A 144179-nucleotide genomic window follows, 5' to 3' on the forward strand; every position below is an offset into this window, starting at 1 on the left:
GAATGTCTCTTGGATAAAGAACAGAAACTATAGCCAAAGTTGTATTGGTTCTAAATGTATTGAAGATATAGGCTATTGGAAGGATAATTATTGATATGGATATGGAGATTTATTGATTAGTTTTGGTAACAAGGTAGAGAAAAACCTCTCTCTCTCTCTCTCTCTCTCTCTCTCTCTCTCTCTCTCTCTCTCTCTCTCTCTCTCTCTCTCTCTCTCTCTCTCTCTCTCTCTCTCTCTCTCTCTCTCTCTCTCTATGTGTGCGTGTGCGTGTGCGTGTGCATGTGCGTGTGCGTGTGCGTGCGTGTGTGTGCACGCGCGCGCGCACATGTGTGTGTGTGTGTGTGTGTGTGTGTGTGTGTGTGTGTGTGTGTGTGTGTGTGTGTGTGTGTGTGTGTGTGTGTGTGTGTGTGTGTGTGTGTGTGTGTGTGTGTGTGTGTGTGTGTGTGTGTGTGTGTGTGTGTGTGTGTGTGTGTGTGTGTGTGTGTGTGTGTGTGTGTGTGTGTGTGTGTGTGTGTGTGTGTGTGTGTGTGTGTGTGTGTCCCTATTCTTTAGTGTTAGAAAATGTATTCTTGATAGTCAAAGGCAATGAATTATAAAGATTAGTAGCCTCTAATAGTCTTGTGGGTGATTAATATAGAGGGGAGGGATTGATAGGATTGAGGTGGCCCTTGACTAGTTGCATAAGTCAGGGAGAATAAGACTAGTGGGGTTGATATCGTCTTTTCTTCCTCTTCATTCCTCGTTTTCTTCTTTTCCTTACTATGTATCTCCCCTTTATCACAAACTCCTATATGGTGGATCTATCTTATGAATGGTTTGTCACTAATTTGGTTAGATGCCGCTTCTCTTCCTTCTTTACACAAGTTCATGATGACACGTGGATTGTGGTTGTCAAAACAACATCATTTTGGTAGTATCCATAAATCATTCTTTTTCAACCAAAATCAAAATAAGGCTTAATAGCCTTTATGTTAGATAGTTTGCAATTATGCTTTTGCATGAGGATGTGATGTAGTACTAAGATAAAAGGGAATAATTACTATTATTATTAACACAAATTTTAAGGAGAGGGTTGAGAGGTGAGCGAAAGAAGAGCAGAAGAGAGAAAAGAGGAGAAAGAAAGAGTGATGAGGGGAGAGAAAGAAGAGAAAGATAGAAAAAAAGAGAGAGAAGCCATGAAAGCTGAGTACAAGCAGATGAGATGAGAGACAATAATTGTATTATGATCAAAGATGGCAAAAATTACATGTCTCACACCTTCTATACATGTGTCAATGTGACAAGGTATTATTAATAACTCTCTCTCACTAACACATGTATTCCCAATTCCTTACAATCCAAGATGAAAAAGAAGCTTCAGAGGACCAAATAATAGCTGCCTTGCCTTCTAGAAATGGCCAAATGTTGCTTGAGGAACCAAGAATGAAGTTTGATCAACTGAAGATGGAGAAAATGCATGTAGGAATTTAGTGCAAATTGTGCCAAAAATTACACTAGCTAATGTTGGTTGACTGCTTGGTTAAAACCTTCATCAAGTGTACTCCATTTGTTGAGCATTATGCCAAGATCATTTACCCCAAGCTCCAAAAGAAAAAATCAATTCACTGCGAAGTGAGAGATTAGATTTCTTAGTAACCACCATAGAAGCTTCATCCAAAAGCTTGAGAGGGAGAAGAAGGAGAAAGCTTGTCCTGAAAAGTAATTGAACTTCTAACCAAGACTAACTCTAACTCCCTCCAAAATAGCCCGTTATTGATGCACGACCTTCATTTTGTCCATGATACCTCCAAATTTTCCTTTAAGTACTCCAATTAACTCTGACTAGTTGTCCTTGGTCTCCTTGGTCACTGCACTTGTCTATTTTCCCGACTGACACCCTATCCTTGAGTAACCAAGAAGTAACAAGACTATGAATAAAATCCAAGAAAGGATTGTACCAAATGGATCAAAGACCAATGTTTCGATATCGCTTGTCAAGGAGAGGACTGAGAGGTGAGAGAAAGAAGAGCAAAAGAGAGAGAAAAGATGAGAGAGAAAGAGTGATGAGGAGAGAGAGAGAAAGACTAGAAAGAAAAGAAGAGAGATAAGCCATGAAGCTACCGTGTGTGTGTGTGTGTGTGTGTGTGTGTGTGTGTGTGTGTGTGTGTGTGTGTGTGTGTGTGTGTGTGTGTGTGTGTGTGTGTGTGTGTGTGTGTGTGTGTGTGTGTGTGTGTGTGTGTGTGTGTGTGTGTGTGTGTGTGTGTGTGTGTGTGTGTGTGTGTGTGTGTGTGTGTGTGTGTGTGTGTGTGTGTGTGTGTGCGTGCTTTTTTTAATAAACAACCAAGAATCAGTTAAATTTTTAAACTTTTTTACTTTAAAATTAAATAAAATTTAACATAAAATGGGAGATATTTCTAGGGTATTTGTGGTTAAATAAATTTTGTAACTTTTTTTCAAAAATTTAGGAATAAATATTAATATAATTAAAAATAAAGATTAATTAATATTATAACTAATTAGGATTACTTTAAAAATTGATAATAATTCTTTACAATTGAAGAAAAATTAAAATAAATTTTGATAAAATTATAAAAATAGAAATGATTAAATTAAATTTTAAAAATCATAATTAAATCCTATTAAATTATTTAAGTCATTAGATGGAAGATCAATCAATTTTAGCTTATATTGAGATATATAATGTATATAAATGTGAAAACTTATTGATAAGCATACAACGAGGAGAAAATAAGGGTGGTTATGCACAATTGATTGGAGAAAAAGGTGGGTATGTTACAATAGATGATCAAATAGGTCTAGGTGATGCTAAAGATTATTTGACAATTGATCTAGAAGGTATAACCTTATGCAAATGCAATACATAGATAGCTAGAGTAAGGTTACACATGCTAATCACAACTAATAATCACAATATGAGTCATAGTAAGAATCTTAATTTGTATCCATGGTATCCCATTGTGAGCTCGAATGAGATATGCACCAAATAGTAATCCAATGAGTTTTGTGATAGCTCATGGTAGCTTGCATAAAGATGCTCAAAAGGATGTGAAATACAAAAGAGAATGTGTGAGCTAGATGTGCAAAGTAGACAACACATGCATGTTAGGCTCAAATAGATCACTAGTATGAATGGTCCAATAAGCTTGCAAGAAGAAAATCATCGTGTAAGAAAAATCTTTCCATAATAATCATTGTATGTATTTCAAAAAAAAATCTAATCGAGCTAATAAAGAATCTTTGGTTAGAATCTCAGGACTAAATGGCAAAAATTTTTATACCTACACTTAGCTACATGAGCTCAAATTTTTAAATGCAATAAAGATATTATGAATCACAATTCAAGGTGTGGCTTAAATGCTATGGTACTATCGAAGGTGAGAAGGGACATTTGAATGTTATTAGGAAGAGAGAGGGGGTTCATGGTGATTACCCTTTAAATTCTTTTTTAAAATGATATGGTTAATATTATATTAACTAAGAAAAGATAAGAATTTAGAGCATCGTGGAAAAATGCATTGAGGCATAGTAACCTATTATAGCTATCTTTTTATAAAATATTTTGTATATCCAAAGATTAGGACTAAGGTTCCTAATAGCTACCAAGAAATCTTTATAAATACTAAAGATATCATTCATGGGAGATCTTCGTCTACTAATCAAAAGATAAATAAACCTCAGAATCACAAAGAATGTTGAATGACTTCCAATTTCCTTTATCCACTCCACCTTTGCCTTCAAGAAAATCAATTTTTAGGTTGCCTCTAACAAAAGCAATTTTTAGGACAATCGTTTCTTTGAATTCTTACACAAAAGGCATGTCATTGGATAGATAGGGAACATTTTGGAATATCTACCCCTAAGGGGCAATTTGATATATACTAGTAGCTTTGACAGAAAGATGTTTATCGATTGGATGGTGTACCTTTCCACACCCTCTTAATCCATCTTTTTGTATGTGGCTATCCTTATGTGAGAGGAATCTTTTTTCCAATCAATCCATGGCTATAGAAATACCTTGCATGTGGGGACACAAATATCATCATGAAGCTACTATGATATTGGTGCAACTCCACATGATCTTACCGTGTGAGCTGGACCTAGAAAGTGAAGTTGCAACCCTTGGAGGGCCTAATGGAGTAATGTGGATTATCATTAAATAGCCTTGGTAGTAATAGAGCTAGTCTAATGTGCCATAAATCAACTCTTGCATTTTCCTCTACTCTTATATGATATCACTAGAACTAGATGGCCTACCCCACTTCTTTCCACCCTTGTTTTTAGCTCTCATGGAGCTAGTAGATGAAGATGATTTTGTGGCTATAATGAAAAAAACTAAGACTTTGAAAGGGAGTGACGGATCCAAGGTTGGACTCGAGAGCTATGGCGGGAGAGCAAGAGCAAGAAAGGGAGAGACTAGAAATGGGAACTCCAACAGTCACAATGTGTGACCGGGCCTTTCTTTATTCAAACTGTCACTAAAAGAATAAAGAATAAAGTGACGGTGACGGGCACCGGCCACCTGCAATGTGCAGTGGCAGTGACTGTCAGTGTAGTAATACACGGGCGGCTAGGCAGAGTCGCCTTTATCCCCAATAACCTCCCACTTAAAGGTGAATCTGCCACAATGAGGAGTGAAAAGAAAAAGAAAAAAGATAGTACAACATGTACACATGTACAACAGGATGAGGAAAGACGTCATCTCATCCCACGCCCATCAACCTCCTGAGGAAGGCAAACCGCTCTGTAGAGAAGCTTTTTGTGAGTAGATCTGCAGGATTCTGGTCAGTCGAGATCTTGACAAGATCAATAGACTTGTCCTCGATGACCCCACGTATGAAGTGATACCTCATCTCAATGTGTTTCATCTTCGCATGGAAGACCGGATTCTTGGCTAACTGAATAGAACTCATAGAATTCGAATGCAGTGTAGGGATAGCATCATCCAAGAAACAGCACCTCCAGCATAAGTGAATACATAGCCGGAAGTGGACTTCCTACTATCTGCATGTCCTGCATAATCAGAGTCAGTGTACCCCACGACTCCTGTATCCTGGCTGCCATAGCATATGCACATATCTGCAATGCCCTTCAGGTACCTCATGATACCCTTCATGGCATCCCAATGCTTCTTGCCAGGTGTAGCCATATAGCGTGCCACAACACCAACTGCAAAGGCAATATCTGGACGAGTGGCTATCATGGCATATATAAGACTGCCCATTGCGGATGCATAGGGAATCTTGGCCATCTCAACCCTCTGCTCATCTGTCTACGGACAATCAGCCTATGATACCTTCACATAAGAAGGCAATGGACAACCAATAGGCTTTACGTCCTGCATGCGGAAGTGCTCAAGGACTTTATAAATGTACTCCCTCTCTGACAAGTAGAGGAGTCCCTGATGCCTATCGCGTCTAATGCGCATACCAAGTATGTGAGCGGCATGTCCTAGATCTTTTATCTCAAAGCCCTTCTTGAGCTGAGCCTTAAGAGCATCTAGCTCATCATGAGCTTTCCCTGCTCTATCAGCATATCATCCACATAGAGTACCAAAATCAATAAAGAACCATCACGGGCTTTCTTCGTGTAAAGACACGAATCCATAGCACTCCGGCTGTAGCCCTGCGGCGGCTGCATAAAGGCATCAAACTTATGATACCACTCCCTAGGTGCCTGTTTCAAGCCATAAAGACTTTTCTTCAATTTGCACACTAGGTGCTACTTGCCAGGTTCTGCAAAGCCCTTAGGTTGCTCCATATAAATCTCATCATGTAAGTCCCCATGTAAGAAAGCCGTCTTGACATCCATCTGGTATAAATCCAAATCAAGCTGAGCAACCAAAGCCAAGACTAAGCGCAGGGTGGTCATCTTAACCACAAGAGAAAAGATCTCGTCAAAGTCCACACCATGCTCTTGCTTAAAACCCTTTGCTACCAATCTAGCCTTGTATGCTGGCTTGGGGTGTCCAGGGGCACTTTTTAGCTTGTACACCCACTTGCATGGCAAAGCCTCCTTGCCCGTAGGCAAGGAAACCAAATCCCAAGTATCATTCTTATGCAGGGAGTCTATCTCAGACTGCATAGCCCTCTCCTAGGAGTGACTGTCACCCCTGCGCATAGCCTCATCATAGGTGAAAGGCTCTCTTGCATCTATAACCAAGACATAATGTATCGAGGGCTGAAATCTATCAGGTGGACGTCTATCTCTAGTAGACCGTCTCACGACAGGCTCTACTGCCTGCCAGCTGCCTGTCCAACACCCTGACCATGAGCATCTGCTACAGCTATAGGCTATCCAACTGGCTGTGCGGGAGCTCTTGGCTCCTCTTAAAATATGACCCTACAGATCTCAACAACTCTCTCAGGCTGCCTATGCATCTTGTCTTCATGAAAGACTACATCATGACTACGGATGACTTTTCGCACCTGCAAATCCGAGAGATGGTAACCCATCTTGCCTACATCCCCATAACCAAGGAAAATGCATTTGACACTCTTAGGATCCAGCTTACTTCTCTTGTCCCTGGGCACATGGCAAAATGCCTCACATCCAAAGACACGGAGATGCGCATAAGAGGGAGGTTTTCTAGTCCATACCTCCTCGGCAACCTGAAAATCCAAACCACTAGAAGGTGATCTATTTATGATATGCACAGCTATACTAACGGCCTCAGCCCAAAAGCTCTATGGTAGGCCTACGTGGTTAAGCATACTACACATACAAGCTCCTGGATGGTTCTATTCATCCGCTTTGCCAAACCATTCTGGGGGAGGTGTAGGGGGTGTTCAACGGACGCTTAATACTCCTCTTATCACATAACTGCTCAAAAGCACGTGAGACATACTCACACCCATTATCTGTCCTCAGGCATTTTGGCCTATACCCAGACTGGTTCTCAACCAATGCAAGCCATCTCTGAAACACAGCCAAGACATCGAATTTCAGCTTAATGGGATAAGCCCAAACTTTTCGTGAAAAATCACCTATGAAAGTAACAAAATACTTGGCACTATCCATAGACATGGACCCACAGATATCCGAATGTACCAATGCTAAGGGCTCACTCATGCGTGGCCTACCAGACTTCTTATGCATAGACCTACTCTGCCTGCCATAAAGACAATGCTCACATGAATCAAAACATGTATAATCAAGGGGCGGTAAGTACTGCAAACCAGAAAGCATTTTCATTCCCTTCAAATACATATGGCCCAAACGGGCATGCCAAAGAGATACTCGTGGGGCAGACTTGTGAGGCCCAAACGGGCATGCCAAAGAGATACAAGTCTGCCCCACGAGTGATCTTCCATGCAGAGTCTCCAAAACATACATGATATCATGCATCATCAAGCTGTCCAGCTGACATGAGACTACGTGTCAAAGTAGGTACATGACGTACATCCTACATAACAAAACTGCTGCCTGAAGGAAACTGTAGCCTAACATCATCAATGCCCACAATATCAAGAGAGCTGTCCTCACCCAAGCGCACAGAACCCGAAACAGTACGATATGAATGAAACCACTCTCGGCAAGGTGTCACATGAAAGGACGCACACCTGAGTCCAAGAGCCAACACTGTGCATACATAGAGTGTATCTCTGTCATCTGCGAAGCACTAGAAAAAGCTGCTAGGATATAATCATCATCATCAACATTCTCAGGCTGCATAACATTGATCTCTTCAATTTTAACACTGGACTTTGCAGGTACTATGCTGCGATCAGAAGACTTATCCTGCACTTTGTCTTTCCCCTTATCTCTGCACCTTTCATTGCACAATTCATGGCATTGTGGCCTAATATGGCCCTTTTTTCCACAATGGTGACAAGTAACATGTGCATTCCTACCACGGGATTCGCTACGTGACTTCCCACAAGACTTGGACCGAGATTTCTGAGAATCCCGTCCACAGACACTACCACTGCCATGCTTTCCATATCCATCATTCCTGCCTCTAACTATCATAGCATGAGACACACGAGAGGCATCCAAATTCTTACGGTTAACCTCTTCCTGCAGAAGAGCACTCTCAACATTAGATAATTTCAAGGTAGCAGTAGAGGCACATAATGCAGTGCCGAATACATCCCATGACTCATTAGGAGTACCAAGCAAGAAAAGAGAAGTGGCATCCTCTGCAAAAGTGATGTCCTGCGAAGTCAACTTCTTGAGTATAGCATGGAACTGGCTCAAGTGAGTAAACATAGTCACATTCTCCTTCATGCACAGATCCATAAGCTGCTTCAGCCAATACATCTAACTCACTGGACTTTTCTTGTCATAGAGATTTTTGATCTTTTCCCACAACTTCCATGCACTCTATTCTTCCTCAAAGACATTATAGTGAACGTGTTCTGTGAGAGACAATACAATAGTGGACTTGCATAACTCATCAAGCTCAAGCCATTCCTCATCTAGCATAGTTGCACGCGGATGTCCGCTTAACCTCAAAGGTTTGATCTGCAATTTCTGCACCAACACCTGCCAAATCTATTTCTTCCAATAAGAGTAATTCGTACCGTCAAGCTTAGTGATGTTGAAAATAGCATGATCAGGGACGAACTCGCTATAATGCAGGCTGGAAGACTGCAGACAGTTCAAAACTGCTTGTTGTTTACTGCAGAAAATGACCAAAAAATCACCAAAATCGAGGAAAAATAGCGAAGAAAGTGGAACCAAAGCTGTTTCCCACCAAGTACTAGTGAAAGTACATCATTTCAGAGTGTTTCAGTATGAAAAATCCATGTCAGTCCATACATATATGCTTGCTGTAATAAATTTCAGATTTTAGTAAAAGAGAGCTAACAGTGCCAAAATCGGATCCCAAGGCAATCAGATAAATACTACCAAGACCAAAGCCGGCATCATGCGGGCATAGCATAAGCATATGATGGTCGATAAGCCTGAATCCAACACCCAAGTATGTCATACAAACATTTGCCAGTGAGTAGGCACGCCCCCCAAGCAACGGGGCAAAGTGTTCCTGCCACTACCAAAACTTGACACAAGTAGGTGTCAGTTCACAAAGATACGCATCCGAAATTGAGACTTAGCTCATAAGCATACAGTAAACCAAGACATATGATGTATCATCCCAAAAGGTAAAAATTCCCAAAGTCTCAAGTGTCTATAACTGCTCAATAGCATGTAACGGCTCAATGCATAAAAGTACCACCTGCTCAATGTCTGATAAGCATTCAAGAATGCTCCCACTAGCACAAAAGTTGTATGTACGAGCTCAAGAGCTCAAGCCAAGGCAAGACACAGTGCCAATGACATAAGTCCAAGACAATACATCAATAGTACATCCCGAACATGTAGGCGGTAGAGCATCCGTATGTAGCATCCAAATGCTTTGCAAAGCGAGCTCAAGCTCAATCAACGATCCCGAATCAAAACCAAGCTCTATGTCGAGCCCCAAGTGCCAATACATCACCATATATGTCCGAAACATAGCCCGAAAAGCATAGGCATAAGTGTACATGAGTAAAATAACTTCAACCCAACTATGTACAGCAGTGATTTATTGTTCAAAACTGAGAATTTCAGCACCAAAATCAGCTCCAACTGGTTGCCAAACAATAGGCATACATTCCCCTAACATCCGGGCATCAACCCAAAACAATGTTAAATCTGTCCAAATGCTATGCCAACGCATCAACCATCAAAACCAAGCATCAAAGCATGTTCATATGCCCAAAATGGAGCCTTTCCAAGTGCCAATGGAGGGGGAGAGCTACTATTGTGACTGTCAATGCTGAAGACATATATGGGAGGGCTGTGTGATTCTGCCAACTATAAATGCTGGTCCTGGGGCTACAAAAAATGGTGGCCAAGCTTTAGAGGGATCCGTTTAAAGCCAAGGAAGGCCTCAAACAAGCTCCAGCAAGTCTTGTTCAAAGGCAAGTGAGATATGAAGCAAGGGAGCTTCAATGGTGGCTACCCCAATCTTTTTTACAGCCTATGAGACCTGAGAACTGAAGTAAACCCTGAAGAAAATGATCATATACCTCTGATGTAATGCCCTGAAGGTACCCAACAATGCCGAGAAGGTGCTCGAGAAGACGGGGAGTGACGGGAGCTCGAAGGAGTCGGATATGGCTGCCGAGAAGGAGACCCAATGCAAATAGGGAGTCGATGGGATGCTAAGAATGCCGCAAACCAAGCTCAAGAGTCGGAAAGCAAAGCTGTGATACCAGTTAAAAGGGAGCGACGGATCGAAGGTTGGACTCGAGAGCTATGGCGGGAGAGCAAGAGCAAGAAAGGGAGAGACTAGAAATGGGAACTCCAACAGTCACAATGTGTGACCGGGCCTTCCTTTATTCAAACTGTCACTAAAAGAATAAAGAATAAAGTGACGGTGATGGGCACCCGCCACCTGCAGTGTGCAGTGGTGGCGGTGACTGTTAGTGTAGTAATATACGGGCGGCTAAGCAGAGGCGCCTTTACCCCCAACAGACTTGGTGCACCCAAATGGTGGAGAGCATGAAGATGTTAAAGGATATGTCATTGGTAGAAGTCTGGACATAAAAAAGGCCATTTAGCTTAGGAATTAATGACTTTATTCATGACAAGAGATTTGAGGTGGACCAATGGGAGAGAAGTAGTGTGTAAATTTTATCCACTCCCTTTTTCACCATGGACCCACTACAAGCAAGCTTGTCCCCCTATTTTGAAACCAAAAAAAAAACTTTACCTCTAACAATGTGGCCCCCATCTTAGATAAGCCCCACAAGACATCCAAAAGTGAGAGAAGCAAAAGTTGATTTTTTTTTTTTTCATCCTCTCTCAAAAGGATCCTTTTTTCTTTTAAAAAACTCATTTCATATTGTGTATAGTCAAATGAAAGATTGTTTTCTATATTTTTATGAGAAATGCTTCTTTTTTTAGCATTTCCTCTCTCCACTCTACAAATCCATCTATCAAATCTTGCCAATACATCCTTCCTTCTACAACCATAGCCATAACCATAAAGTCCACATTGTCATTTGGTGCTTGACTGTCAATGTAGTAATACACGGGCGGCTAGGCAGAGGCGCCTTTACCCCCAACAGACTTAGTGCACCCAAATGGTGGAGAGCATGAAGATGTTAAAGGAGATGTCATTGGTAGAAGTCTGGACATAAAAAAGGCCATTTAGCTTAGGAATTAATGACTTTATTCATGACAAGAGATTTGAGGTGGACCAATGGGAGAGAAGTAGTGTGTAAATTTTATCCACTCCCTTTTTCACCTTGGACCCACTACAAGCAAGCTTGTCCCCCTATTTTGAAACCAAAAAAAAAAAAACTTTACCTCTAACAATGTGGCCCCCATCTTAGATAAGCCCCACAAGGCATCCAAAAGTGAGAGAAGCAAAAGTTGATTTTTTTTTTTCATCCTCTCTCAAATGGCTCCTTTTTCCTTTTAAAAAACTCATTTCATATTGTGTATAGTCAAATGAAAGATTGTTTTCTATATTTTTATGAGAAATGCTTCTTTTTTCAGCATTCCCCCTCTCCACTCTACAAATCCATCTATCAAATCTTGTCAATACATCCTTCTTTCTACAACCATAGCCATAACCATAAAGTCCACATTGTCATTTGGTGCTTCATAGTTACCTTTCATCCCTTTGTTTTAGTCAGCTCCTTTCTTTCTTCCTTCGCAAGATTATAAGTTTCTTCTTCCCCCTAAAGTCATTTTGATGGCATCTACAAGTCATCAATGACATCCTTAAGATTTTGTCAATGCTTTTTATGTTCATAATATAAAGGGAAAGCATAGACAATGGATAGGATTAACATTCAAGAAAGATTCATGCATCTACAACAAGAGCAATAGACCCTCTTTGAGTAGGAAATCTTGAGTTATTGGAAAATTATTGGAAATGTAGATTTCTTGGGTTGAAAGAGGTTAGAGATGGTATTCTACTTATATTAGTACAACATGTATACAGTGGAAAAGATTTGAAGTGTGTCCCCATGATATGTGGCATGTATTCCCGTCTAATTGTAAGTCATTTTGTAATTTTGCAATACTCGATTTCTTAGTCATGTTACTTTGCACTCAGGAATTTTATCTATTATATATATCTTCTCTACTTACAATTTTTTTTCATCAAATTTAATAGAGGAAAGAATGTTTGAAGCTTTGTATATTGATGTAGGCAAAATCTTAATGGATGGAAAATTTTCACAAAGCCCTCTCAACTATAAAGCATTAATTTAAAAAAAGTGTTTATATCTTTAAATCCATATGGTGCTCTTGAACTTCTTCTTTGCTTGGCATTCAACTCAATTGAGTGGCTAATTTATATTTTTTTAATATTTTTTCAAAGCTACTAATCCACATTATCATCCTCATTTGTCAGTTTATAAAGTTATAGGTGAAGAGTTCATCGCGTCTATTTGGGATAATGTGTATAGTGTGCATAGAGGTGATCTGTGCTCATGTAGAATACCTAGACTAGCATTGCATTTCATTGCTTGAATGTACATTTTTTACTATACATCCATGTCCATTATGAATGGTGGATAAAGAAAAAAGGTAAGTATATCTCTTTAGAGTCCAATTAAGATGAGGGTCCACAATGAAATTCATATGCCAAATGGGTTAGTAAAGAAAGTCTCAATGAACTAGTATTGGAGCTTATTAAATGTGCATGAACATCTAACTTTGATAGGGAGTGTGGGCACTAATCATTTTAGCATTCGACTTAGATGTAGAAAGGTTTGTTTATATATGTTTGTCAATGATTTGTTACGTTTTGATGCTCGCATAATAATTTTTATTTTCTTCCAAGTGGAAAAGGGAATAAAGGAGACCCTCATAGGTGGCAACTATAGATTTGCATTGAGTTGAGATTCATATACAATTTGATTATGGACTTGAAATGAAGAATAATAAAATATATTTTGCTAACCCACTAGATTTTTTTGTTTTGTAGATAATTTGATTTTTAACATCTTTAATTATTATTATTTTAATGGTCATGTGTAAAGATACTCTTATCTCAGACCTTATATACATAAGACTCCATGTCCCTCATTCTCATAACTCTCACCTCTTCCTTATTCAATTTGCAAGCATAGAGAACTTCCCATTCACCAAATTCATGTTTTTTCTAGAGAACAAAATTTAGACTTCAAGAAGACCTCTTCTAGATTGTAAACCGTCAAGTCTCATACTATGATACTATTCTCTAGCATGGGTCTAGCTATTGAGTGTTTAATGACTTTTCTTTTTTTTGGGGGGGGGGGGGGGGGGGGGGGGGGCATTGAAGTGAGTTTTTTGGTGTGATCTTTAAGGTTTTAGATTCTTTTTCATTGTTTTTAATATGTTTGAGTGAGTATATATTAATTAAAGATATTTTAGAAACTCGTTTGGTTTTGGGATTAAGTATTTTATTTAGTTCTAATACTACAACAGGAGGGACACGTAGCATAACAAATTTCAATTGTAATATATTTCTTGGTCGAACTTAATAATTTTTTTGATTATATAACATATAATAATAAATAACAAAAGAGAATGGCATTTTTCTCCACACTTATTCTAAGCATTCTATAATATACATAAATATTATATTTTTGCATTTATATCCCAAAGCCTCCAATTTAAACCTTTCAACTTCTCAATGACTTATAATTTTTTAGAAGATAAATTTAGTCACAAATTAAATAAATATTTGATGAAATTGTTTAAAGTTTTAAAATGAGTCCTAAGCATTTAAAGAAAGGTTTAAAACATTTAACGAGTATATGGTCCATTTAGACCATATAGTATGCGTATGTTATGAAAGCTACTTTTAACTTGTTTATTCTTATAACTCCATTTTTCCAAATGCTAATTTATCGAATGTCCTAGTTGACTTACACATCCTAATTTACTTACACAATTTGACATTTTGATGAACGATCCAAATTGATCCAAAAAGTTCCCTCCTTTTAGCTATTGATCCTAACACTCCTCCCTTTTAAATGCCCGTGTGAGGTATTGTTGAGATAAGCCATCCGACTAATATATGTGGCGTAATAGAATTTGGTTGTAATTTGTTTCTTGGATAAACTCGATAAGTTATTTTATTGTATAAGAGAACAATAAATAATAGAAGTGAAGGATCTTTTAGCCCACCTATTTCTAAGCATTCTACAATATACATAAATACTACTTTTTTGCATTTACATCGTGAAGTCTCCAATTTATTAATATGCTAACTTTTTGCTAACTTGAAAATTTTAAACAAATAGATTTAGTCACAATTTAAACAAATATTTGACAAAAATGTTGTTACATTTATTAATTTTTCAACTTTTTAGTAGCCTATCGAATATTTGTTGGAAGTAACTTTTTACTAACCTATCAAATATTTGATAAAGCTATTGGATCTTAGAATGAGCCGTGAGCAACTAAAGGGAGGGTTAACACGGTTTAAAGATTATGTGGTCACATTTATTAGTCTTCCCAACATTTATGTGGTCACATTTATTAGTCTTCCCAACTTTTCATTCGGCAAAAAACTTTAGTCGCACATCTAGTAGATCTCAATACTGATCCAAATAATTTAGAATTTCATGTCACGCCCGGTGGGACTCGAACCCACAATCCCTTGATTAGAAGTCAAATGCCTTATCCATTAGGCCACGGGCGCTTTGTTGACTGGCAACGGATGTGTTCATATAATTTTTAAATTTGAGGCTTATGAAAACTCCACCACCTTCTTTTCACCCGTCGAGAAACTACAACATATGATTTGCTTGACCGAAAACCGCCATCTTAATTTGTCACATCGCCTAAGAAAAAGATGTTGGACCTAGATTGAAAACGCTATTTGATTCATTACTTCCGAACGCCCCTAACAATCCGAGGTGCTACTTATGTGCTTTCAGCATGCAACTTTAGATTACACTTGTCTCAAAACCAAGGACCACCACAAACCGATCCATTAAACATTGAGGATATGAGATGTACTGGTTCTTCTTGCTAATAGTAAGCAATCCAAACACATCATATCCCACAAGAAAAGAAGGGTAGGAAATAATGTTGACGATGAGCTTAAGAAGGGAACAATCATATAATTACCACACCAGTAAAATAACAAAGAGGTTTGAAGCCATTTTTAACAATAGCTCGATCAAAACAAAGCCAAACATGATTTCAATATTTTAACTTCTTTAAATAAATATAATAATAACTATGATACTAATAACAAGTAGGTCAACACCAATTTGAGCATTGTGTGAGTTTGATCCTTGGGTATATCCTTGAGGCATCTTTCAAATCATAAGAGTGCTGACAAAAGTGGTTAATCAAGTGTAAATATTGGAAAAGGTCTCGCTCCCTTTAAAGGACCTTCTCTAGGGTAATCATGACTGATAATGCAATAAACCATGTGCTTCTCGCATTGCATCGACATTAATCTCATACGATATGCCTTGTGAATCTAAAGATGCCTATCTTCTAGATTGTGCTCTTAACCACCTTGAGCAAATATTGTAGGCTCTTAATATTGAGTATTATTACTTCCAAAAATCCTTTGGACACACAAAAACTTAGGCCCTTTGAAACCCTATCTCAACCTCCAAACTCTAAGATAAAACAATAACAAACCCTAATTTTTTTCAAATTTCTTATGGAGGTTGGATAAGAACAACTAATTGATTGAGGACTAATTGGCTATACTTATTGTTGCTCCTCTCTTGCTTCCCCACCTCAAAATTTTCATCAAAATGTTGCCTTCATTTCACAAATTTCAAGCCATGTGAAGGCAACAGGAGATTCCTACTACAAGAGAAGATATGGCAATATGACTAGCTTCCAAAATGGATAGGCGTCTTTCTAAAACCCTATTGGTACAATAGAGTGCTCAAAGAAGTTTGCCTATATTGTGGGGCTTTAAGGTGCCTATATTAGGTCTTTCTTTTGAGATATTAACTCTAATATTCATGGACTAGCATGTTGAGATCTAAAAAACCACAAAGTTACTTGTAACGACTATGGCTATCCAACAATATGTTGGAGGTTTGAGGCCTTCACTGTCACCCTTGATGCGCAAATTTTGGAGATAGTAATGCCTCTTGTGGCCAATGTGTTAACTTCTAGAGGAGCACTATGGCCTATAGATTGATGTTTATAGCTTGAGAAATGGATTGATTTCTGTACCTATGGCTAGATAGAGCTAGTATCAATGTGATTGAGAGGCACTAAAGATGATTGAAGCTTACAAAGATAGAGGCAATGCATCACGCTTTGATACCATGCTCAGAATTCTAATGCTCTCTATCCATAATCGTTGTAGAAGGGTGCTATGAGAGAAAGAGAGAGATTTGCAAATGTGCACACTTGCTAGATTCCATTAATGATGGTGCCATTGAAAAGGCAAGAGATACAACTATTGGTTTCCCCAAACGGTAGCCCACAATTATCTTCCCATCTCCCTTGAGTGGAGGATGCACCCCTTTATTCTCTCTACTTAACAATATCTTGCTTCAACTGAAAAATTTAATAATTTACATGACTACCAATTTCATGGGCTTAGCATACCACCATGCTTTGAGACAACAATTCCAATGAAACTTGAATTCAACTAGTAGAACCTAACCTATCATTACATATCCTCAAAAAATTTCAAGCCCAAACAACAATGACAACCTCAAGTAGATTAACAATAACATATCTACAATGTTGACTCAACATACTTTGTTTGACACAAAGCGATACCTCCATCACACTACTTAAATTTAATGGCCAAATAATCCACCACACTGCTTATTTAATGGCCAAATAATGATGCAATAGACCCTAATTGGACGTGTCAAAATTTGAATTCAACTCAGCCTTAAATTTCGCAATGTGTATCCCATTAGGACTAGCAGAGTAGGATGTCATCAACATAAACCACAATGATCAGAGGCACATTACCCTCATGTCTGATATATAATGTGCTCTGACTGGGACTATTTTGAAAACCATGTGCTATCAAGTATGCATGTATCTTCTCATACCAAACATGATGGAATGAGAAGCATACCCATTAGGTTCTTTGCTTATCATGATCTTGCATCAGACTCTTTTGGAGCACATTTTCTTAGCAAGGGAAGTGAAAAGAGAAGGTATAGGAGGATAAAGAGGTAGCAATTAGGCTAACTTGTCTACTTGCACAGACTGCCTCATACACACCTACCATCAACTCCATCAATTAGCAAAATGAACTATACGTTTTTCATATTTGGTATTACCTCCATCCAAGCATCATGGCTACTTCAATCTTTGTAATAATCCTTATGGAAAATTTGTGATCCTTTTTCAAAGACACAAGTTATGGTCCAATGTTTAGAAAAGCAAAAGTCTTGCAAATATGAGGGCAAACACTAGGCCTTCTAATTGGAAAAAATGGCTACCAATCATAGGGGAATGAAATATATCCTCAAGAAGGCGATACAAAGTAGCATTGGATCACTTTGCCACTTTGTTCCTTCGATGAGCCAAGACTTCATTCAAGTCCTTGCTCTAATCAACTCACACTCCCTTGGCTTAAAATGGCTAATGATCTTTGCATAAAGGCTACAACAACGAGTTGCATGTTTAACATTAATCCCCTTCCTATTACCTATGAGGGCAAACACTAGGCCTTCTAATTGGAATATTTGTAATAATCCTTATGGAAAATTTGTGATCCTTTTTCAAAGACACAAGTTATGGTCCAATGTTTAGAAAAGCAAAAGTCTTGCAAATATGAGGGCAAACACTAGGCCTTCTAATTGGAAAAAAATGGCTACCAATCATAGGGGAATGAAATATATCCTCAAGAAGGCGATACAAAGTAGCATTGGATCACTTTGCCACTTTGTTCCTTCGATGCGCCAAGACTTCATTCAAGTCCTTGCTCTAATCAACTCACACTCCCTTGGCTTAAAATGGCTAATGATCTTTGCATAAAGGCTACAACAACAAGAGTTGCATGTTTAACATTAATCCCCTTCCTATTACCTATGAGGGCAAACACTAGGCCTTCTAATTGGAATATTTGTAATAATCCTTATGGAAAATTTGTAATCCTTTTTCAAAGACACAAGTTATGGTCCAATGTTTAGAAAAGCAAAAGTCTTGCAAATATGAGGGCAAACACTAGGCCTTCTAATTGGAAAAAATGGCTACCAATCATAGGGGAATGAAATATATCCTCAAGAAGGCGATACAAAGTAGCATCGGATCACTTTGCCACTTTGTTCCTTCGATGAGCCAAGACTTCATTCAAGTCCTTGCTCTAATCAACTCACACTCCCTTGGCTTAAAATGGCTAATGATCTTTGCATAAAGGCTACAACAACAAGAGTTGCATGTTTAACATTAATCCCCTTCCTATTACCTATGAGGGCAAACACTAGGCCTTCTAATTGGAATATTTGTAATAATCCTTATGGAAAATTTGTAATCCTTTTTCAAAGACACAAGTTATGGTCCAATGTTTAGAAAAGCAAAAGTCTTGCAAATATGAGGGCAAACACTAGGCCTTCTAATTGGAAAAAATGGCTACCAATCATAGGGGAATGAAATATATCCTCAAGAAGGCGATACAAAGTAGCATCGGATCACTTTGCCACTTTGTTCCTTCGATGAGCCAAGACTTCATTCAAGTCCTTGCTCTAATCAACTCACACTCCCTTGGCTTAAAATGGCTAATGATCTTTGCATAAAGGCTACAACAACAAGAGTTGCATGTTTAACATTAATCCCCTTCCTATTACCTATGAGGGCAAACACTAGGCCTTCTAATTGGAATATTTGTAATAATCCTTATGGAAAATTTGTAATCCTTTTTCAAAGACACAAGTTATGGTCCAATGTTTAGAAAAGCAAAAGTCTTGCAAATATGAGGGCAAACACTAGGCCTTCTAATTGGAAAAAATGGCTACCAATCATAGGGGAATGAAATATATCCTCAAGAAGGCGATACAAAGTAGCATCGGATCACTTTGCCACTTTGTTCCTTCAATGAGCCAAGACTTCATTCAAGTCCTTACTCTAATCAACTCACACTCCCTTGGCTTAAAATGGCTAATGATCTTTGCATAAAGGCTACAACAACAAGAGTTGCATGTTTAACATTAATCCCCTTCCTATTACCTATATCATGGATGCCACCATCTCCGCACAGAAATGAGGCAATCATGAGCCCACCTTCCGTCTCCTTGACAAATAAATGGGACCGCCTTGTAGGAGCCAAATGCCAATTCCAACCATATCTCCATTGTAGCAACCCTAGGGTTATCCCCACCTCTTAGAACTCCCTATGTGGTACCATACACACTTAATGAAGCACGAGACTTGGATGCTAATCCATAGAGCAACTTTCCTATCATGATAGTCTACAAGATAAGGTGCATGTGTTTATAACAAATCAAGCCTCCTTAGCGAGGATTATGTCAAGGGTTTCAAGTTGTTGCTAGTTAGCTCAAAGACAAGTGTGTGTAAACTACTACCAACCTTTATAAGTGCATTCTCACATGGTTGAGGTATGGCTAGTCACCAGTTGAGACAATATGCCTTATGATTGCTTCCTACAAGATTATGTTGTTGGTTGGCATCTATTTCCATCCCCTTTCTACCCCCCGCCCCCCGACACCAACCCAATAGAAATAAAATGTTGAATTTTGATCATCATCATAGACCTTGATGTACCACTCACCAACACTACCTCTTCTCCAAAATTAATCTACTACCACTACATCCTATCGGCCCACCCTCAATAATGTTATCCCTTGTGAGTCAATCATTTGAATGTGAATTCTAGCAATTTGAAGTCATGATTAGTATTTTGTTATCCACCAAATCAATAAAAATCACAAAAAATCAATATAATCACTAAGCTATGGTTACTCCTAATATTTCTTACCAAAAGGTAGTCAACACGGATAACAAGTGCCTCCCCTCCAAATATTCAATGAGAGTGGGCATTGCCCCTATGCGCACATCCTCGATGACCCTACTAAGGAGGACAAATGAGGCTCAAGTGGGCAATAGCCTAACCTTTCACAAATACACTATGTGAATATAAGTGCCCAACCATGTGATGCATCTAATACCCAGAGCCTCACAATTAGGAGTCCCAAGTTTAAATTGCTGGGCCATCATCTTTGGGACAAGGTCCAAACTCAAAGAAAACATACCATAAAAGCTTACTATCTTTTAGACAATTGCTACATTTGATGCACCACTTTGTGATGGAATAAATTATGCTTGATGAAGAATGCCCTAAAGAAATTGCCATATTTCTTACACTGAATGCAAGATAGGCTTCTATTTGCTCTGGAGACCAGAATTAAACTCATTGTGATTGCGTCTCAGTCTTGAAGCTTTCACAAACTTTTGAAAGAAAAGCCAACACCTTCAAACATTATTTTTTGTGCTCTATGTTAAAAACCAGAGCATGGCCCTTATCCACAACCATGCGAGATGTCTGTATATTGAAAGCTCACAACTAAGGAGAAACATTCCTTCGCTCTACATACCTTAACTGATATTTATGATCGTTGCCAATCAGAAGATCTTGATGAAATTACTTTTAGGAAGTATTTTCGTTCCTTCATTATGCTAAAGTAGAATCTAAGCTTCTTCATAATACACGACTTTGTTTGTTTGAGCTCACTCCACCCAACTAAACCCAGTGCACACAATCGAAAACCTTCCTACAAGAATGGTGAGCATCTAATTTCATTGCACTTGGTGCTTAAGTCAAAGTAGCTAGTAGTCTTTAGATAAAATCAGCCTGTTCCAAACTTTTTCCACAAGAAAAACCTTACCTGTAACATTTCACCTCTTTTAGCCCTCATCTTATGGCTGAACAAGGCAGTGGCCGAACAAACACACGAGACAAAAAACTTTGAGGTAGGCTGATGTGAAGAAATGCATGTGCATGCATAAGTGGGGACAACTTGATACTACATTTAGGTCCTGTTGTCCTCAGCCACCTTGAAATATGATGGTCCTGTCTCATCAGTAGCATGCCGTACTGCAGCTCCATTACCATTGCCACCACCTGGATGACCCCCAGCTTCAGAACCTAACATTATGTCTGGCCTACTGCCTAGGCGCATATCTGTACCCAAACCTCTATTGCCTTGCATGTTTTCACTTTTCCCACCCCGTGCCAAATCCATATAACTTCGTGAAGTCAGAGAATTGTTTGCTGTCATGCCAGATTCTGTAGGGTTCATCTGAAAGTTCACATTTCCCATTGCATTCATCCCATGCTGTCCATGCATTGCCTGCTGCTGAAGTTGCTGTTGGGCTTGATGTAAGGCTGAAACCTGCTGTGTAGTATATTGGACAGAACTCCTTCCGGCCATGAATTGTTGTTGTGCCATTTGCTGTTGTACTTGAGGATGAGCTGCATATGGTGCTCCTGATTGCAAACCTGGTGCTGCTCCTGACTGTACAGCATGCATAAAAGGAATGTCTTTCAGTGACTGGTGCCTACTCTATGCACCACATCAACTCTGAGTGCACTCAAGGACATTGATCCATCAATCTTAATCTGTGAACTTAACATCCTAGTTCCATCAATCTTAATCTAAGAACTTGACATCCTAGTTCTAAAGAACTTGTTTTAATAGAACCTGAGGATGCACAGTTGGTGGTTGAGGTTGTGCATCAGCCACAGCAGCCAGATACATGAGGTTTGCTTGCAACTTGGCCTGAAACCTGCATTTTGCACCATTCATGATAGAATCAAAGGTTACTCCAGCAAGGAAATGAGTAGCAAGAAAATAGTGCAAATTCAGCTCACTCTTTTACTAGAGACAAGAACACATCTTACAAACTTTTCAGACCCCTACAAATCTATGTATCTGGTGTCTTAAACAAGTCGTTTCTTACAGTGTATATATTTCAATCCTATCCTGTAAAACTGATGACGGGTGCGCGTGAGGATCAAGAGTTGTTGTGGAGCTCAGCTGAGAGTCACAGAAGTTCAAGGAGAGCGAGCGTGAGAGTGTGACAGCTGGAGAGAGTGAGAGCAGAGTGAAAATACGATGCGATATGAGTGTACCAACAAAATGTGTTGGTACACAAAGAATAAAATGTATTTATAGTTAGGGCACATAAGGGTGCATTCACATGTACAGCTAAATAATGTGCGTGTACTATACATGGAGGTTAAACCAGGCCTTTATCCCAACAACCTCCCACTTAAAGGTCCGAAGTGAACCTCTAACCAACTCCCACTAGTCGGATGCAATGCTCATGCTGAGCTTTGCTTAGAATTTTAGTGAGAACATCTGCAGGGTTGTCTTGTGTTTTGATCTTGGTCAATGTGATTTGACCATCTTCCAAAATCTGTCTGATGAAGTGATATAGCACATCTATATGCTTTGTGCGAGTGATACATGGCATTCTTAGCAAGATACACAGCATTCTGGCTATCACATCCCAAAATTGCAGTACCCATAGACATGCCAAGATCCTCTGCAAGTCTGCTCAACCATATAGCTTCCTTAGAAGCTTCAATAGCTGATATGTATTCAACTTCAGTGGTACTCAGTGCAGCAATGTTCTACAACTTGAAACACCAAGAAACAGCCCCACCAACAACTATAAAGACATACCCGCTGGTGGACCTACGAGTGTCCAAGTCACCTGCCATGTCTGCATCACAATGACTTTGCAAACTAAGTGCACCCTGCCCATAGCAAATACACTTTCTTTGTGTACCCTTGAGGTATCTAAGAATACACTTGACAGCCTCCCAATGTGTTTTGCCAAGATTTGACATAAACCTGCTAACAACTCCCATTGCATGAGCAATGTCTGGACGAGTAGCAACCATAGCATACATAAGAGAGCCACAAGCTGATGCATAAGGGACTCCCTTCATAGCATTTGCTTCCACGTCATCTTTTGGGCTGCTGGCTTTGCTAAAAGATTAAGGTGAGGAGGTAAGGGTACCCCAAAACGCTTAGCTTCAGCCATGTTAAATCTGTCCAATACCTTTCCAATGTACTTTTCTTGAGATAAAAACAGCAATTTCTGCATTCGAGCTCTACGAATCCTCATGCCCAAAATAGGCTCTACATTCCCCAAATCTTTTATAGAGAAGGCTGATTTCAGCTGATTTTTGAGAGCATCCAAGCTAGTATTTCTTTTCCCAACTAGCAACATATCATCCACATACAAAACAAGTATGATGGGGCTGCTATTTATATCCTTTTTCATGTACAAGTAATGATCTGCATGGCTGCGTGTAAACTCATGAGATAGCATAAGAGTGTCAAACTTTTTGTACCACTGCCGTGGTGCTTGCTTCAATCCATACAGGTTGCATTTTAGTTTACACACCGTTTGCTCTTTTCCAGGAACTACAAAGCCCTCTGGCTGTTTTATGTAGATTTCCTCATCAATGTCACCATGCAAGAAAATTGTTTTTACATCCATTTGATACAGCTCTAAGTCCAATACAGCAGTGAGAGCAAAAAGCACACGTAGAGTGGTCATCTTCACAAAAGGCAAGACGACCTCTTGGAAGTCAATCCCTTCCTTCTATGCATACCCTTTGGCAACCAGTATTGCCTTGTACTTGGGTTTCCCATCAACTGTCTTTACTTTGTACACCCATTTGTTTGGAAGTGGCTTCCTTCCCTTGGGCAATGACACAAGATCCCAAGTATCATTTGCATATAGAGATTTAATCTCTTCTTGCATAGCTAGCTCCCACTTATTGCTGAATTCACATAACTTTGCCTCTTTGTATGTAAGAGGCTCACCCTCATCTGTAAGTATCACATAATGCAAGGAGGGGTCAAACCTATGTGGTTGCCTTCTTACGCATGTAGACCTGCATACCCAATGATCAATATTTTCAAGAATTGGGTCTACATCTGAAAGCATATTATTTTCAGCATTTATTGGCTGTTGTAAACCATTTTCAGCATGCCGTTCATGCTATACAGCACCTTCGTTTTCATTACCAGCACCTGCGTTTTCATAATCAGCAAGCCTATCTTGATGTCCATGACCTCCTTGTGCTCCTATTTGCTGTGCATCATCATCTGGCTCAAAAAAAACCGGTTGATCATTAGTTTCAGCCTGTGGTACAGCACCATGAGGCTCATTTTCCACCATAAGGCTCGTTTTCTAAAGTAATAGGTGGCTGCAAACTCTGAAATTTGACATTTTTCCTATCTTCATTAGAGGCTAAAGTACCTCTCAGCAATTTTTCCTCATTAAACACAACATTACAACTGCAAATAATGTTGGAGTGCGCGGGTAGCGGAAGCGTGAAGATTTGTGGCAAAGGAAGTGAGCAGGTGAGTGAGAGTGAGAGTAAGAGTGACGAACTGATTTGGGTGTACCAACAATGTGTTGGTACACAAAGAATAAAATGTATTTATACTTGGGGCCCGTAAGGGTGCATTCACATGTACAACATAACAATACACGTGTAAAATACACGGAGGTGAATAAAGGACCTTTACATCCCAACAACCTTACACTTAAAGGTCCGGAGTGAACCTTTAACCAACTCCCACTAGTCGTATGCAATGCTCATGCTGAGCCTTGCCTAGACTTTTAGTGAGAACATCTGCAGGGTTGTCCTGTGTTTTGATCTTGGTCAATGTGATTAAACCATCTTCCAGAATCTGTCTGATAAAGTGATATCGCACATCAATATGCTTTGTGCGTGAATGATACATGGCATTCTTAGCCAGATACACAGCACTCTGGCTATCACATCCCAACACTGGAGTACTTATAGACATGCCGAGATCCTCCGCAAGTCTGCTCAACCATATAGCTTCCTTAGAAGCTTCAGTAGCTTATATGTATTCAGCTTCAGTAGTACTCAGTGCTACAATGTTCTGCAACCTGGAGCACCAAGAGACGGCCCCTCCAGCAACTGTAAAGACATACCCGCTAGTGGACCTGCGAGTGTCTAAGTCACCTGCCATGTCTCCATCACAATAACCCTGCAGATTAAGTGCACCCTGCCCATAGCAAATACACTTTCTTTGTGTACCCTTCAGATATCTAAGAATACACTTGACAGCCTCCCAATGTGGTTTGCCAGGGTTTGACATAAACCTGCTGACAACTCCCACTGCATGAGCAATGTCGGGATGAGTAGCCACCATAGCATATATAAGAGAGCCACAAGCTGATGCATAAGGGACTCCCTTCATAGCATTGGCTTCCATGTCATCTTTTGGGCTGTTGGCTTTACTAAGCTTAAGGTATGGAGGTAAGGGTACTCCGAGAGGCTTAGCTTCAGCCATGTTAAATCTGTCCAGTACCTTTTCAATGTACTTTTCTTGAGATAAGAACAGCAATTTCTGCGTTCTATCTCTACGAATCCTCATGCCCAATATATGCTCTGCCTTCCCCAAATCTTTCATGGAAAAAGCTGATTTCAGCTGATCTTTGAGGGCATCCAAGCTAGTCTTTCTCTTCCCAACTAGCAACATATCATCCACATATAAAACAAGTATAATAGGGCTGCCATCTGTATCCTTTTTCATATACAACAATGATCTGCATGGCTGCGTGTAAACCCATGAGAGAGCATAAAAGTGTCAAACTTTTTGTACCACTGCCGTGGTGCTTGTTTCAGCCCATATAAGCTGCGTTTTAGTTTACATACCAACTGCTCTTTTCCAAGAACTACAAAACCCTCGGGCTGTTTCATGTAGATCTCCTCATCAATGTCACCATGCAGAAAAGCTGTTTTCACATCCATTTGGTACAGCTCTAAATCCAATACAGTAGTGAGAGCAAAAAGTACTCGTAGTGTGGTCATCTTCACGACAGGTGAGAAGACCTCCTGGAAGTCAATCCCTTCCTTCTGTGCATACCCTTTGGCAACCAATCTTGCCTTGTACTTGGCTTTCCCATCAACTATCTTTACTTTGTAGCATCTCTCTTTTCCTCTTTCTTCTTTTTGTCTCCTGCATTCTTATTTCTCTCTTGTTCCTTCTTGTAATACCTGCAATCAGGCTTCTTGTGGCCCTTCCGACCACACTGATAGCATGTAACATCACTCTTTTCCTTTCCTTTGCTCTTGCTCCTGCTTCTCTATCCAGCATTTGCATTTTTCTTTTCAGCCCTGCCTCTAACATTATAAGCTGAGTTGCTGCCTTCTCCACTAGACTTACGTCTAATTTTTTCATTCAAGATCGAATCCCTCACACCATCATATGTGAGATTGGGGTTATTGCTGAGAGAAACAACCAAAGTCTCCCAAGAGTCAAGCAATGTCATGATCAAAAATATCGCCCTCAACTTATCATCAAAATCCAAACTTGCATCCTTGAGCTGATTTAAAATGCCAGTACATGCACTCAAGTGCTCAGCTGCAGGCTTGGACTCATCCAGCCGCATATTCACCAACTTGCGCATTAAATGCACCTGATAAACAGGTGTGGTGATCTCATAGGTAGTTTTCAACTTCTCCCATATTGCATGACCAGTGTCTAAACCCTTAATGTCTGTCAAAATGTCATCAGTGACACCCATCTTTATATAAGCCACAGCCCTTTTATTGACTTTGGCCCAATCCACCTCAGCCATTTGTGCGGGTTTATCCATTTGCAAAGCATCCTCACAATCCTTTAAGAACAGTATGCCCTGCATACGATCTTTCCAAAGATCAAAGCCCTGACCATCAAATCGCTTGATTTCCATCAAACTTTTAATGTCAGAACTGGAAGAAGTTGCACCCATTTTATCACAAGTGCAAGTGTAAATGCACTGAACTGCAAGAGCACAAGCTAAATCAGCAAATACACTGCTGTTCTTGCATAACCAGCAATAATCCTCTGTTGTTTTTACATAAACCAGCCACTACACAGGCAAATAATGCAGAAATTTATCAAATTCTGCACAAAATCCCAAATTTCCAGGTCCAAATGTGCGCAAATGTCAGCCAAACTGACTAAGCTGAGAAAAATTGCATCAATACATGAAAAGCCCCAATTTTCCTTGGTCCAATGCCAAGAAATTTTACTCAGATGAGCAAAATTCCAACAAATTTTGAAAAATCCCCAAATTAATTGAGGTCAATGCGCACAATGTCTGCAATTTCTGACACAGATGTCACTGTCAAGCATAAACAGCATCAAATCTGGGAAAAGCCCCAAATTTCCAGGTTCAAATTTGACCAAATCTGAGAACTGTGCTTGCGCGCGCGAACTCCCGTCAGTGGCAAAGAGGTTGCTTGCAATAAACCTTAGAAAAAATTTTAAAATTTTCTGGAAGAAAAAACGTGTCGAACTGCAGCCGTTGACCTGTGTTGCCTGCGGCAGCCTTGCGTGAGCTGTCGCCTGCTCAAAAACGTGACGAAAACAGCATCGCGTGACCTGTCCAGCCCGCGCCTGATGCTCGTGACCTGCGTTGACCTGTGCAGCCTGCGCCTGGCTGCTCGTGACCTGTTCGTGACCTATTCGACTGCCTGCCTGATCAAAAAACGACCTGTCCCTGCCTGCCAGGTCAAAAATGACCTGTCGCCTGTCTATCAGGCTGTCGCTTGCACAAAACGTGACCTGCAACACTGTCGTCTGACTGTCCAGCACATACACGTGCCTGGAAACTGTGACGACCTGACCTGTATGAGTGACGACTTACTGATTTCTCGCGAGCGAAGAGCTGGTGTGTCTCACACGGACTTCGAGGAGCGCGAGCACCTTAACCGAAGCTCTGATACCAGTTGTTGGAGTGCGCGGGTAGCGGAAGCGTGAAGATTTGTGGCAGAGGAAGTGAGCAGGTGAGTGAGAGTGAGAGTAAGAGTGACGAACTGATTTGGGTGTACCAACAATGTGTTGGTACACAAAGAATAAAATGTATTTATACTCAGGGCCCGTAAGGGTGCATTCACATATACAACATAACAATACATGTGTAAAATACACGGAGGTGAATAAAGGACCTTTACATCCCAACAAATAATTTTATTGAACTAAGGTAACCACACTCCGTAGCCAAATTCACCCTCATCACCATAGCCCATGAAAATGCCTTTGGTGGATTTTGGGTCAAGTTTGTTCCTCAGCTCATCCCTAACATGCACAAAAGCATCACAGCCAAATATGCGTAAATGGTCATATAAGGCCGGTTTGCCAAAACAAACCTCCTCAGGGATGCCATTATTTAAGGACCTGTTTGGAGAACGGTTGCAAATGTGAACTGCGGTTTTGAGTGCCTCTCCCCAAAATTCAGAAGGGAGATTAGCAATGAACAGTATGCACCGCACTCTTTCACATAAAGTCCTATTATATCTTTCAGCCACCCAATTTGAAAAAGGGCTATATGGGGTTGTAAGCTCCCTCTTAATACCATGCAAGTCACAAAAGGACTTGAATTCAATCGATGTGAACTCACCCCCATTATCAGTTCTCAAGCATTTCAGCAATCTACCTGTCTAAGTGGTCACAAAAGCATGAAAAGTTTTAAAAACAGCAAACACTTCACTTTTCTTTTTCAAGAGGTATACCCAAATCTTCTTGGAACAGTCACCAATAAAGGAGATAAAATATACAGCACCACCCTATGATTTCACCGGCATACTACATACATCAGAATGCACTAAGTCCCAGACATTGGACTTATGAGAGACACTAGAGTAAAATGAATTTTTTATTTTCTTTCCAAACTATCACTCATTACAAAAGTCAAGTTTAGAGCCTTTTCCATCAACCCTCTTCAGAGAGGCAAGGACATCAAGTCCTTTTTGGGTCATATGGCCTAATCAACTCCAAGTGGCTGCAAATTTCAGCAACTGCAAGAAACTTGCCATTCAAGGCTTTACAGTGCAAACAATACAAAGTGCCCTTCTTGGTTCCATTTACAATCAGCATGGAACCCTTTTTCACTTTCCACAAACCACCACCAAACAGTGTGATGTAGTCATGCAAGTCAAGCTGACCAATAGATAGTAAGCTCTTTTTAATGCATGGCACATATCTGACATCTTTTAACACAAGTTCTTGATCATTGTCTAAAAACAAGTGTACACTGCCAATCCCATCAATGCTGCAGGCATGGTTATTTCCAAGATACACCTTTCCATAGCTGCCTACAGTGAATATAGCAAAACACTCCAAGCAAAGAGTTACATGGAAAGGGGCACGAGAGTCTACAATCCAAGTCCGAGTGACACCATCATCAACTGACAAAAGTGCATCAATCACATCAGCCTTGGTAATCTGCATATCCTGCATGTGATATACAAGGGCATCATAATCAGCTGCACATAATATATCAACCTCTATATGTGAAAGCTCCTCTATGACCACACTAGAGGCCATATTTGCATTTTCTTTGCCTTTGGTTGCCTCAAATGCATCTAGCTTATCTTCCTTCTTTTTATCTCCTGCATTCTTCTTTCTCTCTTGTTCCTTTTTGTAATACCTGCAATCAGGTTTCTTGTGGCCCTTCCGACCACAATGATAGCAAGTAATGTCACTATTTTCCTTTCCTTTGCTCTTGCTCCTATTTCTCCGTCCTGCATTTGCATTTTTCTTTTCAGCCTTACTTCTTATATTATAAGCTGAGTTGCTGCCTTCTCCACTAGACATATGTCTACTTTCTTCATTCAAGATAGAAACCCTCAACCCATCATATGAGAGATTGGGGTTATTGCTGAGTGAAACCACCAAGGTCTTCCAAGAGTCAGGCAGTGTCATGATCAAAAAGATCGCCCTCAACATATCATCAAAGTCCAAATTTGCATCTTTGAGCTGATTTAGAATCCCTATAAATGCCCTCAAGTGCTCAGCTACAGGCTTTGACTCATCCAGTCACATATTCACCAACTTGCACATTAAATGCATCTGATTAACAGGTGTGGTGATCTCATAGGTAGTTTTCAGCTTCTCCCATATTGCATAACCTATATCTAAACCCTTAATGTCTGTCAAGATGTCATCAATGACACCCATCTTTATGTAAGCCACAACTTTTTTGCTTGCTCTAGCCCAATCTGCATCAAACATTAGTGCGGGTTTATCTTCCTGCAAAGCATCCTCACAATCCTTTAGGAACAAAATGCCTTGCATACGGTCTTTCCAAAGGTCAAAGCCATGACCATCAAACCGTTTGAATTCCATCAAACTCTTGATGTCTGAACTAGAAGAAGTTGCAACCATTTTATCACGAACACGAGTAAATGCACTAAACTACAGAAGCACAAGCTGAACCAATAAAATACACTATTGTTCTTTCTCAACCAAGAATAAATCTCTATTGTTTGTATATGAACCAGCCACCACACAGGCAAAAATGCAGAAATTTACCAAATTCTACACAAATCCCCAAAATTTCAAGTCCAAAATTGCATAAATGTCAACCAATCTAACCTAGCTGAGCAAAATTTTACCAATAGATGAAAAGCCCCAGATTTCTAGGATCCAATGTCAAGAAATTTTACTCAAAAGAGCAAAATTCTGACTAATTTGGTAAAATTCCCTAATTAATTGAGATCACCACACACAATGTTTGCAATTTCTGACTCAAAAATCACTGGCATGCATAAACAATGTCAAATCTGAGAGAAGCCCCAAATTTTCGGGCCAAATTTGCACAGATCCGTAACCTGTGCCTCTAGCACGTGAACTCCTGCCAAGCGTAAGTAGTAAATGAAAAGATTTGAAGGAAATTTTTGATTTTAAGGAAAAACCTGACATGGGAGGTCCATTGACCCATCAGGCGGATCGTATGGCCTGTCTGTCGGCGACCCGGCCGTCACTATCTGTTGACACGTGCAACTGCTGCTTGGTCCCCCCCACGTGCACCTACTGCCTCGTCACGCATAGCCCGTCAGCTGTGCACTGCGTCAGTGCCCCGCTGGACCCGTGGACCCCAACGACTGGGTCCTAGTTGCGAGCAATCCGTCTGTCCTGCTGGTCGTTAGCCAGTCTCTGCCTGTGGCATGTCGATGGTCCCCAGTGAACGTGCCCCGCAGGCTGCCTGTTTGTCGCCTAGGCTATTCACCTACGACTGTAAGTTGCACATCTCCTGTCAGTTGTCAGCCGGCTGCGCGTTGGTCTCGGAAAATGCGCAGAACCTTGGCTCTAATACCAGTTGTTGTGGAGCTCAGCTAAGAGTGACAGAAGTTCGAGAAGAGTGAGCATGAGAGTGTGACGGCTAGAGAGAGTGAGAGCAAAGTGAAAGTACGATGCGATATGAGTGTACCAACAAAATGTGTTGGTACACAAAGAATAAAATGTATTTATAGTTAGGGCACATAAGGGTGAATTCACATGTACAGCTAAATAATGTGTGTGTACTATATACGAAGGTTAAACCGGACCTTTATTCCAACATCAAGACAGAGTGCAAATGAGATATGCACAGTGAAAGAGGGAGTGAGAGTAGAGTAGAGTGAAGAAGAGAGTGAAGGCACGGCACTCAATATGTGGACACAATCACAAGAACCACTTTAGGTTTTTTGATAATATAAATAAAGTACAAGTGTAAGAGTGTGTGCGCACCCAAATACAGTAAAAGGCACGGTGAACCTTTATTCCCAACAACCTCCCACCTAAAGGCAATGTGCCTGAAGGTAGAGGAAAAAATTAGCTAAGTCTTTTGTATGTAACAAAGCTGAAATACACATATACTATCCAAACCCCATCATATGGCGGCAATAAGCAAACCCCTCTACTGGAAGACACTTTGTGAGAAGGCCTACGGGGTTATTAGTTGCATGTACCTTGACAAGCTCAATGCTCTTGCTATCAAATATATCCCTGATAAAATGATACTTCATCTGTATGCACTTTGTCTTTGCATGAAAGATAGGATTCCATACTAGCATGATAGCACTCTAAGCTAATGCAACACACTTTTGCAGCCTGGATATCCAAGAGACTTCTCCCCCTGTGAACATGAACACATATCTTGAAGTAGACTTCTTGCAGCAAGGATGACTAGTATAGTCTGCATCTGTGAAGCCAATAATAGATGACTTCTACTTCCCAAAGCAGATACACAAATCCTTTGTACCCTTAAGGTATCTCATGATACCCTTCACTACTCAATGTTTTTTGCCAGGATATGCCATGTACTTGCTAACCACTCCCACCACAAATGCAATGTCAGGACGTGTAGCAACCATAGCATACATCAAGCTATCAACAGCTCAAGCATAACAAATCTTGGCCATCTCAACCTTTCCATCATCACATGTAGGATTGTCATCTACACTAAGTTTCACATATGGAGACAACGGTACACCAATGGCTTCCCCTCCCTCCCCTCCATATTAAAACGCTACAAAACCTTAGTAACACACTCCTGCTGTGAGACAGATAGAGAAAACCCTTCGATCTATCCCTAAGTGTACACATGCTAAGAATATGATTGGCCTCACCAAGGTCCTTTATATCAAAGCTACTATATAGGCTTTGTTTCAAGAAGTCCAAAGCATGAACATCCTTGCCTGCAATCAATATGTCATCCACATACAAAACCAAGAGAAAAAGACTGCCATCTGTTGCCTTCTTGATGTATAAACAGTTATCAACTTAAGATCTATGGAATCCCTGAGATTGCATAAATGTATCAAATTTATGATACCATTCTCATGGCGCCTATTTCAACCCATACAAACTCTTGTTGAGTTTAAATACAATGTGCTCTTTCCCCTGTGCCACAACGCCCTCAGGCTGCTGCATATAGATCTCCTCATGCAGATCACCGTGTAAGAAAGTTGTTTTTAAATCCATTTGTATGAGTTCTATATCTTCAAATGCAACCAAGCCCAAAATGGTTGGCATAGTCATTTTGACTACAGGAGAAAAAATTTCATAAAAATCAATTTCATGTTCTTGCTTGTACCCTTCAGCAAAACTGTGAGAGTGCACTGCGGAAAAGGGAATACGAACACGGAGGGAGAGAGAGAGAGAAAGCAGAAAATAAGGAAGAGAAATCTGCACTGACTGAAATGAATGCTGAATATAAACGGGAAGGCGGAAGGAGTTTGTTGCGTTCTTCCTTGCAAATGTGCACAAAAGCCCTATAGCCAAACACTCTCAATTGAGCATACGAAGGTGGCTTACCCGACCAAGCTTCTTGAGAGACTATCCTCCCCTCCCAAAAAAAAACCTATTTGGTTAACAATTAATCAAGTGTACAATTGTCATAATAGTCTTTACCTAAAATCCATGAGATGAAGCAGTATGTTACAGCATGGTACAGACCCTATCTTGAATGATCCTGTTCATACGCTCTGCAACACCATTTTGGGGTGGATTGTAAGGGGCGGTGAGCTCCCTTTTAATCCCTTTGTTATCACAGAAGTCCTAAAAGGCTTTGGACACATATTCCCCACCATTGTTAGAGCAAAGACACTTTAATGTTTAGCTGGTCTCATTTTCAACAAGTGCCATGAATTTTTTAAATTTATCCAAGGCCTTGTCTTTACAACGGATTGAATAAGCCCATACTTTGCGAGTGGCATCATCAACAAAAGTAATGAAATACTTAATTTTTCCCTAGAGACAACCCTAGCATCTGACATACATCTAAAGGTATCAACTCTAAGGGTAAAGACTTTAGAGAAAGAGATTTTTTATGTGACGTTTGAGCATACTTACTATAAATACAATGATCACACTATTCAAAATCAACATACCTCAAAGATAGCAAATAACCCAAACAAGAAAGCACTTTCCTTTTAGTTTGACTCATGTGTTCCAACCGGCTATGCCACAAAGAAACACTTGGCTACTCGGTTATGGCAACTACATGGTCAGGCATGCTAGATACATGCAAAGGATACAAAGTATCACGTTTAGAGTCCCTAGCAACAATGTGAGAACCCTTAGAAATTTTCCATTTGCTATCTCCAAAGGTGGTGTAATAGCCTTCGTCATCTAGTTGCCCTCTGCCTATCAAGCTCTTCTTGAGCTGAGGTACATGCCTCACATTATGCAAAACAAACATGGAGCCATGCTGAAATTCCCATTTCACACTGTCAATACCTGCAATTTTACATGCATAGTTATCTCCCAAGTGGACAACACCACGTGCACCACCATTGTAGTCAGAAAACCACTCATGATGTGTTGTAACATAAAAAGACACACCTGAATCAAGTATCCAAGTATGCATGTCATCCTCAAAATCTGCAATCAATCCATGTGTACTCAAAGAAGAAGCAAGAAGTACATTACCATCACTGTCATTCTCATGAGTGACTACACTTACCTCCTCTATCTTCACACTACTCTTCTTTGCAAGCTAGCTGTCCTTTTTCTCAACCTTGTTGTTTTCAGTGTTTTTGTTTTTGCTTTCTCTTTCTTCAATTGAAAACAGTCCCATTTGTAGTGCCCTTTATTGCCACAATGATGACACTCCACATCTGCCCCTAGTGTGCAATACATTAGAAGACTTGTTTGCTGAATTATTTTGCTTGTTGAGTTCCTCCATCAGCAAAAAACTCTCCAAATCAGAATATAACATCTGAGCATTTGAGTTACTCAAAGCTGTCTTAAAAGTATCCCAACTTTCAAGCAAAGTGCATAGCAAGAAAGTAGCCTTGAACTCATCATCAATGTGAAAATCCAAAGCAATCAGCTAACTGAAAAATGAGTTGAACTTGTTCAAATGTACAGACATGGTTGTACCTTCCTTCATGCGAAGGTCCATCAACTTTTTCAGCCAATAAACCTTGTTGATTGCACTTTTCTGAGCATACAATTCTTCAAATCTTTGCCACGTTGCATATGCTGAATTCAGCTTCTCAATGCTAAAGAGTAAATTGTCTAACATTGAGAATCTATGGTAGAGCGTGCAAGCTCATCCAAACCATCCCACTCTTCTTGCTCTATACCTACAAGACTTATTCCCTTCACTTTGGTGGGCTTCACCTATTTAATCTGCCCCAAGACATTGTAGCATTGTTTTTGCCATATTGCAAACTTGTATGCACCCTCAAGCTTCTTGATGTGCTCAAAAGTCAACAAATGCAAGCCCAAATGTCACACAAATGACCACGTACACTATAAGTACTAACCAGCATGGAAAATCAAGAAAATACAGAAATTTCAAATCTGCAAATTTCCAAAATTAGAGAATCTCTGCTACTGCACTCCACAATCAATTACAACCAGATTTAAAGGCCAATGCACCAATTACATGTGAATTCTCAAAATTCTGCTGCAATTTTTGCTCCAAATGCCATTTTTGGGCACAAATTTGACCATTTCGGTCATAAGCTCCAAATTTTCAAAGGCAAATCCGCCCAAATTGCATCAACACATGTACCCAAGTGCATATACCAAGCAATTCCTGCACAAATTGATGAAATCCTGCAAAAGCCCCAATTTTCTCGAGTCTGGTGTGCACAAATTTCAGTGAAATTGAAAAAATTTCACTAAAATGTGATGAAAAGCCCCAAATTTTTCCAGGTAAATTGCATTAAATTTGCAATTTCTGAGTCAGATTGTCTTGTTCTGCATCAAAATCCCCAAATTCGAGAAGAGCCCCAATTTTTTGGGTCAAGATTGCACACTGTGCATGGGCACACGCAAATGGCGGTCAGTGGGAGAACAAAAATTACAGGAAATAATAAAAAAAGATTGTGAGAATGTTTGTCGCATGCTGCCTACCTAGTTGCAACCCGTTGCCTGCTCGCTTGAAGTGTATACCACCTGCATTGGCTTGCCCCATCACCTGCGACCAAACCTGCTGTGTGTTTCCTGCTGGTCCTGCATTGACCTGGCCCCGTTGCCTGCAACCTGATTTGCTGTGTGTTGCCCCCTAGTCCTGCTCTGCCTGTCGCCCGCTTGCTGGCCTGTCGACTGCTCCACCAGCTGTCTGTTGGCTGGCATGTGGCGCCTGTAGCAACTAACCAACCATCAAGCTACCTCTTGCCTGCTCTGATACTAGTTTGATGACAAGTGCGTGCGAGGATTAAGACAGACTGCAGATGAGATATGCACAATGAAAGAGGGAGTGAGAGCAGAGTAGAGTGAAGAAGAGAGTGAAGGCATGACACTCAGTGTGTCGGTACAATCACAAGTACCATTTTAGATTTTTTGATAATATATATAAAGTACAAGGGCGTGTGCACACTGGAACACCGTAAAAGGCACGGTGAGCATTTATTCCCAACAAAAACTTCTCTAGATGCTCAAGGACAGGTCCCTAGCCTGCAGTGGACCAGTCCTTGAACAAAGCCACTAACTAGATCATTGTGTTCAGAGCAGCAGGATAAATGCCGTTGCTCTCAATGTAGTCACATGCCTAGAAACCAAGCAACAAGCAGGTACTATGGATAATGCACAAAGAGCTAGAAGAATCAAACTTCCAAGGCTCAAACTACAAGCACAACCAAGATGGTCTCCAACATTGGTATAAATGAAGGTAGACTAACACTGCAACACTGGACTACTTGATTGGAACCACTATTAGGTAACATGATGCCAATTGTGCCCACTTGTAAGGCTGTACAGCCTACAAGTAAGAGTGCCAAGGCCTCACAAGTCTAGTGCTACACTAGGCACAATAGCAATTGTGGTTCTCAATGGCTAGGCTAAAGGTTGCCATGAGCCACCAAGCAATTGATCAGGTCATGATTGTACTAGGAAGACAAAGACCTTATTCGAGTGGATAGATTAAGCCTTATCTCATCTTGAATCTTAGTCAAAAGAGTACAAAGTTCTAGGTAAGTGGCTCGTCTGCCAATTTCTAATAGATAACCAGTTTTTCTACCATATTTAAGTTGGAGGGAAGGTTCTTTATTTTGGGGAATTCTTCTTCCTTCCGCCCCCCCCCCCCTCCCCCTCCCCCCCCGATGTTTGCATATGTTTGAAGTACAGAGGTTCACTTGCAAGACCAAGATTGCTTACTAGGCTTTGCATGTAGAACACAAGCTTACACTGATCTAAGTGTGTCAATGTTTCTATTGCTAAAGACACGCTTCAACAAATTGCTTATTTACACTCCTACCAGTTGTGCTACTCTTCCTAAGTTACCTACAACGTAGACTATGCTGCCTAATCGGACCACTATCCAATTGTCTTTAGCTATAGCGGGCAGCCACCATGCAAAGTAGGGGGTCTAGATTGCTTTGATGATTTTTGATGTCATGCTGATAGTCTATCACTCCTAAAGAGGCCTACTAAAGCAGTGTGGGGCCTATCAAAAGACGACGTACCAGCGAGACAGCAGGGTTTGCAAGGAGGAACACGGAGTGAACTCGACAAACATAGAGAAGAGAAGAGAAGAGAGAAGAAACTCTGATGAATGAAATGATGAAGTTCTGAATCATGGAGTGAATGTGATACAAGTGAACAAGGGTGCCGTAGCACAAGGAAGATGACAAAGACACCCACGGACCATGAACCGCAATGTCCTCTTGAAGGGGTATGAGGGCGGTAGAGAGGCTGGAGAGAAGAGGTGACGGACTGAATGAATCAGCCATAAGGAATGGATGAGAGAGTGGCCTATAAATAGGCACAATCAATCTAGGGTGGTGCCCCTTTTTGGAGCTACAAACCCTAAACGCAAAACACAAAAACGCAAAAAACACAAACTGCAGGTGAAGGGTGAAGGGTTTCTCAACACCTCCTCTCAGGGCCAAAAAGGGGAAGAAGAGAAAAGTGAGGTGGAGATGCAATGCTATATGCTAAAGAATGCTCATGTAGCAGGTGTCACTTAGACAATGTCCCTCGTGGGAAAATTGTTCACTTGCCCAAGCGCCCTAGTACAAAGATGATGAAAATATGCAATGCATAGAAGGAATGTTCGACTTTGTGTGGTGCCGAGAACCATAAGAATATGCCCGTACTCGATCTCGGGAGTTGGCTCCATGCTGATCAAGTGACCAAGGCAAGAAGAAGAGGAGGAAGAAGATATAGAGGATCCCTAAGATCCAATATTTCCACCTGAAAGGTAACCTACAGGAAAGAACAGTAGAGACAGAGTGAACTAGAGAACCCGAAACTCAACCTCAGAAGAGAAGCCACTAGCTCCGTGCATCCATGCAAGAAGGAATACGAAGGCCTCGTCATCAAGTCGCCTCTGAACCTCCAAGGCCCGATCCAGGTAGATTCTCGAGATCCTGGGTATCAATAGGTGAGATGACCCGCTGGAAGGAAGCCACCCCATCCAAGGATAGAAGAAGAAGAATGTAAAAGGCCCCCGCTAGGGTGTGCGAAGGATGGAGCAATTGGTGGGGATCCCCTTTGAAACTGGAGGAATAGGAGCCCCCTCTGAAGTCGCAGTAGATGTAGATGCCCCCTCGGAGGGCAAAGAAAGATCATCCCCCTTTGAATCATAGGAAATCCAAAAACTCATGAATCACAGACTCCGAAATGTCTGAGATGAAGGAAGTGCCGCCAGTCGTGCCGAAGAAGGTATCTGGGGTGGTGAAGAATGCCCAGAGGTGGCCTCTTGAACCTGAGTAGGCGAGGGTGAAGGGCGGGACTCAGACGCAACAGTCGCTTTTTCTCAATGGAGCAGACCGGGAAGCCGAAGAAGAGGAAGGAATCGAGCAACCACTATCTCTCGAAGGAGCGGACTGACAAGGAGATGGTATCAAACAATCATTGTCTCTCGATGGAGCGGACCGCAAAACCGCGGGCCGTGGTAGCCACTGTACCCGAAAATAGGTAGGAGAAGATTGCCGCTAGTATTACGACGATCTCCAAGAGGTCGTAGCGCCAATCGATTCTCCATGTGCTCGAAAGGGCTTAGTGCACATCGGATGCGTCTTGTTGCCTTGACAATAGTACTCTAAAAGCCGATGCAAAACAAGCTCTGTGGCCCAGAAAGGAGAGGTGGCAAAGGTAGTGCCGAGTGGGAGACGCATATACTTTGGGGGGTAGGGAGCAAAGGTCAAAGTCGGCAAGCATCGGTAGAGTGTCCAGTGATGCCACAATAGGAAAATCCAATAGACTGGTCATCTAGTGGGGAAGAAGCCATGGATACCAGTGTGCCTTGTTAAAGAAGGAAGAGGTGGAAGAGATCAGCCACAAACCATGAACTACAATATCCACCTCAAGGGCTAGGAGAGCAGTGGAAGGGTTGGAAGTGACCTACTAGTGAGAGGAGGATACAACCAACAATAAGAGGTTGCAACCAATAGGAAAATGCAAGTGAGGAGAGAGAAAGACTAAAAATGCAGGAAAAACCAACAGCAGTAGTCAGCATGCTAAAATCAGCTCCAAACAGTGTGTGATAGGCTGGAAACAAGCGCCACACTGTTGTAGACAGCAATGGCCAGCTTGGACCGCGATGTCCTCTGCATCCGAGGTGTGGGCAGCAAGCTGAAATGCTTGAAATCTGCAAAAACGAGATTGTTTTCTGAATGGAGAGTGATCAACAACAGTCACTCTGTTGTAAACAGCTGCAAACTACGGGTGGAAGGCTGGAAACAAGCGCCAGACTGTAGATGACAGCAAGGGACAGGTGAGACTACAATGTCCTCCACGAAAGGGGTATGGGCAGCAAGCTGAAAACGCCTGAAACCTGCAAAAACGAGATTTTGATGCAACAGAAGAAGAGAAGTGGATGTTGAACCCGCCACCGATCTTTGCCATCACTAGAGTGGAGGATCTTTGCCGTTGTTTGAGCAAATCTAGCTCTGATACCATGTCAAAAGACGAAGTACTAGCGAGACAGTAGGGTTTGCGGGAAGGAACACGGAGTGAACTCGACAAACATGGAGAAGAGAAGAGAAGAGAGAAGAAATTCTAATGAATGGAATGATGAAGTTCTGAATCATGGAGTGAATGTGATACAAGGGAACAAGGGTGCCGTAGCACAAGGAAGATGATGAAGACAGCCATGGACCACAAACAACAATGTCCTCTTGAAGGGGTGTGATGGCGGTGGAGAGGCTGGAGAGAAGAGGTGACGGACTGAATGAATCAGCCGTAAGGAATGAATGAGAGAGTGGCCTATAAATAGGCACAATCAGTCTAGTGTGCCGCCCCTTTTTGGGGCTGCAAACCCTAAATGCAAAACACAGAAACCCAAAAAACCCAAACTGTAGGTGAAGGGTGAAGGGTTTCTCAACAAAGCCCTATTGTCACATTATTGTCACCAAATTGTCCTCACTTATGAAGTAAAATCACAGTTCAGAGCAGGAATTCAAGACTGAAATTAGAAAAGTCTTTAATTTGTTCATATTTGTACATCAGGCTGGAAGTTTTAGTTTGGGAGTCGGAGTGAATGATGGAGGCCCATAGCTCTGCTAAGGTTGCAGCTGCTAAGAGTCTCTCACCGCCGAAGGCCACCTGGCATCGCGCCTTCCAGATATGCCATCCAGTAAGACTCCCTATGATCTCCCATATCTCTGAGCGGTCTGCTGTGGGCTCCAGTACCTGTCGGATAGGTAGAGCTTCCAGACCAACCACTGCGCATGACGTATACCCGAGGCTGGGGGCTATACGTCGAAGGATATGGCATGCTCCTCTCCACACTAGCTGCGCCTCCTCACAAGACCAAAGGCAGTGCTTTGGGGTTTCTAGAAACTGCTGTGTGCAGCGCTTACAACCTCCCTCCTACATTTGGGCAAGCCAACTTCCCACCGCCAATCCTCCATGTGCCACCAACCATAAAAAATACGACACCCTCCTCGGCCTCCAACTATCCCATAGGCGGTGCCAAAAGGTCCGTCAGAAGGGCTCCGTGATGCTGTGCTCCGCCCAGTGCCTACTGCGTGACGGTGCCCAGTCCATATCCTCCTGCATCAGTACATGTCTGCCAATCCTGGCAGTGTATTCTAGGAGCGCTCCCAGATCCAAAGGCGCCACTCCTTGAGCTCCATCCAGAAAACATAGGGGTCCAGTCGCCAAGTCTTCCCCTAAAGACCCACCACCCGAGTCCTCCTCCATGAAAGGGTAGCAATCCCCTCATCCTGTTGCCCTCTGTCAAGGGCCAAACGTCCTGTCAAAGTGCAGCGATGCGGAAACGTGGGACCAAGACTGAGAGAGAGAGTGAACGCAGAGAGAAGAGAGAGAGAGAAAGAGACAGTGGAAGATGAAGACCTGCTGTATAAAGCGTGCTGTACACAAAGATATGCAGATATGTACACGGGCGCAGTGCACGGGACTGCGTGTCTCCACCTCGAAGATGCAACCTGCTGTCCACCTCAAAGTATGCTGCAGTCTGCACGATCTCCAGCCTGTAATCTGCATGAATCTCCAGCCTGAGATCTGTAATCAAAAGTGTGGGAGGATGTGCAGAACATCGGCTATAAATAGCCAGAAAGAATGCGCCCAGAAATGGCAGGTCGGCTGCAGCCGACTGGTACAGTACAGGTCGGACTGCCATGTGGCTGGCCAACTGGTCAGTCCGACCAGACTGCCACGTGGCGACTGCTCGGCCTGGGACTCTGATCGCTAACACGTCCCCCCTCCTAAACAGTAAAGAAGGTCCCCTGGGGGGTGCCACCCACTCTACCTACCACCTGAAGAGGGATGCCTGTTGGAGAGAACCTGGCTGCCCATACCTCCCTGGCCTCTATCGGTTCTCGTATCGGGGGGGCAAGCCACTCCGGAGGTATTGCTACGTCTATCTCTCTTCTCCTCAACTCCACTCCTCTCGTGCACTCTGATACTCGTTGTAGCACCTCCTTGTTTGCCATCCTGTACACCTCCCCCCATGTCCTGATGGAACGAGCCGGGCCGGCCTCCCACCCAGCCTACTGGATGTGGGGGCACTCACCTATCTGTGCCCCTTCCCTATCTTTGACCTGGAGGTTCCGGATCACCAATTGACGGTCTATTTCCTCCTAGCAGCCCAGGGGGCTCTGGATTAGGGCCTTACGGAGGCCCTGCCACACACAGAGTAGGCTCCGCAGGAAAGGTGATCTGGGCAGGGTAATCTGGGCTGAAGTGAAGATCCATCTCAGGGACGGCCTCCACTCCCCGCCAAGCCTCGGTTTACAGTCCTGAATGCCCTCCTGCAGTAAGACCTTCCAGGTCTGCCCACTTGGTGTCAAACCGCGGACAACTAACTTGCCCAAGAGGACCCTACTCTGATATTCTGGGTCTATGATCCCAAGCCCTCCCTCTAATCGATGTCGTATGATGGTCGCCCACGCCACCTTGGCCCTGGAGTCTCTAGAGCCATCAGACCCCAACCAAAGGAAATTCCGCACCAAGCGGCGAAGCTCCCCTACACACGATGAGGAGAAACACCATCACAAGGCGATGTACCAGGCCGTCGCTAGGAGGACCTGGTTAACCACCAGGGCTCGACCGGTTAGTGAGAGGCGAGCCGTGCTCCAGTAAGTCAGTTTCCTCCTAATAGACTCTAGAACAGGAAGAAACTGTTGGGTAGGAGTGATATCAAGTCCCACCTGGAACCCTAGGTATCGGACGGTCTGCCCTCTCCTCACCCATCTAAATCCCAAGTGGACTCCCCACTCCGTGATGGAGTCCGGGTCTATGAGAAAACCAACCGACTTTCGCCAGTTGATTTTCGCACCCGCTGCAACATAGAACACCTCAAGAGCCAGCCTTATTCTTTCCAGCATCACCTCATCGTCCTCTATGTAGAGTCCTGTGTCATCTGCGTACTCTGAGTCTAACAACTTAGTCTCCTCTCTCACTGGAAGTCGGAGGCCGCATAGTCCACTCACACGTGACCTGAGGAAGTGGGACATCGCCTTTGCGAAGAGTAGGAACACGTATGGGGCCAAGGGGCAGCCCTGTCGGACCGATCTCTCTAGCCGGACCTCCTCCCCTCGCCTTCCGCCTATGAAAATCCTGCTGGTGGCTGATCTGTACAGGCCGGAGACCTCGCGAATCCAAGCGTGGGGAAATCCTAACTTCACCATGGTACCCTCTAGGAAATCCCAGTCCACCCTATTGTAGGCTTTCTCGAAGTCCAATAGTAGTACTGCCAGTCTTTGCCCACTGTGCTGAGCCCACTCTATCGCCTCAAAGAATGTAAATACATTGTCTAGGATGCTCCTATCTTGGACAAAGCCTGTCTGTGTGTCATGAATGATGTCTAGAAGCACATGGCATAATCGTCTATCAATCATCTTTGCCATAGCCTTATAGGCCACTGACAATAAGGTGATCGGTCTCCACTGGGATGGCTCCAACCGGTCTCCTCCTGTAAACGCCCCGAACAACGTAGTATGCTTAACAATTATGATATTCGCTTGTTTTCGAGATTTAATATAAAAGAGAATGAACACTTAAAGCTGAAAATGAAAATTACTCACAAAATTACAGCCATGAAAATGTAAAAGTAATGGAGACAAGATTGAGGGTTGAAGATGGGCAACCCCCCCGAAGGAATGTATTTCTGCTCAACCCAAGTCCCTTAGGGAAGAGCTCAGTTACAATCAACCTGAGAGTGAGAAAAAGTAATTCTCACTCTCACAAGATCATGCAAAGATGTACAAACACACATGCATTATCTATTATGCAATGATAAGAACTGATTTCTTTACAGTATGAGAGAAGAAAAAGGGAAATTCAGCCTTTCTCTATCGTTGATCAGCAGTACATGGATAGGGCTTGCTTCTTGTAGCTAAAATGGAAGAAAGAGCTCGAGAAGGAGGTGTTGTAATGAATTTACAGGCTTGCTGTCCTGTAAAACAACAGTGATAGAAGAGGAAATATGGAGGAATTTGATAATGGAGAAGTGGGGGATGATGATGGGGATGGATGGGGCCAGTTTCTGGCTATCTGTGGGTGCTGTACATGAGTTTACAGCAAAGAAAAATGATGATCAATGAAGAAAAACGAGCTCTTATTTATAGGAGAGGGGAGAGCTAGTACAAAAGGGGAAAGTGGAGTAGCACAAGACAAGTGTCCAGCCACATGTCATGAGATGTGACAAGTGGTGGGACACTTGGAAACTTGTGTGACAAGTGTCTTGACACTTGTCTCTTCTCTATGGCCTTCCTTTTTGGGTTGAATACTGTCAAGAATAGAAACAACCAAATTTAGTAAGCACAGTCAGAGTACAGAACTTACTATTTTGAGAATGACATCCCTATTTTTTAGGACTAGCATTTTTAGGCTAATTCGAGGCTCCTAAAATTTAGGGACCTCCTAAAATTTAGGGACCCCCCCAATATGGGTATCATATGAAAGCTTTTTCCGTGTACATCGCAAAAATGGTATCCGAATCTTCATGTGACTTTCCTATGCAAAGAAATGTGCATTTCAAGCTTTCAGCCCACACATGCACATTATACAAGCATTTCATGATCATGCCATCTTGTTGATTGTAATTGTTTGTTCTGGTGGATCTAGCCCATACTTCAAGGCATCAATCCTTTCTGTGTGCGAGTCTAACCCTGATATACGTGAGTTCTAGTCACAGGCGCCCAATCGGGTCATATAGGTGGAAGTGTGAACTGTCTTTTCTCTAACCCACCGCGTGGGTCCACCATAACCTATGACCACTTATCAGTGGCCAGCTCCAATGCACTTTTCTTTATATCTAATTAGTGCAAAGGAAATAAATTTAATAAATCATTACATAGACAAATTAATGAAAAAGGATACAAATTCTGTTTCTATAGAGTTGTGACAGCCCTCTGGCTTTTATTCAGCTGTCCTCAGCTGAAAAGCTTCTTGATATTGCTGTAGAATATTTGGGTAATCCTTCATGAATTTTTCATCTACCCACTGTGCATCTGTTGTGGGTAGATTTTTGAATTTTAGTAAGAATTTTCGTGTCACAAGGCCACTTCTCGTGGTTCGATCCTTGAGAAACAAAATCTTTTCAGGTTCCAAGAGTTGCTCTGTTTCTTCAACTTCTGGGGGATCTTCAGTAATGGGTTCCTTTGGTTCTGGTCCTATGTAAGGTTTTAGCAAACTTACATGAAAAGCATTGTGTATTTTCCAATGAGCAGGAAGCTCAAGTCGATAAGAAACTTCATTTATTTTCTCAATCACTTTGAAGGGTCCAAAGTATCTACTGGAGAGCTTTGGAAAAGATGAATTTTGACCAGAACCTTGTTTGAGCCTGCTTTTATCAAAGTTTAGCAAGACATATTGACCTTTTTCAAAAGCCAAAGGTCTTCTTCGTTTATCTGCTTGCTTCTTTTGTCGCTCTTGGGAAACTTTGATAGTGGCTCGAACTTGATCCATTGCGGTTTTTAAATCTGAAGCAAACTCATCAACAGCAAAAATCTTATCTTTAGTGCGAATAATTGGAGAAGGAATCACTTTACCCTGTACTATTTCATTTGGAGCTTTCCCTGTGGATAAGTGCATTGTATTGTTGTAAGCAAACTCCAATAATGGAAGATATTTCTCCCATTGTGACTTATGTTCACTAACATAAGCTTTCAACATATCCAAAAGAGTGAGATTCATCACCTCTGTTTGGCCGTCAGTTTGAGGATGAAAAGCTGAGGAGAACTTTAAAGTGGTTCCCAAATTCTCAAATAAAGCACGCCAAAAGTTACTTGTGAATTTGGAGTCTCTATCTGAAATGATCTCAGAAGGCATACCATGTAATCTGAAGATATGTTGAATGAAAAGTCTTGCAGCTTGTGCGGATTTCAATGTTTTATGACATGGAATAAAATGTGATTGTTTGCTGAATCTATCAATTATAACCCAAATCATATCATGACCTTGAGGTGTTCTTGGAATACCTGAGATGAAATCCATTGTGATAGATTCCCATAGATCTTTGGGCACTGGAAGAGGTTGCAACAATCCTGGAATCTTCTGCCTATCATATTTGGATTTTTGGCATACCAGACAAGCCTCAATGAAGTTATGTGTATCTCTTCGTAACGTTGGCCAATAAAAGTAGCGCTCAATTGCACTTAGAGTGGCTGCCCTCCCTCTATGCCCTGCATAAGGGGGTTCATGACTTTCTTTAAGCACCTTTTGTCGAACAGGAAGAGTGACACAAAGGCGATTGTTCATGAGAAGGTAACCGTCTTTGATGGAATAATCTGGATGAGAATCTCCTTGCTGTAAATTTGACCAAATTGCTGCAAAATCAGTATCTTCATCATAAGTATTCTTCATCGTTTGAAAATCTTCATGATGAGCCACTGTAATAGTTGCAATGCGAGACACTCTAGAAAGTGCATCAGCAACTACATTTTGTTTCCCTGGAGTGTACATAATTTGAAAATGAAACATAGACAAGAAATTTTCCCATCTCGCATGTTTCTCCTGCAAATGCTTTTGAGTCTTGAAATACTTCAAGCTTTGATGATCAGTTTTAATAAGGAATTCATTGCCTAAAAGATAATGTTTCCATATCTTTAAAGCATGAACCACTGCTAAGAGCTCCTTTTCATAAATGTCATACCTTTTCTCCACATCATTTAGACGGCGGCTTTCAAAGGCTACGGCATGGCCTTCTTGATTTAGCACTGCACCAATACAATCACCGCAAGCATCTGCTTCCACCACAAATGGTTTTACCAGATCTGGAATGATAAGAACAGGTCCAGAAGTAAGAGCTGTTTTCAGCCTTGTGAAGGCTGCCTTCTCTTTTTCCTTCCATTGGAAAGAGATCTTCTTCTTTGTAAGGTCATGAAGTGGAGAAGCCATATGTGCAAAATGCTTGATGAAGCGGCGGTAATAAGAACATAAGCCAAGAAACGATCGCACCTCATGTACATCACGAAGATGAGGCCATTCTTGGATTATCCTGATCTTTTCAGGATCCATCTGAATCCCTTCAGAAGAGATGACATGCCCAAGGTAATTTATTTTATGCATGAAAAATTCACTCTTTTTACCATTTACCAAGAGTTGATTTTGTTGTAGTAATTGTAGAACAATTTCCAAGTGTTGATGATGCTCCTCTTCATTCTTGCTAAAGACAAGAATATCATCAAAGAAAGTACCGACATATTGTCGATACTCTCTAAAGAGGCGCTCCATCATTCGATTAAAGGTGGCTGGTGCATTGGTTAATCCGAAAGGAACCACTAAGAATTCATAAAGACCGTATGAAGTGCGGAAAGCAGTTTTGTGTACATCTTGTGGTATTACCCTAATTTGATGATAACCACTCTTTAGATCAATGCGGCTGAAAACCTTTGAGCCTCCTAGACGATCCAAAATGTCGTCAATTCTGGGAATAGGAAACCGATTCTTCACAGTGATTTTGTTGAGGGCTCGATAATCAATGCACATCCTGAATGTGCCATCTTTCTTTTGAACAAGAAGAACCGGTGAACAAAATGGTGAGCTACTTGACCTAATTAGCCCACGGTTGAGTAGGTCTTCGACTTGCTTTCTGATTTCTTCTTGTTGAGGACGGCTCACACGGTATGGTGCTATATTAGGAGGAGAACTGCCCGGGATAATATCAATATGATGGTCTTCTGGCCTTTCTGGGGGAAGCTGATAAGGAAGATCTTCCGAAAAACAATCTTTATACTTTTCCAAGAGCTGAAGTTGCTCTTGGTTTTCAGCATTCATATTATCTTTTACATCAGTGACATAAAGCAGACAACATTGAACACAATCCTTAATTGCTCTAGAGACTTGCATATGGCTTACCATAGGTATGGTGTCTCCAGAAACTCCAGCTTGGATCTCGTACTTCTTGCCTTTGTTGGTGAGTTCTACCTTTTTTTTCTGAGAGAAGATGGTTGAATCTACTCTATGATTCCAGGGCATGCCAAGAATCACATCGCAACCATCAAGGTCTCCGATACAGAAGGTATCTTCGTCACTGTAGCCTTGAATTTGAAACTTGAGCTTGCCAATGTAGGGTATCACAGTCTTCACTGTGTCACCTTCATCAGCATTTAAAGCTTGGCGAACTTCTGCCGGAGTGTCCATCTCTTCATTCTTTAATCCAAGCTCTTTAGCTAATTGCAAGGAAATGATATTTTCATTCGCCCCAAGATCTATCAAGAATAGTGCTTGCTTACCTTGCAACTGTCCCCAAGCTTTTAATAATTTGCACGTCTCTGGAGTGTGAGTTGTGTTTGCAACTACATCACTGATAGCATTGATTTTTACTAGCGACTTAGGCTTGTTGTCAGAAACCTTGCTTTGTCCCTTGTTTGGACATTGCTTCACTATGTGGCCTGTTTGTCCACATTTAAAGCACTTCCCTTCTTTCATGAAGCGTTGCTTTTCTTCTTCGGAAAATTGCTTTACTTGTGGGTATAGATTGGAGCAGAATTGAGGAGCATTAAGAGGTGCATAGGGCTTCATCTTCTTTTGATTTGATGGCTGCTTTTGCCACTGTTTTTGTCCTTCATTTGGGGCTGAATACTCCTCATCATCAGCTACTCTCTTCTTATCATTCTTTTGGAATGATTTGTTGCCATTGTGCTCCATTTCCCATGTCTCAGCATGGTCAATGAGTTCCCTGAGACTAGAACAATGATAATGATTAAGAGCAGTACGAAGTTTAAAATGCAAACCTCCTTGAAACTTCCTAAGCTTTTCCGAACTGCTGATCTTCTTGAAGTTGGACCTTCAAAAGTAGCTCCCAAAATCTCTTGGTATAGTCACCAAGTGACTCATTTTTCCTTTGCCAAAGCCGATCCCATTCCATTTTTACATCTCTTTTGAAATGAACAGGAAGAAATTGGCTTTGTATCAGGCGAACAAAGGACCGCCATGATTTTGGGGCAGCATGATCATATTCCAACCCCGTCCACCAAGTATGGGCTAAGTCGGTTAAATGTAAAGCTGCAAACTTAATCTTTTCTTTTTCTTTATACTTGTCACGACCATACAAAATTTGAAATTGACGAATAAACTTCAGAAGAAGATCAGGATTTCGTGAACCATCATACATACTGAACTTAATCTTCTTTTCAAGTTGAGATAGTGACTTAGTCTTCTTCTTCTTCTTATGCCTTCGTCCATGCTCGGATCTTGAGGTTGAAGATGATGAAGTGCTCGATGGGGATGAAGATGGAGACGAGGGTGAAGAATGTCGACGCCTTTGACGATGATGAGGTCTTCCACGAGAAGGGTGTGACTCTTCATTACTAGAAGAGGATCCATCAGAATAGGCGCCAGATGACTTTGAAGAAGAGGATGAGCTTCGACGCGATCTCTTTCTTTGTCTTGAAGTAGAATGGGACTGCCTCTTAGAAGTAGTTGGACTTCTTGATCGGCTCCTTTCATTGGTATGACTTTGTCTCCTTGAAGTAGATGGGCTTCTTTCCTTGAATTCTTTGGGATTCTCAACTTTTTCTAGTTTGAGAAGTTGCTCACGAATTTGCTGATTCTCCTCTCTAAGACTTTGAATGGCTTGAAGGATAGCACTCGATTGATCCATTGAGACTAAAGAAAAAAAATATATGCTCAAGCACTCAATGCAAGGGCTGAAAACAAACAAACTTATAGTTGTAAGCACTACCAGTGTTGGGGGTGAGGACCGAGCCAAAGCTCTGATACCACTGTAAACGCCCCGAACAACGTAGTATGCTTAACAATTATGATATTCGCTTGTTTTCGAGATTTAATATAAAAGAGAATGAACACTTAAAGCTGAAAATGAAAATTACTCACAAAATTACAGCCATGAAAATGTAAAAGTAATGGAGACAAGATTGAGGGTTGAAGATGGGCAACCCTCCCCGAAGGAATGTATTTCTGCTCAACCCAAGTCCCTTAGGGAAGAGCTCAGTTACAATCAACCTGAGAGTGAGAAGAAGTAATTCTCACTCTCACAAGATCATGCAAAGATGTACAAACACACATGCATTATCTATTATGCAATGATAAGAACTGATTTCTTTACAGTATGAGAGAAGAAAAAGGGAAATTCAGCCTTTCTCTATCGTTGATCAGCAGTACATGGATAGGGCTTGCTTCTTGTAGCTAAAATGGAAGAAAGAGCTCGAGAAGGAGGTGTTGTAATGAATTTACAGGCTTGCTGTCCTGTAAAACAACAGTGATAGAAGAGGGAATATGGAGGAATTTGATAATGGAAAAGTGGGGGATGATGATGGGGATGGATGGGGCCAGTTTTTGGCTATCTGTGGGTGTTGTACATGAGTTTACAGCAAAGAAAAATGATGATCAATGAAGAAAAACGAGCTCTTATTTATAGGAGAGGGGAGAGCTAGTACAAAAGGGGAAAGTGGAGTAGCACAAGACAAGTGTCCAGCCACATGTCATGAGATGTGACAAGTAGTGGGACACTTGGAAACTTGTGTGACAAGTGTCTTGACACTTGTCTCTTCTCTATGGCCTTCCTTTTTGGGTTGAATACTGTCAAGAATAGAAACAACCAAATTTAGTAAGCACAGTCAGAGTACAGAACTTACTATTTTGAGAATGACATCCCTATTTTTTAGGACTAGCATTTTTAGGCTAATTCGAGGCTCCTAAAATTTAGGGACCTCCTAAAATTTAGGAATCTCCTAAAATTTAGGGACCCCCCCAATATGGGTATCATATGAAAGCTTTTTCCGTGTACATCGCAAAAATGGTATCCGAATCTTCATGTGACTTTCCTATGCAAAGAAATGTGCATTTCAAGCTTTCAGCCCACACATGCACATTATACAAGCATTTCATGATCATGCCATCTTGTTGATTGTAATTGTTTGTTCTAGTGGATCTAGCCCACACTTCAAGGCATCAATCCTTTCTGTGTGCGAGTCTAACCCTGATATGCGTGAGTTCTAGTCACAGGCGCCCAATCGGATCATATAGGTGGAAGTGTGAACTATCTTTTCTCTAACCCACCGCGTGGGTCCACCATAACCTGTGACCACTCATCAGTGGCCAGCTCCAATGCACTTTTCTTTATATCTAATTAGTGCAAAGGAAATAAATTTAATAAATCATTACATAGACAAATTAATGAAAAAGGATACAAATTCTGTTTCTATAGAGTTGTGACACCTCCTTTGAGGAGGAGACTAATAAGGCCTGCCGAGAGCCTCCCTGGCATCTGTCCTAAGGTGAATATCTCCTGGAAAGCCCTCAGTAGGGGATCCTTCACCACCTCCCAGTAGGTAGTGAAGAAGGCCTTAGAGAGGCCATCCTCCCCCGGGCATTTTTGCCCATCCTGTGTATGGAAAGCCTCCTCTAGTTCCTTCTCTGCGAAGGGGACTAGGAGGGCATGTCCTATCTCCTCTGTGACGAGGGACGGGATGTGATCCCATACCTGTTGTCTGCATCTCTGTCCTCTGATTGAAGCTGTCTCCTGCTGGAAGAGGCATGTGTAATAGTCAGTGGCAATCTCCATCACCTCATCAGTGCTAGAACGGATCCTCCCATACTAGTCCCTAAGGTTGCGTATCTGCTCTCCTGCGGTGCGGGGCTGGTGCACCTAGAAGAACTCCTTGCGCATCGTGTCTCCCTTCCGCGTCCAAAAGGCTGCTGAATTGCGGAAAGAGAACTCCGAGCACCTGTCCTCTAGGCCAGTAATGGCTGCGCGCGCGCACCTCCTGTGGGTGGAGGATGGGATCCCCTGGTGTCTCCTGCAACAATCTCTGCGTAGCTGCCAGGTCCTGCCGGAGTGCTCTCTCCTCCTCCCAGCACTGCTGCCTAGCTTGTAGGGCTGCCTCTTGGCAAATTCTGCTTGACTCGGCTAGGACCTCTACAACCTTCTCTGCTATCCTGTCCCTTCTCACCCACTCTCTGGTCTAGATCTGCTCTATCTGTCTCGACACCTCCTTCCTCCTATAGATGGAGTCAGGGATCCGACAGGATCATGTATCTAGGGTGGATGTTGGGGGATCAAGTGCCAGGAGAACCGGGTAGTGATCGGATAGTGTGGTGCCTGCCAACTACTCAATCTGGCCTCCGCGAGAACCTCCCCACTCTCCCACATAAAACCTGTCCAACCGCTCCAGCAAGGCTCCGCCTAGCCGCCTGTAACCCCAAGAAAAGTCCAATGACCTCTTCCTCCTGTGGAAGGCAGGGTTTTTCCAGGCATCTCGTGCTCCAACTGCAAGCAAAAAGACCTCCCATGACTCCTGCTCCTCCCCAGCCAATCCCTGGTAGTTTCTTCCCCTGCCCTGCTGGTCCTCCAAAGCCTCCAGATTGTTGAAATCTCCTCCAACAATCCAGGAGTCCACCTCTGGGAGTCCATCTACAATTTCCACCCAGAACCTACTGCGTGCTCTAACCTCCGTGGGGGCATAGACATTGAGGACTCCAATACACAAGTCCCCAATATCCAGTCTGATCCATAGAGCCCTTCCTACTAATATCGCCCCGTGGTCTCGTACACAGGTGGTGAGACTCGGACCAATAGATGTGCATACGCCTCCACTCCTGCCATGGGCACCTATGGCTTGCTCTCAATAAGTATGCGAGTTGCCCGGCAGTACCTTCCCAACCCATTGAGCCTGGGCGAGGATGAGCTTGTGCTCCTGCAATAGCAAGATGTCTATCCGTCCGACGAGGGCAGGCTGCAGCTCGTGCCGGACAATCAACTTCCTCGAGCCACGCGCCCCACTGTAGTGGAGACTGTTCACATTCCAGGATGCAAGGTGTAGGCTCATGGGGAAACCTGTGACTGACCGAACAGGCATCTATTCGGCGCGGAAGCTGCAGACGAGGAAGAGAGACTGCAAAGCATGCAGGTACGTTTTGCCGCCGGTCTGGACGGTGAGCTCCAATCCCCCATGGTGCGAACCATAGGGGTGATAGATGCTTCAAGTGGTACTATCAATGCATCTATTAGCCATGCTGAAAACCGCGGCTCTGTACACCGATAGAAGCGGACCGCTTGTGCCGGGGGCCACTCAATCACATCCCTCGGCGCTCCCCACTGTGGAGGGGCTCGAAAGATAATGCTCAAATACGGGACATCGGCACCAACCCACCAATTAATGTCCATCATGCAACCTGGCCACTGTTGTGCGAACAGTGCTAGTCCTTCATCTCCCATCCACTGGGAGATGTGATCTGCCACCTGACTCTTCAATTCCTCCTCAATCTGTGTAGTCGTCCACTCCTCTGAGAAGGATGACTGAAAAAAGAAAGCGTAGTTTGGTCCATCCGGCGGTGCTAGTAGGTGGGCCTTGGCCCTCCTTGACTTACGAACCACGAAGATCCCCACCTCTAGAGGTAGTGGGAACGATCTACGCTCTGCAACTCGCACGTAAGACCATGGGCCACTGCGAAAAAACTCGTGGCAGCAGTTGTGCCTGTCTCGGGAAAGTATGGCAGGTGACAGGGGCAGATGAGCTGGTGGCTGTGTGGATGGGGGGGGACTGCTGGTGTGCAGAGGAGGTAGGTGTGTGTGGCTCATCACCTCCTGTGGGAGGAGGGGGAGTAGATCTGGGGGGGGCTCACCTGACCTAGGTGCGGATCAGGGGGGGTGCTCGGTAGGGGGGGTGATGGGGGTGGAGTGGATCGCGCTATGGTGGGATGGCTAGAGATGCATGGTGGGTGTGGGGAGGGGGTGGTAGCCCTGGCAAGGGGGGGCTGTGGGCCATGGTCGGGGGGGGGGGGGGGGGGGGAGGGGATTAGGGGCCTGTGGGGGCTCCGACGAGGCAGTGTGTGGCTCATGTGGAGAAAATGGGGTGGGGGGGGGGGGGGGGGGGTTTAGTCCTGCCGGGTGGGGCGGGCAGGGGGGGCTATGGGATGCTCTGCCGAAAGGGGGGCGCTCGTCCGCCATCACCCTGCTGACAAGGCTGGGCCTGAGGGGCTAGTTGCGCCCCCCCTTGCCGTCTCCCTCTCTGTCGCCTTTGGACCCTTGTGAAACCGTCAGCGTCCACCTGCGGACCTGTGGGTGGAGCCGCCTTGGCTCCAAACCGTGTACAAACTGCTGCCTGATGCCCAAAGTCGTGGCAGCGCAAGCACTGCCCTAGTTGCCCATTCACAATGACATGCTGCCTAAAGGAATGCCCACCTGCCTCAATCTCTAGGAACTGTGGGATATTCTTGACCTCCTTCACTGCCACCCGTACCTTTGGGACCCCTGTCGTTGTCACTGCATCCGCGAAGAAAGCGGGAAGGACAGTGCCAAAGAGCCTCTCGAAGTCTTCCACTAACTGGCGGTACTCAATCGTCATGCCGGGGAAGAGGAGGGTGACCGGGTGCCAAAGAAACCTGTTGTAGAGTGCAAACGCCTCCACCGTGAAGCCACTGTACCAAGGGACCATGTATATGACCCCCTTCGTGGATGCATAAGGTGAATTGGCGAGTAGCTCGCGAGCTGCGTCTGCCGAACTGATGCGGACCATGAAGATCCCTTGGCCCAACAAGACCGCCTCCATGATCTCCACCGAGCCGATGCTCAGCGTGGAGTGGAGCCAGTCCCGAAGTTGGGCCCTAGCTGGGGAATGTCCTACTACCTGACCATAGATTGTTGTTTCCATTAGCTCCAGCTCCTTAGCTCGGACGGCTAAAGGCTGCTCCTCAGAGAGAACTACGCGCAAGGTGTTCGACTGGGGGGCACTCCGTGAGTACGCCGGCGTCTGACCAAAGGTTTCCATTGCCCGCCGTCCCTTCTGGGAGAACCTATCACGCTGCTGTGTTGCTGAATGGGGACAGGGGGAGGGAGCAACTGGAGAGGAAGGGGGGGGGGGGGGGTTCTGTTTTCAATGGCGGGGTGTTGCAGATTGATCGCAGGCCAGGCCTCCCATCAAGGCGGCACTCGGGGGGGGGGGGGGGGGGGGAAGAAACAGCCAACCAGGGGGACAAGCAGGCAGGAGGGGGAAACGGCAGACAGGCGGCCGTTACACAACTTGAGGCGAGGGTGCACGAACAGAACAGGGAGGCGCGAGCAGTGCTAGGACGGCCACGATCAGTCGGACAGCGTGCAAGACAGTCGGACAGCGGCCGCGATCAGTCGGATGGCGCGACTGTCGGACAGCGGGCGAAACAAACGGATGGCGCGATCGGACGGGCAACCAATCGGATGGTGCGTAGTCGGGGCGGGGGGAAGCAGCGCGACGTGACGGTTGAGTTTTTTTTTTTCAACAGCTTTGAGCCAACCATCATAGTAGAGAAGTCATTGAGGTGTCAATGATGCAGGTCCATGTCTAATGTACACAATTTGCATGCCATTGTGAGCCAAATCTCTAACTGATGTAAGAAGCACAAGATATGGTGTCGATTTGGGTGACACACTTGCATTGCTAACATGGATAACTAGTGTATGCATTCTCATGCAGGTATTTTTTGCCTTTTTTTCTTCCCACTTGTTATTCCTATGGTGCTACTTGAGGTTTGAGGTGATTCATTTTTCTCTCATGTGAGCACAACTATTCAAGGGTCTTTCTTGAGAGATTGCACTAATGTATTTTACATCTATGCACGGTTTACTTTTGCAATCCCCCAATTCCACCTTTTTTGACACTCAATGCTTCTGAGTGTGCGATAGATGGATCTTTTCCTGGTTGGAGATTATTTGCTGGTGGGCTACTACTTTCTACCCTCATCTACCATTAATTGGTGTGTTATGGTTGTCATTGCTCCCTCCATTGCACTTGTGCATGGAGTTCTGCCTTTCTTTTTGTGTATGGAACAACATCACTCCCCCTCATATTTTTGTTGTTGGATCTCTTTGTCACCTCGGCATGTCTCATCCCAGCTGAGATCTAATCATTCTACATGCATACATTGGAAAGCTATACAACATACATTCAAACCCTTTTACAAACCTCATCAGAATTTTCCAGAACCTAAACATAGCCATTTAGCAACCAGAGAGCATTCCTAAGCCACTCTAAAACTTGATAACACGTGTCTTCTTGAAATCACAAGCTTCCACTTCAACCTGGATTTAGCACAAGCGATCCCCTATTCTGTAGCACGTAGAATCCAGGGTCTGTATATGTAGACTTGAAGCTTGAAGCTTGCATCAAAATTCTGAGTGAAGCTTATGCCACCAAATAGGGTGCTTGACTATGTATGTTCTGGAGATTTGATTAACCACCAAAAGCAAAAAAGGGCTATGCAGATGTTGCCTCCCCTGTGCTCTAAATCTGAAAACAGGAAATTTGCTCCAGGAACCTTGCAAAGACACCTGCATACATCCCTACAAAACTAATTGGTTCAATTAACGGGTGATTGTTCAGCTTTATTCCCAGCCATGGACACATACAGCTATCAAAAACTGAATACCTCATAATTCATGGGAGGATGCTAATAAAGCATAACTATTTAGGTTTTCTACTGGAGTATGCAAAAACATTGCACCAATACTTATTTAAAAATGCAAACCAATAGAATGAGTCCAGGAAGCAGTATGAATTGCAAAAACTGCATACCAAATTGGAACACTTACGTTGCACATTCATTAAACTTCCCAAGATTTTGGTTATCCAAGATTGCCAATATTAGCTGTTTATTTTCATCAAGGTACTGCAAAGGAGAACGAATAATGTGTAAGCATATTTTACTGCTCGAAAATGTTCCATAAAATCTACAACTGAACCAATCAGCAGAGCTTTGCAAAACATAAAAGTGTCTACAAGAACAGCAAGACACATCCAGAGTAAAGCAATTATTCTTTACAAGACACTAAAGCAACTCAGTTGTCTAGATAATCAAGCATGGCTATGCTAGAAGAATGAAATTATTACAATACTGAGATGTATACATCTCAGTATACCTTCAATAATGGGGTGACATGTCTGTAGAGTTAATAAGGTGATTCAATCATTCTACACCAGAAATTTTACTTGAGTGTACTATTTATATTCCTGGTAAGCATGGGCATGTATTGTTAGGAAAAGTGGGCTAATCAACTGCACAACAAACCAACCCTCAAATCACAAATGAATACTCATGCTCAATAGGATAGGTTAAGAAAGTGGAGAATGAAGATGGAAATGAAGTAATAGATACAATGGAGATGTAGGGGAAGATGCAAAATGCTTTAGAAGCCAGAATAATGTCAATGGGAGTGGAGAGGCCTCCAATGGGTCACATCAGGGATAAGCCAAGCCAAGTCATTGGTCGACTAGAAGACAATAGTGAGGAGCTATCAAAGGCATAGAAAAGCACTCATGGTAGAGATGAACATCAAGGACCAAAGGCTACAAGATTGGCATGGTGCAGCAAGATGGCTTGGAGAAGAGGAAAGGTAGCCCTTGTATGAGGGAAAGACCCTTTAAGATGAGAATCCCTGAAAGATCTCACAATCTTGGGAATTCCCCTCTAAAACTGATTTTCCATCATCCCATATCTCCTCCATCTAGTAATGTGATCTTTTTGGTCAGGCAATCTACGAAGAGAGATTGTTGAGCTAAAAATGCCTGATTAGCTCTTTAAAACAGCCCCAAAACATCTAAATTACCAAAAGTTTCATTAAATGGTGCATGGTCCTAGAGAGTTTATATGTCCCATAAGCAAAACCTAATTTGGGAGGATCCTTCTACATCTATAAATAGATAGGTTGCCCACCATTCCATCCTTGTTTTGCAAGTTACATTAGTCCTTGCCATCTCTCCTATTGTTGACGCCCTATTTCCAACCTATAGCCCATCACCATCTATTGTCCAACCATCATCAACTATAGCCCCTCCACCTAGCGCCTTTCCACTGCTATTGATGGCATTTTTCAACTATTGGCGACTATATTTATGACCCTAGAATTACTGCATTTGCTGTCCTAGCTGGGTGCCCTGCTGATCAGCATCATCATCTGCTTCAGCTAGCTTGTGTTTATGATAGTGCAAGCTCATGCATACTCCGATTGACCCTTCTAAACTAGCACCCTCTTGTTTACAGCCTCCGTAATGAGGATCAATTTCCAGCCTTATTCCAGTGGTAAACTACTGTGTTTACCAGTCTCAACCTCCACACTACTGCATTTTGGTAACCAGCCTGCTGCCCTTCCACATTCAGCAGTCTTTCAGCTCCAACTAGTGGTTACAACACTTGGGATCTATCTCTGGTGGACACCACACTCCAACTACATTCATTGCTCTACCTTTGAGCATTCTGCACACCCTTTCTTTCATTTTACAGCATTGATTCATTCATTTCACAGTTCTGTTTTTTTCTCTATTTGTGTTTGTGTCTTTGCGTTTTTGAGTTTTGCATTTTGTGTTTAGGGTTTTTGCATTATTGTCTAAGTTATTGTGTTTTAGTCGTGTTCGTGTATTTTGTGTTTTCTTGGTGCAAACCCTAGCTTATCTTCACAAAGCTATCATACCTTCATTTTAAGGGTTATCGTGTGTGCAAAGGTCTTGACCTAATAGGACACCAATGAGTCAATCCCGTAAGGATGTTGAATTCGCTTTAGAACCAATTTGAGGATCCACAAGGGGATAAGAACTAGGGATGATAATAAAGTCCCAAAGATCGATTGTGTTGAGGATGCACTTGGATCGACCAAATGGCCCAATTTGAGCCATCAAGCTTGTCTTTCTCTGGGAGGTTGGGGAGACCAAGTAGTTGCATTGAGGATGCCATCATGGCCATCCATAGAACATAGAACAAAGAAGGTCAAGGGGCAAAAGTAAAGATAAAGGGATGGAGGATGAAACCAGCCTTTCATCTTGGATAGGGTGGTATAAGCTTGGTTTAACTCAAATTACAGCAAGCCTTAAATACACATAAAATGAAATACAAATATTAACACTTAATCTTGGACAGCTAATACTCGATTAGCCCTAGCTTGCGTCCCTTGCGGTTTTCTCTATCTTGTACTACTCTAAGGTTGAAGTACAATGAGATATAAGCTGATCTCCTTCAATCTTCAATACACTTGCTGTAATAAAATGACCAACATTGCTTGGCCACAATTTGCCCCTTGATTGTACAACAATCATGGCTCAAATTGGGCCTTCAATCTCTCACATGAGGACCACAATAATTGGTGAATGGGCTACCCCTTGTTTCACCTGCAAATCTCTTTGCCTTGAGCTGCAACACAAGTGTTGGCTCTTCAATAATTGGGCACAAATCCCAAGGTGGCCGTATAAATCATGATTTTTGCTATAAATTAAGGTTTCACCAGCAATTTCTGCAATTGCTCTTCACCCCAAGCTAGAAATGGCTCAAGATTGTTGAGGGATTGTCAAAGGATGAGAGAGGTATTAGAGATTGACATTCCCTTGACACGCAGGTGCAGTTTTCAGCATGCAGTCCATGTGGCACAAGCGCAAGCAGCTGACATCAATAGGACACATGATAGGGGTAGGTTGGACAGCTACAGCAGGTCAGGGACTGCAACTGGTGAGACAGTTTTGTCCAGTCGGATGCATTTAATGCAACCGACCTGCATTATTTTTATGCATCATTAGTGGCCTATTTATTGGCCTCAGTTTCCACATCTTTCACAATTGTGCTCTCAGTTTTCAGGCTGCAGACTGTGGAGACTGCCCTCAATATATATCTGCATCCTTATACAGCATTCTTCACTTCAAATTTTATGTGTTTCTCTCTCTCTCTCTCTCTCTCTCTCTCTCTCTCTCTCTCTCTCTCTCTCTCTCTCTGTGTGTTCACTCTGTCTTGGTCACACGCTTTCGCACTGCTTCACTTTGACATGGTATCAGAGCATTGAAGGACTGGTGGACCCACCTAAAGAGGAGATTTCAGCACGACACAAGGCTGCATTTTCAGCGTTCAAGGACGAACAAGAGGGCTACACATCAAAATAAAGCTGAGGCAAGCGTTGGCATGCGAGAAAGGAAAAGATTTGCTAAAGTTACTACAGGTTTTTGCTATTAGAGAAGGAAGAAGGCTATGTTTTGTGCCTTCAAGTGCAGATTTTACCTTTTCATCACCTCCGAAGGGTAAAGGAGTGGGACGAACGGCAAAGAGCCCTAGTAGGCTGCATTCACACAGTCAAAGGGAGCTGCTTTTTGTATTTTGTGCAAGCATCGTAGGTGAAGATGCCTTCTAAGGCCAAGACAAAGTTTCGATGATCATGGACCAACCTTACCAGCTCTTCCATCAAATCAAAAGCTCGATGTGAGAACTACCACATCTGGTAGGTTATGATGCTTGCCATTTTGGAGTCCTATGATTTGGCAGAGCTTGTTATGGAGGCTATTCATCGCCCTTCTTCGCGAGACAAGTCCAAACTCTCTTGCAATGATAAGATGGAATTGGCAAATGCTCAGGCACTTTGGGACAACTCAATGCTCGCATTCGCTCGTTTTTATTTCTCTCATGCACTACAGTTGTTATCTCTTATATTAAGCATTTGACGGTGGCCCAAGAGATATGACTAGAGCTTGATCAGATGTACAATTGTATAACCATCATGAAACGAGTTTTTTTGGAAATGTAGATGAGGACCATGAGTGTCAACAAGTTACCTTCTATGCGGGAGCATATTAACAAGCTGAGGCAGCTTCAGATACAAGTACAAAACGCATGGAAGGTGATCACTTCTAAAGACATAGCGATAACTCTTCTTTCACAGTTACCGCCCCAATGGCTTTTATTTTGCCTTGATTGCCTTAGAGCGTTTGAGACTCTTCGGTGGAAAGAGTTGGTTCCTATGGTCTTGGACCAAGGGGAGCACTTGAAAGGGACCAATGCTTCTAAATCTAAGGCCTTGGTTGGTCATTCCTCTTAGAAGAAGGGGAAGGACCAAAAGAAGAAGGAAAAATCCAAGAATAAGGTAAAAGAAGTCCACTTGTCACATCTCTAGCAATACAAATCACTAGAAGAAGGATTGCCCCGATAAGGAGAAGAAGGCGAAATCTTCGAAGAATTCCAAAGCAGTGGCTACTCCCTCATCAACTACCTTTCTCCACTTGGAGGTGGTTGAGAAATCAACCCTAACGACTTTTGATGCTGCATTGCCAGCCCCGTACACTTAGAAGTGGATTGTTGACAATGGTGCCTCACGGCACATGACTCCTTCCATAGGTGTTGCTCATTTGCGGCCTTCGCATGGACAAATTCGCATTGGTGATAGTTCGTCTATTGCTATTCAAAGATAGGGTGACATGCATCTTATTCTAGATGAGCGAGGTGGTGCCCATATACATCTGAGGTGCTTTATGTGCCGGCCTTGGGATCGAGACAGGTTCTTTCTTCAGGATATGAGAAGAATATAGTCTATAAGTTGCGGTCTTCTTCTACCTCGACTTCTCTTCTTCTTACCTCTCAGACTCAGCCCCAAGCTTTGGCAAGCTTGGTTTGGCCACCTTAACTATGATTACCTTCGGAAGGTGTCTAAGGGACAGCTTGTTCGAGATTTGCCGGACATTGTAGTGAGTCAGCAGCCTTGTGTATCCTGCATCCATGGAAAGCCAACTTGTGATGCTATTCCCTGCAAGGCTTCGAGGCAGTCTTCAGCACCCTTGGAGCTCGTTTCTACCAATCTTTGTGGAATGATGAGCATGGAGTCCCTTCGAGGAAGCTTGTATTTCATGCTCATTGTGGATGATTACAACAGAATGACATAGGCTTACTTCTTGAAGCTGAAGTCATAGGCTTTCTTCCACTATACGGATTGGTTGCTCTTTGAGAGGAACCAATCAAGCCAAAAACTAAAGACCTTACGATCGGATAAGGGCAGAGAATTTATTTCTAATGAGCTTGCTCGTTTTTGTATACATCATGGTATTCACCAAGAGTTTGCCAATACAAACACCCCTCAAGAGAATGGCATATTGGAGCGAAAGAATCGCAGTGTGATTGAGATGGCCTATACCATTATGGAGCATCGTCAAACACCTCAGTGTCTATAGGCTGAGGCTATGGCTACTACAGTTCACGTTCTTAATCGATCCCCTACTTCCATTGTTGTTGGCATGACCGCTTATGAGGCATACTTTAGGTCTAAGCTAGAAGTTTCTTATTTTTGGGTTTTTGGGTGTGATGCCTATGCTCACATCCCAAAAACAAAGCGTGACAAGTTTAAAGCGGGTTCCAAATGACAAGTGTTTGTAGGCTATAGCTCGTAGTCTCAAGGGTACCGATTGTATGACCCCATTAAGTAGGGTGTCTACACGAGCCGTAATGTTCAATTTGTATAAGTTCCAACCTCAAAGGGGGATGAGAAACACCCTATTCTTGAGATCCTAGTAGTAGCTAAGCACCCGCGACTGTTCTTCGAAAGCCTGTGACTCTTGAGGACTCTTCTTCGGATGCAAAGCTTAGTTCTCAGCCACCGGACTCACCGATTGCACCCCAAACGTTGATGGACCTTCCAAAAACTTCAATGGTCCGAGAGCGACGAGAGGCGAGATCCAACCTCCTCCTCGTTGGGCTCCAGACACTCTTCATGATGCAGGGACTAAGGGGTCCCTGAGGAGTGGCACTCACTGCAAAATGGCCTACAGCGTTCTCAGAGGAACCAAACACAGCACACGGAGCTTGTGTACAATAGTTACTATTTGATGACTCGTGCCATGCATGATTAGAAGCCCACCTCCGTGAAGGAGGCTTTACAGCATGATCATTGGTGGCGCAGAGCGATGGAGCAGGAGCTGGAGTCGATTGAGAGGAATGACACTTGATACCTTGTGCCGAAGCCTCCTCGTAAGAAGGTCATTGGAGTACATCGCCCAAACATTGATTTCCATAATACTTTTGAGCATGGAAGTTGTGGACAAAGGCTTCATGGTCAAGAGATCCATTGCATTGTCCACCATGGGATAGTAAGCTACTGCTAACTCAGAATTACAACCCACTTCCATATATAGTGGTACTGAACCTCGATGTGCTCCGTGCGAGCATGAAACACCAAGTTCTTCACTAGAGCAAGGGTACTCTTATTGTCCACATGTAACTCCGTGGGGCCTATTTGAGGAAAGTCAAGCTTTGCCACCATCCGACGGAGCCATACCACCTCCATAGCTATAGAACAAAGTGCATAATACTTTGCCTATGTAGAAGAAAGGGCCATAGTAGGCTACTTCTTACTGCTCCAAGAGATAGCTCCTGATCCAAGGGAGAAGGCACAACCTGTAGTGGACCATCTCAAATCCACATCACCTACCTAATCAAAGTCACTACATCCAGAAAGAATGGTCCCCTCTCCATACATGATCCCATAGTATCATATCCCCTGTAGATAGCGCAGAATGCATAGAGCGGCTCTCCAGTGAGCCTTAGTAGGAGTCCTTATGAAAGAAGATAACAAAGCCACCACAAAAGAAATGTTCGACCTAGTGTGAATGAGCTAGATCAATAAGTCAACAAGACAATTGTAACAAGTGGCATCTCTAAGGGGATCGCCTGTTGCCACAAGCTTGGGCTCTGGGTCCATGGGACAGAAAATAGGCTGACATGCGGCCATATCAAACTCCCTAAGTAACTCGAAAGTGTAACTATGCTAGAAAATGAAGATGCCATGTGCCATCTGATAAATCTCCAAACCAAGAAAGAAGTGTAGGATCCTAGGATCCATTATGTCGAACTCCTAGCCCAATATCTCTGGAGTCCGATCAACCTCCTATGTGTTGCTCCCTATGATAATGAGGTCATCAACATACAAGATGACCAAGACACATCTATCCTCCTCAACATTTTTTGGGGTCATGATCTAATTTATGGAAGCCACTATCCAAGAAGAATCCAATCTACTCATACCAAGCCCTAGAAGCTTGCTTCAAGCCATAGAGGGCCTTCCGAATCTGTAAACATGGTCCTCCCTCCCCTACACAAGAAAATCACAAGGCTATGAGACATAAATCTCCTCCTCCAAGACGCCATTCAGAAAGGCTGACTTCACATCCATCTAATAAACTGGCCAATAGTGATGAACAGCTAATGTTGGGGATAAAAGCACATGTGCCTAACCGCCTGTGTATTCATTACACTGATAGTATTCGCACACCTGTACACTACAAGTGGCAGGTGACCATCACTGTCACTTCATTCTTTATTCTTTCAATGACATTTGAATAACAGAAGGTCAATCACACATTGTGACACTTGGAGTTCCCACATCTTGTGTCTCTTGCTCTTGCTCTTTTGCTTCTTCCACCATAGTTCTTCCTTCTGCTCACGCGGTTCCACTCAGGGCTTCTCCCTTCAACTCTTATCAAAGCATTGGTTCAGGAAGCTTCTTCTTCAGTTTTACTTCAGCCCAGATTTAAAAGCTTCAGCTCTTCATCAATGACAGTCATGGTTTCTTTACTACAAGGTATGCATTGATGATTTTCTCCTCCAGCACTTGTCAAGGCCAGTTGAGGCTTGCTCCCGGCATCGAATAGACCTCTTAGAGCTTCAGCAAACTCCCCATAGTTAGCAGCAATAGCAGCAGGACCCTCGGCCCCATTAGCATGGGCTGCACCTATTTTTTAGGCAGCACTTTCCCTACTTCACAGCAGCCTACTTTCACCTATCTCTTCACTTGGATACTTGGGCAATCATTTAGCAACTTCTCTCGGCATCTTTGGTTGCATTGGGGCACACGTTTTGAGAAGCATATGATCAGACATTGGGTGAATATTCAAACAGGCCTGCTGTTTACAGGCCTGGACAGCCTGTAACCCATTCTCACCCACTTCTATGATGCTCTTGGTGCTTGATTTTAATGCCCGGATGGTTATCTAATGCTTCAGAGTCTCTTGTAGATTGGATTGAGCTCAAATAGCTCAATTTAACAGAGATTTACTTCTGTGCACAGTTTTTGACATCAAGCTTTGACATGGAAGGCTTTATGCCTATCATGTATTGATGTCATTCGGCTATGCTACATGCTTATCTGATGCTGGGATCATTGGATGATGCTTGCTCAATGCCTTGAGATGTTTTTTGAGTTGATCTTGAGCTCCGTTTTGGATTGTATAGAGCAGCCATTGCTGGTTATTGCAGACGGTTCACTATAACACCTCTAGGACAGCCTATTTCTCAGAGCATTGGAGCCCTACTGATGCTTGTATGCCCACATATTGACACCGGATCATTGGGCCCTGGGGGATGTTATGTTGATGTAATGAAATGTGTTTGGGACTGATTTTAGCTCGAAATAGCTCAGATTTCACTGTCATTTAAGTGCTGTAATAACAGGGCAGCACACCATTTTATCAATACCCCCATATACCTCTTGCTCCCAGATACTATTTGGGCACTCTATTGGATGCATAGATGTTTGACATGGATGCTACATGCACAATTATGATCATTGAGAGCTCTTCAGTTGTGATTTGGACTTGTTTACACCAACATTGGCTTCACCGCTCTTCTTTGTTCTCAATCTTACGATTGGCATGATTGAAAACTAGCATTAGGTGCCACACTTCTATCCCTTCGATTTATGCTACTGGCTACTACTTTGGAAACAGATTTTTGCCCTGATAATGTCAAGTTCACTTCTTCTAACCTGGCCAAAATCTTCTCACAAGCTGAAATATGATCAACCACAAAATATCTGCATCCCTGCTCATTTAGACTCTCATTCTTCTCTTCTTCTGCACATCCCTTAATGAGCACATCATCCAAGAAAGGCATGGTAAGCTGAGGTATGTAATCACGAAGAACCTTATGCATGGCATTCATCATATGCGCAACAGAATTAGTGGCACCTTGAGGCAAGGTACACATCCTGACAAGCCCAATAGGAGTTCTCATAGTGGTTATGTCCCTGCTTTCCAAAGCCAGCTGAAACTGATCATATCCCGAATACAAATCACCTAAAGAATAGATGGCACGTCCAGCAAATGCTTCTGCAAACTCATCCACAACTGGACTTATACCAACATTCCTGATAGTAACTCTGTTTACTGGCTACATGTGAGAGCGTAAACAAGAGCTGGGGGTTATACTCTCGGATGTATGTCATATGTAACTTGGATGCTTGGATGCTACACCTCTAACGTATTGAGCTTCTTCTCCTCATCTAGCATTCACCTTTCATTCCAATGGGAGCTTTCCTGACATTTTGGATGTTACATAGCACTTTGGATATTCACAGTTGAGCTTAAGTTTACTTTCACCGAGACCGTGGGATGCTTACTTCATGTACATGCTCTCTTGATATGTATTGGATGCAATTACCCTACAGTGGGCTGATTTGATCACTTACTTTCGACCTAACACTTATGTCTATCAATGTGTTGTCAGTGATATTTATATGCTTCTGGGTTATGTATTGAGCTTTGCTCAGTGGGCTATACATTTGGCAATTCTCCTCTTTACCCTAAGATCTCCTATGTGGATGATGTGTATGTCTACCACATGTATAGTTACTAACATTGCAGTCATGACATATTTCAGAGCCGATTATTCCAAGTCTTTCTTTGTTGGTTGCTCACGGTTGGTTGTTAGTATACTAATGCAATTTATTACAACAAATTGTCATTTCAATTTTATGCATTCTAAGGCCAGTCACTTGGATTTGACAGTTACTTGATTATAGTTTGTGGATAGCTCACCATTTTGGCAATTTCTCTTACTTGGACCTTGATTTGTCTGTGATTTTGGGGTTGTTTTGCTGTCATTTACAGCAGCTTATTTGTCTTAAACAATACTTTCATTTACTCGATTATGGCTGGTGGGTCAAATGACAGTGCTATCTTCGACATTGACAAGTTAGGCGGCACCAGCTACAACTATTGGAAGGCACAAAATTTGGTAGATTCTAGTGCAACAATTGCAAATTAAGCCATTGAAATATGAAGGTGTCAAGCTTGAATGCATTGATACACAGGATTGGGCTGAATTGGATGAGCCATGTAAATCTACAATCATTTTGTCACTCTCTAAGTAGATCTACTATAATGTTGTCTCTAGCGCATAGATCACCTAGCAATTATGAGATAAGATTTGTAATGTCTATGATAAAAAAAGCCTTACCTCTCAGATATATTGGCTGAAGCAACTCATGGACCTTCGTATAAAGGAGGGAACTTTCATGTCTATCCAGTTAAATGAGTTTCATTCCATTTTCAGCCACTTATTTAGGGATTGAATTAAGAACAATCTTCCTCCCTTGTTCTTGCTGATTACATTGCCTAAGTCATGGGGCACATTCTATACTACTATGTGTGCAAATATGCCTGCCAATGGGCTGAAATTGCAAGATGTAGAGGATGCGCTCTTGAATGAAGAGGTTAACCAAAAGAATGTAGATGCTTCCCACATCTCTCATGCTTTGATAGTCAAAGGCAATAATAGTAGAACTGGTCATGATCGCCATGGAAGAGACTCTCCGAAGTCTCATTCTCAATCATGTGGACAATCTCACAATAAATCCCGTGGCAATAAGCCCGCATTGGCTTGTTACTATTATGAAAAGCAAGGTCATATTTTGCCACATTGCCATAAAATGCATGATAACAAGTGTAAGGAAAAGAGAAAGAGTAAAGTGCAGGAAAAAAACAATGATCGCAACATTATCCCTGGCAAGTCCAACATCAAGATTGAAGAGATTAATGTCATGCAAACTGATTCTGATGATAATTACATACTTGTAACTTTTTCTCTTTATGTTTCATAGTTTACTGATGTCTCGTCCATTTATGCTTAGTGTTGGCTGATTGATTAATAGGCTTCATTTCATATCACCTCTCATCGAGAGTGGTTTCCCTCCTACCGTAGCATGACAAGATCTATCAGATTGGGTAATGACTTGGCATTGGATATTATCGGTATTAGAGATGTCCAGCTGCAGTTTCCTTCAAACAATATGTTTACTTTGCATAATCTACGCTATTTTTCAGCCTTGACTAAAAGCCTACTTTCACCTAGACAGATAGATGATGCAAATTATGTTGTCTCTTTTGGTGATTCGTCGTGGAAGCTTACCTATGGAAACCTTGTCTTATAGTCTGGCACTATTTATCCCTTGCATCTTGGTCTATCGACCATGTTTTGGCAATGGCTGCAGTATCATATGTAGCATTATGGCATTGTCGCCTTGGGCACATGTCATTAAAAGGAACGAAAAAGCTTACTCGTTTACAGTATCTTCTGCCCCTTGACTATAAGTGTTTTGATTCTTGTGATCATTGTCTTTATGCCAGATAAACCCATAATTCGCATAAAAAGTCTAGCATCACACTCGCACGGATGAGCATGTCACTCTTGTTCATCTGATGTTTGTGGACCTATGCCCTACGAGTCTTCAAGTAGTACGAAGTATTTCGTTACTTTCATCGATGATTACTGACATAAGGTCTGGCCATACTCCATAAAGCAGAAATCGAAAGTCTTGGCTACATGTCAGGGTCTCTTGTTGAGAACCAATTTTGATATAGGCCAAAATACCTATGATCTAACAATGGGCGAGAGTATGCATCTAAAGCGTTTGAGCATTTTTGTGATGAGAAGGATATTAAACATCAATTGACCGCCCCGTACATCCCAACGCAAAATGGTATAGCTAAGCACATAAACAAGACAATTCACGGGCAAGTCCATAGTATACTTAGCCATGCAGACTTACCGCAACACTTTTGGACTGAGGCAATTACTACTACCATACATTTAATTAATCGATCCCCATACACTCTTGACTATCAAGTTATAGAGGAGGTATGGTCTAGAAAACCTCTATCATATGCTCATTTGCATATCTTTGACTATGAGGCTTTCTATCATATTTCTAAGAACAAGCACAATAAGCTAAATCCAAAGTTCGTGAAATGCATATTTCTTGGTTATGGGAATGCTAGTGAGATGGGCCCTATGGGGTCTGCAAGCTCGGAAGATCATCCATAGCATTGTCATTTTCCACAAGAAAAAAATGCATAAGTAGTATGAGCAGCTCGTTGAGGTATGCAAGGTGATATTTCAAGAGGAGCCTCCTATTACTATACCGCCAACTAGACAGCCTACAACAACTGCAATTTGATGAGCAAAAGGCCAAGCTCGCCGAGATCACTTATGCATCTACATTGGGCAGTTTGATATATGCCATGATAGCCACCCCTCCTAACATAACATTTGCAGTGGGAGTTGTGGCACGCTATATAGCGACACCTAGCAGGCAACATTGGGATGACGTGAAGGATATCATGAGGTACCTTAAGGGCACTACAAATATGTACATACGTCGTGGTAGCTAGGATACAAGAGTCATAGGGTACACTGACTCTAATTATACAAGATATGTAAACAGTAGGAAGCCCCATCTCTAGCTATGTCTTCATCTTTACTGGAGATGTTGTTTCTTGAATATCCAAGGTGTAGAAATGCACGGCTCTATCCACTACAAAGGCAAAGTATGTTGCAACCACTGAGACTTGCAAGGAGGCTCTCTAGTTAGGCCATTTGGTGGCAAACCTTAGTATTATTGGTGTGGTCCCTACACTGCATTCGGATTTTATGAGTACTATTCAGTTGACAAACCACATTAAGGTGCATTACCACTTTACCAAAGAGATCATTGAGGACAAGTCCATTGAGCTTGTCGAGATCTAAACTAACCAAAATCCTGTAGATTTGCTCACTAAAAGTCTCTCAGCAAAGCATTTTGCATTCCTTCAAAAAGTTGATGGGTGTTGAAGGAGATGACGTATTTTCTCATCCTATCGTACTTTATGTACATTTGTACTTTGTCACTTTTTTCTTATTCTCCTCACTAGGGACACATTTGCATTTAAGTGGAAGGTTATTGGGGATAAATGTACCTGTGACTAAGTGCCCATACATTCATTATACTGACAGTACTTGCATACCTATACACTACAAGTGGCAAGCGTCCATCACTGTCACTTCATTAATTATTTCAATGACATTGGGATTAAAAAAGGCCAATCACACATTGTGGTAGTTGGAGTTCCCACATCCTATGACTTTTGCTCTTGCTCTCTTGCTTCTTCCACCATAGCTCTTACTTCCGCTCGTGTGCTTCCACTCAAGACATCTCCCTTCACCTAAAGTCAAGATAGCTCAAACAGTGGACATCCAAGTCAACACAAAGGTCTCGAAGTGATCCAAACTTGCCCGCTAAGAGAAGTCTTTGGCAACAAGCTGTGCCTTATGCTTGTCCAAGGTTTCATCCACAAGATACTTGGTCTTATAGACACACTTTACACCAACCACCTTCCACTTCTTCGAACGACACACCAACTCCCAAGTCTAGTTACGCTCAAAAGAATCAAACTCAACCTACATAGCACTGCGCCAAACATCCTATGTAAGAGCCTTCTCAATTGTAGTAGGCACATGGTCATGAAGAATCTATGACATAAAGGCATAGCTCATATAAAGTGAACTCTCTCGCTGGGCCTATAACCTAACTGATCTACGTGAGCCAAGAGGCATCTTAGGAAACTGAGTAATCCTTGACTCTTGCATGAGCCTCTGATACCATCGAGGAATGGTGATAGGCTCATCCTATTGTGAAGGATCGGCACTCATTGGACATTCACAGCCCATTTCTACCTACCCACCTCTTCCCCCTCCTTCCTATCAAACCCCTCCACCACCACCACCATCTTATTCCACCCATCCATCTTACCCCATGAGTCCTCTTCTACTTTTCCAGAGAGCAGGTTGAGCTAGGCACTATCCGTCTAGAGTTTGCACCTTCATCAAATAATTTTGCAGACATCTTGACCAAAGCGCTCAACCGGCCGGTTCTTCAGTACCTGCTACCCAGGATGGGCTTGGGTACACCCTCTCCTACTTCTTCAAATCGACGGGGAGAGGATGCTTTCCTCTTGCTTTCCCTTCCAATTTGAGAGGGGGTGATTTTTTCTCTTGATAGTGGCAGTGATTATGCTTACAGTTTTTAGACATTCGTTTATTCTTTTGTATTGTATTATGGACATTTGTAACTTCATCAGCACTCTCAGAATGATATGATTGTAAAAGGGCGCTTGGGTAAGTAAATAATTCCCCTACAAGAATACTGTCTAAGTAGCATTGTTGCACAGCATTTTGCGTGAGCACAACATCTTGCATCTCCCGTTGCATCACCTCATGCATTGGCATTCTATTCATGTAAACATGCATGTGTGCACAATCATCCCTTTTCGGTCTTTTGGAGTAGTCGACTCCGGATCTACCATATTCGTGGCATTGCACATGGCAGTCTCCAAAGCAATTTTTCCCTAGCTTGCTTGCTTGCTTTGCTTGTCTTGCTTGCTTCACTTATTTGCTATACCCACACCTTAGTCATTTACCTTCTTCACCGACACCCAGTTATGGTAGGGATAGTATGCTTGTTTTGTGAAGGTCTTGGGTCTGCTGACCATCCCTTATCACTCTCCCGTTTTGGGGCCCGGATACTCAATAGGACAAAAACTTATTCACAACCCTCATTTAATGCTAAATCTATCAAATCTAAAAAGCCCTAAAAAAAATGTCCATAGTTGATTCCATCCGCCTTTCTAGGGCTTGGTGGGCCACTGGGCAACTGACGGCACCCTTTGTCCGATGTCTTGTCCTCTCTAGGGCAATCACTTGGACTCCCTTGGTAAGATAACCATCGTGTTGTTGAGCCTGAGAGGGGGTGATGAGCTAAAAATGCATTAGCTTTACTTAAACAGCCCCAAAACATGCTTAATTAATGAAGTAACCTTATTTATTTAAAAGAAATGTGTTCCTAGAGAGTGTATGTGTCCCATAAGCACAAACCCACTTGGGAGAGCCCAAACTTTCTATAAATAGGTATGCTGCCCTCCATTCACAAAATATCTCGTTTTTGCAGGTTTCAATGGTTTTCGGCTTGCTGTCCACACCCCTTTCGCAAAGGACAATGCAATCTCAGTTGTCCCTTGTTGTCATGTACAATCTGGCGCCTATTTCTAGCCTTCCACCCACAGTTTGCAACTGTTTACAGCAGAGTGACTATTGCTGATTACTCTCCAGCTGCCGCCTGCTCACTTCTCTCTACTCCCTGTTGTCGTTGTTGTTTTTCTCTCCTCAGCCTGTCACAGCAAATTTTCTCTCTCCACTACCTGCATTTGTTGTTTTTCTCTCTCTACAACTTGCATTTACTGCACACTCTCTCTCTAGATTGCCGTCTGTGCTTCAGGTCCAACCATACACAAGCTGCATTTACTGTTGTTCGACATCTGGAAGCTGCCTTGCTGCGACTCACAGTATGACACACTCTCCAGCTCATTACCCCTGCCCTGATCCTTGAGATACACGAGTTCGAAGTTCAGTATTTATTCACTGCACAGTATGTTTGTTGCATGAGTATTGTATATTCAGTAGTCATATCACTTCATTTATTTTCTGTGTTCATTGTCTTTGAGTTACCCTAACCTTAACTATGTTCTTTTATCAGTCTGTGCTTTGTCATACGGTTTCTGTTTGTGTTTCTGTATTAGGGTATTTCTTTACACTTGGGCTTCAAATGGAGATACTTTTGCCAACACTTCTCAAGATGAGTACCCTTCTCACAGTGTGGGCACTTGGCCTTCTTATTCTTCTCATCCTTCTTCTCCTCTTGTGGAGGAGCCTTAGGCTTCTCCTCCTTCCCTCCTCCCGAACCAACCATAAAGACCTTCATGTAGCCGAATCCACCAATCCCCACATCTTTGAGATACTTGTTATGCTCCAAGACAAAGCGGTGAAAGCTCCTTCCAAAGAAGCTTATCTCGAGTCCTTGACATCGGAAGGCTGGTGTAGAAAACATCATATCTCCAATTTGTTGATGTGATCCTTCATACAAGGAGAGTCATCAACACTAAGCATCTGAAGCTTCTTCCCCAAGGAGATCCTGTGGACAAACATCTTTTGATGATAAAGATACGCAAGCTTCTTCCACACTTCTGCCACAGTCTTCACTCTGTGGGCATAAACCAAGATAGAATCTTGTAAACTCATAAAGAGAAAGGACCGGGACTCCAAAGTTGACCCTCGATCCCATAGGCTTGCATGATCCATCGATGTTCCATTTTTGGGCTATTCCACAGGTCGAGAAATAGGGAGAGAGAGAAACTCTCAAAGGTCAAAGGTGTCAAGAATGCACTCCACCTTATACAACCATAGAGAATAGTTTGAACCATCCAATATGTCCTCTTTGGGCAAAGAAGGAAGTACAAGCATATGTACAACAAGCGCCATGTAAGGCATCTTCAGGCCAGTAGACCAAGCCTTATGGGAAACATGAAGAGAGGGAGAAGGGAAGGGTCATTCCGTATGAGGAGTCCTGACTAGGGACTCGGATCTCTAATAGTCTCGCTCTCTCATAAGAATGATGAGAGACCTCATCCTCTGTGTCAAAACCGAAAAACCAGTGATGAGACATCTTCTATGTTCTGCAAATCACCTTCCAACACTTGCATTTGTGGTAGACATCCCCATGAGAAAGATAGCTACAGGATCGTCAAGAATTGATATAGATGGTCTGCCAAGAAGGAAGTTGCTTGATCAGAGACTGTTGCAGTTTCAGCAAAAATGCCGAGGAAAGCCTGCCACTTATTGGAAAAGAACTATTGCTTGATGAAGAATGCTGCATTTTCAGCAAAACACTACCCAAAAGACTGTTGCCAATAAGAGGGATGTGGTTTTTAGCAAAACACAGCAGCAATCGCAGTTTGGAAAGGTCACCTCAGCTGCAAGAAACTCTCTGTCCTCTTGTTTGGCGATGATACCATGTAAGAGTGTGCAATGGAAGAGAAACACAAACACACGCACACGCACAGACTGCAAGAAGAGAAGATGAAGATATACACTATATTGAATCTGAAATGAATGCTGAATACAGAATGGAGAAAGAAGAATGGACTGATCCGTCCCTGCACTCAGCCCATACGGTCAATGAGGACACCAGATCAGGCTATGAATGATAATGACAGCAACAGAGTCAAACGAGTATGTGATGGAGTGTGCTGAAGATCTACAAGACAAAATGTCCTACCACCTGTCTCTGGACACTGCTATAAATAGCAGTAAATGCCAAAAAGCTGGTCAACTGTGCTGCAAGAATATGCCAGAAAAACTGGCTGACTACAATAAATGCAATCACTATGCTGACGTGGCATATGGGGCAGCTAACTAGCACTGACAGCTCAGACAAACACTAGCATAGGCAGAAAAACCCTAGAAAATGCACACTGAACAGTGCAAAGACAAAAGAAATGTACACACAACTATCAGAGCTCCTCTCTCTCTGTCAAACTCTGATAGGAGTGTGAAGATATGCTAGGGTTTGCACAGAGAAAACACAACATGTACGACCAAGACTAAAACGCAAAGACTCGGATAGAGACAAAAACCCTAAACGAAAACGCAAAATGTAAAAACTCAGAACTCAAACACAAAGACAAACACAAAGAGAAGAAACTCTAAAGTGAATGAATGATGTAAACAAAAGTTAAGTGTGTACAGAATGCCCAAGGGCAAAGCAATGCAATGTTGGAGAGTGACATCCACCGAAGACGGATCCCAAGTGCAGTAACCACCAATCGAAGATGAGAGAGTGCTGAATAATGAAGGGCAATAGGCTGGTCATTAAAACACAGCAGTTGAAGGCTGAAATCTAGTAAATGCAGCAATGTACCACCAGAGGAAGGCTGAAAAGCAATCACCCAAGGCAAAGAACTGTCAAGCGACAATAGGAGAGATGTTTGTTGATGTAGACGGCCTGGTGGATGGCAAAAACACACGTATTGCAGCAGTCGCCAAGTGGAAGAGATGGCAACAATCTATCACCTAGCACCAAATGCTAAAAACGTAGTCTAATCAAGTGCTATGATGATGCAATAGATGGAGACCTCCAAACAGCAAGGCGATGGCTGAAAACAGACCATCTAGGATTGGATAGTGATGGGCTGCAGTCGATGATGGCTAGACAGCAAATGGTAGGTGGCTGATGGCTGAAATTTGTACGATGGAGTAAGAAACCTACACAAAAGGATGATGGTGAATGGTGGGTAGCCCGTCTATTTATAGATGTTAAAGGGTGCCCCAAAATTTAGGGTCTTCAAGGACCACTAAAACTCTCTCGAACTGCATACGAAATTTGTATGTTTCATTAATTAAGCATGCTCTTAGGTTGTTTAAAAATGCTAATCAGTTGTAAAGCATGGTTTAGCTCAACACCCCTCTCTCAAGCCCAAAATTGAGCCTAAAAGAAAAGGCCACCAATGTTTACCCCAAGGTGTCCCACCCCAAAGCAACCAAGGCATCGGACAAAGGATACACGTCAGCTGCCCAATGGCCTATCAAGACCACAAAGGTGATGGTTATCTAATCAAGAGAGTCCAAGTAATTACCCCAAAGAAAACACAGCATTGGACAAAGGATGCTCATCGGCTGCTCACTGGCCTACCAAGCCCTACAAAGGCGGATGAAACCACATTACCACATTTAACTTTCTTTTTTTTTTGTGGAAAGTTAATTTTAGGGGATGGCAACCGATTAAGTAACAATGATCCAGAAGACGGGAGTAGGGATAATACATCTAACACATCACAAAACAATACAAGCATACCAACCACTTGAGGGTGGGGATAGGAGCCATCCAATTGTGCTCTACACAATGGGATGCATAGTATGCTACATGCTAAAGAATGCCCATGCAGCAAGTGCCACTTGGACAATGTCCCTCGTGGAAAAAATATTTACTTGCCCAAGCACCCTAGTACAAAGATAATGAAATCATACGATGCATAGGGGAAGGTACAACAAGGGGGAAGACCGATGTCAAAGACAAGTACTGAAACTTATAGAATACCAAGAAGGGTAGAAAACCCCTCTCAACCTAGATGTCAATATCGAAGAAGGAAGAGGAGCCTAAGAATGTCGGACTTCATGTGGTGTCGAGAGCCATGTGGATGAAGATGATGAAGCATCCCTACTAGAAGAGCAAGGATAGAAGTCACTGCCATGAGAGCATCAAGAGAGATGCTTAACGATCCACCGCAAGAGAGGAAGCCTCCATGCTCGTAGAAGAGCAAAACTCCACATAGATGAAACAATGAAAGAGACGGCACATATCTCCTGTCTCCAGCTCAAGAAGGACTAGTGCAAGCCTATATGTTAGCCCTACACTAAAATACAAAACCTTGCAAAAGAGAGAAAAAATCTACAAGTACAAAGGTGAGTAGTAAGATGCTTCAAAAACAAAACTGAAAATAAAATAAAGCAAAGCTAAGTGCAATGCAATGAGTATATAAGTATGCAACGAAAGTCTAAAAAGGGAAAGGCCAAGTGTGTGGCCACCATTACGTACGACGAGGTGGAAAAGTGGTCCTAGAAGGTGCAATGGATATCCTAGGAATGGATGCGTAAAGTGCAATATGTGAGCCATTAGCAAACCAATTAGCCAATCCTTCAGGAGTAGTGAAGGAGATAGGTTGTTGAGACTATCTCCATGCCACATATCCAATAGCTACTGGGACAGACGGAGCAAATGGTGCAGCAGCAAGAGGCATAGATCCACTAGACTAGCCAGTCATAGTGGAGGCAGTCTGCAGTGTTTTCTAGAAAGACCTTGGGCCTTGGTACGACACTCCTCGTCCACATGGCCCAACCTCTGGCAATGTGTGCAAAACCTATTTTTCTTACGAATTTACTACCAAAGGGGTCGTGTTTCTTTGGCTATGTCAAAGGAAATGGTGTCACCCTTGTTTTCTTTTGCCTTCGCATCTTGTGAGTTCTTGCCACTAGTGGTTTTTCCTCCCGAAGAAGAGGCAACCAACCCTCGCCTCTCTGAATGGATATGTGTGGAGAACTTCTTGTGAACTTGGTCGTGCAACCTCGTGTAATACAAAAGCTCACACTCAAACTCGTAGAAAGTCGGAAATCTAGGTAGTGAGATTATGTGTTGGATAAAATGGAAGTATTTGTCGAGCAACTTATTCAAGAAGAACGTGACCTGATCATCATCTAACTTCAAGGAGACAATAGTGGCAAACTCGGCTAGTAAACGCCGACACTTAGCCAACTCAACTTTTAGATTGTCTCCTTCCTTAATAGAAAACTCTTGAAGCTCAAAATTCAGATTGATACAACAAGTGTGATCTCATGCTGCATAGCGGTCAATGAGATGACTCCAACGCTCAAATGTGAGGGGAAAATGTTGTAATTGAGAGTGGAATTTAAGAAGCAACCCCTGCACTAACTCAACATTGGCTATGGCTTTGCGAGCCCTCCATTGACAAGTGTAATTAGGATAAGCTAATTGAGGATCTAACATTGGCTTGGTACCAATGACGAGATTTAAGCATTTGTTGCATGAAGTTTGACCAAGTGGTGAAATTAGACCTGTTAAAACGGGTCTTATTTATGAAGGCATTCTTAGCCATGGCAACAGGAGTGGTAGTGCTAGGAGATGGAGGTGTGTAATGAAGGTAGGGTGGATAGGGAGGCTAGGGAGGTGGAGTGGAGTACACTTGGGAAGTAATCCCAAAGAGTGCCCACCATGCATACGATATGTGTACACAGCGGATCCAAATGTGGATATGGGCGGATTGGGAATGGGCATGGTAAACCCCTCAAGAGCCCATGGTGGAGGGATAGGGACACAGGGAGTAGAGAATGGAAATCCCTGTGTAGGAGTAACCCAAGGGTGTGGGACAACAATCCATAAGCAAAGGATGGATATCCTTGTGTGTAAAAGGTTGGTGGAGGGTTTGTGAGTGTCTGGGGATAGTGAGGGAGATTCCCATCACAATCGTCTTAGAGTGAAAGGATGTGGTAAAGTGGAGGTATATTGAAGATACAGTGCTAAAGGGTGACATTCCCCCTAACGATACACCAAGAGGTGGAGTGATTGGAGGGTAGGTATATTGAAGATACAGTGCTAAAGGGTGACATTCCCCCTAACGATACACTAAGAGGTGGAGTGATTGGAGGGTAGGTAGATGGTGGGATGAAGAAGGTGAAAATGTTAGGAGTGGAGATGAAAGATCCAACCCCTAATGTGCTTTGAGCAAAAGTGTAATGCAATCCAAGATTTTGGAAAAAGGATGTGAGTAGATCAGAATGTGGAGAAGATAGTGGTGAGATGGGAGGGAGTTGAGAAATTAGAATGAAGGGTATTTGCTTTGAGAGCCTCCTCTATTAAAGTTGACATATTGAAAATCATCTGGATCCTACATACCAAAAGAAGAAACATAAGAGGGTTTTGGCTCGTACGACTCAAAAGTGTTATATGACCCTAACACAAGGCCTGGCAGAGATAAAGAAGATGGATCACCATACGTGCCAAATGTCATAATCCCTCCAAGATCAGAAAGATGGCCAATCTCACCAATCGGTCCAGACAGAGTAGCAGCACTCATTGAAGGAGTGTAAATTGAAATGTATGTGATGCGTAAGTATTCCTCAAACTCTTCATCTATAAGATGACCAAAACGAGAAGAAGAAGATGGTAAATGTAAAGGTGTGTCTACCTTCTCCTCAAGACCATAGTGCCTTCTCAGAGCCTCCAATGATGGAGAAGTTTGACATGATATCATAGGATCCAAAAAAAAGGTGTCTGAGACATTATGAGTCAAAATCAAGTCGCGTGAGTCTCACACAAAGACTAGCATCCACAATCACCGCCTCATACTCTTTAGAATAGCACCATCTCTGATACAATGTGAAGATATGCTAGGGTCTGCACTGAGAAAACACAGCATATACGACCAAGATTGAAACATAAAGACTTAGACAAAGACAAGCAAAACTCAAACCCTAAATGCAAAACGCAAGACGCAAACACAGAGAGAAGAAACTCTGAAGTGAATGAATGTTGTAAATAAATGTGAGAGTGTGCAAAATGCCCAAGGACGAAGCAATGCAATGTCGGAGAATGACACCCACCGGAGACAAATCCCAAGTGCAATAATCGCCAATTCGAGATGAGAGTGCTGAATAGTGAAGGGCAGCAAGCTGGTCACCAAAACACATCAATCGGAGGCTGAAATCTAGTGAATGCAGCAGTGTACTACCAAAGGAAGGCTGAAAACTAATCGCCCAAGGCAGAGAACTATCTGGTGACAATAGGAGAGGTGTTTGCTAATATAGACGGCCTACTGGACAACGAAAACGCAGGTACTGCAATAGTCGCCTGGTGGGAGAGATGGCACCAGCCTATCGCCCAACATCAGATGCTGAAAACGCAAGCTAATCAAGTGCTATGATGCAACAGATGGAGACCTCCAAACAGCATGGCAATGGCTGAAAACAAGCTGCCTAGGGCTGGATGGTGATGGGCTACATTCAATGATGGTTGGACAACAGATGGTACGTGACTGAAATTTGCACAATAGAGCGATAAACCTGCACAAAAGGATGATGGTGAATGGTGGGTAACTTGTCTATTTATAGATGTTGAAGGGTGCCCCAAAAATTAGGGTTTTGGGGAACCACTAAAACTCTCTCCAACCGCACATCAAATTTGCATTTTTCATTAAGAGTATTTAGGTGTTGTTTAAAAATGCTAATTAATTGTAAAGCATATTTTAGCTCAATAAGCAGCTCACAACCAAGAGATGACAAACTGACATACAATGAAATAGACAAGCTAACACCCTCTATAGCCTACCATGGTCACCTACAACTGGCATCTACTCATCAAAATGTGGTTGCCTACTACATTTACTACTCAACTACTGTCCTCATCAAATTGTGAGAGTACGTAACAAAAGAGAAACACAAATATGGAGAGAAGAGAGACAGCAAGAGAGAAGAGAATAAAGTGATAATCTACATTCAATCTGAATGGAAGTCTGAATACAATGATAGATTGATCAATCCCTACACGTAGCCCAAGGTGTCAATGAGGGCACCGGATCAGACAGATGCTGCACCGAAGGTGGAGAATGTCAAAGATGGAGCGTTGAACTTGTAAAAGAAAGATGAATGAATCTACCAAGCGGCTTTGTGATGCATGATATTCCACCAAAATTGATCTTAGGTCTGGTTATGATTAGATACAGATAGCTTTGGAGAATATCCCGAAAACTACATTTCAAACACAATATCGACATTATCAATTTTTGGTCCTACCTTTTGGATTGACCAATGCTCCTGCAACTCTCCAGCAAATGATGAATGACTTACTTCGTCCGTATCTTGGAAAGTAGGTAGTCGTTTTCCTTGACGACGTCCTTGCTTATAGCGAGTCGTCGAAGAGATGTATGAAACATTTTCACATCATCTTACATCTCTTTAGACGAGAGCAATTGTTTGTGAAACTATCCCAAGTGTGAATTTTTCGCACGAAGCCATGATATCTTAGTCACACAAGTCAGTATGTACCAACTCAAGTGGAGTAGTCGTCCTACGAGAAGCAACCTAAGGATGAGGCTGTTTATGCTGCTCGCCACATAAGCAACTAGGGCATAATGTGTGAAAGAATTGAAAATATGAAAATCCCTTCATTAGCTTCTTCCGAGAAGCTTATCTAATGAAGTTCAAATTCACGTGCCCATAACGAGCATGCCACATTAGCCCAATCTCATGGAAAGTCTACGCAACAAGGGTAATGAGCTTGTAAAGCCCACCCTTTTCAGTACTTATCCAAAGAATAGAACTTGTAGAAAAGTCCTCAATGATTATACCATCCTCAATGAAGACCACACAAGTACCTAGATGTGTCAAACCATGGACAAAAAGAATGTTAAAACCTAAATCTAGTACACAATTCACTTTGGCATAAGAAGCCTGTCTATCGAGAAAAGGGGAAATAGTCCCCACTCCACGAACGGTACGGAAGAGCTGTCATCAATGTGATGGAATCCCCTCTCGAATGAAGATCCTCAAGCCAATCCTATTGATAGGTCATTTGAGAAGAGACCCACTGAAACAAACCATGGCTTCTTCTCAATGAAAAAAGCAAGTGTTGTATATTCAACCTCAAACAAATGAACAAAGATTGACTTAATAGAAATAGGGATAGCCTTCGAGTCCTTAGAACCTTTCTTCGGCTTCAAATGGGGGTACTTTTGCCAACACTTCTCCTCTGGATGAGCGAGCTTTCCATAGTGTGGACACTTAGCCTTGGACTTCTTCTCATCCTTCTTGTCATCATGCTTCTTGTTGTTGTTTGCCTACTTGTCCCCTTTCTTGTTTTCCCCTTCTACACCTATGGTAAAGGCCTTGGTAGAGCCGGATCCACTACCTCCTATTTCTTTGAGTCGCTCATTATGCTCCAAGACAAGCATAGCTAACTCCTCCCAAAGAAGAGTCTCATGTATCCCGGAGGTAAACAAACTAGTGTGAAAGACATCGTTTCTAGGAGATGGCAATTGGGTAAGAAAAACCATCACTATGTCCTCTAAAGATATCATCCGACCTCATCTTGCATATCCTCCAACTTCTTGATGTGATCCTTCGTAAAAGGAGAATCATCAACGGAAAGCATTCTAAGTTTCTTCTCAAAAGTAATACGGTGGACAAAGGTCTGCTGATGATAGAGATAAGAAAGCTTTATCCACACCTCCACTACCGTCCACAACCTACATACATGAACAAGGATAGCATCCTGTAGGCTCATAAAAAGAAAGAACCTAGCTCGAGAATTGAGCTTGCGAAATATGAATGAATCTTTTGAAATGGGGAGGTATGAAACAGGTTTCATATGTTTCATACGAGTTTCGTAAAATGCTAGAAACAGGTTTCATTCGAGATGGAAAAAAGTATGAAACTTTTAACATATACTATACAACTCATGTGACATAGAAAACACAGATTGACATTATTCATTATTCTATACAATGTAATAAATATTCAACATGGCATCAACATTTGCATATATCATGGTCCACTATCCATGCTCGACATCAACTTTAGCTATAAAAGGAGCCATCAAAAAATGCATGCAATCTTCATGGATAACAAATCAAAATAAAACTCTGGCAATCAATGCCAATATCCATGTCAACATATTAAATAAATCCATGACAAACACAGATCACAAAATTCCCAAGGCATATTAAATAAAACTCTAGCAATCAATGTCAAAATCCATGACAAACACTAATTACAAAAGTCCCAAGACATCTAGGGTATGGCATTTGTGAAAGTTTAAAATAGGTGTTTCACACATTTATGAAACGCCTAGGTACGAAACGAGTTTCCTAGCCTTATAAAGTAGGTTTCTTGGCAACTATGCACTTAATACTTTCTTTTCCAAACCCTACCATATTTCCATATGTTATCAAAATGAGTGCTCTTCTAAAGAGTTACCTAAGGCTATGTGGAGTGCTTGAATAGTTCTTGACTATATACACTATACGTCACATACCAATTTACGATGACTTGAATTACTCCGTCTTGGGATTCTTTGATGTTCTCTCAAGTCATTCCTTCCATAAAGGCTTTGTTAAGGTATTATGGTCTTGATTTGGAGGACAACACTATCATTATCTGCTAATCTTTCTTCTAGGCATCATTCACAAAAGCCCAAATCTTCTTCGTCTCATATTTCTTCACAAGGTGAATCTTAATTGGCACACTCCACTGGTGAGATTGATAACCTCTTCGTTGAGGAAAGACACTATACTCGAGGTACAATCAAAAATTCAAAAATTCACAATCAAGCCTGATTGCCAATTCGAGCAATCCAATTTTTTTTTATCTTAATCAGGTCTATACTACTCTTTCAATTGTGTAGGCACAAATTCTTAGTCACCATGGAGACCCAAATTGGTACCAGTAGAAAAACGCTCTATGATCATATATGTTTCACAAGGCAATCCTTATCTTCTATTTTAGTTGAGTATGAGTTCAATGCCTCATGTTGGGAATAAAGATGCCTTTTACAGTGTTCGGATGTGCCGCTGCCTCCATATGTGAAACTTAGTTCAAATGACAGCCCTACATTTGATGATGGAAATGCTCAAATTTCCAAGATTCCTAATGCTTCAGCTGTTGGTAGCTTGATATATGCTATGGTTGTTATAACCAACCTTCCTCCTCGCGTAGGGTGGTAAATAACCTGATTAAGTACTATTTACAGCAATTAACAAATTCACAAAACTGAAATGCACACTTTACCATATAATCTTGGACATTGGACACCCTGTTGGTCCAAAAATTGGCATCCCTTTTAATATTTATTTAACTTAATTGAAGAAGAAGTTGATGTACAATGGGATTCTCCCAATCCCTTTCGGTATTCCAACTCCCCTTGCTGTCCAAAATGACAACAAGTCTTCAATCTGATTTGCCCCCTGATTCGGGCAATCAATTGGCCTTCACCCGCTTTGATGGAGATGGACAATGCCCCAAATTCAATGATTTTCTTGTCCCTCTACTTGAATAGCATAAAAACAACTTCACCATGTTGAATCTAAGTCTTGGAGCTTCCAATTTCTGGCACGCTTCCCAAGGCTATTGCTAAACCCTAATTTTTCATGCATATTAGTATTTACAATAGAGAAATCTGAAATTTCTCAGCCTCTAGTTAGCTCAATGTTGTAATCTTCGAAGCAAGGCTATAGAAAGGCTGAGAGATGAGAGAGAATGCTAAGAAGAGAGAAAATTTAGACTTTCTTCGTTGCGAAGAACTAAAGAAAATTTGTCATTTACTGCTACTGCCCTATCTCAACAGCTTGTAGATGCAAAGAACTGAAGAAAATCAGTCATTTAATTTTGTTGCCCTATCTCAACAGCCTGTAGATGCTGTCACTTGCTGTTGATTGGTCTTCTTCTACCCCTCACTGCCTCTGAAGGTCCTCCAATGGCTGCAAATCAAACCAGCACCATCTCCTTCCTCTCTCTTGCAAGCTGAATATACTAAAAATGCCTCTCTCTAGCCTCTAAAGACGTTTTTCAGTCTTGCATGGGCATTTTTGACAAGTGGCAACCTTTCCAAATGGTTTTTCCAGCATTATCCATAATTAAATATTAATTTTCAGTCTTTAAATACTAAAAATTAATCTAATAATTATTTCGATACCCTGAAAAATAATCTAACTAGCCAATAATTAAATTGGCTAGGCAACTTCCATTTCCGAGTGTCTCTATGCCATCTTTGATCATCAGATTGACATTAGGTACCATTAAATACCACTTTTCTAGTGTCACCAACTGACACTTATGGCCAAATAAATGACCTAGACCAACAACTGGCACCAAATACCACCAAGCACCTATGCAGCATAACTTATAGCAACTTTCACCTTTGACATCCCATGATTTCCTCAGGTCCCAAGCTCGTAAATTTACTCTAACCCTGTTACACCTCACATGTGCAACATTTACTTAACCATGTGATTAAAAATTAATCCACATGTAAAGTGAGGTTTCAAAAATACATGTCCTCATGACACTTGCTACACGCCCTGACATTGCATTTGCAATGGAAGTGGTTAGTAGAAACATGGCATATCCTGGCAAAAAGCATTGGGAAGCAGTGAAGGGTATCATGAGATACCTCAAGGACATAAAGAACTTGTGCACCTGCTTTGGAAAGCAGAAGTTATTTGTTATTGGCTTCATGGATGCAAACTATACCGGTCATCCTGATGACTGCAAGAAGTCTACTTCAAGCTATGTGTTCACGTTCACAAGGGGGAGCAATCTCTTGGATATCCAAGCTATAAAAGTGTGTTGCATTGTCTACTACAAAGGAAAAGTATGTGGTTGTCACTGAGGCATGCAACGAGGCTTTATGGCTTTCACATCTAGTGAGAGAGCTTGGCATTATAGAGGTTCCTATCCTCCACTGTGATAGTCAAAGTGCTATCATGCTAGCATGGAATCCTGTCTTTCATGGAAAGACAAAGCACATACAAGTGAAGTATCATTTTATTAGGGATATACTTGATAGCAAGAGCATTGAGCTTGTCAAGATACATACCGATTATAACCCTGCAGCCCTTCTCACAAAGGGTCTTCCAATAGAGCGATTTGCTCATTGTCGCCAGATGATGGGGATTGGATAGTATATGTGTATTTTAGCTTTGTAAATACATAGCCTTAGCTGATTCTTTTCTCTACCTTCAACCACGTTGCCTTTAGGTGGAAGGTTATTTGGGAATAAAGGGTCACCATGCCTTTTACGATGTTCGGATGTGCACGCACCCTTACACATGTTTTTTTTTTTTTTTTGTGTGTGTGTGTGTGTGTGTGTGTGTGTGTGTGTGTGTGTGTGTGTAAAATCAAAAACCTAAAGAGGTACTTTGAGATTGTACCCATATCGAGTCTTGCGCTCTCACTCTCTACTCTACACACTCTCTCTCTCACAGTGTGAACCACAACATCGAGTGTCTCGATCCTCGTACACTCCAGTGCGCTTCACATTCATCTTTACATTTCTTGCCCTTCCATCCCACTACAGTTTCACATTTAGATTTTTCTACCTTACATCTTGAACCTTGCTTTAGACCTACCTTAGGTTATCTAGTCTTAGTACACATTGTCTTTGATGCACATTTAGGCTTTGGGCCATCATTACACACTCAAAGGTATACTAGTTTGCACCTTGGTACTTTATTGTCGGGAATGCCACCCACATATTATGGACCTCTTTCATATCCACAAGTGCATCACTCTGTCTTCTGGCCCAGTTGTGAGGGAAATCCCTCTCTAGCACACTATACCACACTCCCCAATTGCTCAAATGCACGGATCCCCCTTTTGTGTTGATGAGTCACCTCCTTCATTGAAGAAAACAGGGATTGAAAAGGGATTACCTAGAGACTTAGACCCAATCCAACCGTCCCTGGTTGATCCTTAACACGTGATCTCAGTCTAGTTCATTCAAGAAATAAGGGAGTGGTACAGTTTCGCAATCATAAACGCCCTTCTAGCATTACTTGCTTTTAAAAATAGGTTTTGTATATTTTGCTAGAAATTTAGCATATAGATAACAACTATCACTCAACAGCAAAGGGTATTAAACTCAAATCCAAAATCACAACATCCATAGCTAAGGGCATTCTACCCATACAAAAGGTAAATCCCAATTTTCAAACCAACCTCAACCCCTTTCCGCACAATGGTAGTGCCACTCCAAGGCAATTGAGATGGGATCTATCCCAAAAAGATAGTGTAGTTTCTCCACCCTAGTATCCATGTTCATTAGTGACTGGCCACTAGTTCAGTGGATCCTTAATCTCCCTCTCAATCAGAGCCTTATGGGATTTTTGACCAATTCAGTTATTACCTGCCATTAGGCTAGTTTCTAAGAAGTCCTAGATCATCCTTAGGAACCTTAGACTAGCTATGTTTCCCTTAGGCTACCATAGGCTTAGCCATCCTCTTTTATTTTTTTCAAGTCTTCCATTGTACATTTAGTCACTTCTTTCTTTAGTTACTTCTATTGCATCTACACACACTTAAATTCAATTTTTCACTTTAGTACACAATCCAAAGTATCTCAATATCAAACAACTACTATGCAGGTTTATTTACCAATACTTATATGCCATGCATTTCAAGACCAACACTACCAGTATTTACTAGTCTTAAATGGGCTAATGGTTTGTTTTTTTATGCTTGCCCTAATGAGTATTGTCTCCATCAACATAGATACAAAGATACTATCTTCTTTCCCAAGATTGGGACTTGGGCATCCTTTTCCCTTATCATGGTTGAAACTAGCCTTCATTTGGCGAAAGGGTAGTAATGACCTAATTTAACTCTAACTACAACAAGCAAATAAATTCACATAAATTGAAATGCAAATGTTACCACTTAATCTTGAAAATTCAACACCTAATTGACCCTAAAACTTGGTGCTCTTTGTGGTATTTATTTAAGTTGAATTGAAAATGGATGGAGTATGAAGAAATTGTCTAAACGCAAAAAGCACAAAACCAATCATACAACAAAGCACAAACTAATAAACTCAGAACACAATTAGGATAAGGGTTAGAGTAACTCAAAGACAGTGAACACAATGAATAATAAAGTGAATGAATAATGAATATACAGTGCTCATGCAACAAGCACACTATGCAGTGAATATCCAACCTCGAACTCTCGTATCTCTAGGATCAAGGCAAAGGTTATGAGCTGTAGAGTGTGACGTACTCCAAAAGGATCCCGAATAGTAGCAAAGGCAGCTTCCAAATGTTGAACACCAACAAGCACAACCAAGGAAGGTTGTATTTGATGCAAACGGCAGTGCAAGAGAGAGAAAGACTAAAAATGCAGGTACCTGAGAAGAGAGAAAATCTGAATGACAATTGTTAGATGCAAATGCAATAGATAGGTAACAGAATGTCAGGGCGGCAGCCAAAAAGTGCAAATGCAACATTCAGGGGAGAGAGAATATCATAGTGACATTTTCTAGCTGATGGCGACAACACCAAACTGTAGATAATAGCTCTTGGAATCTAACAATAGCTACAAACGAGCGATGAAGGCTAAAATTAGGCGCCAAATGATAGCAGATGGCTAATGGAAGCTCTAACTGCAGTATTCTCCGTGAACGGAATACGGGCAGCAAAGCTACTGCTTTTCAAACCTGCAAAAACGAGATTAAGGGAGAGTGGTGGGCTACATGTTTATTTATAGAAAGTTTGGGGCACCCAAATTAGGGTTTTGCATGTGGGACACAATAACTCTCTAGGATTACTTTTCTCTCTCAGACCCAAAACTAAGCCATGAGAAATAAACCCTTCATATAGAGTTTCTTTTAGCCCAATGCATCCCACCCAAAGCAATGATTTTTTCAAAAGATTAGCATTAAGTAATGGTTTCAAAGCAGTTTTCGTCCCATTGAGTCATTACGTCCCAAAGCACGGGAAAGGAAGGATGGATAGCTCCACTACCTTTATAAAACAAGCAAAACAATCCCACACACTACTAGGATAAGCGTCTAGGGATTTCTGTGTGTGTGTGTGTGTGTGTGTGTGTGTGTGTTTGAATCACATGGAGAATATGTTGTGAGAAAGGCAAAACGAGAAAGTAAGCAAAGCTAGCATGCAAGCATAAGAAAAGAAGTGCCTTTGAAAACCACCATGTGTAATGCCATGAGTATGGTGGATCCAGAGTCAACCACTCCAAAGGTGACTGAAAAGGGATAAATGCACATAGATGCATGTTTATATGAACAGAATGTGCAATGCCACGAGTATGGTGAATCCAGAGTCAACCACTCCAAGGGTCACTGAAAAGAGATAAATGCACACAAATGCATGTTTACATGAACAAAATATCGATGCAAGGGGTAATACAAAGAATGATGCAAATATTTATGCTCATGCAAAATGCAATGCAACGGTACTACTTGGATAGTGCTCTCGCAAGGGAATCGTTCACATGCCCAATTATCCTTTTACAATCATGTCAACTTAACAGTACGGATGAGGTTACAAATGTCCAGAATACATAATACATAATAAATAAATGGCTAAAAGTAAAAAGCCGTAAACATCATCACTATCACTATCAAGAGAAGGAAACCACCCCCTCTCAAATTGGAAGGAGAAGTAAGAAAGAAGCACCCTCTCCCCGTCAATCTTAAGAAGTACAAAAGAGTCTATCCAAGCCAATCCGTGCTAGAAGTTACTGTAATACCAGCCGGTTGACCGCCTTACTTAAAATATCTACAAAATTGTCGCTTGACGGCACAAACTCTAAGCGAATGGTATCTAGCTCAACTTGCTCTTTAATGAAGTGATAGTAAACCAAGTATCGTGCCCAAGGGGTGATTATAAGATTACCTACAAGGGCAATGGCACTCTGGTTGTCGCAATAGACAACTGTAGGCGACTCACAAGAAAACTGTAATGCAGCCGGTAAGTTACGTAGATAGATAGACTTCGTAGTGCCATCGAAGAGAACTCTATACTCTACCTCGGCCATGGAAGCCGCTACGATCTCCTGGTTCAAGAGATGGGTGTTGTACTCAAGGTACAGATGTAGTCTCCACAAGAATGCCGAGCATCAAGATCTCCCGCCTAATCAGAATCAATGGAATCCTGTAAGCATAAACCATGACAATAAGTTAGTCCAAAATTATAGGTACATCTTAAATATCTTAATATACGAAGACAAGCAATCCAATGATATATTCTAGGTGCATTAAAATACTAACTAAGCAAACTAATTGAGAATGCAAGATTTGGCCTAGTATAAATCAACCAGAGTAATTTCCCTACAACAAAATGAGCATCAAAAGGCTGATCCGAGATATCCTTGTGCAGATGGACAGTGGAATCTAGATGCGTGGCAACTAGCCATGTCCCATCAATACAATAATGTTGCATCAGCTGTAAAACATACTTCTGTTGTGATAGAAAGATGGTTTCCTCAGATCTAACAACCTTCATCCCCAAGAAATAAGATAACAATCCTAAGTCTGTTATCTCAAAGATACCCCAAAGTTGTGCCTTAATTTTTGCAAGAGCCGCAGAATCTCAGCCAATGAGTAGTTTATCATCAACATATAGCAGGATATAGCTAACCCCTGTGCTAGTGGTACATACATATAGATTTGGATCATAGAAGGCAAAATGGTATCCATGAATCCATAAGAACTCGTCCATCCTATGATACCAAGACCTCAACGCTTGCTTCAGCCCATAAAGAGCTTTCCTCAAGCGAAATACCTTATCAGTTTGGTCAGCGGAAGAAAAGCCAGGAGACTGCTCCACATAGACTTTCTCCTCCAAACAACCATTCAGAAATGCACTTTTGACGTCCATCTGATCAATCGGCCAACCGTGGTGAGCGACAAGCGCAATCAACAAACAAAATGATATCAACTGAGCAATAGGAATTAAGGCATAGTCAATGCCGTGCTTTTGTCAGAAACCTTGCACTATAAGGCAAGCCTTGTACTTTTCTAAAGTACCATCAGCCTTTAACTTGGTCCTAAAAATCCACTTCGTCTCGATGACCGCCGAGAACGATCCACCAATATCTAAGTCCCATTGCAATCTATACTATCTAGTTCCTTCTCCATAGCCTCAAGCCACAGAGGGTCTTGGAAAGCCTCCTACCTGTTAGCCTGCTCTTTTTCAGTCTCAGTCTGTCATCTCCTGGTTGTGAGCTCCTGTCAGAGTCTGACAGGAGACAGAGGAGCTCTGTCAGTGTGTTTTTATGGCTGCTTTAGTCAGCATGCAGCCTTGGGCATTTTACAGCCCAAACTGGGCTGTTTCTGGGCTGACTGCCCATTATTTTGGGCAGTCAGGCAGATCTGGCCATAGTCGGCCAGATCTGGCTGGTCGGCCAGTTTGGCTGGTCGGCCAGTTTGCTGGCTGGGGGGCTATTTATAGCAGCCCCCCCAGTCAGTCCAGTAGTTGTTCTCTGCAGGTACAGCACTGCTCCCTCCGTCTCTGTCTCCGGCATTGGTGCTGCCTCTGCCTCCAGTCTGTCCTGGTTCCCTCACTGACGCTCCGGGCTGCGTGCAGGGACTGTTCTGTCCATTCCAGTGTATTCAGCATTCATCTCAGTCAGTGCAGACTTTCTTCCTTCATTCTCTGCTTTCTCTCTCCTCTCCTCTGTGTTCGTGTTCTTCTTCCGCTGCGCACTCTCACATGGTATCATCGCCTGATTGAGAGCACGGAGGACGATCTTCAGGAGAGAAATACCATACTGCTGCTGCCAACAGATCCACAACAGCCAGGCGATTGCTTCAGGCGGCTGCCAACAGGTCCATCCCAGCCAGGCGACTGCATCAGGAGGCTGTACAGCCTGCGTTTGCTGTCCACAGGGGCTGCCACGTCATCCAGCGACGCAGCAACCCTGCGTTTGCTGCCAGGCGACCTCTCCTGCTGCAGGGCGACCTCCCTACAGGCTGCGTTTTGCTGCTCTGCAGGTCGCTTCCACCCCAGGCTGCTCCTTTCCTGCTGGCGACCTCTGTCCGGGCTGTTTCCTGGTGCTGGTGGTCTCTTTTTTGGTGTTCGACATCAGATCTCTTTGCGTTTTGCAGATCCAGGTGTTTGTAGGCACTCTCTGCCTGCATCTTGGTGGTTGGTGACCACATTGCTGGTCCTATTTCGATAGCGGCACAACTTTCTTTGGTATTTTGCAGATTGGAAGATGTCTTACTAGTTTTCAGGCTTTGAAGACTCAGAGGATGAGCTTCTCTCTCATCATTCCTCTGAGCGGAGGCGGGACTATCGTGAAGTTCGACATCGGGAAGACCCTCCTCGCACTCGTCCTTCTTCAGTCCATGCATCTCAGAGGGTTCCATCTACTGCGAAGGTTTCTTCCGTGAAGACTGCATCAGCTGTGCGGATGCCTTCATTGATTTCCTCTATCCAGGTGCCGATTCTCCCTTCCTTTCCGAAGGAAGACAAGTTGGATGGTTCCAACTACTCCCTATGGTCATGCAAGGTGGCTTGCATCCTCGATACATTTGACCTTTGGGAGCTTGTTTCTTCGCCCATCGACCGACCCCCCGTGGATTCGTCCGATGGCACCTCTATGGACCGTGCAGCCTTATGGGATAGGCTCAACTCTCGAGCCCGTTCCTTTCTTTTTATGAGTCTCCATGATTCTGTTCTTGTACATGTTCACAGGTTAAAGACCGCGGCGGAAGTATGGACAAAGCTTGCGTCTTTGTATCAGCACAAGACATTTGCCCACAAGATTTCCCTGGAGAAGAAGTTGCGGATGCTCAGCCTTGATGGTTCTTCTTCCATGAAGGAGCACATCACGAAGATGGAGGATATGCGAGGCGAGCTAGCCTCTCTTGGTCGTCTGATATCGTCTAAGGATATGGCGATGATTCTGTTGACTCAGCTGCCATCACCCCGTTATGATGTCTTCTATACCAGCCTCATCACTTCGAGGACCCGTGAGACTCTCCTATGGGAGGAGCTTTCCCCGCTTGTCTTGGAGCATGACGAACGACTCAAAGAGGTTGGAGCCAGTGGCTCCACCAAGGCATTCACGGCTGGCACAGGTGGCGGCAAGAAGAAGAAACAAAAGAAGGAGAAGGCCAAGGACAAGAAGGAGGAAGACAAGAAGGATGCGAAGGAGAAGAAGCCCAAGTGTCCCCATTGTGGGAAGGGCACTCATCTCGAGGAGAAGTGTTGGCAGAAGTATCCCCATTTGAAACCCAAGGAGAAGGACTCGAAGGCGGCCCCAGCCACAACAGAATCTGCATTTGTGCATCTCTTTGTTGAGGAAGACAATGCCTTAGCTTCTACCACACAGGAGAAGCCTTGGCTCGTCGACAGTGGAGCATCTTCACATATGACCTTCCGTCAGGATTGGCTTCAGGATCTTCGTTCCAGAGGAGGTACAGTCACCATTGGTGACAATTCTACAGTTCCTGTTCGCGGAGTGGGGACTTTACCTATGTTTTCTGACAAGCGGTCTTCCTCTGCCAAAGTTCTCTATGTCCCTGATCTGGGCTTTAACCTATTGTCTGTGCATGGTCTTACTCAGTTGGGTACCCGGGTCATTTTTACTCAGGATGCAGTCACAGTGGAGGATGCTTCTACAGGTGATGCTCTTTGGACAGGTACACAGGAGGGTGGGCTTTATACGCTCACAGCCTTGGCTGCGCGGACTTCCCATGAGCTTGGGCTGCTTTGGCATGCTCGGTATGGTCATTTGAACCTCGATTCTCTTCGCCGGGCTTCTAGGAGGAAGATGGTGGAGGGACTTCCTGATTTCCCTCCTCTTCACACATTGTGCCCTAGCTGCTTGAGGGGCAAGCAGCACCGGCAGCCTCACCCGCAGGTTGCTTCTAGGCGGGCTACCTCTCCGCTTGAGTTGGTTCATACCGACCTTTGCGGACCTATGGGCACGGCCTCCCTTGGGAAGGCCAAGTATTTGATGCTGATTGTGGACGTCTTTAGTCGTTATGTGTGGCCTTATTTCTTGGAGTACAAGAGCGAGGCGTACTCCCGTTTCTGTGAGTGGCAGGTGTTTGTGGAGACCCAAACCACTTCCCAGGTTCATGGTGTTCGAGCTGATCACGGTGGAGAGTTTACTTCTCATCTTTTCTCTCGGTTTTGCAGGGATCATGGTATTCGGGTGGAGTATTCCCATCCGAACACACCATCAGAGAATGGTGTGGTGGAGCGTGCGAATCGGACCATGATTGAGATGGCCCGATCTATGCTGGAGCATAGGAGTCTTCCTCATTTCCTTTGGGGTGAGGCGGTGGCTACAGCGGTGCATATACGCAACCGCTCTCCGACTTCGGCGTTACAGGACATGACTCCGTATGAGGCTTTCTTTGGCAAGAAGCCTTCCGTGTCCCATTTTCGCATCTTTGGGTGCGATGCTTTTGTCCATGTGGACAAGAAGAAGAGGAAGACGAAGTTCGACTCTAAGTCGCGAAAGCTTATCTTCGTTGGTTATAGCACGACCACGAAGGGATATCGGCTCTATGACCCAACGACGCGGACGGTTGAGGTGAGCAGGGATGTGATCTTTGATGAGGCTTCTGCCTCTGAGGATCCGATTGATGGTTCTCTTACCGATGTTTCTTCATCATCGACGGACCCCCCCCCCACCTTCTCTCCCTTCACTTCCTTCCAGGATGCCTCTTAGCACCCCCCCTGTTCCTCCTCCTTCGGCTTCTCTTTCCCCCTTGGTGGATGTGCCTTCGTCTACTACGAGCTCTTCTACCGCCACTTCGGGGTCTTCACGGGATATAGAGCCTTCTTCAGATGCGGAGGATCTACCTTCACTCGGTGAGGGGGAGTCCCTCTCCGATTTGGGTGCTTTACAGGTTCCGGAGACCCCCCGGTCTCCCTCACAGCCGCAGGAGTCTCTCAGGATTCCTTTATGGTATCGCCGGCTCATGCAGGATTCAGGTGTTACTCACTTTCCTGCTTCTTCTACAGGTCCACGACGATCAGCCCGTTTACAGGCCCAGCGGGACAGTTCACTATGTGTGAACTATGCTCTTATGTCACAGATTCTTCAGGATTCCGAGCCTTCCACAGTGGAGGAGGCTCTTGCACAAGATATTTGGAGACAGGCTATGCAGGCCGAGCTCGATTCCATCGAGCGAAACCATACGTGGGAGCTTGTACCCCGTCCCGCGAAACGGAAGGTGATTGGTGTGAAATGGGTCTTTAAGACCAAATATCTTGCAGATGGCTCCTTGGACAAGCATAAAGCTAGGCTTGTTGCCAAGGGTTTTGCTCAGCGTGCAGGGTTGGATTACTTTGAGACTTTTGCTCCTACTGCCAGGATGTCTACCATCCGAGTTCTTTTGGCTCTTGCTGCTCACCACCGTTGGCCTGTCTATCAGATGGACGTCAAGTCTGCTTTTCTGAATGGCGTTCTTGAGGAGGAGATTTATGTTTCACAGCCTCCTGGTTTTCTTGTGCAGGGGAAGGAGGATCATGTCTACAGGCTGCGGAAGGCTCTTTATGGCCTCAAGCAGGCTCCTCGTGCTTGGTACCAGCGGATCGACCGCTTCTTTCTACAGAGTGGCTTTGCGCGCTCCGCTTATGATCCCAACCTCTACTTCCGGGTTGTGGATTCTCTTTCGGTGTTCCTCATTTTGTATGTGGATGATCTTATCATTACAGGGAGCGACACTCAGCAGGTGGAGCATACACGGTCCATTTTACAGCAGGAGTTTGACATGACGGATCTAGGGATCCTTCACTTCTTTCTAGGTCTGGAGATCTATCAGATTGCACAGGGCATTTTTATCTCGCAGCACAGGTACATCTCCGAGCTTCTTTCGGAGTTTGATATGGTTGATTGTCGGCCTATCTCATGCCCCATGGTCCCTGAGTCCAAGCTTTTGACAGCTGGAGTTCCTCTTACTGATCCCACCCGTTACAGGTGCCTTGTCGGCTCTCTTATCTGGCTACTTCACACTCGGCCGGATATCTCTTATGTGGTGGCTTTATTGTCTTCTTTTATGCAGACTCCTACCCAGGATCACTGGCAGGCTGCCTTGCGGGTTCTTCGCTATTTACAGGGGACTCGATCCTTCGGGATCGTGTATGGAGATGGGATTACTCTTTCTGGTTGGAGTGATTCTGATTGGGCAGGTGATGTGGATTCGCGACGATCCACTACAGGTTATGCTTTCACCCTTGGTTCTGGTGCTGTCTCTTGGAGCAGCAAGAAGCAGCCTACTGTGGCCCTTTCTTCTACCGAGGCTGAGTATCGGGCCCTATGTTCGACCGCTATGGAGGCCGTTTGGCTCCGTCGCTTGCTCGGGGAGATTGGCTTTTCCCAGACCGGACCTACGGAGCTGCGCGTGGATAACCAGAGTGCTCTTGCTCTGGCCAAGAACCCGGTGTTTCATGCTCGTACGAAGCACATTGAGGTTCAGTATCACTATGTTCGAGAGCGGATCGTGGATTCGGAGCTGGTGGTGGTCTATTGTCCTACGGCGGCCAATGCAGCTGATCTCTTTACGAATCCGTTGCCTCAGGCCTCTTTGCTTCATCACATGCGGTTCTTGGGTCTTCAAACTCTCCCAGGAGTTGAGAGGGGGTGTTAGCCTGCTCTTTTTCAGTCTCAGTCTATCATCTCCTGGTTGTGAGCTCCTGTCAGAGTCTGACAGGAGACAGAGGAGCTCTGTCAGTGTGTTTTTATGGCTGCTTTAGTCAGCATGCAGCCTTGGGCATTTTACAGCCCAAACTGGGCTGTTTCTGGGCTGACCGCCCATTATTTTGGGCAGTCGGCCAGATCTGGCCATAGTCGGCCAGATCTGGCTGGTCGGCCAAATCTGGCCAGGTCGGCCAGTTTGGCTGGTCGGCCAGTTTGCTGGCTGGGGGGCTATTTATAGCAGCCCCCCCAGTCAGTCCAGTAGTTGTTCTCTGCAGGTACAGCACTGCTCCCTCCGTCTCTGTCTCCGGCATTGGTGCTGCCTCTGCCTCCAGTCTGTCCTGGTTCCCTCACTGACGCTCCGGGCTGCGTGCAGGGACTGTTCTGTCCATTCCAGTGTATTCAGCATTCATCTCAGTCAGTGCAGACTTTCTTCCTTCATTCTCTGCTTTCTCTCTCCTCTCCTCTGTGTTCGTGTTCTTCTTCCGCTGCGCACTCTCACACTACCAACTCTCCGACTCAGAATGTGCAATGTAATCAGTTGTAAACAGCGAAGCATATGAAGCCTGAGGGGCGAACCGAGCAAACCTTCTAACGCCCTCCGAAGTGGAATCTGATGGAAGGATCCCCCAATCCCACATGGTCTACAGGTACCAATGAGGTAACGGGTCTTATGGAGAAGGCTTGGGAGCTGACGTATCTGCAAGAAGATCAGGAGTGGACAGTAGACCCGACTCAGTAGGCACACTCTCAAATGATGTGAGCGAAGGTGAGGACAAAGAGTCCAGTGCAGAGGACTGCACCATATCTCTATTATCAAAGACGACATCCCTCCGAAAGATCACCTTGTTCGTCTGAGAATCAAACAGACAATAGGCTTTCACTTCGAACGAATAGCCCATAAAGATCAAGAGATCTGCATGAGAGGTGAGATTTTCTATCTTGTTATCAAGAATATGCATACAAGCACAACTACCGAAAACTCTAAAGTGAGAAATAATAGGCCGAGAGCAAAATAATGCCTCGCACAGAGTCTTTATAGGAACCACCACTATCGGGCATTAGTTGAGGATGTACACTAAAGTGTTAATAGCCTCGACCCAAAGGTGCTCAGGGAGCTATGTTATGAATAGCATAGAGTGTACCATATTTAGGACAATCCAGTTCCTACGCTCTACAACTCCATTCTGTGTAGGGAAGTTGGTAGAGGTGAGCTGGTGTGCAATGCCTTGCTCGCGTAGAAACTTAGAAAACTAGTGGAAGGTAAATTCACCACCAAAATCACTCCTCATAGTATCCACACGACAACCAATCTGGTTATGAACCAGCAGCACCCAAGCACTAAAATAAGTGAAAGCGTCGAACTTGTGCTTGAGGAAGTACATCCACATGTATCTAGAAAAATCATCTACGATCAAAAAGAAGTAAAGTGCACCATTTAAGGTGACAGTGGATGTGGGACCACAAAGATCTACATAAATAAGCCGAGGGGGTTCAATAGCACGAGTGATAGACTACTGAGGAAAGGGTATACGATGTTCCTTACCTAGCTGACATGCTTTACAAACCTCTCGAGAGAGTCTTAGGCGTGGAAGACCCTCAACCATCCCCTCACGTGACAGCTTATAAAGAGAGTCATAGCCCAGATGTCCTAAGCGAAAATGCCAAAGATGCTTAGAGTCTGTAGGCTCCTATGTAGTGGTTAAAGCCTAGAAGCGATGGAACTCCGAATCATCGGTAGTCAACTCAGTAAGAGTAGGTCATGTAGTAAAGGCCATCAGGCTATGCCTTTCCATGAGCAATCATTAAACCAGTCTAAGAGTATAGGATCTCAACGGTGGTCGCTGTGAAGAAAACTGCTTGCCCCAACTAGCAAACTAGTCTTAATCTACGACCTCAACGGTGGTCACTGTGAAGAAAACTACTCGCCCCAACTAGCAAAGTTGTTGAATGGACAACAAGTTCACCCCAAGCGGAGACATGATAGACATCATCCAGCAAAGCGAGATCAGGATCCAGGCCAGTGGAAAAACTAATGCAATCCTAGGTCTAAATCTTAACAAAGGAGTTGTTTTCTACGTGGACACTCCTCCCAACTACAAGGACTCAGGAAATAAAAATGTCCACTCTAGGAGTCATGTGATGGATAGCTCCACTGTCCACAAGCCAAACAGGTACTGACGTGCTCAACTGTGACAAGTGGACTCTGCAAGCACCTCAACAGAAGACAACTCGCAAATATGAACGAGACTCACATCTAATATCTCTAAGGATACGATGTGGGCCTCTACATACCAATCAGACAAACCCTCTGGAGTTAATAAGTAGTTCGTCAACTGTGATGACAGACTGATGGTAGTGTGGGTCTGGCCTCTCCACTACCCTTGCTGAGGGTTGCCACCACCCTGCTTCCCCTATTGGGGGTTACCCAACTGGGATGCAAGGTTCTAATTCTTGGAATTTGGCTATGTGTCTCTTGTCTTAGTTCAACACTCGTCGTCTTAATAGCCAGTCTTTTGACAATGTTGACAATACCTATTCTTTTTAGGTACATTCTATCATCCAAGTTTAAGAGAAAATTAAGTGTTTCCTTGGGATTTACTAGCCCTATTTTGATTTTGATTTCGATTTGAGTTTGTGTACCCTTGCCCTGTTGCCCTCTCTGAGAAGATGCAACAAGAGCCCCCTCTACCAAGGATGTGTTCTGAAATTGATTGAACAATCATGCGTAATGCAACAGCTAACACACTCAAACTCATAAAATGTGGACATCTAAGACTATAAAATCACCTATTGCACAAAATGGAAATATTTTCATGGTAGCTTGTTAGAAAACAGGGTAACCTGATCGTCAGAGGACTTAGAAGCCCCAGTGGTTTAGAACTTAGCAAGGAGACGTTGATACTCAACCAACTTGACTTTCAAGTCATCCTTGTCTATGATTTTGAAATGTTGGAGCTCATGGTCCAAATTGAAGCAACAAGTCCTATCCTAAGTCGCATAGCAATCAGTCAAGTGTGCCCAACGCTCAAATACTAAATCGAATTGTTAAAGCTAAGAGTGAAATTCAAGCAACAAGCCCTGCATAAGCTCAATAATAGCAAAGACGATATGAGCCATCTATGAGTGGCAAACCTTGTATGAAACAAGAGTGTGATCAGATTGGGGTCCCAACCCCTGCACTAAATCCCATAGGTTTTAAGAGTCAAGACATGCCTCATCAAATTTAACCAAGTGGTGTAGTTTGATCCATTGAAACAAGTCTTGTCATCAAATGCATGCTTGGCAAAAGAGGAACTAGAATCATGAGTTGTCTAGGAAGATAGATAAATGGGATAAGATGGAGCATAAGATAGTGGTGGTGGTGGTGGATAAGAACGATAGAGATGGATAGGCAAAAATAGGCTGTTAATGTCCAATGAGTACCAATTGCTATAAAGGTACTGAAACGCATGTAGATTCATATGATATCATAGGTGTAGATGGAGGCACTGGGACACAATAGCCTTGTCCAAATGTCGACTAGGGCACTATAGAATGATCAGATGGTTCACTAATTTATGCCATAGAGGCAAACTACGATACCGAATGATCCACACTCGAGTATATCTAGGATGCACTCCCAGAGGAATAGACCGAAAGTGTGTGTGGGAGGGCGAGCCTCCGTCACAAGTATACCACCCAAAAACAAGTATGGAGAGGTCCTAGAGACTATGCCTTACTATGCAGAACACCGCAATGTGGTGTGTGGTACTGAACAATGTGGTGCACTTAATGAAAGCAAAGGAAGGTTCAACAAAAGATGAGGAAGGGATAGGTGGGAGCTTAAATGGATTTGTGATGAATGTTGTTGTGGGAAACATCGTAGGTTTCTTTTGTCCATTAAATGCATTAGATAAAAATGCACATACTCCATATTGACCATGAGAAATAAAATCATTTGAAGAAAAAGAAAGGGTAGGAATACTTGCAAGTTCTTCTTTTAGCTTTTTACCTAGTTTTGAGTTCATGAAGAAATGCATATCTTCCTCATTACTCACAAACCAAAGCTTGTTTTTTAGAGTCTCTTCTTGATGAGCATCTCCCGATCCAATAAAAAATACAAAATCAATTGGCATAGAATTTGAAATAATAGAGTTCATACCCGGCATTGGAGAAAAGAAGTATTGTGGAAGTGATGTGTAATCTGAGCCAGGTTTCACTTGTGGAGGGCCGGTCCGTAGTGGAGATTCTGAAGGTCCTGCAAGATCATTAGTTTTGTGCACCAAATCTAAAGGAGAAACTCGGGCTTATCTTCAATCTCTTGCTGAGCCCTATGCATAAGGATGAGATCATACTCAGCGGCAAAAATTTAATATGGTCTATGGACTCCATGGTAATCTGATAGTTCTCCGCCCTTGTCAGGTCAGGCAATAGCCCTTCTGTTGTTCCTACTTTCACAAATAAGCTTTCCAATCAAAGGCCAATGTCTCTCAAAGAGCACCTACTAGCTCTGATACCATATGAAGAAATGCTCTAAACACAAAGAGCATAAAACCAATCGCACAACAAAGCACAAACTGATAAACTCAAAACACAATTAGGATTAGGGTTAGGGTAACTCAGGGACAGTGAATACAATGAATAATAAAGTGAATGAATGATGAATATACAATGCTCATGCAATAAACACACTATGCAGTGAATATTGAAGCTCAAACTCTCGTATCTTTGGGATCAAGGCAAAGGTTATGAGCTGTAGAGTGTATTGTACTCCAAATGGATCCTAAATCGCAACAAAGACAGCCTCCAAGTGTCGAGCACCAGCAAACACAGCCAAGGAAGGCTAGATCTTATGCAAAAGGCAATGCATGAGAGAGAAAGACTAAAAACGCAGGTACTTGAGGAGAGAATCTAAATGACAACTGTTAGGTGCAAATATAGCAGATAGAGATAAGACAATGTCAAGGCGGCAGCTAAAATTTGCAAACGCAACATTCAAAGAGAGCAAATCAAGGCGATAGTTCCTAGTTGATGGTAACAGCACCAAACTGTAGGCAACAGCTCCTCGAACCTAGCGACAGCTGCAACAGGCGATAAAGGCTAGAATCAGACACCAAATGGTAGCAAATGGTTGAAGAAATCTCTAACCACGATACTCTCCATGAACGAGGTGTGTGCAACAGAAATACAGCTCCTGAAACCTACAAAAACAAGATTAAGGAAGAGTGGTGGGTTGCATGCATATTTATAGAAAGTTTGGGGCACCCAAATTAGGGTTTACATGTGGGACACTAACTCTCTAGGATCACGTTTCTTTTTTTAAAAAGAGATTTTCTTCATTAATTAAGTGTATTTTAGGGCTATTTAAGTTAGGCTATTACAGTTTTAGCTCAACATGGAGTAAATTGAGATTCTTCAATCTCCTATGCTAATCCAAATGCCTCTTGCTGCCACAAAATGGCCAACAAGCTTTCTTGTCGATTTGCCCTTTGATTCACTTACAATATGACCTTCAATTGACCATTGGCAGTCAAATCTAGCCCCAAATTGTTAGAGATTCAATCATTTCCCAAACACGCATTGCAAGCTACTATTGTAGAGTTAGCACTCTTAGGCACAATTATGCATTTCCTATTCATCAAGTCAGATAGCTCAATGCAAACTACAACCTATTTCCACCTTCACTGGGCAGTTGAGTAGGTTCTACATGTTGTGCAGGTTGCCATATGGTAGCTGGTACTTTACTCGCAACAATTCCATTATGGCAGCAATCGGCCAGTTTAAACTGGTTGACCTGATTATTTTACGCTTTTTCTTCATCTTCATGCCTATTTATAGGCAGCCTGCTTTGATCATTCCACTTATCAATTTTCAAGTGGAGAGAGAGATTGGCTCACGGAGATACTTCAACAGCTCGTGTATACATCTGTCTTCTTCATTTCAGCATTTGTATACTGCAGATTTCTGATTCTACTATCTCTTTTCTTGCTCCCTCTTCTCTCATGTTCATTTTCTTTGAGCCTTGTCTTTATGCTTCCACATTCGCTGCACTCTAACATAGTATCAGAGCAGCAATTGAAGGGCTGATTGATCATGGGCAGACCTGAACAGGAGATTTCAGCTCAACAAAAGTTTGTGTTTTCAGCATTAGAAGGCTAAGACAAATAGGTGCAGTGCGGGAAAGGAGCAAAATTGCTGTTTCTTGCAGGTTTTTGCCGTTCATGAAGGAGAAAAGGCTACGTTCTCTGCCTTTTGGAGCAGATTTTGAGTTTTCATCACCTCAAGCAATTGAAACATGTTCAAGACAAGTGGAGAGAGGCCTACAAGCATCATTTGCCAAGTCAGAGGAGGCTGCTCTTATTTTTGTGCAAGTTATTAGGTGATGATGTCTTCCAAGTTCATGGAGTTTTAGGCTATTATGGAACATAAGGTTCCCGTGTTACCGATTCTTCATTCTGATCAAAAGCTCAATGGGGAGAATTACCGCATTTGCCAAGTAATGAAGCTTTCCGTCCTAAAGTCGCATGATTTGGCCATGGCTCAAGAGATATGGCTGGAGTTGGATCGAGTGTACAATCGGACGACCATTATGAAGCAGGTGTCTCTAGAGGTTCAAATGCGGACTTTGAGTCCCAACAAGTCTGCTTCTATGCGAAAGCATGTCAATGATTGCAAATGCAAGTCCACAAATGCAGCAAAGGTGATTATCTTGGAGGACACGACAATAACACTTCTTTTGCACAGTTACCGCTTGGATTTAGGGCATTCTATTCTGCCTTCATTGCTTTGGGCCAGACAAATATCCTTAAATGGGAAGAGTTGGTTTCGATTGTCTTGGACTAAGAGGAATAACTCGAAGGTTATAACACTCCCAAGACGAAGGCGTTGATAAGTCAGTCTTCCCAACAGAAAGAAAGAACAACAATAATAACAACAAGGACAAGAAGACCAAGCAAGATAAAGCCAAGGAGTCTACTTACCACATTTGTGGCAAGACAAGTCATTGAAAGAAGGATTGCCCTCACAAGGACAAGAAGGACACCAACAAGGAGAAAACTACAAAGGACTTGAGAACGGTGGCTGCTCCATTGGCCGCCTTCCTCCATCTAGAAGTGATTGAGGATGCTCCTCTCATAGCCTCTAATGTAGCGACGTTGGCCCCCAAATCTCCTAAGTGGATTGTGGATAGTGGCACTTCCTACCATATGACTCCTCCTACAAATGGTAATGATTGTATGCGTCCAATGCATGGGTAAATTCCCATAGGTCAGCTCTTGTGTCCCTATCAAAGGCAAAGGTGATATGCAGCTTATTCCACATGGGCAAAGCAATGCCCACACATTAGAAGTTCCTATGTACCGGGTTTAGGATATTATCTTCTTTCAATGAGCAAGATTTGTGCTCTTGGTCTTATGGTTGGGTTTGATAAGGACTCTTTTCTTGACGTAGATTCTCAACACATTCTTTGTGTAAGTCATGAGAAAAATGGAGTTACAAGTTGCAGACTTCATTAATCTTTATCTCTCTTCTTCTTTCTTCTCAAACTCATACTAAGCTATGGCATGCTCGATTTGGCCACCTCAAGTACAAGTACCTTTGAAAGGAAACTCACAATCAACTCATGCGTGGATTACCAGAGATTGGGGTGAGCCACCTACCATGTACCCTACATTCGTGGCAAGCAGCATAGAGATCCTATTCACAGCAAGCAGCCCTTGGAGCTTGTTTCAACAGGCTTATGTGGACCAATGCGGACAGAGTCCCTTAAGGGGAGTTTATATTTTATGCTAATTGTTGATGATTTAGCAAGATGACTTGGGTGTGTTTCTTCGAGCTGAAGTCTGAAGGTTTCTTACACTTAAAGGATTGGTTGATCGTGGAGGAGAATAGGTCTGGCAAGAAACTCAAGACCCTGCATTCTGACAAGGGAGGGGAGTTTGTCTCCAACGAGCTGGCTAGGTTTTGTGCAAATCATGACATACATCAAGAGTTTGCAAACACAAACACACCTCAAGAGAATGGCATATTGGAGCGGAAGAATCGCAATGTGATTGAGATGGCACCGACTATAATGGAGCATCAACAAACACCTCAATGTCTATGGACCAAAGCAGTGGCCACCACTATCCACATCCCTAATCGATCCCCTACATCAACCGTGGTTAGTATGACATCTTTTGAGGCTTACTTTGGGAAAAAGCCAGATGTGTCTAATTTCAAGGTGTTCGAGTGTGATGCTTATGTTCACATCCCATTGAAACAAAGGGATAAGTTTGAATCATCTTCAAAACGCAAGTGTTTGTGGGTTATAGCTTGCAATCCTAAGGATACACACTTTGGGATCCCATTTCACAAGAGGTATACAGGAGTCAAGACAATCGCTTCATGGAGTTTCTAGTTGCAGAGGGGCGTGTTGAGCATTCCATACTTGGAGATCTAGGTGACAGTTGGACACTTGATCCAATGCCCTTAGAGCCTCTACCTCTTGAGGCTCCACCATCAGTGGAGAAGGAGATTGCTTCACCACCAAATTCACCCATTGGGTCGGCCAATGGACATTCCAGTGTCTTCAGTAGAGACAAAGTAGCAAGTGGAGTATCAGCCTCCTCCTCGTTGGACACATGATGCACTCCATGATGCAGGTTCCTGAGGAGTAGCAACCACACGATGGCTCATAGTGATCTTGAAGAAACTAGGCACACTCCACTAAGCTTGCTTGTACTAACAATTGTTTGATGTCTCGTGCCATGTAGAAAAGAGAGCCCACCTCCGTAAAGGAGGCTTTATAGTCACGGCATTGGAAGAAGGCTATGGAGTAGGAGTTGGATGCAATTGAGTGAAATGGCACTTGAGATCTTGTGCCTCGCCCTGCTCGCAGTAATGTGACTCGAGTCAAATGGGTCTTTAAGACCCAAGTACCATAGTGATGGCACTGTGAATAAGCACAAGGCACGGCTCGTTTGCAAAGAGCCACATTTTGTTGTTTACAATAGGCTCCTAGCTTGGTTACACTCCATCATCTGGACAGTCTCCTCAACACCTATTCAGGTCTAATTGTTGTTTCGCAGCTCTTGGAGGTTAACTATTGCTCTGACACACTTCTGCAAGCTGCCTTATGCTGATTGCCCACTCCTACATTAGATTTAGCTCCCACTAGTGGTCACTATACTCAAGATCTATCTCAAGTGGACCTCACACTCTGACTCCTCCCTCAACCCACTCCTATGAGACCCACCACTGCCTGTTTTCTTGCCATTGAGCATTTTGTACACTTTTATTGATTATTCATTCATTTAGTTATCTTCTTTCTCGTGTCTTGTGTTTCTATCTATGCTTGAGTTCTCTCTGTTTTAGTTATGGTTGTACACTCAATGTTTTCTTTTGAAAACCCTATCATATCTCCATACCCATCAACCCAATATTTGGTCTTGTAGACCTGTGTAACCCCAATCATCTTCCCCCATAGAGGACATGAACCGAATACCAAGTGTGTTTCCACACAATGGGTTCAAGCTCATCCCACAAGGCAAGGCACAAAGTATCCTATATCAACGCCTCCTAAATTGAAGTAGGCTCTCTATCCTCCATAATCCTACATGTAAGAGCATAGTTCACACTATAATAAACAACATGTTGTTGCTACCCCTACGAACACAAGATTCTGTGTGATCTCTTGAGGCCATCCACAATGGTCTCTAGAAAGGAATGAACTCTAGACTTTGTACAAGGGTCTAGAATTGTTGAGGAAAATCTAACTATTGTGAAGCCTATGGCTCCTCTCACTTCCCTTATCATCACCCTTGGGCACTGACAAACCTATAATTGGCAATTGAGGTTCAAGCCTCACTAGAAAGGATGGTAAAACTTGTGGGGAACCCTACTAACTTGGGAGTAGCCCTAAAGCAAGCATGTGGAGCAACCTATGGTGAAGGCGGGAGTGGGGTAGGGGCCTTAGCACAGTAGGAAGCAAAGGTGGAAACCAAGTTGAACAAGTGGGTCCTAAACAACGAAGGTTTATGCCTACATATTAGTGGAATCAAAGGGACCACATGGTAGAGTGGTGCACTAGACATATCATCCTCATGGAGACATCATTTGCTATCCTATCACTCTACCACACCATTCTATGATGGTATGTCAACACTAGCATACTTAACCTGAACGCCATGAGAAAAACAGTACCGCTGGTTTTCATGGGAGGTAACCTCCCCAGTTGAGTGGACAACCAATCTGATTTTGGCAGTCTCTATTGGTGATTTTTGTACTGAATCGGATTTTCCTAGGTGCTTTCACCCACGTAAAAATGGCTAGACACCAAGTAGCATTCACCGGCTTTCATCATAGGTGTCAAGCTGATGACCAACAAGATATGTTGTGTACTTTGTTGCCACTTGTTCAATCCATTTTGAATGAGTTATATTCCTCCCCTGCAAGCCTAACACAGCATAAACTGACTTTTGGAAGTATTTCCAATCTGTTTTGACATTAATGGTGTCCCGTAATCAGACAAGTGAGAATTTTGGACGTGTTTCCGGTCTCTTTTGACGTGAATGTTGACCCCTGATTAGATAAGTGAGACCTATGTGGAGATCGTGGAGTCGCTGAAAGGACCAGTTGACAAAGGCAAAAGAATTTTACACAAGACAAGCAAACGAAAACAGAAAATGGTATTTCTCCTTTTTTTCGTGGAGAAGTTTGAATCAATGGATTGAAATATCTACAAAGGGCCTTCTGGCGAACCGAGCAGACGCAAAGACAGGTTGAAAACGGTTCTCTCTCTCTCTCTCTCTCTCTCTCTCTCTCTCTCTCTCTCTCTCTCTCTCTCTCTCTCTCTCTCGCGGAGAACAGACAAGCACAGATACCTTCTGAACAATCTCGGTGGTGACTGAGGGGATAGGGGGGAAGCCAGCGGCCCCGGGTGGCTGCAGATGCTGCTGCATTTTCGACGCAGCCCGCTTCTGCTCAAGCTTCCCCGCGCATCAACAGCTTCTTGACGCAGCCGAAGTGCAGCGGGGAAAGGCCACACACGTCGAGGTCGGGTGATGAGACAATCAAAAATGGTATTGGTAGTGGCGCGAGCAAAGATTCCTGCCACCTCACCGGACAGCCTGCTTTATCTACTCATGACAAACTCCCACTTTATATATCATGTTAGATAATAGATTGCCTTAGGGCCTCGTCACGACTCCCCCCCCCCCCCCCCCCACGAGAGTGTGCACTAGAGTTCGGGAAAAATATTATTGAGAAACTTATAGAAATCCCATTAGGGCCTTGTCATGCCGCACACAAGGCGTGCCTGCTAATCTTTGGGAAAACTACTATTGACAAACGTACACAAATCCTATTTTACAAGCTAAAATCCTTTTAAGTCTAACCCTAAAAGCTAGCCAGTTCTATGACAAGCTAAGATACCCCTTTCTTGATTACCAGTGCAAACCGCATATTATGAGAGTAGAAGCTATATGTAAGCTTGGTGGACTATGACTTGTATGTAGATGAAGTCTAATGATCCGATGGCAAAAAGGTGACCTTTGTAGGTCTAACCTTTAGGTTAGATAGAGTAATTAAGTTGGCACTTTGAGGCACACTACATCAAATTGTGAGGTGTAAGAGTTATTAGGGACCTTGTTTTGGAGTTAGGTGGCAACAAAAGTGGCCTTTGGCTAGGGGATGGTAAAGGAAATATTAATACCCTACAATATTCCATGGCCAATTACGTAAAGGTTCAGAATATGGTGAGTCAAAAAGGCCAACCTAAGTACCTTCATAGGCTATAAAAGAGAGACCCTTTTAGAGCCATGATCATCTATCTTTTGCCTAGCTCTTCCAAAACTAGCCTTAAACTCTTCACCTATCATGTGTCTAGATCACTATCTAAGCTTCACATTGGAAACACATGGGTGGATAGAGCCATCTTATATCAATTTAATTGGAATTAAAGAAATTTATGTTCTTCTCTATTTTGTTGTGAACTCTCTATTCCTTACTCGGATTCTATTTGCTATGTTGTGTAATTCTTTTAATACATTTTCAACAAGGGAGCCTTTCACTTTGATTTTAACTATATTTTACACATGGTATTAGAGGCATTTTACCAAATACAAGTATACACATAGAGCTTTTAGTAGACCACCAAAAATCTCTATTCTTTTAATAGTAGCATCCTCACATCATCATTATCAATTCTTTTTTGTTCATTTGAAAGGTCGGTCAAAGATACCCATTTACGCCAAACATAATAAGACATTTTGGCAAAAATAATGTTTGTTGACCTACTATTGTGGATTAATGATTATATATGTTGGTCATACTATAAATTCAAGATTAATGTTAAAAAACAAATATTAAGGAGTGTTAGTGCCTAAGCAAGGCAACCTCATAGATAGGAGGCAAAGGTTGGGGAATCACCATAGAAGTTGGGAAAAGTACTCCACTAAAGGACCATACATAGAGAGGAAATATAGACCCTTATTTAGATAGTAATACACATAGCAATAACCCAAGTTTGTTGGCCCCACCATCATAAAGAGTGTGGTTATCAATATTGGCATGAACCAATCAATATAGCATCATTATTTGTGTCGATATCCAACTATGCAAATGTAAACTTTCTGCCCTGATGCTAATGCTTTTCCTAGTAGTTTTTCAATGCTTATAGTGATAACTCTACAAGGGAAATTTTTTACAGGGGCCAACAAGTACCACTTGCATTAAGAACATATATATACATATTAACCCACAAAGTTTCCAACCCAAAAAAATGAAATACACATCGCAACAAATGAGATATACATTGTATGAAACAAAATATGCATTGCATTGTACTCATTAGAAACTTGTGAGGTATGTTCTTGCTTCAACAGATTGTATTGTATTGAAATTATAATACAAATGTTTAATCACATAGAAATACAAGAAATAAACCAAAGTAGTTATTCGAATGTTAAGTAGACCATGTTATGTTATGAGCACCCACCACAAATCCTTAATTTAAAAAGCCCTCTCATACAATGACTACTAGTGGAATCTTGCATTATGAACAAATATGCAAGGCTAGCTATTTTTGTAACTTCTACTAATATTTTAATCATAAGCCCATAAATTCTCCACAACCACAATGAACCCTTATACCTTTTCTCAAAGGAATTAGGATCCTATAGATGTACCCTTTCTAAAATTGAATCATCAAAACATATTTGTTAAATTAGTGGCAATAGTTAGATGGCATAGTCAATAGATTAAAGAACCAAAAAGACACAATTCAATGCATGTCAACTTTGAAGTTGGCCTTGAAAGATGCCCATCCATGTGACATCAGTCCCACCACCATCACTTGTCATGCCACCTCCTGTATTGCTTCTACTTACATAGTGTCTTCTACAAGTCCTTCAACTCCTTGCACTCCTCCTTGTCCATCCATGATGCCTTGCCCTCTCTAGCCCTATATGCACCCTACACTTGTGAGTGACAATGCAACAAGTGTGCCTTATGCTTTGCTTCATGTACTCCTCTTAGAAGCATGTCTTGAGAGGGCTTTGGAAACTCTTCATGCAAGTGTCCAAGAGACATGGTCCTTCTTACTCTTATCCTATTATTTTCACTCCACAAAGCATTATGTGCCTAAAGACTTGGCTTACCAAGTCATGCATGTGGCAAATCAACCTCTTCTCCTCAAAGTTCATTCTTATCTTTCCCATTTTCGACTAACCAAGTATAACTACCTATAAAGGATAAAGAACAAATATGACTCGCATGAATTATTTGTATTGGAATTTGCCAACTCTATGGGGGTGGCCTATGCAAACACCACAAGGGTTACCTATGTAATACTCATTAGTATTAGGCTAGCACCAACAAAGTGTAGGCCCATAGAGCAAAGTATGGATACTAGGTGCTAAAAGTAAGGTGTTATCAAGCACATAATCATGGTATGGGTAGGTGTTGGCTCCAAGAGATGGATATGAGTTGGATTTGATAAAGGACTCTCCCATTGATCCTTCAAAACCTCCCTCCATTAAGTTGCCAATTCACATAATTTTGAGTGTCCCCGAATGTCGGAGAGTAAGTGCTTAAATGTGTGAGAGAGAAAGGGGTTGAATGATGTGCTAGAGGAGGTAATGGTGGAGGAAATATGGCATCATTTCCTTGAGACAACAACTATCCTTTGACTATCTACCTTGCAATTTGCTAAGATGACAACTTTGCTTCAACTAGCTCTAACTTTTTGATTGGCCCTCTCTCTCTCTCTCTCTCTCTCTCTCTCTCTCTCTCTCTCTCTCTCTCTCTCTCTCTCTCTCTCTCTCTCTCTCTCTCTCTCTCTCTCTCTCTCTCTCTCTCTCTCTCTCTCTCTCTCTCTCCATGTGTGCATGTGTGTGTGTGTGTGTGTGTGTGTGTGCATGTGTGTGTGTGTGTGTGTGTGTGTGTGTGTGTGTGTGTGTGTGTGTGTGTGTGTGTGTGTGTGTGTGTGTGTGTGTGTGTGTGTGTGTGTGTGTGTGTGTGTGTGTGTGTGTGTGTGTGTGTGTGTGTGTGTGTGTGTGTGTGTGTGTGTGTGTGTGTGTGTGTGTGTGTGTGTGTGTGTGTGTGTGTGTGTGTGTGTGTGTGTGTGTGTGTGTGTGTGAACCCTCTTCATCAAATAGGTAGGCATCATAAAGAAAGACCACAACTTCCGTCATGGCTCTAATATGAACATCTCATGATATCATTTCCACCCTATCGACATTCAACTTCCCTATTCTTTTAAGCTATTGATTCTCTTCTTATCATTTTCTATTTAAAAGTGGTAAAAATTACATATAGCACAATGTATAGAATCTGAGAAAGGAATAGAGTGTACATAGCAAGTAAGAGAAGAACTGAATTTTCTTTAACAGATTGATCAAAATATGGCTATGTTTACTTGTGCACTTCCATAGTGAAGCTCAAATGGTGATCTAGATAGATAATAGGCAAAGAGCTTGAGGCTATATGGAAAAACTTTGATCGAGATTATCATTGTTCTAAGAAGGTCTCCTCTTTATACCCCACAAAGGTGGTCAAATTGGCCTAACTAGCCTACCATATTATGCAACTTCATTTGTCAAAGTTGAAGATATTCCAAAAATATTATCTTTAGTAGGAGTCCTTGTGATAATTCGTATATCTCCCAACTTGATGGAGCATGTCTCGAGTTGGTACTAGCTTAATTACTCTATCTAATCCAAAGAAAGAGCCATAAAGATCACCCTTTTTGTTATTTGATCATATAGAATTCATTTGATGTACAAGCCTAAGTCCCCAAGCTCACACATGGCTTCTTCTCATAACGGGGACCTTATAACTTTGAGCAATATGGATCCTATCTCTAATTATTTTGGTGATCTTTATTTTTAGGAGGATAACAAAAACATAGTGATTTTACAATATGAAATCCACTATAAATACCTTAGTAAAAAAATGACAAAGTTCTTAAAATTGCACATGTGGTCCTCTCCTTCTCCTTTTTTAGATCTCAAAATATTTAGATGTTGTAATGGAGCATTTGCTATTTAGAATGCCTTGAGCCTATGGTAGACTCTATAACAACTATGGATAGTATGCATATGATGAAACCATCTTTTGAGCTCCAAGAAGGCTCACATGTCCAAGTTCTTATGCAAAAAATCCTTATAGCAATTACATGACTTCCATATGGAAGAGGAGCACCAATGACACGCAGGATTAAGGCCGACATAAATACATCATAGGTAGTAAGACTACTAGACTTAATCATTACATATGTAATGTCTCATGAGCAATAAGTTCTCCCCATACTTATCGAGTTCACACATGTGACTAGGATCTATTGTAAATTAAAAAGGTATAAGGCCTAAGAGGTAACATTAGACCATTATTTTTGGAGTATAGTTGTCATTTTCCTAGCTATTCAATATCATTACTTGAACAAACCACTAAGTGAAATGCCATCACCATCATCGAACCTCTAATCAGGAGCAATCATCTTTGCCTCGATTAAAGAGCACTATCACTTGAAATGAGGATTAGAGGACAAACTAATCCACATCCTCGAGTACTCTAAACTACAACTACCACCCTTTAGTTTGATATGCCATCATCATCATCACAAATATCATCGACAAAGCCACCTCAGGAAAATCCTCCATATGCTCTAGACCACAACAAAAAGATGATCATGAGGGACAAAGAGATAGTTGAAATAATAAGAAAGGGGAGAAAATGTTAGAAACAGTAAGCACTTACTAAGGCTATAAGATAGCTTAGAAGCTTTAACAAAAATGTATTCTTTTTGCATCTTCTATTGCACGAGCCACAGTGATTATTTGGCCATTGCACATTGTGTGTGTGTGTGTGTGTGTGTGTGTGTGTGTGTGTGTGTGTGTGTGTGTGTGTGTGTGTGTGTGTGTGTGTGTGTGTGTGTGTGTGTGTGTGTGTGTGTGTGTGTGTGTGTGTGTGTGTGTGTGTGTGTGTGTGCGCGTGCGTGCGTGCGTGCGTGCGCGTGTGTGCGCGCGCGTGCGTGTGGGAGGGAGGGAGAGAGAGAATAGAAAGAGGGAAGGAGAAAGAGAAAGGGGCTCCAATCCTACTCTTAGGGCCATTATAGCCATTTCCATCCTTTTATAGGATAAGATACAAACAAAGGGGGTTTGAAACATTGATCATGCAAGAATTTAAAGCCATAATGCTTTGGAGCATGGTCAAGGTTTGGGAAGGAGAACAAGTAGCAAGAGGTAGATGATGGCACCAAAGAGGAGCACCTCGAATACAAAGCATACAATTCCAACTACGATGTCCATTCCACTTGCGTCGCAAGCTTTCCAGGTTCCTTGGTATAAAGTTGAATAAATTGATATAATATGCAAGAAAGCATGTAAACCAATGTTAACATCACCTAGGAATATGTATCATGACTATTACTATTGCATGAGAATATGTGGAATTAGCCTCATCAAAGGACTTGCACTAGAGATGGGCATTAGAGAGGTTAAGTATTCATTTTTAGGCACCAGGTTAAAAAATGTTGTCTTTTAGGAAGAGGACAATGGCCTTTTTCAAACCTTGTTGTCAAATACTATTCCCTTAAGTAAGAATCATCTCACCAAGTTATAAAGGAAAACATTGATAGTGTTTTGAGATATGTTTAACTAAGACCTTAACTTAAGAAGGGAAATAATCCTAGAAGGATTAGATATGAGACTAGACTCCCAAATCACCAAGCTAGGAATAAGAGTATGGGATGAGTCTACGAGGGACCTAGTGATCCCTAGATTGAAGTAAACACGAAAATAGATGCCTTCTGATGCGATAAAGAACTGACTTTGCATGATTAAGACTTGCACCTTTTAGAGGAAAGTTTATGGTATATGAAAATTCTTGAAATATGTTATCTTAACTCACAACCTAAGCATAAATGATTATGTATGTCATTTTTAAAGTAGTTGCACTCTTTGGAGGATTATGTTGAGAAAAATATTGATCATGTGGAATACTTAAATGAATTATTATTGAATTCTATTTTGTCTTTAAAGAGATGTTATACTTTTCATGGGAAAATATTGCTTTTCTTACTTTACAGATAGGTTGTTTGCCTTGTTTTTTATTGAATCTTGGAAATTTCCTAAGGGGGTGAGTTGACAAACCCTAAGTCTCTCACCGAATTCCCTTATCAAGAATCAAGTTTCGTCTTGGAAGCTAGGACCAACTCCAACGATGAGAGGTCTCTCTATAGTGGTCGACTCTACTCTTGAGGTGCATGGGAACTAGTGGGGCTCTAGTTGTTAACTCCCATAGCATCCTTGATAGTAGTTCGAGGATAGAGTAGAAACCTTGTCAGCTTAGGAAGTTATTTTCAGAAGGCTCAGGTGCTAGTTAAGGGTGGATCAGTGGATTGTATCCATGAGAGTTGGGCATGGGTATCCAAGTGCTTTGGATATGGATCTTGGTGTAAGGGATGGAACACCAAATTGGCATTGCACCTTAGAGAAGATATAGATAAATAAATTTTTGCTACAATTTCCTAAAGATTACTTGACCTTGTCTTTGTGTTTATATCTTAAAATTCTACGAACAAACCTTGTATTTATGAGTTCATTAAGAAATTTGGTTTTTTATGTCAAATTAATTATGCCATATAATTAGGTAACTAAGAAACTATGTCATAAAAGGGAACTGGGGAGACATATTCTTGATGGATGTATCCTATGTAGGGTGGTCTTGATAAGCGGAGAGGTTTTCCATAGAAATGGTCGAATAAACATATTAGAAAGGGTTGAAACGTGACTACCCTAAGAAATATTATAAAGCCTGACCTTGTGTCATCTTAGAGGTCTAGGGTGAGACTTTTCCTTGTGGGAAGAAGGATCTATGTGATAGCCCCCCCTTGTTTCTCACTCTCTTTGAACCAAGTGCAACATAAGTCCACTTTGATTCAGGTTGACTTGCACAACTAGCTACCCGTGAGATTAATGTTAGATAAATTATTAGGTGACCTTAGATTGTTTAGGAGCCTTATATTCAGGTTGATCCTCATGGGAATGGGGTGGAGCTTCCCCTATGAGATAGACTCAAGTAATAATAGGTATCAAAGTCCCTGATATTCCAAGGGAATTCTAGATGGTGTCACCTATGGGCTATCAAAATCGTGCCTTCAAGGGAGTGTTTGATGGACACATTACATATGGTATTAGAGAAAAAATTAAAAAAATCCAAAAAATATATGCATGTGTTTACTTAATGTTTTGACTATAAGCTCAAGAGCAAAAGGGTTGAAGATTATTAGAAACCCTAGAATGCAATAAGCTTTATACTTTTAATGGACCCTACTTTGCAATACTAGTTGAGCCACAATGTATTGCAAGAAATATATCTTTAAATTTATTCTATTACTTTGAGGTATGAATAATTTCATTTAATTGGAGTAGTGTAATGAAAGTGTGGATTTCATAATCCACATGTCCTACAATATAACTCTCCATAGAGAATGATGACCCCTATGTCATTTTTGAGATGAGGACATCTCAATTTCTCCAAGGGGGAGAGGATGTAATGTCTCACACATAATATGTTCTCTGCATACTTATCAAGTTCACATGTGTGAATATGATGGGGGCTATTGTAAATTAAAAAGATATAAGCCTAAGAGGTCAGATTAGACCATTAATTTTGGAGTATAGCTATTTTTTTACCTAGCTATTTGACATCATCACTCAAATATATTGGTAGGCTATCACCATCGTCAAACGTCTTGATCAAGAGCAGTCATATTCAACTCAAACTCCAGAGCACCATCACTCAAAATGAGGGTTAGAGCATGAACTAATTGACATCTTGGGGTACTTTGAACTACATTTGTCATTCTTCAAATTCCCATGTGTCATCATCATCATCACAAATATCATCGATGGAGGCATCAACCTCATCAAACTCCTCCATAGGCTCTCAATCACAATAGTTTGATGATGAAAAGGGAGAGATAGATAGTTGAAACAATAAGAAGTGAAAGAAAATGTTAGAAACAATGAGTGATTGTGCTAAGTCTATAAGGTAACCTTAGAAGCTTTAACAGAAAATTCTTCTTTTTGTATCTTCTATTGCATGAGCCATACTAATATTTCACACACACACACACACACACACACACACACACACACACACACACACACACACACACACACACACACACACACACACACACACACACACACACACACACACACACACACACACACACACACACACACACACACACACACACACACACACACACACACACACACACACACACACACACACACACACACAAAGGGAGAGAGAGGCATAGGAAGAGGGATAAAATAAGTGATAAAGGAATATAGAAAGAGGGATAGAAGAAGAAATAGAGGAAATAATAGACAAAGGGGTTCCTACTCTTAGGGATATTTTAGCAATTACCATCCTTTTTATAGGATAATCTACACACAAAGGGGTTCAAACATTGATTGTGCAAGAAATCAAATCTATAAAGCTTATGAGTATGTTGGAGCATGAGGAGCAAGAGGCACGTGATGGCACCCAAGAGAAGCATCTCAGATATGAAGCATATGATTGCGATTATGATGTCCATTCCACCTACATCACAAGCTTTCTAGGTGCCTTTGAACAAAGTTAAATAAAATGATATAACATATGTGTAAAGCATGTCACTCAACATTAATATCACCTAGGAATATGTATCATGACTATTACTACTACATGAGGTATGAATATGTGGAATTAACCATTGAAGGACTTGAACTTGAGATGGACACTAGAGAGGCTAAGTATGCACTTGTAGGCATTGGGTTAAACATTTTTGTCTTCTAGAAAGAGGGACATGCATTTTTCATAACCTTGTTGCTAGATACTATTCCTTAAGTAATAATCATCTCACGAAGTTCTAAAGGAAAACCTTGATAATGTTTTAACTAAGACCTTGCCTTGAGAACGGAAATAATCCTAGAAGGATTAGAGATAAGGTTAGACTCCTAAATCACCAAGCTAAGAATTGGAGTATGGGATGAGTTTGTAATGAACATCTATGAAGGGGACCAAAGGCCAAATAAAGAAAAAAAAGGTAAAAGGCACAAAATAAAGGCTATTAAGCCTCATTGACTTCTATTTTTGGCCACTATTGTTTCATCACCATCCCCCTCAGGATCATCAATGGACTAAACCTTGAGATTGTCAACTCATAGATCGTCATCATGAACCTTGTGACTTCCAACACCCATCTTCATCACAAAACTAGTCATCTTGTGAAAGGTGAGAAGAAGGATTGAAGCTTGCTTGGAAGAGCTATGGGAGGAGAGCAAGAGTAAGAAAGAGAGTGAGACCAAATGGGAACTCCAACAGTCACAATGTGTGACCGGTCCTTCCTTTATTCAAACTGTCACTAAAAGAATAAAGAATAAAGTGACGGTGACGGGCGTCCACCACCTGCAGTGTGCAGTGGCGGGTACTGTCAGTGTAGTAATACACGGGCAACTAGGTGGAGGCTCCTTTGCCCCCAACAACCTCTGCCCCAGTGAGGAGTGAAAAGAAAAAGAAAAGACAGTACCATGTACACATGTATAATAGGATGAGGAGAAACATCATCTCAACTAATGCCCATCAAGGAAGGCAAAGCGCTCCGTAGTGAGGCTTTTCGTTAGTAGATCTGCAAGATTTTTGTCAATGGAGATCTTGACAAGGTCAATAGACTTGTCCTCCATGACCCCACGTATGAAGTGATACCTCACCTCAATGTGTTTTGTCTTCACATGGAAAATCGGATTCTTGGCTAGCTGAATAGCACATAGAATCCGAATGCAACGTAGGTATAATATCAATCCCAAGGTCATGAACCAAATGGCCCAACCATATGGCCTCCTTGCAATGGTGCACAGATCGGATGCCATAAGCGCGTGTAGTGAGCGTCAGAAGGTCCCCAAGAACAAAAGAACTCTACTTTTTGCACACAAATCAATGTAGAAAGCATGCACGATATGAACAAGAGACCAGTTGGGTGCAATCTCTCCCCATGCCTTGTGTGAGCGCTCCACAAAGCATGTATTTTATGTATTAATCATCTTCAAGCTCAAATAATAGCCCAAATTACAAAATAGCACGCTTTTGGCTTTTGAGTTTGCTTTTGTGCCAAATAGAAATAAAGCTAATCGACGGGCGCCCAAGAAGTCAGGCATACCCAATACAATGTCCAAATACAAATATCTAAATCGTGCGCCCATGCGCATACAAAAATAATAAATAAATATCCAACGCCTTGATAAATAGGCGCCACAAAATATAGGCGCCATGCCTAAGGTATGCGCCCATCAAAATATAGATGATAACTCGAATACACGCTATCCTCCAATGCTTTTCTCTGCCACTGCTACTATCTCTACACATCAACTGAAGCATTCATAATCGTTAGTAAAATAATACAATTAAACTGAGAAAAGTGAATACCTAGCAGTCTTCAGCTACATAAATAAATCAATTGGTTAGAAATCAATCCTAACCTTAATTTATCACGAGTGGGCACTCTAAACTCATAAACGTTTATTAATTTAATATGTAGTTTGCGGACTCACCCGCTATGGAATCACCCATGTACACACTAAATTAATGAAATGCCTGAAAAGGATAGGTGTCCCCATCGACTTCTCGCACAAAGAATCCACTTTGTGTATGAGCCCCGGTAATAAAAGTTTACAAAATCCACCGTAAAACCTCACAGAATCCACCGTGGCACGGAATCCACCGTATAATATGCCTCCTGGCATCATACCCCTGGGGTGGGATAGCAATTGTCCTCAATTGCTATTAGCTCAATGTGGAGCTAACAGAGTGGGGAAAGCATTCAAGTCTCTAACGTGCATCCATTGGGCCTCTTCAACAGGATGGTTTTTAAACTTGACCAAATATCTAGAATATCTACGGCCAGTTCTAGTGGTCATGAAGTCAGTATCTATAATAGCTTCAAGGTCAAGGATTTCAGTCTCTTCTTCTAACAAAGGTTTTTTCATAAACAGGGTGTACAGGTAATTAGCCTCTAAAGGGTCGTAATAAACTAATATGAAAGGTGTTGTGAATTTTCCAATGTGGTGGTAGTTCTAACTTAAATGCATTGTCATTGATTTTGTGTATGATCTTGAATGGTCCATAGAATCTAGTTGCTAATTTCACAATTGGGTGTTTATCTACACTTTGTAATCTACGTTTTTCTATTCGTAACCAAACATAGTCATCAACTTTGAAATTCATGGCCTGTCTTTTCTTATTTGCTTACTTTGTATATGATTGCTGGGCTTTGGCAATCATATCTTTAACTTCATCAAAAATAGTAGCATGCATGTTAGCAATATCATTAGCACACTGTATTTTATTTGATAAAGATGCAACAGGTGTAGGCAATATATAACCATAAATAACTTCAAACGGTGCTTTCTTTGTAGCTGTGTGTGGAGTATTGTTATATGCAAACTGAAGTAAATGCAGATGTGTATCCCATGTATGTGGTTTTGAAATAGTGTAAGCATGTAAAAGATCTAAAATAATACTGTTAGTAGCTTCTATTTGACCATTTGTTTCAGGATGAAATGCAGATGAAAAATCAATCTTTGTTCCTAAGTTAGCAAACAAAGTAATCCAAAAATTATTACAAAATCTAGAATCACGATCAGAAATAATAACTTTTGGTAAACCATGATTAGTAAAAAAAAGTTTTCAAAAATAATTGAGCTGCTTGAGATGTTGTTAAAGTTTTCTTGCATGGAATGAAATATGCTTGTTTACTAAACATGTCTACAATAGTCCAAGTCATATCATGGGTAGCTTTAGTGTTAGGTAAACTAGTAATAAAATCCATAGAAATTTGTTCCCATGGTCATGATGGAATAGATAAAGGCATTAGTAAACCATACTGTTTACCATGATGTCTCTTAACTCGTTGACAAACTAAACATTCAGAAACAAAGTTAGATACATCAGTGTCCATATGTGTGGCCAATAAAAATATTCAATAAATGTATGCAAAGTAGATATAATACCTCTATGACCTTGATATGGAGGACAATGAATCTCATTCAAAACAAAAGATCTAAATGGAACTGTAACACATAATCTCTTTTCATAAAACATGAATCCATTATTGTAAGATAGTGAATCAATAGGAATCCAATTATTTATAACTAATTTATTCCAATTAGCTTGAAAAGTAATATCTTGATGATAGGTATCTTTCCTAGGGATAAGGGAATCAAATGATATTACAGAGATATTATGAATTGTTGGTCTTCTACTTAAAGCGTCAGCTACTACATTCTCTTTTCCTGGTTGATATTGTATAAGGGGATGAAAACTCTGAATGAAAGCTGCCCATTTGATATGTCGGTCAAATATTTGGGTTTGACTAAGGAGATGTCTAATACTTTGTTGGTCAGTCTTAATTATAAACTCAGAACCCATTAAGTAATGTTTCCATTGACGTAAGGCTTATACTACAGCTAACAATTCTTTATCATATGTAGAATATTTAAGTTCAGATGGTTTCAATTTACAGCTAGAGTAGGCTATGGGATGATTATCTTGCATAAGTACGGCTCCTATTCCAGATCCACTAGCATCAGTAACTACTAAAAAGAATGGTCTATTGAAATCAGGTAGTTGTAATACAGGAGCATGGGTTAATGCATGTTTCAATAAATCAAAAGATTTTTGTTAATTATCAGTCCAATTATACACAATACCTTTCTTTAAAAGTTTAGTCAAAGGCAATGCAAGTAATGAAAAATTTTGCACAAACTTTCTGTAAAAACTAGCAAGACCTAGAAAAGAACGTAACTCATGCACATTTTTGGGTATGGGCCAATTCAAAATTGCTTCTATCTTTTTAGGGTCAATCTTAATACCTTCTGATGACACAATATGACCTAGATATTCAATTTTTGTTTGAAAGAATTCACTCTTTTCTGGATTAGCATACAATTGATTATCTTTCAATAACTTGAAAACTAAAGACAGATGTTCATAATGCTCTTTCTCTTTTTTACTAAATACCAATAAATCATCAAAGAATACTATAACACAATGCTGATATTTCAAAAATATGCGATTCATCATTCGACTAAATGTAGCAAGTGCATTAGTTAAACCAAAAGGCATCACTAGAAATTCATAGTGTCCAAATTGTATTCTAAATGCAGTTTTGAATATATTAGATTTATCCAATCGCACTTGATGATAACCAGATTTAAGATCTATCTTACTGAATATGGCAGAACCTTGTAGTTTATCCATAAGATCATCTACCCTAGGAATCGGATATCTATTCTTAACAATAATCTTATTCAGGGCACGATAATCAATGCACATGCGATAAGTATTATTCTTCTTCTTTACCAATAAAACAGGTGCGCCAAATGGAGAACTACTAGGTCTAATTAATCCTTTGTTTAGCAATTCTTCTACTTGATTTTGAATTTCTTTCTGTTCAATTTGATTATGCCTATATGGTGCTTTACATGGTGGTTGTGTACCAGGAATTAAATCTATTTTGTGATCTTCAGGACGTGAATGTGGTAGTCCAGGTGGTAGATCATCAGCAAAACAATCTTTAAATTGAGCAAGAAATTGTTTATGCCTAGGATGCATATGTTTTTCTTTAGCTTGAAGTTCATTCATCCAAGTTAAATAAGATTTGCTACTTTTATGCAATGCACATTTAGCTTGAGTATGAGTAAGCAGTGGAAAATTATTGGATGCGTGCATGCCATGCAATGTAATTTGTTTTCCTTGAAAATAAATTTTAATTGAATGCGTGGAATAATCTATGTCAGGATTATGCTGATGACGCCAATGCATGCCTAGGATAATATCACTAGACTGGAAAGGTACAACTAGGAAATTTCTTTGTTCAGTGTATTCACCAATTTTAATTTCTAAGTTATGCACCTCTTGTGTTCCATTATGTCTTGTGCCTAAGAATGCTGCTTTAATGAGATAATGTGTAGAAACAGTTTGTAATTTCAATTCTTTCACTAACTTTGCAGAAATAAAATCATGTGTGCTACCATCATCATGTAAAATAATCTTTTATTTACCATGCACTAAACATTTCATTGTCAACAAAGAATGTGGAGTTGGCATACCTGGTGAAGTATCCGAAGGAGTAGCAATGTCGTCATCATCTTCCATAAAGTCAGGCATTTCCTCTCGTTCTTCTTCTTCCATTGCTCCAAGATAATTGATATGGATAGGTGGTTTCTTCGATTGACAATTGGCTGCTGCTAGATGTCCAAGTTGATGGCATTTGTAACAAACTATAGGTTTGGCTTTAGATACATTGTTGGCAATGGTAGGAAGTTTAGGAATATTAGGATTTGGCTGTGAGGATGGCTTAGGGTTTTGATTGGTATTTGATGGCAAAACAGGTGGTTGTGTCCAAGACTTACGTAATGATGATGGAAGAAAACGACTTTGATTGAATCTTCTAAAATTTGAATTGAATTCTTGGAACCATAGTTACCATTTGCTTGAAATTATTGTGGATGCTTATCTCTTCCTTGAATCTTGTCTTCAGTGTCATGAGCCAAAGAAATTGCATCTTCAAGGGTTGTTGGCTTGAATATATTGACTTCGGCATAGTAATGTCCAAGTAAGCCAGACATAAATTTGCGTTTGTGAGTCGCTTCAGGTACATCTTCGAGCATACGTAGTTGCAGTAGGGCATTCCAAAAACGTTCGGTATATTGGGAAATAGGCTCATGATCTCTTTGCTGTAGAAGATCCCATTGCGTTATGGCTTTTTCATGGAATTGAGGAGGAAGGAAATTCTGCAAAAACTTCTTTATGAAACTCTCCTAGGTAGTGGGACAATCAATGCTCTTGCAAACCACAGGCCACCAAAGAGATACTCGATCGACTAAATGATTAGTGACACATTTAATTTTGTCTTTTTCGGCATATGTCTCTTCATGAAAGTAATCATCAAACTGACTGATAAATGCAAGTATAGTCTTTCCATCTCGAGATCCATTGAAAGTACGAAATTTGAAATTTCTTTTACTTATCTTTGTTTCTTTGCGGATGGATTGAGCTTCAAGCGTCGCATCGATGGTACATCGAATAAGATCTTCGGGTTGTGGTCCATCTTTGTCGGTGGTAGATCGTTGCAAATTGGCCAATTGAACTTGCAAAGCTTGTCGGGCTCTTCGTTCTTCATCAAGCTGCATCATAATCAAATCTAATTTTTGTTCGATCGTAGGTTCAGGAAGATCACCTTCAGCTATTAAATCATCTATATTTTGTTTCATCATCCTGTAAAAATCCAAAAGACCTCACACTCTCGAAATTTGATTAGCGGGATGAGCATAGCTCAAAGTCGGGTATCCAAGGCTTATAGATTTTTGTTTGGCTTATACGGTCTTTGTTTTTTGCGGTTGCGGTGTTCGTAGTCTTCGTAGAGACTATGAATGACCTTCTGTGTATGCTGAAACTGGTTTAGCAAGTCTGCGTATGTGAACAGAGTCTTCCAGGGAGCAATTTTGTGGTTCTATGCTTCTGCACAGGAATAGTCTTTATGGAAGTAATTGGAGTTAGTCTATTTTGACTTTTGTGGACTTGCAGAGTAACTAAGCTTGAACTTGAGAAGTTAGAGAGTCTTAGTAGACTTGGATAACTAAGAAGCTTTAAGCTTCTTAACCTATCATGGATTTTTAGGACATATTCATGTCCTCGACGGATTCGTCGCCGCCCAGCACGCCTTCTTGCTGCCTGTCGCCAAATTTTATAGTTGAAGCTTCTTAAGCTTCTTATGAAGCTTACTAAGCTTTATTTTAAAGCTTAAGAACTTTTAATTATGATGAAGCTTACTGTATTCTTTGTGGAAAAAATGATTTGATGAAGGAGATGTTGACGTGGTCCTCCGCCTCCTCAGGCCGGTCCTTCGTGATCAGAGGCTGCAGACAGAGGTTCTTAACTGCCACGAATCCACCTATATTGACCTTGCACGATGAAATTGACTGTAGAGCTCGATCATTCCAGGAGCTCCGCCTTCGCGCAAGATGGGTAGCGATTGGAAGCTCTCGATCTCAGCTTCGCTCTGATACCATTGATGCACAGATCGGATGCCGTAAGCGCGCGTAGTGAGCGATAGAAGGTCCCCAAGAACAAAAAAACTCTACTTTTTGCACACAAATCAATGTAAAAAGCATGCACGACATGAACAAGAGACCAATTGGGTGCAATCTCCCCCCATGCCTTGTGTGAGCGCTCCACAAAGCATGTATTTTATGTATTAATAATCTTCAAGCTCAAATAATAGCCAAATTACAAAATAGAATGCTTTTGGCTTTTGAGTTTGCTTTTGTGCCAAATAGAAATAAAGCTAATGGGTGGGCGCCCAAGAAGTCAGGCATACCCAATACAATGTCCAAATACAAATATCTAAATCATGCATCCATGCGCATACAAAAATAATAAATAAATATCCAATGCCTTGATAAATAGGCGCCACAAAATATAGGCGCCATGCCTAAGATATGCGCCCATCAAAATATAGATGATATCTCGAATACACGCTATCCTCCAATGCTTTCCTCTGCCATTGCTGCTATCTCTACACATCAACTGAAGCATTCACAATCGTTAGTAAAATAATACAATTAAACCGACAAAAGAGAATACCTAGCAGTCTTCAGCTACATAAATAAATCAATTGGTTAGAAATCAATCCTAACCTTAATTTATCACGAGTGCACACTCTAAACTCATAAACGTTTATTAATTTAATATGTATTTTGCAGACTTACCCGTTATGGAATCACCCACGTACACACTAAATTAATGAAACGTCCGAAAAGGATAGGCATCCCCATCGACTTCTTGCACAAAGAATCCACTTTGTGTATGAGCCCCGATAATAAAAGTTTACGAAATCCACCATAAAACCTCATGGAATCCACCCTGGCACAGAATCCACCGTGTAATATGCCTCCTGGCATCATGCAAGCTTCAGTAGCTGCAACATACTTGGCCTCAGTGGTAGAGAGAACTTTATATTTATGAACCCTGGACATCCAAGAGATAGCACCTCCAACATAGCTGAATACATAACCAGAAGTGGACTTCCTACTATCTGCATGTCTTGCATAATTGGAGTCTGTATAGCCCACAACTCCTGTAGCATGGCTACCATAGCAAATACACATAAGATTATGATGGACATAACTAAACTACAGGAGATGATGAGATGACCAACACGCCCACATGTCCAATGTATGCATTGTGGTAGGAATCACTTGCCAGCCAAGTGCCAGGACCCTAGGTCACAACCTTGCACTAATTGTGGTAGGTTCTCAGCCATGACGCCATGCGTTGTAGACTACCTCGAAGACTCCCATACCTATAGCCTTACGATCAATCCTACCTTGAGAATAGGCCACCAAAATTCTTTGGAAGGGGAGCCCCATTGGGTCTCCTGGGACCTAATGATGCTAAGCCTCATATCCCTAGGATGGAAATAAATCCTACATGTATCCCTATACTACCTGGTCCCTACATAACCCACCGAATGACACCCCAGTCCACTATGAGGACGAGCTTAGTAGCGACGAGCCTTATGTAAACCCATACGTGTCATACGATGAGGAAGGCAATGCAATCCTTATGGACTACTGACTAGTACCAATGATGGCATTAGCTAGGGGGAGAGGTAGAGGCCTAGGAGCACATACCCAAGAGCCAATCATGGACATGTGGTCACCTAGGATACATTTCTTCACATTGCCCTGAGAGGGAGCAAGAAAATAGAGATAAGGCTAACCTGAGATTGAGTGTGGAATCACTCACCTCTTTGTCAATTTCCCTAGGTGGAGGCCATCCTCTAGTTTGGGAAACAAGCCATCGGTTCCATTAGGGTTGTTTGGTATCGAGACACTCGATGAGGAGGCCACGCCCATCCTGTTGCATGTCATGACCTGTGCACACACGAAGCAGACCACCATATCATTGCCAAGGCTTAGCAACCTTGATGCAACCTTAGTTGGAAAGAAGAACCGAAGACGAAGGAAAAGAAGAGCAAATGCCAAGATCACCCTCAAAACGGAAAGCTTCACAACACTACCGGTTGGAAGGAAAGTCATTGACATAGAGGAAGAAACATTAGCCCCACGGATGACTGAAAAGAAAAGTGCTAAGGTTGGGGAGTACCCCAACCCAAATCACCAACTTAAAGCCGTCAAGAAGGTGAAGGAGTGGTTGAAGGAGGCCTAGGAGCACCTAAAGGATGTTGAGCCCATACTAGAAGATGAGATTGATGATCTCTCAAGCATAAGCATACCAATCTCCCTCCCACGACCAAGACCGAGGGAGGAAATGGCACCACGAGCAGGGCCGTCTAGACAAAGCCTAAATGCTCCAAGCAAGTAGATCAGTCAAGGCCATTGGCCAAGAACTATAGAATTAGGAGAAAGGCAAGCTGCTAGCAACCTCCTTAATACACTGATGACCACCCCTCCTGTGACTCTAAGATTAGGCAACATGCTTAGGCAACATCCAACACTATGGCAGGAGCTGAAACAGTGGGTCGAGGAATCAGATGAGCTAGTAATCACAGACTTGTCTGACCACGATGCAAAAATGCAAATACCAAGTCTGATGTTGCACTCCATGCCTAAATCCTTGCACGTCAATGATTTTTGGAAAGGCATGCAAATGCATGCAATCCTATCAATCCTAGCTCTGGGGGATGTCACAAAAAAGGGGGTCATAGACACGGGGGCAGGAGTGAGTGTGCTAAGCCATACAGTACTCCAAACTTGGGGTAGCCCACCAGTCACGAGGCTACTAGGTTCAATGTCACATTGGCTAATGGAATGAAAGTAAAACCATTCAGAATGTTGAAAAATTGGCCAATGAAGATCACAAGAATCCAATTCTCTGTTGGCTTTATAGTCATGATGGGAGTGGACTATGACATCCTGCTAGGCTACCGACCCTGGATGCGCAATGAGAGAGTCGTAGAAGATTGGGGCAATGATCTTATCTTCTTAGGCAATCAAACGGAGGCTGTAAGAATAGGAATGGACACTTGAAAAACTATGCCGGTTGACCTAGATGCCATCTCCACCACGCTGAAGGGTGATGGACAGATTGGGAGATTCTATGGGGCCCTTACCAAGTATATCATGTGCCCTGAGGACGAGCGAGACTGGATGCATGTTCTTGCTACCATTTCTTGCTACCATCGACCTACCATTCTCAGACAATGAGGAGTATGAGCAAGCCATCAAGGAACTCGCAAGCTTGAGGACACACCCTCAGTGCCAATCTACATGATGGCTAGAAGCCTATGTGGAAAACCCAACCTTGTTGCATTCCAAATCCCGAACAATAAACGAGAGCTCTTGGAGATCCTAGGGTACTTGACCAACAAGTTGGCTGGCAGTCCAGCAACAAATTTAAAGCCACTCCACCAAGATCTCTTAGACAAGCCTGAATGGCAATGGTCCAAGGTACACAATTTAAACTTGAGGTACAATTAGGCTTCAATCCTAAACTAACAATAAGAGACGCATCGAGACTTGGAAAATGAGGACCAATTGGATAGAGACAACTCTGATGATGAGTATGAAGACTGTTGTTCCTTTAGTGATGAGAGCGAAAGGGAAATCGATACTATAGAATACGACACTAGAGGACGTATAATTGAACAAATACGGGTAGACTCCAAACCATGCAAGTAGAGTGCCCTTAGAATAGAGAGTCAAGAGACGCATCGAGACTTGGAAAATGAGGACCAATTGGATAGAGACAACTCTGATGATGAGTATGAAGACTGTTGTTCCTTTAGTGATGAGAGCGAAAGGGAAATCGATACTATAGAATACGACACTAGGGGACGTATAATTGAACAAATACGGGTAGACTCCAAACCATGCAAGTAGAGTGCCCTTAGAATAGAGAAGGGAGTCAGGCACAAGGACTACGATCGAACTTGGTTGGAGCACACAGGCGCAATTGACTACAAGTAGGTAGGCCTAGCCCAACCGAGTGATGCAACACTATTGTGAACAGACTCACCTTCTGAGCTACGACCTCCAAGAGAGAGCCCCGCTTCTAGCAAAGACGAAGAGTTCGATTCTGAGTCAGAAGTCAGCTGAGATAGCGATCCTAAAATACCTTGACCTCCCAAGACTAAATGCATCAAGGGGGACCTACCCGTCCACCTAAGATGCCAATGGTTAAGGAAGGAACCAAGGAAGCTACCTAAAGAAAAGCAGACAAAAGAACAATGAAAACCACAATACCTATCAAAGCGATTCACAAAGTTCAAAAAGGGAGACAGGGTAGTGATCTTGCTAGGAGCCAAACAACAGGGGCAAGCAAGCAAACCAATCGAGGGACCTGCCAAGATCAAGGAGGCCAATTTAGCCAGGGAAGGGGGGATATCACAACCCATCTTTATAGCTGATGACTTGACTAAGGAAGAGGAAACAAGTCTCATTGCTCTCTTGCGCGAGTGCATAGACATCTTTGCTTGGTCTCTAGAAGAGCTCAAAGGGGTAGACCCAAGTGTGAGGACTCACAACATACCCATGACACCTGACGTAGACAGCGACCATACCCCATGAATCCAAAACACACCCATGTTGTCAAAGGAAGAAATCAACAAGTTGATGAGAGTAGGATTCATCTACGAAATTGAACACACATACTGGATTTCTCCCATAGTCATCGTGTTAAAGAAGAATGGAAAGATTAGAGTTTGTGTCAATTACAAGAAGGTAAACGCAACCACAAAGAGAGATAACTACCCACTAACGTACACCGAGCACATGCTCGAGAGAGTGGCTAGAAAAGAGGCCTACAGTTTCCTTGGATGGCTTCTCTGGATACAATCATGTGCAAGTACATCCTAACGATAGGCATAAAATCGCATTCACCACTGAATGGAGCATCTTTGCCTACATAGTCATGCCTTTCGGGTTGACTAACATGCAACCACTTTCCAACGACTGATGTGTACAATATTCAAAGACATGATGAGGAAGGAGTTAGAGGTCTTTTGCCCTTGAAATTCTAGTTTTGAGTGAAGCATGGATGAATCCTAGGATACATGGTGTCAAAGAATGGCATTGCCACAAACTTCTCGAATATCAAGGTCATTGTCGATCTTCCAGCCCCAACTAATTTCAAGGGTGTTCAGTGCTTTTTAGGACATACAAGGTAATATCAACAGTTTATATTGAACTATGCATTAATTGCTAGACCGCTATACAAGTTGTTGATTATATTCGAATGGACCGAGGAATGCCAATGCGTGTATGAGGAACTAAAAAAGGCTCTGACCATAGCACCAATTCTACAAGCCCTATATTGGACACTCATCTTTCATGTGCACATCGATGCTTTGAAATTCGCCATAGGAGTTGTGCTGTGCCAACCTGGTGAACACGATCTAGATTAGCCAGTGAGTTTTGCCGGTAGAAAACTCACTGAGATCGAAATAAATTACTCTACAATGGAGAGAGAGGGCTTGGCCATGGTGTTTGCCATAAGGAAATTTTGACGTTATCTTTTGGCTATGCCTTTTACTTTCTTTATTGACCATCAATCCTTGTTATATCTTGTTAACAAACCATGCGTTACAAGACACATCGCTAGATGGCTTCTTCTGCTTTTTGAGTGTGACCTCTTTGTGGTGGTGCATAAAGGGAAGTAGCATTACATGGCTGACCATCTATCTCGTGTTCCCATTGGAGAAAAAACTGGGCAAGGCATTGTGGATGAACTACCCAACTCACATATATTCCACTTATCCAGCAAAAAGGATTTTTTTAGAGCTAACATGATGCCGTATTGGGCAGATGAAATAGTTCAAGTGCTTGAGCACGGACTACCGAAATGACCAATAGAAAAAGCTCGACTTAGGCCGCTCATCTTGAAGATCCAACCATATCACTTGATAGCATGCCAACTTTACAGGCTGGGGCAAGACAGGTTACTGCGCAAATGTGTGTGAGAGCATGAGATGCATGACGTACTGACAGAGGCACACGACAGAATCGCAGGAGGACATTTCAGTGGAGATGCAACAGCCCGCAAGGTGATGCAGCCCCAGCCAATGTTGGCATATCCTCTTTCGGGATGCAACATGATTTGAGAAGCATTGTGATGAGTGCCAACAGACTAAAGTTCTGATTCGTAAGGATCACATGGAGCTAACCCCAATTATCGCACGACAACCCTTCAAGAAATGGGGAATTGACTTCATCGAACCCATTAGTCCTACAGCACAGTATTCACAATCCAAATACATAATAGTGGCCACCGATTATTTAACAAAATGGGCAGAAGCATGAGCCATGAGAAAGAATGATGCTAGGACCACTGCTAAGTTCCTATGGGAGCAAGATAACCTCACAATTCGGCTACCCCATCGAACTAGTTAGTGACCAAGGCAAACACTTCATAAACGAAGTGATAGCTCATCTCCTATCCTCCTTTCTAATCATTCATTCGAAATCCTTGCCTTATTACCCTCAAGCAAATGGTCAAGCTGAATCCACGAATAAAATCTTAATAAACGTCACCAAAGTCATCTTTGCTTCACGCGCTGATTGGGATAACAAGTTGATGGCGGCCTTGTGGGCCTACCGCACAACTTACAAGATGACTGTAGGACAAACCCCATTTAGATTTACATATGGTACAGAGGTGATCCTGCCCTTGGAATTTTTCGTACCAAGCCTCAAGAGAGCCCTTCAAGAGAGATGGGATGGGAAGGAGGCATGGACGGAATGCTTGATGGAACTCGAACGCTTATCGAAAACCCGGCTTCTAGCCACCCACGTGCTAATATGCGAAAAGGCAAGACACAAACGTTGGTTTGACGAGCATGTCAAGTAGCGTAACTTTGAACAGGGTGACTTAGTACTGTTGTACTTAGTCAAAAGATATAAGCAAAGCTAAAGTTTCGAGGGCTAAGACCTTTTAAGGTTCGAATCATCAATTGAACTGGCAACGTAGAGCTCGAAACCTTGGAAGGTGAGGGCATAGGGTTCTTCAATGGAAGCCCCATAAATAAGTACTTTCCCCCTCACACCCCTTATATGAGCCTCCAATGATGGCACCCCTTGTCCACATACAATTAGCCACTATCACTGAGGTGGGACGGTGAGGATAAGGAAGCAGTACCACCAGCTTACCTCAACCTGACAATCACTGCTAAGCACACATGCACCCTCAAGGCATTGATCAATGAGGGAGCGGATTTTAATGTCTTAATCCATGACCATTGGACCCAAATTGGCAAACCGCAGTTGAGCCTAATAATTCTAAGCTCACCTCTTATGGGGACCAACCCTACACACTTTTGGGAAAGTGCAAGGTTACACTTTCTATTGAGTTTGAAAGTATACCAATAATCTTCTATGTGCTCCCAACACTAAAGATGCAGGCACAAAATTGTTGTTAGGACAAACCTTTAAGAAGCAAGCTCGTTGCAATTTCGACTACGAGTCGCAACGCATCCACCTAGCCGTGGGTAATGTCTGCATAGTACAACTTTCAGCAAGGGTGGTGAGACTCCTTCCAAGTCCGTGAAGCCACCAATAGAGAAACCCACCATCAAGAGTAAGGAGGGGGATCGTGACTCGTCACAATCTGCCAAGCCTCAATGCCAGCAACCCACTAAATCAAATGCGGAAGCCCATGAACCTCAGTTCAAATGGGTACCTAAGCAGCAACGACTGCCACCTAGGAACAGAAACCCATGGTCTCGCAAGGCTAATGGCCCACACTCAAAACCTAGAAAGCCATGATAGGACCATAAACATCAATGTACGGCCACGCCGCGATGGGTCCCCAAGACCTTGTTGCAAGCACAAGGGTACTATACATGTAACACTTGGATTTGGCTACCTAAAGCCCCAACAACCAAAGGCCCTACTCAAATGCCACCCTCTAGTTTGACCACATGAAACATCCCTTTGGAGATACTCAAACCACAAGAGAATCATGCCACTACGTCTATGGAACCTCCAAAGCCTAGCACAGCAAGGCATAAACCAATCCAAAACCGCAACCTACCACTGACAAACCCACTAGATCTAGTCCCGATGATGCCCCTCAGATCTCAAAAGCGCCTCCTGGCTTGTCAACCACAGCTACAACCAAGACCATCAAACATAAGGTCAATCTACAACCTCATGACTAAACCAAGAAACAAACATTCACTACTGCACTCTCTAGCATTATCAAACCTCAACTATCTACTGGGCTTAGACCCTCTTATGAGCGACGATCAATTCTAACCTTGGCTACAAACTTAGCTAAAAATACAGGGGACGACTTGGTTGCTTGCCTCTAACGCTTGGACGCTACTTTCATGACATTGGCTAAAAGCTATGATCGACTAGACTTAGGTCTCTTGGAAGAACCTATACCAATGGAAGTACGAACACTCCCTTGCTCTTGGGAGGAGTCAGAACTTGTATTTGTTAAGGCTCCCGATGCAGCTACAGAGCTAATTGCAACTGAGATATCCAAGGAACAAGCAATCAAACAGTGTCTCATTACGTCATATAGCAAGAATACAATCCTGGCCACAAACCAAGACATCAAGCTGATTGCAACTGAGATATCCAAGGAACAAGTAATCAAACAACGTCTCATTACATCATATAGCAAGAATATAATCATGGCCACAAACCAAGACATCAAGAAGTTGAAACAGCTTGTTGACAACGGCTCCTCCTTCTTGCAGAAATGGTACGCTCTACGATTGTAATGGCAGCTAGAGGGATGCAAATAATGACCAATGTTGAGCAACGATATGCAATCAAGGCATCGGAATATGATCCCACTTATGTAGCCCCAACTTCATATAGGGTGTTGACTACCCTCTGTAATCGACCCCTCGAGGAACACATTAAGGGACATCCTTATTTAGATCGCATCCTCATTGAGGAGGAGTTGCATATTGCTAGTCGAGTGGACTCCAGTGACTTCTTGCTTGACGTCCTCACTTACATTATGCATGTAGGCATCCGCCCTTTTGATATAGATGGCTATGCTAATTTAGAATATAATCCAAATTTCTACACCTGGCTCATGCAAAAGTAGAGCACTACGATAATGTGCTGAAAGCCCTTCGTTCTTTTACCCTTTAATCTTAGGGAGGATTCTTCTCATTTTAGGAGGAGGGGATAAGGTGAATCAAACCAAATACATAAGGAAAATAATAAAGGAAAAGCACATGTTGCAAGAGGTGAATCAAACCAAACACATAAGGAAAACAATAAAGGAAAAAGACACATTGCAAGAGTAGGATGAAACAACTTGTGGTTGAGGGAAATGTCAATAAAAGTTGAAAACAATAGACCACTGGGAGGAAAAAGTTTACTTCTACACTCAAGCATTTCAGTTCAGCAAGTATGTAGTCATTTCTCATTGCTTGTAATTATTCTGAAAAACACTAATGGTGAATATGGCTTCACGATAGGCACCCACATGGCATGCTAAGAAAAGACTAGCAAACTTCCTTTTTCAGAAGAAGAACAAGCAAAATACGAGCTTTCAGTTGAAACACAAGCCTTCAACTAGTTCAAGTTTTGACATATCTTCAACCTAGAAGATGTGGCCACCATTGTTCCTGAGGACTTTCCACAAGAATCACGGCACCATAACTGTGCATCAGGAAGAGGAAACTCGTCAGGTGCAGATTGAATTGACCCTAGAGCTGGTGGAAAAGGCATTGGTCCTAGCAAACAAAGTAGAGAGGAAACCAAAAAGACATGTATATGCCTTGCTAGGAATGGACAAGGTAAAGATCCACACCAAGGATGGCATCAGCTTGGCAGATATTCCTGACCCCGAAATCCAACTCCAAGCCAAGATGGTGCACATGTTGTTTTCTAGTCAAAGATACAAAACTATCTTGAGCCACATCAACGTTCCCCTACTAGAGAGTGCCGCAACAAGGTCGCTGGATGATGTAAACCTCAACAGTTTTATGAGGAAGACCATTGAGACCCCAGTAAAATTCTTGGCAAACAACGGGAGGATAACTTGCCGGAGGAGAATCTCCTGCCATCAAATCTAAAAGGAAAGCTCCATCTTTCAAAGGCTGCAACCATTGGATTCAGTGGGGTCCTCACCACGATCATCAAGGAGGCCTTGGGACAAGGGCAGGAAGAAGGAGGAGAAGGGGTGGATGAAACACCAAGCAAGTCATCACCTCACCAGGAACGGGAGGCACAGTCCATCGAAAGGATGCTGAGTGAAGAAGAAGAAAGCAAGGAACAAGAAGAACAAACTAGCAAGAAGACGAAGAAGAAAACTACACAAGAACAACAGGAAGAGGAGAGGAGGAAATAAGAAAAGGTGGACTTGTAAAAGGCCCATAGAGAGTCCAAAAAGGCTGAGGAGGAAAGAAGGAGAAAGCAGGAAGAGGAGGAGGAGTAATTGAGAAAAAAGGAGGAAGACATGGCCATTGCCATGCGCAGGTCCATTGAGCAGTAATTCAGGCATGACAAGCCGAAACCCGCGAGCCCAATCAGAGACAAAGGGCCAAGCTCAAGCACCCATGTGCCAGAGTTTGTGCCATTGACAGTGCAAGAAGGCAAGGGCAAGGCCCCAATCACCCCCATTCCCACTCTCTTGATGCCCGCACCACCACCGCTGTCACCACCCCTAGTTCTATGACCCATGGTGGACAAAGCCTTTATAGCCTTAACCAAGCACCTAGGGGATGGTATCACAAGTTTGATGCCTTTATGCATTCACAGGGATATTCCCACACAGTGATATGGATCTGTGTTTGTAACAAAGGAAGGCTCGTGATGGTAGCCTCATGATTTTGATCCTCTATGTGGATGATATATTGATTGCTAGGAGTGCTCATGATGAGATGGATGCCTTGCAAGGTCAACTCAAGAAGAGCTTTGAGATGAAGGACATGGGACATGCCTCGTATATTCTTGGGATGTGCATTACACACACGATCACTCTAAGGGGCTCCTCTACTTATCACAGAAGGAGTATATCTAGAGGTCCTTAAGCAATTTCATCTGTAGGATGTTAAGCCTATTGGCTATCCTTTACCTTATTATGTGAAGGTTAGTCAGGCCCATTGTCCACAGTTTGATGAGCTGAAGGCAAAGATAGCCAAGATCCCTTATGCATTTGCAGTGGGAAATTTGATATATGTCATGATAGCCACTCGTCCCAACATAGCATTTGCAATGGGAGTTGTATCATGCTATATGGCTACACTTGGTAGACAACATTAGGATGTTGTTAAGGGTATCATGAGGTACCTGAAGGGGACAATAGTTATGTGCATATGTTATGGTGGCCAGGATATTGGATTCATGGGGTACATTGACTCTAATTATGCATGATATGTAAACAATAGGAAGTCCACCTCTGGCTATGTTTTCACTTTTGCTAGAGGTGCTATTTCTTGAAATCAACCCTATCTACTATATATAGGTAGAGTATGTTGTAGCTACTAAGGCTTACAAGGAGGCTCTCTAATTAGGGTGGTAGACCTTGGCGTTACTGATGTGGCCCTACACTACATTCGGATTCTATGGGTGCTCATGCCAAGACAAAACACATTGAGGTGCATTACCACTTCATTAGAGAGGTCATTGAGAATAGGTCTATTGACCTTGTCCAGATCTCAACTGACCAAAATCCTACAGATCTGCTCACTAAAATTCTCTCAATAGAGTATTTTTTTGTTCCTTAGGAAGTTGATGGGTGTTGGATGAGATGATGTCTTTCCTCATCCTGTTGTACTTATGTATATTTGTATTTTTTCCTTTTTTTTTCTTATTCTCTCCTCACTAGGGGCACATTCGCCTTGAAGTGGGAGGTTGTTGGGGGTAAAGGCACCTGTGCCTAGCCACATTTAAGCAAAATAAAGAAGAGTACCACATCTAGACAATGTTTACCCAATGCCTTCTCTACACCACCATCCCCAAGAGAGGATCCTCAATCTTTTAGCAAATCAAAAGCTAAAAGGTTGTATTCATAGTAGCTCCCACAGTAGTATACATTTAGCTACTATTTAAAGCCTTCAAGTCCTTCAATGTCTTAGATTATGCTAGGCCTATCGAAGGTTTCATGCAACTTTAGATGTGTTTTTAAATGCATAACAAATGTATAGTCATAATAGTGATAGTGTTTTTCAAGGAATAGGTTCAAGTAGGAAATATATCCACATCCTCAGGTAGTAGTCCCTCTCCACACCATCAAGTCTCCTCATCATCTAGTGATAGGGATGGCAAAACTTTGCATTTGTATCATTACTCAACATAATTGGAGTAGAAGATAAAATATATGTGTGACTACTATTGAGGATGCATGCATTGAGCATGTAGAATCACAATGAATCATATCAACATGTATGGAGAATGGGATCCTAAAAAATCATCGATAACGACTTGCTTAGTGAAGGATTAAATGATCTCCACTTTAATTGAAGAGATATGTTGATAGTGACTTGGATGTTATGCTTATTGAATGTAGGATGGCAACTCACTACCACATATACTAACATATGCAAGATGCAAATAGGCAAATACATATTTTGGTTTTTAAAACATGGAATGCTACCATGCTAACATCTTTCTTAATTAGTGTTTACACTTGTTCTTTGACATGCCCTTAAATTACGGGCACTAAGCAATCCATTTGAAAACAATTGTTTTTAATTTTTATTCTCATATATCCAACACTAAACTACCCTTGCGCTATTCATTCCAAGCCTTCCAACACTAAACCATGTTGGGCTCATATTATATGTTTCCAACCCTATCTTAGGTTTGGGACCAAAGATTATAAACTCAAATGAGAGCCTTGTTTTGGTTCTTGCCCCCATCAAGGGTGAACCTTCTTATACAGAAGACTGAAATGTACCTTATGGTGGTTAGCCGCATTAGGTAGTGTACAAATATTCCCAGTGGTGAAGAGTAATTGAGGCGGCCATGGGGATGGTATCATATCTCATTCCCATTCAAATGCTCATGTCACTTATGTAATTAGTATAATTCTTCTATGCCTTAAAGCAACCATAATAATTTACTATTTTTTCTACAAATAATCTTCTTCAAAATTTTTAAAAGTAAATAAGACTTTCCTATAAATTTTCAATCAAACAAAGTTCATCTTGTGCATTTGCACATATTTTAGTTTCTATACATGTCAACGCATCTTATTTTGTACTTTTTGGTTTGCGAAGATAAATCAAGCTTTTTTAATGCATGCAAATGTACTTTAATGAAATGATGGGAACTAAATTAATTTTTCTTTGGAAAGAAAATATCAAAATTTAGAAATTTTAGTATATAACAAATTTTATGTAGGTAATTAAATAATAAAAACAATATTTTCTTAAGAAAAATATGTAATTTAGAGTTTATTCTTTAATGTACTAGAATGAACTAAATTTATGGTTTACTAAATCCATAAATAGCTTAACTTTGATGTTAAATAAATTTTCAATGAATTTGTAATAATTCTAAGTATTTGGAGATTGTTTAACTATGAGACTTCACAAATCTAACATTTTAGTTAAGCCTAATTAAATATAACTTTTAATATAATTTATTTTTAAAATTTAAAGTATCATATTTTTCTTAAAAATTTTGATATTTTTAGTTAAAATTTTAATGTTAAAAGATAAAAATGCTAAGAAGATAAATGAAAGATTATTCCATTATTTATAAAAGGGTCTTTATGATTAAAGTTAAATAAAATCTTAAATAAAAATAAGAAACAAGTTTAATTCCCAACATACTTTTTCTAAAAGTTTAAACATTATTTCAACCATTTATCAACAATAAAGAATAAAGTATTATATATTGGCCGTATTAATGGTCGAAATAGTATGTGTTTGTGAGCAGCCATTAGGAAAAGAAAGGTTTTTAGGTAGGAGGATGGCACATAAATTGCTACTAGCTTCTTATTGCAGCGTTTTATCACCTCTAACTTGTGATTATCACTCCCTCTCTCACTCTTAAGGATTGACTCGTCATCATTATGTGTCGAAAATGAGAAGAGTGGCCCTCCTTTAAATAGTTTTAAGGGGCCACAGGGGGCGAGGGGAGAGTTTTCTTTTTATGAGATTTAAGCAAGAGGAAACTATTTTTATTTTATTACCAAATGGGTTTCTTTTTTTTTCTATAAGAAAAAGAAAAAATTAATTAATTTATTACAACATTTTTCAATTATGTTTTTGTGTTGTGTGTGTGTGTGGAGTGAGGGGAGGGGAGGAAACATGCAATGCAACTGGGGGTAGTTGCAAAGGCAATGTCTATTTAGCCCTCCCCTTATTCTCTTTAGCTTAAGCCTTAGCCCTTGTTTTTAAAAAAATATTTTTTCTGTTTTTTCTTTATACATACACATATACACACGTATAAATTTTAAGATTATTTTATCATGTAAAAACTTTAAAAAAATTATAAAAGTTTGTAAAAAATGTATAATAGCATTAAAAGTAGCTTAAGAAAAATATAATTATGAAATTTATTTAAAAATATAAAAAAATTGAATTACTTTTTAATAGTTATTGAAAATAAAATAGAAAATAATTTATTGTGAACATAAAAAATATTTAAAAATGTTAATTGATTTATTAAAATTTATTGTTGTCAGGAAAAACATTAATTGATTGAGCTTAATTTATTTCTAATAAAAGTGAATAATAAATAAGGTCGAACTAAGTATATTTTGATGTGAAATTTTGAATATGCTATAGTCTCTTCCCCTTAGAGAAATCGAGGTGTTCTTATCTCGAGAGAAACTTGGGGCATTCTTTTTGGAGGACAGATTTCTTAATCTATATTGCATCTTTCTCTAGTAAGTCCTTCATTGGATTAGATATTCACGTAGAATACGATTTCTTGAGGGCTTCTCCCTAATTTCAAGGGTCATATTGGGTTGGACTTCAAGGATTCCTTGGGTTGATATTATAACTTGTTTATAATCGAGGATATGTTCTGGATTGGAAACATAGGATTTGAGTAGGCTTATGTGGATGATGGGACCCAGAACGGGCCGGCACTGGCTCGTGCACTAGCCGGCGGACCTCTATCTCACGCGCTCAACAACCCCACGGCCTCGCGGCCAGGAGCGTGGATGACACATACATTGCCTTCCTAGACATCTTGCGTTTGTATTACGTCGTTTGTAGTCCACTCTTCTCTCACCCACTACTCCTCAAAGGGAGTCCCTTACACATTGCCTAATGGCACGAAGCACAGACATAGGGGGTCCTCCAACGGCTGAGTGCCGCCACCCCTCTGCGACTCTCCTACACCTTGGGGATTGGCCCCTCGGTGCGTTGCTCAACATATAAACATTTCGTACAAAATCCACTCAAGGTACCAATTGATCGTATACAAGAATGTACCATTGTCCTTACTTCTCTTTCCCCCAGACCCCATGACTAGCCTATGGCTTAGGGTATCGTGTCTCTTACTCAACGTGGGTCAAGGTCCTAATGAAAGCAATTGCTGTGCATCCAGGATTTCTGATATCTTTAAATATTTCCATGATTTATGCATATTGTGGATGCTAAGTGCTCAAACAATTATAAAATCAATATTGTGCACATGTGGAAAACATCCTTTTAATGGTTTTCAGCTACCTTTCTTACGCGGCGTTACATGAACCTAGCACCGAGGAAACCCTCGTGCTACTAGGCCCTTATTCTATAATTATTTACCGACCTATATGGTATGAAAAAAAAAACCAGCAAGCTTTTCATCGGTTCACTCAGCATTTAGACACATTTTAACCACTCTACCCTCCCATTGATCAAATGTTGCATTGTTGCATAGATTTATAAGGCATTTTGCCATCATTTTATGTGTAAAAAGCGGAAAAAGACACACTAAAACAAGAAGGTGGGGCTGAACTGAGGCAAATCCTCATGCTTCAGTCCCCACAAACATTCACGAACATTGTTCTTAATTTTCATTAGTTTTCCGCACCCAAAATGCATTTTTCCCTATTTTTAGTGGTTTTCCTCTATTTTCCTTGTATTTTCCCATATTTTCTGCATTATTCTATTACTGAAAATTCAAAATAGGTTATGGGCTGTGGCCCTTAGTTCCTTCTTGCAACAAAAATGAAAATTTAGTTGGTGTTCCTATTTATTCTTCCATTTTTATGCTCAAAAACATCATTTTCCCTTGATTTTCCATATTTTACGTGTTTTAGTGTATTATTTTGGGCCACAAGATGCATATTTTTCTGATTTTCTGATTATGATCAACAAATACTCATGGAAAATAGCAACATAAACAATTTTTAGCCCACATGAATAACATTTTATCAATCAAAAGCCATGAAATCTCAAATTTCCTTTGAAAAAAATTGAATTACCGCTTATTTGCGTGTTTCGGGTTTCATGTCCATGGCTGCAAATCTGAAAATCAGTAGCACTTCATGCTCATGGCGATCACATGTCACCATTTCCAGCCCGTGGAGCGATCCGATCGATGCCAGACAAGCCTCCACCATTCTTTCTTCTTCCTTTCTCTTCCCGCATGAATCCCCCCTTAGAGGAGAGAGAGGGAGGAGAGAGAAAGACTGATTTTCTCTCTCCCTCTACAGGCTGCCATATCTCGCGCGGGACGGAGCGATGCGGAGTGTGGAAATAATGTAGTTGCCCCATGTAATCAGCAGTATGGCTTCTTCTTCAGCAAATTTTTTGCATTGAGGGGGGGGGGGGGGGGGGCGTTTTCGTCGCCCTGTCGTTGCCGTTCAGCCTCTTGGCGGAAAAAACGAAAAATAGGGGGGGGGGGGGTAGACCCAAAGGTCACCCCCCACTAATCACACCTTTTCAATCTTCGATTTTTGGCCAAATTTTAGGCTCCTCCCACGTCCGGCGTCCGTTTTGCGAGCTGTAAATTTCTGTAGATTCGTCTTGGCATCCCGGACTAGCCCACATCTTCAGTCACTTGCTCAGGCGCACGGAAAAGTTACTAAAAATCCCGGAGTGTTGCACGGGTGCTCGTCAAGCACTTGATGCTTAAAATCGTCCTAGATCGAGCTGCCGCCTTTGACATTGAATATTTTTCCCTTGATATTCACAATTTTTAGCTATTTTTAAGCAAATCTCGGCACCAAAATTCCGCTCTCATTGGCGACCACGGGATAGGGCGACTCAGCCCGTCGAATCCATGAACATATCTGCACATAAGCAACCAAAGAAGCATCAAGCTGATACAAAGTAGATATATACTAAACACAGCACAATGCTTTCCCTACCCCCTGACAGAAGCAAGGCATGACATCCACAAGGAGTAGGCCTAGCATCATCTAGTAGAAGATCCAAAGCGAGTGACTGACCACCTGCTCCAACACAGCCAAACTAAAAAACCTATCAAAGAGGTCGCCCGAAGTGGTGGTCTGAACTACCCACCAACTAAAGACAACATAACTAGGAGCTCCTACAAGGCGAGGACTCCTATAGCCTGATCCAGAAGTATTTTCTTTCACTACATTTCTTCTTTTAGGGTTTTTATTTTATTAACATACTTGGGTATGTAAAAAGGAGGGAGCTGAGCGTAGTGACCCAAGGAGAACAGGGCATCGGCCTCAAGACCTGTCTCGGCACCCAAGAACCTACCAAGCCCTCGCAAGGCGAACACTTAATCCTTTTCTAACGCTCACTTTTATTTTCGCTCCAACCTTCCTTGTTTTGTTATTAGTTTTTTTCCCCCCAGCAAGAAACCACCCCTAGGAAGACAAGATATCGGCCCCGGGTCTGACTTGTCCCCAGGAACCTACCAGGCCTTCGCAAGGCGATGATCAACTGCCTATACATTTTCATTCCTTTTCTTTTCTTTGATAGGGATTAGAACCCCTTTTTACACACCTTCGTATTTATATTCATCTTTTGGGATGTTCAGGGTTTCTTGGCATCATCATTATTATCTTCTGGCAGGCTTCTCTAACTGCCTCACAACTAACAAGAACTCCTAGAACGGCTGCCTAGCAGGCTAGAAGAACAGGGTCACTAGAACTCCCTTCTAAAATAGGTCTTTTGATGCTTAGCAATGTCGTTACAGGAGGCAATGACTACTCCGACCTCCCTCAAACAGACTAAACTGAAACCTCGGGACTTCATGCCTTGGATGCCGGTCCCCAACAAGAAACGAAAAACCCCTTACAAGTACTCAACCACATATAACAAACAACCACAGTACTCATAAAGGATATATATCACCTAGATAGGGCCACGAGAAGCGTCGATGCCGCGACAAAGGCTCCCTCCAAGCTCTTCTTTCAAACCTGTCTAGCACAAAACTCAAACAAGATACCATTAACTGCACCCGCACTAAACAGACAACTGGCCCTCTTGGCCTAATGAAATAAAACACTTCACTACAAAACTGAATCGGCCCTCTTGGCCTAATGAAATCCAACAATACTACGCATAACATCCTCCTGGAAACAACTATGATGGGCATCAAAGCATAACGTTCCCAGGGGAACAGAGGCTCGTAGCCCTAAACTAGGTGCATTAAATTATGACCCATCCCTCCTGCGTATATCGCAAGAGGTGTTCGCATCACATGTCGTCTAATCAGTCTGTGGGTCCAAGATAATAAAGGCAGATGAGTCTCGCCTACCCTCTGCATCACCCAGATCAACTATCGTCTGCCAAAGAGGGCATGTTCAGAAAGCATACCCCACAAACGACCAGGTCCTGTCTCATCGTCAATAGATATATCGGGACAAGGGCCACAATTAAAGAAGAGGTCTTCTTCATACGCAAAATTAGCCAATGAATCGGCAAACTGATTCCAATTTCGTGGAATCAGCTGAAAAGACACTCTATCAAATTCGTCTAGCAGGGCTATGACAGTATGATGGTACATGCAAAGGATGGGGTTTCGTACCATGTACGTCCCATTGAGTTGATTTAAAACCAACTGAGAGTCCCCTTTCACCAACAACTGGCGGATACCACCCTTCTTTGCAATATGCAAATCCATAATCACGGCTTTGTATTCTGCCATATTATTAGTAAAATTCACCCCGAGATAAGCAGCTAACTTCATGACAATGCGTTGTCGGGGGTCTCGGATGACAACTCCTACACTTCCTTTTTTGCATGGACCCTTGGACGCCCCATCAAAGTACAAGGTGTACGTCCATAAAGGGTTTACATATCCCGCCATCCGGAACTCTACTCGTAATTATGGTAATCGAAATTCAGCATATTCAACGGGTGGACTGTAGGCTCCATCCCTCCATCATCATTGAATTCAACAGGGATGCTCGTCAAAATTTGTAGGTAGTGATGGCAGAAGACCTTGATCTCCCAAATAAATGTCCCGCCTTCTTGCTCAGTCACCTTGTATCCTTTGCTCCACCAAATGAGCTTTCCCTGATGATACCTCTGTTCTAAATATGGGTGTTCTAAATAAGGGATCAGACGACCCATCAACCTCTATCACGATTTCCTTGCAGATATTTGATCGATCTCGCCTAGACCTGCAAGGCAGTCATAGTATTAGTGCAATCAGAAATAATAAGGTTTAATCTTATTAAGATTAACCTTATTTTTAAATTCTATCCCCTCAAGGTCAGCTAACAAGACTGTGGATTTATTCTTTCCTATTCTAACGATCCTATAGGGCCCGTCCCATTTGGGCTCTAGCTTGCCTGGAAATAATTCATGTCGTGCGTCATAATACAGAACAAGCTGTCCTTTCTTGAAGGTGTATTTCTTGGCTTTGAGGTCGTGTAGCTGCTTCATTCGGCGCTTCGCCACTTCTTGGTGCAATAAGCTCTGCAGCTTAAGCTCATCTAAATGTGCCAGTGTCGACACACTCCTCCCCATATACTAACTTGAACGGGGTATGGCCAGTGGCTCTTTTGAAGGTCGTATTGTAGGCCCACACTGCCACGTATAACTTTTTATCCCAATCCCGTTTCTTTTCCGACACAATTTTGGACAGGATGCCCACAAGCTGCTTGTTGGTGCTTTCAACTTGCCCATTGGCTTGCGGGTTATATGGGGTTGTCTTGTTATGCTTGATTTGCCAAGTCTCTGTCAAGCTTTTGATCACCTTATTCAGGAAATGGGTTCCGTGGTCCGACACTAATTCTTTCGGCGGACCAAAACGGCATATTATCTGCTCTAAAAGGAAACTAGCAGTTTCTTTAACATCATCTTTCCTTGTTGCACGTGCTTCTGACCACTTTGTGAAGTAGTCAGTTGCTACAATGATATACCTCTTTTGCGCAGTCGACGATGGAGTAATAGGACCCACAAAGTCTATTCCCCACTTCTCAAAAGGAAGTATTGCCATAATAGGGGTGAGTGGTCGTTTTCTATTCTCTCGACTATCATGTCGTTGACAAACATCGCATCTCTTAACATACGCAAATGCATCCTGGAAGATGGCAGGCCACCAATAACCTGCTCTTAAAGCCTTTTGTGCTGTAAGCCGTCTAGCAAAATGGCCGCCGCAAGCAGAATCATGGCACTCTTCCAAAATGAATGGCACCTCGTCAGGCATCACACATCGGCGATAGATATCATCAACCCCTTGCCGATATAATGTACCTACGATCAAGGCAAACTTTAACGCTTGCTGCTTAATTTTCCTTCTCTCAGCTTTAGATAATTTGGATCCCGCCTCTCCCATTGATAAATAATGCGTTATTGCAGCGTACCAGGAGGGAATAGATGCCGTATCTATTTTAAATAACAACTCCATGTCACTACCTTCAGCCACAGATTCTTTTGGCTCCCCAAAGTCCACAAGACATTCCACGATGCCTTGCAACCTTGGTGGCTTACTCCTGATTTCATAATCAAACTCCTGCAAAGTGATTAACCACTTCGCTAGACGATCAGGCGGCTGTAGCTTATTCATCAACAGTCGAAGCCCCTCCGCCTTCGTATAAAGCACGACTTTCTCATAGAGAATATAATGTCTGAATTTCTTGGTCCCAAAGACCATCGCTAGACACAACTTCTCCATGTAGGTATAATTGATCTCTGAAATGCCCAATTTTCGACTAGCAAAAGCTATCGGATGATACCACTTCTCTTCCCAAATTTGGGCTAAACAGCACTGATACTATACATGGTGGCTGCTGAGAATATATAGAACACCTCACCTCTTTTAGGTGCTTTTAAAACGGGAGCTCTTGCTAGCTCCTGTTTCACATCCTCGAATGCTACCTTACAAGGGTCACCCCATACAAACAAACAGCTAAAGGACAATAGATTTGTAAGCGGCAACGTTCTTTCTGCCAAGGCGTTTATAAATCTGCGGTAATAACCAACCGAAGACAGAAAGCTATGAACTTCTTTCGGAGTGCGTGGTGGGCCCATGGCAACTATAACTTTGACCTTCTCGGGATCTGTCGCAATTCCTACCGAACTGACCACATGACCCAGCAATAGCCCATAAGGTACTCCAAAAACACACTTCCGTGGATTTAGGGCGATGCAAAATTGTCTACAGCGCTCAAAGCATTTTCTTAAAATAATCAATTGCCTTTCTCTCATGGTGGCGGCCCTTAAGTCATCAATAAACACCTTCAACTCTTTAGGGAATATGTCACCGAATGTCTTATGTGCTGTTCGTTACCACGAACCAGGCGCATTGCATAAACCAAAGGCCATCACATGGTACACAAAAGTACCAAAGACAGTAATAAAAGTTGTTTTTAACTTGTCCTCTTCTGCAA

The 144179-nt window shown here is 42.1% G+C and overlaps 1 protein-coding gene and 1 non-coding gene across 3 annotated transcripts; both read right to left on the bottom strand.

Annotated features, from left to right (window-relative positions):
- Positions 1–14562: 14562 nt before the first annotated feature.
- On the bottom strand, positions 14563–14635 carry TRNAR-UCU (transfer RNA arginine (anticodon UCU)). Its single transcript has one exon. It is a non-coding gene; the product is annotated as a tRNA-Arg (tRNA).
- A 6078-nt stretch (positions 14636–20713) lies between these two features.
- LOC148037197 (GRF1-interacting factor 2-like) lies at positions 20714–106058 on the bottom strand. 2 transcript variants are annotated; one of them, XM_087676122.1, is made up of 5 exons: positions 105812–106058; positions 88335–88459; positions 56110–56186; positions 21603–21687; positions 20714–21416 (listed from the first exon to the last, which is right to left on the bottom strand). In XM_087676122.1, the coding sequence occupies exons 2-5, from the start codon at positions 88341–88343 to the stop codon at positions 20931–20933; spliced, it is 657 nt and encodes a 218-aa protein (XP_087532248.1). In that variant the 5' UTR covers positions 88344–88459; positions 105812–106058; the 3' UTR covers positions 20714–20930. The 2 variants fall into 2 exon arrangements, with proteins under 2 accessions (XP_087532248.1, XP_087532247.1); XM_087676121.1 differs by lacking the exon at positions 88335–88459 and having other exon boundaries at positions 105812–106057.
- Positions 106059–144179: the final 38121 nt, after the last annotated feature.

This window comes from Lygodium microphyllum, chromosome 4 (genome assembly GCF_053477565.2).
Source record: "Lygodium microphyllum isolate KBCC chromosome 4, Lygodium_microphyllum_v1.1.10, whole genome shotgun sequence".
Lineage (NCBI taxonomy): Eukaryota > Viridiplantae > Streptophyta > Polypodiopsida > Schizaeales > Lygodiaceae > Lygodium > Lygodium microphyllum.

Bases quoted from the DNA above. Each gene is read 5' to 3' on its own strand.
- LOC148037197 (XM_087676121.1), bottom strand. From the start codon at position 105,889: ATGCAGCAGCATCTGCAGCCACCCGGGGCCGCTGGCTTCCCCCCTATC. The intron at 56,187-105,811 runs GTATCTGTGCTT...TCTCCTTTGCAG, and splicing joins CCACCGAGATTGTTCAGAAG to TACCTTGATGAAAATAAACA. The intron at 21,688-56,109 runs GTAAGTGTTCCA...TGCAAAATGCAG, and splicing joins AAGTTTAATGAATGTGCAAC to GTTTCAGGCCAAGTTGCAAG.